At 43.9% G+C, this 144,179-nt stretch overlaps 4 protein-coding genes and 1 long non-coding RNA gene across 13 annotated transcripts; 3 read left to right on the top strand and 2 right to left on the bottom strand.

Annotated features, from left to right (window-relative positions):
- Positions 1 to 47,847: 47,847 nt before the first annotated feature.
- LOC112059552 (uncharacterized) lies at positions 47,848 to 72,325 on the bottom strand. 2 transcript variants are annotated; one of them, XR_002888862.3, is made up of 3 exons: positions 72,188 to 72,325; positions 52,600 to 52,722; positions 47,848 to 48,848 (listed from the first exon to the last, which is right to left on the bottom strand). It is a non-coding gene; the product is annotated as an uncharacterized LOC112059552 (long non-coding RNA). The 2 variants fall into 2 exon arrangements; XR_010592613.1 differs by lacking the exon at positions 72,188 to 72,325 and adding an exon at positions 55,737 to 56,913.
- Positions 72,326 to 73,334: 1,009 nt separating this feature from the next.
- On the top strand, positions 73,335 to 79,820 carry FOXF1 (forkhead box F1). The gene is given in 10 exon segments (XM_065567287.1): positions 73,335 to 73,883; positions 73,885 to 73,929; positions 73,931 to 74,011; positions 74,013 to 74,111; positions 74,114 to 74,251; positions 74,253 to 74,294; positions 74,296 to 74,532; positions 74,534 to 74,887; position 75,753; positions 78,028 to 79,820. Coding segments are annotated over 10 exon segments (1,194 nt in total). The 5' UTR covers positions 73,335 to 73,847; the 3' UTR covers positions 78,189 to 79,820.
- A 14,745-nt stretch (positions 79,821 to 94,565) lies between these two features.
- Positions 94,566 to 115,892, bottom strand: MTHFSD (methenyltetrahydrofolate synthetase domain containing). Of its 7 annotated transcripts, none has more exons than XM_042852110.2 (8): positions 115,795 to 115,892; positions 114,983 to 115,086; positions 113,335 to 113,448; positions 112,265 to 112,378; positions 108,426 to 108,516; positions 107,610 to 107,722; positions 106,796 to 106,921; positions 94,566 to 96,416 (listed from the first exon to the last, which is right to left on the bottom strand). In XM_042852110.2, exons 1-8 carry the CDS (start codon positions 115,796 to 115,798, stop codon positions 95,889 to 95,891), a joined length of 1,194 nt encoding a protein of 397 aa, XP_042708044.2. In that variant the 5' UTR covers positions 115,799 to 115,892; the 3' UTR covers positions 94,566 to 95,888. The 7 variants fall into 7 exon arrangements, with proteins under 7 accessions (XP_042708044.2, XP_023961294.2, XP_005292338.4 ...); XM_024105526.3 differs by lacking the exon at positions 113,335 to 113,448 and adding an exon at positions 113,171 to 113,284 and having other exon boundaries at positions 115,795 to 115,890; XM_005292281.4 differs by having other exon boundaries at positions 115,708 to 115,827.
- Positions 115,893 to 124,267: 8,375 nt separating this feature from the next.
- FOXC2 (forkhead box C2) lies at positions 124,268 to 141,215 on the top strand. 2 transcript variants are annotated; one of them, XM_005292284.4, is made up of 2 exons: positions 124,268 to 126,149; positions 140,386 to 141,215. In XM_005292284.4, the coding sequence occupies exons 1-2, from the start codon at positions 124,839 to 124,841 to the stop codon at positions 140,416 to 140,418; spliced, it is 1,344 nt and encodes a 447-aa protein (XP_005292341.1). In that variant the 5' UTR covers positions 124,268 to 124,838; the 3' UTR covers positions 140,419 to 141,215. The 2 variants fall into 2 exon arrangements, with proteins under 2 accessions (XP_005292341.1, XP_005292340.2); XM_005292283.5 differs by lacking the exon at positions 140,386 to 141,215 and adding an exon at positions 128,746 to 128,938.
- On the top strand, positions 130,148 to 138,138 carry FOXL1 (forkhead box L1). The gene has a single exon (XM_008168627.4). It carries the CDS (start codon positions 135,865 to 135,867, stop codon positions 137,116 to 137,118), a length of 1,254 nt encoding a protein of 417 aa, XP_008166849.2. The 5' UTR covers positions 130,148 to 135,864; the 3' UTR covers positions 137,119 to 138,138.
- Positions 141,216 to 144,179: the final 2,964 nt, after the last annotated feature.

Genomic DNA, 144,179 nt, shown 5'->3' with positions numbered 1-144,179 from the left:
CCTGCAAGTATCGCTGTAGAACCTGGCCTTTATAAACAATAGACTCCTTCTATTAGCCCTCAGTGGCATGACCTTTATAGTTTCTGCTTTAAATTGCTGTGTATACCCACAAGACCTACTGTACTTTCTCAGCCCAATTGTGGAAAACTTCCTATTAAGCAAATGGGTTAAAATGACAAAATTGCTTTTCTCCCCCGTCCCCCGTTCAGTAGCTGCAAAACAACTTGTGCTGATTTAATTGTTACAACTAGTGAAAATGGCTACAATGGTAGCACATGTTATTTACCACCTTATCAGGAAATAACACCGTACCAAAAATGAGCAATACCACATAGTTACTGTTGTTTCCTGTGGTGTTACTATGAGTCCGTCACCATATAGCTATGACAAAATGTCTTGCTGTGTACAGAGGTAACTCAGTGAAAGGTTGTTATGCAGTGTTTTGACTTCCAGTAGGGTTGATCAGACTAAAACATGTTCTCTTCTATTCAGGTTTTTATACCACCCACAGTACTATTATATCTGAGCAGCAACCAAAGCTGCATTAAGTAACATGGCTAGTGTTTGTCATGTGCTTAAGAGATTTATTGCTCTCTAGTGAGAACTACTGAATATGGGGTTCCTCTCTTACAGTAAATACAGCAGGCAGTGCTTAATTAGTGCCCGGGCTGAGCCCTGGCACATCTAGGCTTGGCAGTTCATAACCCCAGCACCTCTGGCTTGCTGCATTCGTTATATTTTGCTCGAGTCCCAGCGCCTAATTGCTTGCACCCTGGCCCATCTTTCATTACAAATTAAGCACTGACAGCACATATGTTATAACAGACAATACCCTCGTGTTTAGCTGGGTCTTTGAGATTTACCATCCTGAAATTCTTATATGGTAAGGTCTGACCTTAGCAGTGGTGCTGGAACTAGGGGTGCTGCCAGACCCCATGGCTTGAAGTGGTAATAACAACCCCCAAATACAGGTTTCCATCATCCGCACCCCCCACTATAAAAATTGTCCCAGCACCCCGGCCCTTAGTGTCAGGGATTCTATCTTCGGATGTTAGAAGTCTAACCTGTTCTGGACCCTGCCCTTATACCCATAATAGATAATAATTAAATGGCCATGGATGATTTTAGTTTTGAATTCAAGCTTCTCCAGTCCTTGGCAAGCTTTCTTTGATTCCCTGGAAGCAGCCTGTGTCACAAGTAACACTGAATTTTTGGAGGAATAAAAATAATAAGGAATCCCCATCTCCTGTGGCTGATAAGCAGCTTTTCTGAAAAGTTTCTTGACTTGTGTATTTAAAAAAGAAAAGTGATATTTTCATAGCGTGTTAGCTGGGCTGACGTGAGAAAAGGCTGGAGGCAGGGGGAGCAGAGAGCCTGTGGATAGCAATGTAGGATTGAACCAATCAACCTTACGGGACTATGGAGGGAAGGGGAAAACAATTGGAATAAAACTAAGATTTGGTGGTAACCAAGTGTTCATAAGACACGTTAAACATAGAATAAAAATATTGGTGTTTGATAAAATGTAGCTAAGAATGATAGACCTTTGATGTGTAGTTTGTTGCTATTTTTCTGTCTTGTCTAGTTTAGATTGTAAACTCTCTGGGGCAGGGACTATGACTGTATGTTGTTTTCAGTAGAATGGGACTCCGCTCCCCATTGGGATTGTAAGGTGCAAATAGAATCATTATAAGTGTTTGATGGGTCAAGAGTTTATCCCATAAAAGGGATGCTGAGTAAGACATGGCTTGGAAAGGCAATGCCACTGGGGGAAAAAGATTAACATCTAGAATATACGCATTGACCAAAATTCATAAGTGACTAAAGATGGACTTCTAAATCCATATAATACCTTCTTACATAGCACTCTTCATCTTTAGATCTCAAAGCACTTCACAAAGCGGGTCAGTATCATTGTCCCCATTGTATGGATGGGGAAACTGAGGTGCAGGGTGTGACTTTGCTACTGCTCTACTGGATGACCGTGGTAGAGCTGGGAATAGAAACCAGGTTTCCTGAATCCCAGTCTAGTGCTCTATCCACTATGCCATACTGCCTGTCATGGAATTAAATAAGAATGATCTGGGTTTTGTTTTTTAAAAATGTGCTGAACATCCGTAGCTCCATTGATTTTAAGTGATTACTGATATTTCTCCCCAAGAGGACTTGCAAGGCCGTGGCAGCCTACAAAACATAGGAGCAATTCCTTCCATTGTGATCCCCTTGTCTGTACAAACCTTCCTGGTACAGGGTTGCCTCTTTAAGGGGAGCTGCCCCAGCATGCCTTTCTGGGGGCTGGCCCTTCAAATTTGGCAAGCAGCAGCAGTCCTAAAATGGTCACTATATAACTGATTGCGTCTTGTTACATCTCTCTCCCTTCTAGCTCATAAGTATTCTTCATTTTTGTGATGTTTTCTCTCCCTTATGACTGAGGAGGTGATGTAGACTCATCCCAGCTTCTTGTTGTGTTCATGCAGTTTGCTACACACGGACACCTGCCTGTGCTTTTTCATGGTCTTACGTCTGGGTGCACTTGATAGCTGTTTTATGTGCAAATACCACTTGGAGACTGGGTGTATGTTTCATTAGCTGTAACTACTTGTACAGGTGTTTGCATGTGCAAATTTTCACACACACAGACAATCCTTTAAGTGTGTTATTGGGGTTCAGTCCTTTTTACCCTCACAACCAAAGAAATCCCCTAACCAATGTGAAATAAATGAATGGGAAACCGCAGACTGTTTATGAAGAATACAGAGGGAGGGCTCGCCCTTCTCTCTTCCCTAGAAATCACGGCTGGTATCCTGCATGAAATGATACTATTTACAGGGACTAACCAGTTAGTTCTATAACTTACTGAATTACCATTTTGCTGTTCTTCATTTTTAATGCAAGATCCACTGTTTTTTTATATCCCTTTGTGAAGAATTATTTGTTCTGAATCTTTGGAAAATAGAACTCCTGATTCTGTTATGTTCTGATCCATGTTGTTGGGGGGAGAGGGGGGTTGTTTGGTTTTTTTAAAGGATACTGGGATTATCAAGATTTGGATTAGCAAGCAATTTCCTGAGTTTCCCAACATCATAAATGAGGTCAAAAAGGTCCATTCTGAATGGAACCCATTAATCTCCTTGTTAGCAAGGAAACGTTGAAAAGTGCAGGTGTTAACAGTCTCTGTGTTATTTTTGGGAGAATGTGAATTGAAACACTCACAGGAAGTGCACTATTCCCCTGCCAGCATCCTGAAGTATTATTTTAGGCAGCAGAACTAAGGGTTATGTGCAGGATTATTCTTCCATCACACCTTTAGGGCTAGAATACTTCATATGCAAGAATGTTGCCTTGAGCTTTTTTTTTTTTTAAATTAAAATAATCAGTGTGGTCTACATCCACCAGTAAAGCTGTGGTGTACTTGCTGTGTAAAAGCAGAACAGACATTGATCGCAAGCAGCATTGTACAGAGCTCCAAGCAATCTATGGAATAGCTTAAGCCCGCCCTGAAATACAGGGAGTAAATGACATCTCGCCCGCGAGGCCTTCTTTTAAATCTATCCACAGTAAAATCTTTATCCAAGCCTGCTCAGATCAACAGACTAAATCTAGTAGTAGCTGGAGTGGCAAAATTTGGATTTGGATCCAACACCCAGGCAGTTCACAGTTTTTAAGGGCAGAAGAAACCACTATAATTATCCAGTCTGACCTCGTGTAGGACTGTGGTAGTGCAGAATACAACCCAACTCCCTGATGCTCTATCCATTGGACCACAATTGCCTGTCTGTATAAGCACTTGTCCAGACCAGCACCTGCAACCTCCCACACCCAGAGCTAGAATCACACCCCTATGATAACAGGGTTGGGGTTCTGTTTCAGGCCCATCTCTAGCATATTTACCACTTGAAAGGGTTCCATCAAAGTAGGCCTTATTTTATTTTTGGGTAGGGTGGAAAGGGGTGTACAATGTATTCTAGTGGGAACTCCAATGTAGCAAAGAAAACCAGTGAAAAATAGTTCTGCAAATTAAAGCAATATTCATGGTTTCCAAATAAAGCAACTGCATCACTGCTTAGCTACAGGAAACGATTTCAAAGTATTGACGCTTTGTGATAATATGGCTTGAATTTGTTGGCCCCGCTCTGGAAGTGCTTGTTGTTGCAAAGAATGAACTTACGCGGTTGTCTTTACATAGCCAGACAAAGTTAACAAAGCCACATCACAGGACCAATGTCAAACAGCATTGGTGGAAAAGTGAATGTTCTGGATACAAAAACTTTCCCCAGTGACATATATTATATGGTTAGAAAAAGAATCATTACCGTAGAGATTTATGGGGAAACCACCCAAGATCACTAATTATAAACTAATTACCCTCCAAGACATTCAGGGCTCTGTGTTCCTCTCTGTTCCACAAACATACGGGATAGGGAAAACCTTACACTTTTTTCACAATTAGTGGGAGAAAGATAGCACAGAATCCTAATAGGGTTGATTATTATTTGGGGGTAAAGGCACAAATATTACAGGGAAAAGATAAGCATTATACATACCCTTTCCCTCAAGTGTCCCAATTTCAGAACTGAAGACTAAGAGGCATCCTTCTGAATACATGTCATTTTAGACAGCGTTAATTATACAGTCACTCACCAAAAGAACTCTTTTATGGCTAACCGTTATTTCTGTGACTAGCGTAGCTTTTGGCTAACAAAGGGAAGCCAACTTTTCAACCTCTATCAGCAGTTACAAATGCAAAATGTACACCCTAAGAGGCTGATTCAATGAAGCCCATTGAAGTTCCATTGAAATTAATGGAAAGGTTCCCATTGACTTCAGTGGACTTTGGATCAGGCCCCTAATTTACATGCAGTTATGATAACTGCAAACATACTTCAGGTAAATGTGCATGCCAATGTCTAATTGTGATCATTCATGTCATTACCCAATTTGCGTCCAGTTGCTGCTATTGTATGCACAGATTAGACACGTAAGTATGCTCCGAAAGTGTCAGTCTGGCCCAGGAAATGTTAGAACATCTAGAGAAGAAAGCATGCATAGTACGTAATTATTTGCCTGATAATCCACAATGGCACCAGGCTGCCCATGGGAATAACAATAAAGGCACTTTTATCATGTAATCCACATACCTCATTAGGTTTTCCCATAATGGCAGGCCAATAGGTGAGCCAGAGTCTTTAACCTGCTATACTAATTTAATTACCTTATTAAACATTAAGTAGCATACTCATGTTTCTTTAGATGTAAGAGATTCAGACAGAGTGGAAAGATGGGCAAGGATTATAAGCACAGTAGAAATTTCAGCATTCCTGTTATGGGAGCTGGTGATTGCTGTCCACTAAAAGGCAAATGGAAGATAAGATTCCCAGCAACTGAAGTCATAAATACTTAACTTTCACCTTCAATGTTTTTAACAAAGATACTCCCTTCTCTTAAATGCAATAATTTAAACTAATGTGTTAACCCCCATCACATTTTTTTTTTACCTGACATCTGTTTAAACATCTGTGCAACAGGACAAGAGTGAATCATATTACCCTGATTATATTTGTTTAATTCTACCATATAGTCTTTGATCCACATCAGTTTCACATGCCTAGCCAGATGCCACTAAAACAAAACTCTACTCTGTGTGTGTTATTGTGCTGAACAATCACAATAAAGGCACAAAATCTTGATTTTTGGCTATCTTGACAAAGGAGAAAGAAAAGCCATTTAGTTTGCATGCTGCTGTTTACAAACGGATTATGTCTGTGGGGAGAAAGTTGCTTTCCTCCAGTTAATTACTCCGAATAATGAATGCAAGATTATCCCCACAGCTTCACTTAATAGTGTCTCCATTTCTGGGAGCTCCTTTAATCAAGACATTATCTAATGGTACATAACAATGGACTTTAGTGATCTTCTCTGCTCTCGGGGTGAAGTTCATTCCTGTTCACAAGATCCACACAAGGACTTCTGCAGGCTCTATTCACATGGGTAAGTTTCACCTGGCATGAATACCCATGTGCCATAGGACACTCATTACACTCCCAAAGTTCTGCCCATGTATATTCACTGCAAAATCAAAACTGGACTCTTTCAGGGCAGTTTCTTTACCGGTTGTTCCAAAATCCTAGTTAGGAACTTGGACCGGAAATCCCCAGGGCATGATATGTTTGCTCTTTCCTCCAGAGACGTTAAACTAGCAAAGAGGCTCACAAAGAATTCGGCTTTCTTGTGTTTAGCGAGCTCAAAATTTATGAACTCTGTAAGCATGCATGACAACTATATGCCATCACAATCAATTTTTTAGTTCTGGTGTATGCTCTTTGCTCAAAATAGTTCTTTGGAATCTCCAAGATGTGTGATTTTAAAAAGATTTTCTTTTGATTTAAACAAAAATCCACCTAAATTGAATGATTCCAGTCCATGTTTTTAATTAGATGATTGGGAATTTACCAAAATCAAGTTACCACACATTTGGCAGCATCTCAGGCAGCCTTACAAATTACTTAGTTAAAACTAAAAGCTTCAGAAATCCCTTGGATTATGTGGAGGCCCAGCTAAACCTTGTTAGGACGAGTCTGGAGAGAAAAGCTGTTTTTATTTACATTTGTTTAAGTGCTCATCATGGTAAAATATGACAGTGCTACAGGATTGCAGGCTTTTCCAAGATAGCATCGAGTACTTTCAAGGTCAGATACAGTGCAAGACAAAAAAAAAAAAAATCACGTCAGTATCATTAGAGCTGGACAAGATTGGTGGGGGGGTCAAAATCATCCCTATGTATTCGTAACACTGTACATTTTTTCCACGTTTCCAGTGATACTGTGTTTTATAACAGTGATGTGATCTTTTCTGACTGGTACTTTTTTTTTATAGGAATGTTTCCCACTCCTAAACTAAAGGTCATCTTGACCGATGTGTTGAGCAAGATGGGTCTAAGACAGGGACTTTAACAGGAGGTACACAGCTAAAACCTCACAAGAGACTTTCCCATTGGGTCAGAGGGTGTAGAAAGGGACTAATTCTGAGCCTAGATCTGCATGGTTTCTATAGCAGTCAATGGGAGCCATGCAAGGGTAGAGTATGGCTCAAAGATAGGAAGGTGAGTGAAGATATGGGATAAACACTCAAAAGCTGCTTTGTTGCCTTTTGCCACACAGGTTAGCTTTGGCCGTGGCATAACTTTGACCGACTATTTCTTATTACTGATCTGTTTTACATTACTGATGGGCTGTATTGAATTGTACTTCTGTACTTTAGTTATATTGGGGCTAGAACCGGTTGCATTTTTTTTCCTCTGTAGAAAATTTTACACTTTAATGGTCGTAATAAAATGGCAGCTGAAAACTGCCAAATATTTGGGGAAGAGGGGAGAAATCAGCTGAAATCTGAAACAAAAATTGGGTTGGGGCTGAATTTTTTCTTTCTTTCTGGCTTTCCAATAAAAGAATGGTTAACATTTTTGAGGGAAGCAGTTACTTTCCACAAAAATTGTCATTTCATCAAAAATCCAATTTTCCACAAGGGAAAGAAAAGTTTTGATGGAAAATTTACCACCAGTAATTTTGGGGTACTACTTATTGATGTAGTTTTCAGAGCAGATAAATGGGTGGCCCTTGTTAGCGCTTGTATGAATCCAAATGAATAAATACTGCTCCTTTTGCTTGTATTTACAATAGACTAGCAGATTCAAAGGGATTTTTTTTTTTTTTGGCAGCGTGTGGGAATGGGGCTGGGAGTGAGTAATATTCAAGTCATTGTAAAGTCTCTTCATCCAGTCTTGATGTGTTTGGGTATTTTCTCAAGTGATATTTCCTTCCTTTTGTTTCCTACTCTCCTGCCACTGCTTACAGAGAAGCTGTTTAGTCTCTATTTTGTCTAAAATGCTTAGTAAACAAGAAGGTGGTCTGTAAGATTTTTCTGGGTTTCACTAGCGCAGTTGTGATAAATGAAACACCCATGCAGCCAGTAGCTATAAAATCCCTCTTAGTAGCTGTTGTCTAATTGCTCTACCTGTAAAGGGTTAAAAAGGCTCATTGCTATGCATAACCTTGGGAGTTTAATACAAGCCTGGAGTGGCCAGTATTCGTTTTTAAAATCCTTGCGAGCCCCCACCTTCTGCATTCGAAGTGCCAGAGTGGGGAATTAGACTTAACAGCAATGTTGATAGCCTGCCGGTCTCAGTTTTCAGCATGAGGGTTTCCTTTGCAATGCCATTTAAGTGCCTTTAAAAATGTGAAGTTTGCCTGAGAGACTGCACACAAACAACAAAGAAAACGTTGGTGAGGTTTTTGTTACAAAACCAACAATAATTCTGGGAACTCCAGGCCCACTTCCAAAACATGCTTGGTCCCCTTGTTGCTGTCCTCGGGCACTCTGTGCCGGCAACACCCTGCTTTATTTCAGTCATCGTCTGGGCGCGAGGCTCAGTTGCCTTCTAACTCCCCCTACCTGGTTTCTCAGAGGAAGCCAGTCAGTCATCCTCTCTCATCCGCGTTCTCTGCTTGGGGGCTAGTTCATAAGTCATTTTGTGCACATACAAGTTGCCCTTGGGTTGAAAAAATGTGCTGCAGATTTCTAATTACCTGATGTGAAGGTGCAAATAGGTCACTGGATACCTCGCTGCTAGTATTTGCCTCCCAAATTCACTGTCATCACAAAAATGTGGGTGTAATTATGGTGGGCCCAAAACTGCACTGTTAAAACCAGTTTGAAAATTAGGCCTAATGGCTGTGTCATCTTAGTGATGTTCAGTGTCTTACGTGAAATGCTTTGGTGATATCAGTCCAGATTCTAACGGACAGAAATCCACATCAGAAAAACTATTGCTAAAATTGGCACTAATTAGTGTCTTTCTGGCACTCTGAACAGCAAGGCAAAGTATTGAATAGCCAATAAAAGCCAAACTCTTCTCTCATTCCTAGAAGTGGTCCCTGCATGGTTAGGGCTGAGGGATGTCGATGGTGGACAGAAGCTTCCCCAGTGCCGTACCTGTTGTGTAGATGAATGGAGTTCAACAGTCTCCAGCACTGTCTCTCCGAAGGCCTTCCTCCGGTGCTCAGTGAGGTAGTTAATGAGCTAGTGAAAACCATATTAAAAACAAAGTAGGTTTGCAGCCAAAATTATCTTAGTTCTTTCTACCTGTGAAAATCCCCGGCTCCCATTTTTGTTTGTTTACTTTCTCCTCGAGATTTCAATTACGTACCTCAGTCCCTGTGGGCGATGGGAAATGTTCATATCGCTCCACACAGAAATACAGCTTGTGGGGAAGAAAATGTATTTATTTTTCATAGCTGGGATAGGGTCATGGTGCTTGCTCCGTGCTATGTTCCTTGCCATCAATACACTATGGGGGGAAGCTCAGGGTCTGGTTGGGCTTCCAAAGAATTTTCTTTGAAATCATTTGCAACGCCTCTGAAAGCAAGAAAAATGTTCCCATTCATTGATGCTGCAGGGTAAAAGTGAATGAGGGGAGAAGGGAAGCACATGGTTGAAGAAGATTTGCAGCATTTCCAGGTTTAAATGGAAAGAGAACGGAAAAACAATCATATTTAATGAGAAAAAGACATAAAATCAATTAAACAGCACTGGCTTGATTCTCTATTGAGCTAGAACTCTGTTTTGGATTCTGTAAGAGTCTCTGATGCAAGGAGGAGGTGATTCCAGGCAACTTTAACTTGTGACACTAATGCAGGATCCTTAAGGGATCCTATGCCAATAGATGTTGTCATGGAGGCGTTCTTCTCTGCCTCTCCCCAGCCTGTCCTCTATGCTGGGATGAAGGGTGCAGGTCCTGGCTGTCGTGAAGCTACACTAGACAGTAGTCCCCCTTGGCTGGGGGAGTTCTCTGGTGGGATTCGCAGATGGATTACAAACCTTTTGCTTTACTCAGGTGGCATAAAGGAGCCATAACCCAGTTTCAGAATCTGGCCCAGTATGTTTGGTGCACACCACTAAGATCTTCAGGGCATGGACCATGTCTACTTCTGTACTTGTCCAGTACCTAGCACAACAGAGGCCTGATCCTCATGAGTGCTCCTATAACATAAATAGTAAATAATAATAATATAGTTAACTTTAGTAGATGCTCTATTGAAAAATGTTTCTATTGGAGGTATTTATGTAACACTGACAGACCCTTGAGGTCTTTAAACCACAATTTGAGGACTTCAATAACTCAGGCATAGGTTAGGGGTTTGTTACAGGAGTGGGTGGGTGAGATTCTGTGGCCTGCGTTGTGCAGGAGGTCAGACTAGATGATAATAATGGTCCCTTCTGACCTTTAAAGTCTATGAGAACCCAGTCATTAGCGGGCAGGATTGAACCTGGGACCTTTGGAGCTAAATACATGAGCCTCTACAGCATGAGCTAAAAGCCACATAGCCCTTAGCTAAGGCTGTAGCAAACTCATTAATCTCTAAGTGGTCTCAGTGCCACTAGAGGGGACAGAGCACCACACCCAGGAGGTATGTGGGTTACATTTACATCTAGTGAAAACAAAACTTTGGTGCCAGCTCATGCACTTTGCAAGTCGTAAGCACTGGAGTTTGGATTTTTGTTGCTAGAAAACTACTTTTCTTCAGGAATAGAAAGGCCCAGGGATACTGGGTCGAGACAGCACAGATCTGGAGAAAAAGGAGCAATGTCATGTGGAATTGTGGTAACACCCTGTTATTGGGGGAAGTGACCCATTTTGGAACTGGGCCCATCCTCCAAAATGAGAGGGGGAAGCAACCAAAATTGGGTTGTGTAGAAAAGCAAGACCGGTGGAAGGAGGGGTGCTTCTTTAGACAAGAGAGAGAGAGGAGAGTATTGCTAAGACAAGTGCTGCCATCCCAGAAATCAGAGAATAAAAGGCTGCAGAAGCCAATGGTGGCTTCAGTAATATTAATTTGTTTCCTTCCATACCGACAGCATGCATTGCCTCCGCTGCTTGCTAGAAAATGAGTCAAGGAGGAGGTGGAGTGAGGGCTCTCACTTCAGCCAGACCTCTGGGGATGGAAGGAAGAGATGCTGAAGATACCCATTACTTTGGCAAGCTGGTATCCATGATTTGAACTATCAACACACAGGAAGTCACCACTGGTACTGACTGAATCTTCTGTGCAATGCATTGCCTGGTTTTACTGTACTACTTATCTGTGCATGCAGTACGTTGCTGCACGGTCAGCACTAGATCAGATATATTTTAGGTCCGTTGGTTTTGCATGGAATGACACTATGCAACGTCCATTGTTATCAATGGGATTTCCACCGACTTACTGCAGGGAGAGAAGAAACAAAGGACCTGACTCATCCCAGAGCTGTAAACTCTGGTGGAAGCTCCTTACAGCAGAAAATCCATCAGTGAGGGAGGGTGGAGGATGGTGAAAGGAAGCCATCACCTTCTCTGGGTTAGAGAGGGGAAAAGAGGGGTCAGTGTTACCCAAAAAAGTGTGTGGCACTAACATGGGAGGGATCTTGGCTAGGGAAGTCAGGGATATACTGATACACTACATCCCCTCAGTAGCCTCCTCTGGCAGGGTTGCGCCCCTTGGTGGAAAACTGAGATGGGTGGCAGTGGCCTGCTTACCTCTCCCTCAGGACCAGTACCTACAGGGATGCAAGAGACTCATAGACTTTAAGGCCAGAAGGGACCATTGTGATCATCTACTCTGACCTCCTGCACATCACGGGCCTCTAAACTCTAGCTGAGTTACTGAAGTCCTCAAGCCATGATTTAAAGACTTCAAGTTACAGAGAATCCACCATTTTCACTAGTTTAAACCAGCAAGTGACCCGTGCCCCATGTTTCCACATCTGCAAGCGCTTAAACTCCGATACGGATCCCTCTCCTTACTCCTTTGCACTTTCTTGTGCTATGAAATGTCAGACCATGTACTTTAATACCATCAGGAAGAAACTGCAAGTTCGAAGGGGTAGAATGATGGGAGCTGGCAATAACTCACCCACCGAGCAACTTCTTGGCCTGCTTCTGTTTTTTAAAAAGGCTCACTAAGCTTGCGGTCCTTGAAGGGATTAGAGTAGAAATTTCCAAGAAAAATAATTAGGCTCTTACAGTAAAAGCTGAGCTCTAGGTGAAGAGTCAAAGAGGGATTTTAAATTCAACACTGAAAGAAGATAGAGTTATAGAGTTTAGGGCCACATGGGTCCGGCAGATCATCTAGTCTGAAATCCTGAATGTCACAGGCCACCCAGCACCACCCACTAAGCCCAACGACAGAAGTATGACAGCCCAGTGGGGACGTAACGGTTGCATGCCACATGCAGAGAAAGGTAGGGACTGAGGTGCACCAGTGCTCACAAAGGCAGTGATCAAAATCTGATCTTGCAGCTCTCTCTGCTATGGGCTTGATCCAACTGTCGTTCAAATCAGTGGGAATTTTTCCACTGAGTTGGATGAGGCCCTACATTGATAGCTGTCTTGAAATGAATGGGAATCCTTCTTCAAATAAGAATTACCCTTTTATTGAAGGTTTGGAGGACTGGGCCTGAGCACAACAAGTTTAAAAACCAACCTATTTTCCCCCAAGCATCTCCCCATCCAGCTGTCTCCAGGCCAATTAATGGAACACAAGAGCAAGCTAGAACGCCAGCTGCAGGTCCCTGAAGTTCATGCGTGTTTTGGTGTATGTTGAACAATGCTCCCATTTGGTGCTTTTGTATTGGGTTCAAATTGTGTTTTTCTTTTTGTAGCAAAAGGGCATCAGCAGGTTCTCAGCACTGTGCCAGCCTGGGCCCTTGCTGAGCCCAGCTAAACTGCAGAATCCCTCCAAGGGTTAAGACAAAAGGAGATGGGACACCACGAATGATGGAAAATCAGTGAGCGCTGATGGGTTTTTTTAAAAAAGAAGAGTCACAACAGGACTTGCCTAGCAACCAGTATCAGGAGCACAGCGTCTGAAGCTGAACGGAATAGAGTAGGCTTGCTCATTTTGCTGGGAAAGCTGTCAAATTATTCTTGGTGAGAGGGAGCTGCACTGAACGCCCCCATGTGTTTAACTACCTAATATGTTAGGGTCAGATTCTGCTCTCAAACACACGGACATAATCTCATTGTCTTCAATGGAAATGTAGATCTTAATTCTTTAGGGTGGGATTTTCAAAAGCACACAGCATTGACCTAATTTGACTCCCATCAAGCCAGTTTGTACCACTGGCTTCAATGGGAGTTGAGCGAGACCAATTCTGAGTGCTTCTGAACATCCAACACCAGGGCCCTGATCCTGCAAACCTGCACTCGCATGTTTAACTTTACTACCATGAATAGTTCCACTGAGTAAGTATTTGCAGGATTGGGGTTTCAGACTACTTTTTTTTTTGGTCAAAAATGTGTGCACTTATTTTTGTAAGTTCAAATTGGGACACCATGAAAACATAAAAGCTCAGAATTCAAAGGTTTCCTGTTATAAATTATCTTTTATCCCTCAGGCACAGGAGGGAAAAATATAGCCAAGATTAGATTTAAAAGTTGTTGTTTTTTATGTACAGAAACCTAAAAATAATCTGTCTGTGGAACATACAGTTATAAGGTATTAATTGCAGATCATGTTGTTTCAGAATGCATTTATTATCATAGAATATTTTTTTCTTTTAAAATATATATTCTTCAACCTGTGGAGATCCTGAGTTTACTAGGGATGCTATGTCTGAAATCGAGGGTGATCAAGACTCACTGAAAAATTGAGATATATACATTACTTTTTAAAAAATCACCTACCAAACAATTCTTAGTAGTTTAAAGAACTACATGCATGGTATGGATCAATAAGGGATACAAGGTCTTTCCGTGTGTGTGTGTGTGTGTGTGTGTGTGAATTTAATTGAACATTACATTTTTATATCCTGAATGGTATTTTACCTGAGAAGTTTTATTTTATTACAGTGCATTCCTCTTTGGGAGATGTGTGGAGAGAACACTAATATTGTCACATTGGCTTGTGCGCATGTGAATTTCATAGTAGGTTACTAGTTTGTCCCAGGAAGTTGTCTTCAAGTCTTTCACCTTCTCGGTCCGTTCAGTATTTATGGGGCGGTTCTTCCTTTTCATCCCTTCCCTCCTAATTGTTTTGCTCTGTGGTGGGTTTGTGGCATGGATAACTGGGTGAAAGGAACTCTGTGCTAGTAGCTTAAGCTCAGAATTCAGAGTTGAGATACCTTGGTTTTAGCCCCGGCTCTGCCAAAGACGTGCTGGCTTTGGGCAAGTGGCTTCACCTCCATTTCCCCATCTGTAAAATGAAGGTAATAATACCTGCAACATCCTAGTGAAAGAAGGAAGTAAAAATGAATCAGTAATATTTGTAAAGCACTTTGAACATGTGAAGTACTCAACAATGTTATAGTCTAAAAAAAATACTTGTGGCGAGTGGGAGGTGTATTGATAGATGCCAATAACATTGGAAGATTAAGTGAGAGAATGGAGAGAGGCTTTTTCCAACCAATGTTCTTCAGTAGCTCTCTTCAGAAATATTCCATACAAAAATTACCTTAGAAGACCTTAATACCTAAGGGATTGACCTAACTACTTCTCCAGCATCAAGGGGCATGAGAGAACCACAGAAAACATCTCTGTGACATTGGTCCGATTGAATGTCATGTGCTATTCGCCCAGGAGGACTGGAATTGCAGGTAATTATGATCGCTCCCTGGGTCTTAGGAAAAAATGCAAACAAGAAAGTTGGCAGTTAGCTAGAGTGGACACTCTTCCCTTCTTGGGCCTTGGAATTCAGTGACTGGATCGTCCCTCATCACCTATACAGAATATTGAAAGAGAAGTTAGAGGCTCATATAGCTCCATCCAGAAGGGTAGTTGGAGATATCACATGTTCTGAACATATGGGAGTGTCTTGAACTCTTAGATAACGCCTGGGACCTCTGCACAGGTATTCCACTCATGGGAGAAAATAATAGTATTTTCTCTGAGGCTGGAAGTGCAGTCCAGTAATTTTAGATGATGGCCAAAACTTACTGGTTGAACCTTAATTTAGCCTTTCCACAATGAACCTTGTAGTAGATATTTATTAAGGGAAGAAAACAAAGGCACTATCTTGACAATGAGCAATACCAAATATCTTCAAAACGCATTAGACCTGCATCAGCCATTACTGGACCTTTTGGGTGAGCTTCCAGTTAATACCAAGAGGGAATGTAAAATACCCGTTATCTATCTGAGAATACACCTTGGTGTGAAAATGTTTAATCAATGCATGAAGAAAGGAGAAGTGTTTCTATTTATTAAAGCCATTTCAGAGAGCAACAGTAAAATCCACACAATATCAGAGCCCCAATGCTTTATTATTTAGGAAGGGAGGTGTATCACTCCATGGCAAAGAGGATACGGTGCTCGATGGCATTCTACAGGTGGTTCATGTCAAAAACATTCTTGAACTTGTAAGGTTAGTGATTTCCTGCCATTTTGGGATGAACCTTCTTCCAGGCAGCTTGACTATACTGCCATACCTTATAATACATGTTGAGATAGCAAGAGGAAAAAAGAGATTAGCTGTGCAAACTACCAGAAGGAGGATATAATTGGAGGAGATATTTGTGCACTATAAAGTTTGTATAACCTAAAAGGTCTAAAACAGTTGAGCTCCCACAAAGAGTAGATGTTGAGAACAACTGCTGAACCTTTTGAACTACATGAGAGGCGCTGCGGCTCATAGCTAGGGGCCCAGATTAGGCCACAAGAGGACTCCAGGTTCTATATCTGTCTTGGTCATTTATCTGCTGTGTGACCATGGGCAAGTTGCTTTGCCTTTGTTTCCACTCTTACCCCTAGTCTAGAGTGTAAGTACTTTGAGGAAGAGACTGTCTCTCACAATGTGTCTTTAGCCTAAAGGCCCTCTAGGGGCTACTATAAAAGTAGTACTACTGATAACTTTTAAAGAGTCAACCTGGCTCACAGGATGGTGGCTAGATCTGGTCACTCATTGCAGTAGAGATTGAAATCCTACTCCAGCATTGACTGTAATAAGGAATTGTCTCACAAGGTGTTGCAAAAGTAGTATCTGAGAGCCTTCCATTTCCCATATTTATCATTTAGCATAGGTTGCCGATTAACAACCTCCTACTCCTTAATCATCATGACAGACCTCAGGTCTGATATTCTTCTCCACCTAGCATGCAAGGGTTCTGTGCATCTAAGAGAGCAGAAGATGAGTGTAGAGATGCACGATATGGAAGTAAGATGATCTGGATGCCTTTGGCTGACATTTTCAAAGCCATCTAAGGTATTAGAAGACAATTCTCATTAAAATCCCTTAGGGGTTTTTGAATATACTTAGCCTTAGTGTCTATATAGACTTGAGAAGTGATACTATATAGAGATGACATTGGAGGCATTGCTTAGGGACATTATCATAGTCCGAGTTTTATCTGCAGTATGATTGTTGCCAAGTGATTTTTTTTTTAATGGAGTTGAGCCCCATTATGTTGGGTCTCCATGGAGAATTGCACCCTTAGACTTTTTTGGACAACCCCCAAAACATTTTCTGTACAATTATGTTTCTGTTTTGCTTCCAAATTTTATATAACTGTAGTTCATATAAACTAATCTTTCTCTTCAGTCTGGAGCCGTTCATGCCTAGCAATTACATAAAGATCAAGAAAAACACACACATGGGATCAAATCCTGCTCTTCTTTACACCAAAGCAAACCTGAAGCTAAGTGAATTTCAGTGGAACACCTGGCAGCAGAATGGGCCCACCTAAAAGTAACATGGGTGCAGAGAGTTTTCTGTAAATTTATTCGGTCAAATTCTCTGCAAGTGTAAATGGATGCCGTTACCCCAGAAGAATGTTTGTCACCTCAGTTTTTTTCTCAAGTTCATATATGTTTAAGGAATAATAGCTTGAAATAATTTTATGAAGTTCTTTCACAATGAACATATAGGAAATATTAAGTTCTATACCAGTTTTGGTTGGAATTAATTATATTTTAGATACTGTAAAAAAACCTTTACTTGGCAGAATTCATTACTGTAACTTTATTTTACTGTAATGCATGCAGTGGTAATGCTGTTAAAAGGTACTCCCACTGAGTTGTTATGTGATCACATATGTTACTGACAGTGGCCAGAGCAAACCATTCAGTATAACTATTAACAATCATGAATAATGACAATATCAGACTAACACTCTGATACGTGAATATCAGAATATGCAACATGTAAACTCAGTCTTATCACCGTAAAAAATTCAGGCTTCACACACACTCATATGGTTTCATAATGTACGCTGGATTGCAAAGAACAAATGGAATTTAGGAATGATTTGGTTTACAGTTCCCTTAAGTAACATTATCTTGTTAAAGACATTAACCTCAGGCCTTTACTGTTATATATTTGCTTTTATTGTTTTCATCCTGGGGAGCAACCTGTAGGAGAGACACTCAACAGGAAAAGAGGGTTCAAAGGTCATCAAAACATTGATTTTCAAGATGGCTGAACCGCTGTCTTGGGAGCACTGTGCAATTATGAAAAACAGACATCTCTGTTTAACCTTCCTTTTTTATTCAAAATCTGTGTGTGCCCTTTAAGAGCTAATAACTGGTTTTGGATTTAGCTCAGAATGGTAGATTGTGATAAATATGTTCCAATACTTTCTGCTACGTAAAATTTAACTAGTTGAAATATGTTCTTCTGTGCGCCCTATAAAACTGCTAGCTAGCAGATGGAATGAAAAGGATTCAAAGATATCCTTCTGAAAAGTTGCTTCCTCTACCCCTAGATTAAAATGTGCCGCTTGTGATTTTAAAATGAATTTGTGCTTTGCTAAAAAAGAATTCTGTTTACCCTTGGGGCTTTTACACAAGGTTCATTTGCTGTGGGTTCATGGGTGAGAGATGTCCAAATTTACAAATCGTGAAATAAATATTAGGAATAATATTTCTATTTAAATTACTTGACAAGTCTTTTTTTAAACCACATGGAAAGTTTCTGCACATGCTCACCAGAATCCATTTTCTTTCTTTCTTTCTTAAAATTACTATCGGTAGAAGTCTTCCTTTTATATGATAAGGTCTTTGGGGCTCTTTGATATGTGTTGGTATAGGGCAGGGGTCGGCAACGTTCGGCGGGAAACTGCGGCCAGCACATCCCTCGGCCGTACTGCTTCCTGATGCCCCCATTGGCCCAGAACGGCGAACTGACGGCCTAGATCCCTGATTGGTGCCCTTACCTGCTACTGCAATACATGTAAATAATAATAAAAATAATAATTGACTTAGGTCCTTGGGCTGGCTTCCTCTCAGTGGGGCTCAAATGATCTTCTGGACTCTGCTAGGTTCCTTGCATTTAGCACCTCCTTGACCTGAGTAAGAAATAAGTAGTGGTACTCTCTCCCAAGTGCTAACTACCCATGGTACCAAAGGTTACATCTATACTGCAATAAAAGACCCATGGCTGGCCTGGGTCAGCTAGGTCGAGCTGCAGGGGCTAAAAATTGCTGTGTGGACATTCAGGTTTGGGCTGAATCTGAGACCCTCCCCCTTACAGGGTTTCCAGGCTCCAGCCCGAACCCGAGCATCTACACTACAATTTATAGCTCTGGGGGCTCAAGTCAATAGACCCAGATTATGAGACTCGGTGCTGTGGGGTTTTTTTTTTAGTGCTGTGTAGCTGTATCTAAAGTGAGCTGTCGCTTATAACAGGTTGTGCTGATCTTCAGAATACAATTGTCCCTTGCCTATCTTACTTGGATGCTTGGACCATCAATGAAATAGTTAACAATGTGGAATTTAAATTATAGTTTGAATTAACACTTTAAACTTCCCCACTCAGTAGAGCAGGGGTCGGCAACCTTTCAGAAGCGGTGTGCCGAGTCTTCATTTATTCACTCTGATTTAAGGTTTCGCGTGCAGTAATACACGTTAACGTTTTTAGAAGGTCTCTTTCTATAAGTCTATAATATATAACTAAACTATTGTTGTATGTAAAGTAAATAAGGTTTTTAAAATGTTTAAGAAGCTTCATTTAAAATTAAATTAAAATGCAGATCTTATCAGTTTAGTGTGATCCTTGCCCTTGCTGAGTTTTCCATTGTCTGGCACATATTTGGATACTTTAAGCTGAATGCAGGCTTCTGAGTGATTAGTTGTTAACCGGCTCTGAGAGGGACAGAGGACAGATTTCATGTGTGAAAATACCTGTTCACACAGGTATGTGGCTCCAAATGCTGAAAGCATTGCCAACGCAATTTTCTTCAGACAGTTAAATTTCACTGGCAGGGACGTCCAGCAGGTCAGAATAGAGGCCCCATGATCTCTCTCGGTAGCTTCAAGTGCGCTCCGTGGATCTCCACACTTTGATGCCCACAATTCTGAGCTTTTTAACTGAATGAGCTGCATTTCGAAATCTTCAACACCCACCTACTGAAATACTGACAAATCCAAGTCGCTTTTGTTAAACTTTTCAGGTTTAATTAGAAAAGCAAGCATTGGGCCAAATCGCTGGAAATCTTGAAATCTGTCAGAAAATTCTGATTCCTGTTCTTGCGTGTACATTCTAATCTCAACGTCAAACGCAGTGCGCTGTTCCACGTGGCGTGATAGTGATGTAAGCAGCAAATCAGGACTTAAAAATATCCCAGCACAGTGGTGCTGGAACAAACAGGTGCTGAGGCCTGGGGTCAGCTGCAGAGCCCCGGGCCGGCAGCTGGGACCCCAGGCAAGCAGCAGAGCTCCCCGGACCGGTGGCCGGGACCTGGGGCCGGCAGTGGGCTGTGCAGGGCCGGCAGATGGAACCCTGGCTGGCAAGGGGCCGGTGGCAGGTACCCCAGGCCAGCAGTGGAGCCCCCGGGACCGGTGGCCAGGACCAGGGCAGTGTGAGTGCCACTGAAAATCAGCTCGTGTGCCACCTTTGGCACACATGCCATAGGTTGCCTACCCCTGCAGTAGAGCAAACTTCTTTGAGTCATTGCTTCAGTCTCTCTGCAGACTTCACTGCACTACTTACAGTTGGTTCATATTTTGAAGGCCCCCCCCCCACACCTCCTACAACCATAAGGGCTAGACACTTAAATCCTATTTTATTTTTTAAAGTAAGTTTGGATTCTGGAGCAAATGATAGCATCTCAGAAGACGTGGTGTTATATCATACCACTCTGTGTTGCCCCAATTTGAGCCCAAGACGATAAGTAGGAGGAAACTCAGTAAGGTTCTCCTCTAAGTTTCCTGGTCACTCTATCACCCTCCAAAGCATTTTGATGTGGCCCAAGACCTATTTATTATTTTGCGTTTGCATGGATGGCGTGGGATGAGAATTTAAATCTTCTTTACCAATGGAGTCTGGACACTGGAGTTCTTCATTCCCTAAAATATTATAGCCACTTTTTATAAATTGCAATATGTTTATAACACATCTTGTAGTAATTGATTAGGAAAGGATTCATTTGTGTCAATTACATATTAATTATGAATGGAGGGGGTGGTTCCCAAAGGTACAAAGGGGACTTAGGCATTATGGCAGTGTAGCCTACTGGATGGAGCCCAGGATGGGGACTCAGGAGATCTGCGTTCTATACTTGGCCTAGCCACTGGACTGCTGGTTGACCTTGGGCCAGTCACTTCCCTCCCGTGCCTCAGTTTCTCCATCTGTAAAATGGAGATGATGACATTGACTTCCTTTGTAGGGCGCTGTGAGACTATTGATGAAAAAGCACTATATAAGAGCTAGGCGCTATTATATAACTGCTATTTATGCCTCACTCAAAGTACTTAAAAAAAGCTACCTTCAAAAATGTTGAGTTGAAATTAGTCAGTGAATGGTAGAGGGTAATAATTCATATTAAAAGACAGGAAACGTACTGTGTTAACTATGCATATGAATGCCTAGGAAACCTCGCATTTGAGTGCTGGAGAGCAAAGTTCTCAGCAAACCTTTCTTCTCATCGTTGTCCAGCTCATTTATGTAACTTTCTCCAGTGTATTTTATGAAGCTGTGGGACTAGGTTCTTGATTCTGATTGGTAGAAAACCGATCATTTAAATTCCAGGAAATGCCTGATTTTTTTTTTTCCATTACAGCTGGTTTCTCATTAGAGAAGGATCCAGCTGCTCAGACAAGCTGTGGAATTATGAAATGTTAAAAATTACTGGAAAAAAACAATTAACCGTTATAATAACATTATCGGCAGACACTCAAAACTTCTAGGACCCGAGCCTGCAAACACTTACTGCTCGGATTAGTCCTCACTGCCACGAACACTCTCGTTGAAGCTACAGATGACAAGAAAACAGCTTGTTCCTTAACTGTTTTGAGGTCAGCCTAAAGTCATTATTCCCATTGACTTCAATGACCAAGAACTGTCTGGCTGGATCTTCAGCTGGTATACATCAATGGAGCTCTATTAACTTCAATGGAGCTACGACAGCGTACAGAGCCTGAGGAGCTGACTAGTTGACTTCAATGGAACCAGGAAGATTTACATGATATGATTCTGTAAACCGTTCAACAGGACCGCGTGTGTAATGATTTACAGAACTGAGCCATCAGCCCTTAATGCTTGAGCTGACCATTTTGGGGACACAATTGTGGAAACACTCCAGGGGCGTAGCGTTTACTACAATGAGTAGCCCCACGGAAGTCGATGAAACGCAGCTAACCGTATCAAGCCCAACCCAAGAGCAGTGAACACACTGCCCGCTGCTCACGTGCAGTAGGCAGCATGGAAGCATGTTACCTTATTCATTTGACAAAAAATTAATGATCCTGTCTGGTTCGAAACAATTAAAAGTTAGTACTTCCCTCTGGGGTTCATACAAATCTGGGACTGATTTGCATCAAACTGAAAAAGTTGATTTAAACACTTACAGTAGGCTCTAATTAGTAGCAAATTAGTATGTTTAGCCAACTTTGCATTCTTTTCAAAGCTCTGGAATATGGCACATACATGCTTACATACTCAAGGGCCAGGCCTTTGAGGTCCTGGGCATGCTTAGTTCCTACTGTCTTGATAAAGGGGTATTTAAGGATATTTGCAATAATACAATGCAAGTATTAAAACATAAGACTCCAACGTAGTGAAAAAGTTCCCATGTTATCTGGAGAGTTTAGAAATCTGAGGATGTGTTAGAACTGGAAACAGCTGGTGGAGATTAGACTTCTGTGCCAGCATGTAGACAAGAAGCAGCCAAAGAACTCAGGAGACAACCTTTATTGTGTGCGTGCAGAACTGAGAGGTGTCAGGTGTGGAATGCTTCTGAGCCAAACCAGGGATGCTTGGGTGGGTCATGAAAGGGAAGGAGACGCATGGATATGACAGCCAAATGTTAATACTAAGGCCTGGTCTACACTGGAGGGAGGGGGGGTCGATGTAAGATACGCAACTTCAGCTACGGAAATAGCGTAGCTGAAGTTGACGTATCTTATTTGACTTACCTCCTGTCCTCACAACGCAGGATCGACGGCAGCGGCTCCCCCGTCGACTCCACTTCCGCCGCTCTCCCGGGTAGAGTTCCGGAATCGACGGGAGTGCGTTCGGGGATTGATATATCGCGTCTAGATCCCTGATAGATAGATCACTACCCGCCGATCCGGCAGGTAGTCTGGACGTACCCTAACAGTGTTAGATCTTAGTTACAGGGAGGGCCAATCCAACAACTTGGATCTGACCTCCCTTATCCAGATCCAAATTCATGGGCTTGATTCTGTTCTCACTTGTACCAGTGTCAATCAGGAATAACTCCCTTAACGTCCATGGAATTTACACTTTTGTAAAACCAGAGTGAGTGATCATGTATCTCCATAATGGATTGATCCAAACATCACTGAACTTGGTGTTTTGACATCCAGATCCAAACTATATTACTGTCCATGACCCCAAGGAACTATTCCAGCAGGCAGGGATTCCTGGGGTGCAGTGAGACCCTGTCATGCCACGTTTCTCTTGAGAACTTCCTGTAGCATGGGGCCAAGCGGTGGGTAGCAAAGAACTGCTCTGCTGACACCCTGCCACTGAAATAGGAGAATCCTTGAGGGAGGTGGGAAAACTGACTTTCCAGCTGCTTTTGCTGTGCAAGAATAGCACAAAGCTGGCTGAGTAGTGCCAAGAATCAGGCACCTGGTATTTAGATTTGGCCCATTCTAGAGAGGTTTGAGCTGAGAACTGGCATCCAAACCTGGATGTGAATCTGGGCTCAGATCTGGTGATTTTGGTTCAGGCCTCTCTATACTTCTGGTATGAGACAAATGATTGAGTACTACGCTGTGGGGGTGTATTTGTAGTGGATATGTATGGCTCTGGATAGGAAGATGAGTCACTATGGAGAGGTGGCACCTAACAATTACTGGAACTTTATGAAGTAGTTGAAAATGTTTCCAAATGATGAGTGGCCAAAGGCTTGTTCAAGGATTTAAAGGCGAAAAGTTAGATTTCAAGAAAACAAGACGAGTTTAGCAGCTCTACCCGTTCAGAAAGACAGGCACAAGGACCTGGCACAGATAAAGGTACAGAAATGGAGCAGCTATGGACTTATCCTTATCCTAAGGATATTGGACACCAACCGGGAGAACAACATGCAAATAACTGTTGTTGATTGGAGAGCAAACAAATTCAGATACATGCTGTACCTCCAACCTCAGGGATTTTAAAGGCCTATGAATTCATAGTTGAAATTGACAGTTTCCTACCCACAATGTTCCAAACTGCAGCTGGGAATGCCCCCGTGTGTTCGTCGCTTTTGAGGATTTCAGGCTGGTAGCGCCATGAAAAGACAAACATGTTCTGGATGAGGCTTGGCAAGAGTACACAGTGCTTTGCAAATCCTATATCCCCAGGAGTTTGCACATCATATTCCCTTGCAAGAGGGAAAGTCAGCAGCCAATCAGAATCCCCATCAGAGTCTGTCTCTGTTTGCAGAGGGGGGCATTCTTCCATTGGCAGGAGTTGGATCTAATAGCTCTTTTCCATCTCTGATTTCTATGATTTACATAGGTTGAGCATATTACCAATGTTACCCTTGTAAATGATTATATTTACAGAGCGAAACCCCAGGTATCTCATGTGACTGTTTCTACAACGTATTGTAGGTTGATAATGTGTACAGCCGCCATTGTGGCATAATGTGGAATTTATTATAGGCAATTGGTAGCCTGAGGTACAATATCTGACCACAGTACTTAATGTTGACACTGATTTTATGTATGTGTTTCTATATGTTGAGATCCTGCTGCGTGAGGGCTTTAGAGGACTGATTTTCAGAGTTTTTTCAGCAACACCTGCGCCCACTAAGGCCAAAGGGTTATGAAAATCCACCCATAAATCTACTCTAGGGCCAAGTCGCAAAGATGGGATTGCAATGAAGTTACAACTAAAAAAGAAAATCTTTCTCCAGAGCAGATTTCTCGCCCCCTTTCCCCCCCCCCCCCCCGCCCACACACACTTTGGATTTCCAAACTTGGAACATGGGTTAAAATATGGAACATGACATTACGCACAGCCTGTCAAAGCAGCCGTACAGAACCCAGGACCGTTAGCCAAAGCAAACTGGCCTCTCTAATTACAGGTGAAAAAATATTTGTAACAAGCCTTTAAAAAGAATTAAAATTACACATGCATCAGAAGACAAGGTTTTCCTTTGTGCGCTATCAGCAGTGCTTCCAGTTTGCACAGGCCCTGTGATGTCAATGTGTCAGCTGGGATAATGTATTTTTCTTCTCGGGCATCATATCAATAAGTATCTTGTACCTTACCAGAGTCTGTCTCGTTCTCAGTAAAGGAGGCGCACAATAAACAGAAACATGAGCTATAAAAATATAGGGCCAGATCCTCGGCTGGGGTGAATGGCGTATGTTATTGATTTCAGTGGAGTTTTCTGATTGACCTGAGCTGTGAATCTGGTCCAGACTTTGCTGGAACAGATATTCTTTTTTTCAAGGATAGTGAAGTTGAAAGAATCATAATATTCAAAAATATTTCTTTAAAGTCGGTGCAGGCTGTGAAAATCACATCAGAGCTCCTGGAAAAACAAGCTTCTGGAGAACTAGGAGGAAATGCAGGCTCCTGGCCTGTTTCATTCTGAAAAATCTGCACTTGCTTTTTATACCATCTGTGACGAAGTGGGGGATCTTCTTGTTTTTTCCCTGTTTTTCCAATGGTTTGCATGCAGAGGGAGTGGGACTCAGTTTCCCTGGGTGTTACTGGTTTAATGAGGTGAGGGGAGAGGGAGTTAGTTGTTACAGAGGACCGGAGAGGGAACGTGGGACCCCAGCCAATGGCCTGGAGAATGGACACCCCAGCGACTGGTGACCCGGCGACCTGGTGACCCGGAGGCCCAGCCAGTTCTGGCCAGTGGGAGGACAATGGGCCGCGAAGAGAGGACCCTGGTGACCTAACGAGCTGGTTCCAGCCAGAGGAGGACAGAAGAGAGGAGAGGAGGCCCAGGCGACCCTGTTTACCTGGAGAGAAGATAAGGGACGGAGGCGGGGTTTGGGGCCAGTGATACCAGATGCCCAGCTGGGAAGCAGGGGGTCTCGGGACTGGAGAGGGGGAGCAGGCAGAGCCCACCTGGATGCAGGGGAGACTTCAATGTGCTGTGCTGAGGGAGGCCAGGCCTGAGGCCCTGAGAGTTTCCTGTGCTGTATTCAACGCTCAATAAACCCTCCTGTTTTACTCTGGCTGAGAGTCACTCCGGTCTAAAGAACAGGGTTGCATCATCCCCTTTGGGGGTTGGAGGCCCCAGGGTGCCAGAGCGAGTGGACTCCCTGAGGTGGCCCACGGTGAGAAACAGGTGTGCTAAGGCTCAGAGAGGTGTGGCTCCAGGAGGTGGAGGGGTTTAACCCCGAGAAAGAATGGACTCCCGGGAGAAGGGCTCTTGCACTGAAAGGGGCACCCCCCCATGGACCACACGGGGGCAAGAGTGTCAGCGGGCTTGGGCTATGGGGCTGTTTAATTGTGGTGCAGATGTTCAGGCTTGGGCTGGAGCCCGAGCTCTGGGAGCCTGCAAGGGACAGATACTGGACCCTAAATGTCCCTACTGAGGATTTCCCTTGTATAGGTGAATCTCTAGTAGGATAATACTAGCATAGCCTTCCACCACTCTGTTTCACAGCTTAGGCCAGGGGTCGGCAACGTTCAGCATGCGGCTCACCAGGATAAGCACCCTGGCAGGCCGGGCCAGTTGATTTATCTGCTGAAGCAGCAGGTTCGGCTGATGGTGGCCCCCATTGGCCGCGGTTCGCCATCCTGGGCCAATGGGGGCGGCGGGAAGCTGCAGCCAGCACATCCCTCGCCCACACTGCTTCCCGCCGCCCCCATTGGCCCGGAACGGCGAACCGCGGCCAGTGGTGGCTGCGATCGGCCGAACCTGCCACGTCAGCAGGTAAATAAACTGGCCCGGCCCGCCAGGGTGCTTACCCTGGCGAGCCGCGTGCCAAATGTTGCCGACCCCTGGCTTAGACATTCATCAGCTGCCAGAACTGCCTCTTGTCACCTGTTGTAGCCAGGCATAACTTAGAGTAGCCCTTAGGCTGCACCAACCTCCTGTTGGCCCCAGGATCAAGAGAGTAGTGAAGGTGGCTCATGTATCTAGTGAAGCTCAGCTGAATCAAGGGACTGGGTCCCAAGATTTGTCAGTCTCCGAACGTGGGTCTAGGATCAAAACCCTGGGACCTTCCACACAAGGACCTGTAAGAACGGTATCCAGGGACCATTTATTGTTACTGGGGGAATGAATTGTTTTGTTAAATGCTTTTTGACCAGAACCTGCAATTTGTGATGTCAGTGGAAAGGCAGCATCTTTGACAGTTAATGATTATTCCTGGAAAACCCCAACACAGCAATCTTTCATCCCCTGGAGAATGCAGTGCCCACCCAGCTAGCCCTATTGTTGAGTGATGTTGGCACTACCAAATTAAAAACGAATAGCACTGGCAAGAATCAAGCTTCTGCAGACAGTGTGTTTTAATACAGAACTATATGTAATGCACTTCAGTTCAGTTCTGCTGTTATATGGGTGGGCTACACCCAGTAGATTCCCAAGATCCAAGAAGATGTGGAGGACCTTCCAAAAGCCCCCTGTGTGGAAACCTTCTGTCTCTGCACTGACTCTGGGAACTCCCTAAAAACTCCTTCTGGCTCCCTGGTGGTCTGTGAATGTCCCTGGACTTCCCACTCTCATGAATGGGGCTCTGCAGGAAAGGTAGTAGAATTGCAAGCTTTCCTGCAAGCAAGAGGGATAATACTCATTTCACTGCCAACACATGGATCTTGTATCCCACGGGTTCTCAAAAAAAGGGGATGGTGATGAAGAGATGACTGCATGGAAGGGGGAATTCAGCCAACAGGCAGATTGTTTGTCCCAAAGGTCCCTGTGGACATGGATTGATAAGAATGATTGGGTCCAGCTTGTAAGTGATTTGGGGCAATCTTTTCGTTTTGTGTTTGTACAGCATCTAGCACAATGGAGTCCTGGTACGTAACCGGGGCTCCTGGGCACTATGGCAATACAAATAAATAATGAAGATACACATTAGAGCTGGGTGGGAAATTATTTGACAGCATTTTTCTGATGGAAAACGTCAGTAAAATTTTTCCATTTTCCAGCCAGACCTAGTACCCATGCTGTAAACGAGAGCTGGTCAGAAAATGGGGGAAGGGAGGTAGGGCTGTTTTCCTGTGGACGTTTTTGACAATTTTAAAAAAATAACTTTCATCAAAATATTTTGCAGAAAGCTTTAATTTTTGTATTTCAAAAAAGTTAAACTCTTTGGCCTCAAACGTTTGGGTTTTCAGATTTGGGGGTTTTCCATGACGAGTTGCAGTTTTTGCAGGAAGCAAACAAGAAGATTAATTTCAACAAAGAATTTTCGACCAGAACTACTGCAAACCTTAAAACTTAAACCTCCTCTGATCCTTTGTATCCTGCACTTGGCTTTGCATATTGGATCCTCTTTCTGTTGCTGTTTACAGCAGAAAGCATCTTTAATTTTTTTTGGAAAGCTCTGATTCTCAACAATGCTAAGTGTGCAAAAGGCTCCTAGGGAAATGTAAAGAGATCTGTGGGTTCCCTGCACTTCTAAAAGCCAAGACATTAATAATTAATCAAAGGTTTAATCAAATTTTATTAAGCAAGTGCATAATTAGTCTGTGGAACAAGATATCACGGAGACCAAACAGCTTATGGGATTCAAAAATGGATCGTACATTTCTATGAATAATGAGAACATGAGATTATTTTACAAAAACAAATCCAAGCCACTAAAGTTTGGAAGGAATATAAACCCTCATGTTTCAGGGCATAATCCAAACTCCAGCTGAGGAGTCAGGAAGAAATACCTCTATGATAGGTTATTACATAATTGCCCACTCCAGGATGTCTGGTACCTTCCTCTGAGGCATCTGGCATTGGCCACTCTTGGAGCCAGAATACTGGAGTAGTAGGACAACTGGTCAGAGTCAGGAGGGCAAATTGGTATAAAATAGAATTCCTGAGCTATTAGTTGAAGATAAAAACAACAAGGAGTTCGGTGGCACCTTAAAGACTAAGGGATTTATTTGGGCATAAGCTTTCGTGGGTAAAAAACCTCACTTCTTCAGATGCATGGAGTGAAAATTACAGATGCAGGCATTATATAATGACTGTATAGTTGAGGATAGGCAGCTCATTGGCCTGATCATCAGTCCATCAGGCAAAAATAGGTGTTTTGCTAATGCTTTACCTATCAGCATCTCCCTGATCAAGCTGTGCCATCTACTTCAACTTGAACTTGACCATGAGTCAACAAAAGGTCTTGATTTTTTTTTCTTTAAAAGCCAGTTTCCTTCAACAGGTGTTTGCTGTGTCTGAGGTTACTTTGTTTATATAACCCTTGTTCCATTTGGAAGGATGAAAAATATCACTCCATTTTATTGTAAACAGACTTAGGTTCTATTAAACACTAAAAGGAAAGGTTACAGGATTAGTCATACTCTCTCCCATTCCCTCATTTTAAAAAAAAAATGCATAGGGGCCAACAACTATTCTTTCCTCGGATGTAATTTGGGGGGCGGCGGGGAGAGAAAGATGATCTTAAGGCTGCTAAAAGAGGGGGTAAAACCTCCATTTTAACTATAGTGGTGAGCCGGGTGATGTCTACAAAGAGCTGTTTGCAATGTGTGGGGTCCTTGCGTGCTGGCTATCAGTTTTCAAATATGAGCTTGGAATCCTGTCCAGGTTTTATCTACTGTTCATTGCCAACAATTTCCATTTTGATTTTTTTTTTAAACTTTCTTGACAAACAGCCATGAGTGGAAGCTTGATCATGGAAAGACAATCTTTTATAATGACAGAAGCAGAGCCAGGAATCCATGTCAAAGGGCCAAGATGCTTTAAAAAAAGGACAGGGCTGAGAGGCATGTGGGGGATGGAGAGGGAGGGATTGTAGCAGGGCCTGGCCTAGGTACAACAAGGGTGGGCAACAGGTGAGCTGTTATTAATGGGCGAGCAAGACATATAGTAAGTGATGCAAGATACTAACCTTCTTTTCCATTAGTCTCCCTCTCACAGAGCTTGCATGTGTCCTGCCTTCCCCCGCCTGCCCACCCCTTAATTCAACCTTGCCTAAGCCCCACTCCTAGCATTGCAAGCTGGCATGTTGTAAACTAAGTGAAGTGTATAAATGGGCTCCCTTCAAAGTGTGTTCCTCAGTCCTAGCAATGGGGCATAGCAACTGACAAGGCCCCTAACATAACGCATCTGTGCAAAAGCCGAGTTATGAATCATTTGCTGGTTTAAACTGAGCTATTAAGAATCCAGAGTCAGAGCAAATTCCATCATTGCTCTGGGAGTAGGGAAAGCAGGTGTTTTTTTCCATAAACTGTCCTTAGCACTAAAGTTAACTGCAATAAATTGAACAGAGGAGGAGAACAGCAGATGTTAGTACAGGAATCCATGTGCGGTGTCTGAAAAATTAAGCTACATATAGATTTTTTTTGATTAAAAACAAAATAAAAAACAATGACCTCTTTCCTTTCTGGGGTAACAATTTTATCCCTTGTTTTTAGTTCCAAGATATGCACTTTTCATCCTTCATTAAAGAATTATTAATGGCTCTCCTCTGCCCAAGCAAATTAAAGCTGACAGCTCATGGTTCACTCATGCATCTTGTCAGCTTAGGTCTTATCTGCTATGTACGCTCCACTCACAGCCAGGCCTGTGTGTAGGTTTTTGCTGCTTAGCCTTATTTGCCAAGGACGGTGTGAAGGGAGTATTCTGAGTGTATGTTACTGGAGATTATTCACAGGCTTCTCTAATAAATAATTCCTCCCAACATAACCCACAATCAGGACACACAGGAAACTGATTTTCTCTAATTGTGTGCTTCCCTAAAAACCCGTTAGATCTTTAAGGATTTTTTAACTACCAGCTCCTAAATGCAGGATGGGTAAATGTCAAACCTGGACTTTGCCAAATGCAGCTTAATAATAATTCTTGAGTGTAAATTGTTTAAAATTAGAGGAGAATGGAGTCTAATGCTTCAATTTCTTGAACAGTATCAACAGTTCCCTTATAGTTGCAAATTAATCTCCCTCTGCAGCCTTAATAAGCAAGAGTTTGAGGCTCAAGGTAGCTGAAACAATACCTACGGGGTATCAGGAGTGTTTCAGAAAATTGTTTGTGGGAGGTACACAACTGCCTGAGTGTACTAAGGGACAGACAACCTGCATCCATTGAAGACAAATGAAGGATCAGCCCATGATCTCTTGTCGTTGATGTTAGATATTTGCATCCCAGCAAAGAGCCCATCTGATTGCGTGCTTGTACGCCTACCAGCTCCTTGAAAGGTCACCTTTCCCAATGCACAACATCATCCTCATTTCCCACAACCGCCATGGACCGCCCCCTGATTTCTCCTAACCTCAGACCTGGAAAGCCTTTCCAACTGATTATTCTGCCAGTAATAGATACCACCCAGGAGATAGTGTGCTCACACACACACACGCTCACACACACTTCTGTTGCAGCTGTTACCAGGCTCGTGCAAGGAGAGCTGGGGGGAGGGTCATGACAGGCTATTTGTGGATTTGTGGGAGAATGGGGGGGGCTTCCTTACCCCACCCCCCAAATCAATACAAGGAAAAAATGAATGAGAAATTGACTAGACTGCATTGATAGCTGATTTTTAAGGAGGAAAAAAACCAAATGTACCTACATGTCTTTATCTCTAATTCCCTCAGCCTCTAGTATTTTCATTTTTTCCCCTACACATGTAAAAAGCCACAATAGAAAAGTTCACCCCTGGATGCTGTTGCTTTACAGTGTTAGCGTCAGCAAAATATGAACTAAAATTGCCCATACGTGTGGAGAAGAAGGGGGCAAAGTGGGAGGAGATATTTCTAAGACAGACACGAACACACACACTACAGTAGTCTAATACACCTCAATCTAGAGGGAGAGGTAATGAACATTTTTTCTGTCTTCCCTCTCTCCTTTTCCTGACCTGGAGAAAACTTGTAGACTTGAAAAGCTGAATCTGCCAGACCTAGTCATCCATTTCCATCCCTTCTCCCTCCCCCAGTTTACCTAACAGACTGTATAAACACAGGAAACGTGGTTATTTTCCAGATATTGATGTACAACTGTTTTGTAAGCTATGTTCCCTCAAAAAAGACAAGGTTTAAGGGAGAAGGAACCAAATTCCATGACTTAACAGGCTCCGGATCAGGTCTTGTACGAGTGGTGGTGTCATTCTAAAAGTCTAGAAATGGGATATTGAAAAAATTGTTTATTATTTTGCTTCTGATTAAAAAAAACAATCTCTGTGCGGGTGGGAGGAGGTTGTCACCGATCGTCTCATATTCTATCTTTCAATATCTTATCAGATGCTGAAAATGACAAGAGAAGAAAATAGGTTGGGAGATAAGAATAGTTTCATGTTCAGAGCCAGCACTGCCTGACTGGTTGTATGTTTGCTAACCTAGGAGGAGAAATATTGCATTGGCCTTCCTAGCTGAGTCAACTCCATTTTAAAAAGATGGTAGAGTTAAGGTTTTGTTTGGAGATCAGAGCTGGGCCAGTCTTTATGTTGCAAAGCTGAATTGTTCTTAACTGTAAATAGGGCTTCTAGGAGTTTTTTGGTGGGGGGTGGATGGGATTTACTTAATTTTGGAAGGTTTATTTTTAGCAATTTTTAAGCTTTATGTAGATGTCCAAAAACTGGTGGGGTTGGAAGATCTCTCTTTTTATATACTATAATGAGTATACTCTTTGTGAAAGTGCACAAGGGGAGGTTACGTAGTACTGTTTCAAACACCACTGTGGTAAAGCATACTAGGGAAGCTTTACTGCACACCAGAAGGGTTTATAGGGACCAGATAAGGCACAACCCCTTAATGCGCTTTAGAAATCACATCCTGGAGTCTGCATGAGTGCTCCATGTAGACAAGCCCTTGGGTACAAGTAACCACTCCCGGTGTTTATTGGATAAACACGAATTTCATTTTTATGGGGGTTAAAACCAAATATCAGAAGCCCTACCTATCAATCAGAGGGTCTCAACATTATCCATGCCCAGCCCCCATGATATATCAGGAAAAAAGTTCTGGGAACTCCTCCTTCTATAATTTCAGAATCCCTCTCCTGTCTAGCTATAAAGAAAACCAAGATGGTCACCACCCCAGGCTGGAAAACCATGTCCTCAGAGTCCAGAGAGATACTACATAAATTCGGTAATTGGCCAGATCCCTACTCAGGCAAAACTCCCATTGAAGTCTAATGAGGACTGTAATTTAGGGCCCCATAAACCTGTTTCCTTGTTACTATATAAAAATAAAATAAGAACTTTGGGTCCTGAGCATCTCCCAGTCTATTTAAATCAGCCTGCTTCTGAGAGCTTCTACCTGGTCCTCAGTCCACAAAGCTGGCATTGCTGCCTTCATTAGAGGGTTTGGGTTTTTCTTTGCAAGCATATAGGTTTGCTAGTGTGTCCACTGTTGCAAGTAATGCGAATAGGCCTTTGCAATTGTAGAGCCTCAGAGGATCTCAAACGGGCTTAACCAACGTGAATGAATTTAGCTCAAAATAGCTCTCTTAACTCTCCATTTTATAGGTGGGGAAACTGAGGCACGGAAAGGTTAGTTCACAAAGCAAGTCTAATTCCGATTTCCCTAATCCCAGTCCTGTGCTTTAACCACAAGATCATGCTTCCCGGCATTTAACGGTTTGCGACGCAAAATCCTTCACGAGTAACTTTCTTCACTGAGCATTATTTGCAATTGACTGAAAAGGTGGATAGGCAGAGATGCATTTTAATGGCTCTATCGTTATGCAGATGGCACGTTGTCAAGCAACCAAACCAAATCCTGCCAAGAGCCACATCTAGGCACGGTATTATTTATGTTGCGTGTTAACTTGCTTTCTGTCCTGCTCCTAGATCCGTTTCTGCGAGCAAGCTGCGGATGAAATCCAGGCTTTTCCCCGATCTGATTATTTGCAACTCAGATGAGAGCCAGTCACATTATTATTAAACACAAATAACACTCATGCAATGCTGCATGACAGTTTCTAGAAGACTGAAGTCACTGGAGATTGTGACCGTCGGTTATTTCGGGTTATCAGAGGTACATTTCTGATGCGCCTCTGATCTGAACTGCTTCGACGTTAAGTCGCGAAGCTTCAAAATTAAAAGTCACTCCTCCTCCTGCATTGCAGCAACTATTCTGATTTAAATCCTGCACCAAACTTTGCTCCACAGATTCACTCTCCTTCCTGCTAGTCCAGCTGCTCGCTTCAGTTCCAGTTTGTAGGATGCTCCAAAACACTCTCGATGGAGAATGTTTCCGGTTCCGAACTGGGAAGGCGGATAGGCAGCCTGGGAAGATACATTTGAAATGTGTTCACACTGCAACTGAGTTTGATTCTTGGTCAGATTCTGCTGGAATTAGCAAGGGGCGTATTAATGTGGGCTCCCTAAGACACGTGTGTTCTTATTGCTTTCAGGAGACATTCAATCATAGGAAACCGACTTCTCCACTCAATCGTCCAACTCACTGGGCTCAGGAAAAAAACTGGGGGTAAATTGAAGCCATTAGTAGCCTCAACGTGATGACAGGGCAATAAATTACTAATTAACCTTTCAGAACAGGTCAACACCTTGGGGATGAGTGTGAAAACATGAAGTAGTCGCCTGACAAAGCCCTTAGAAAACCAGCCCCTTCGCTCGAGTAAGGAGTCGCCTATAACCCTTGGAGAGGTCCCAGAAACAATGCGCTCCCCACTAGGGTGACCAGATAGCAACTGTGAAAAAAACGGGACAGGGGGTGGGAGGTAATAGGCGCCTATATAAGAAAAAGTCCTAAAAAACGGGACTGTCGCTTTAAAAGCGGGACATCTGGGCACCCTACCCCTAAGTCACCCTGTAGCTTTATTAAAAGGTGGTGGGTTACCACTCCGGGAAGTTTTAAAAACCCAATCCCTGTGCAACTGTTCAGGAGTGATGCGCCCTAGTGTTCGGCTTCTACCATATCTAAACTGTATTGTTAGATTTCTCTCTTCACCTACATGTGGGTTGTTGCCGATTACATACTCTATGTATCCTAGGACTTTTAAACACTAACTTTATATTTGTGGCTAATCTAAGCACTGTACTCCGCTGCACACACTTTCCCCAACCTCTGTATTATATCCTTTTTTTAAAAAAACATTAGCTTTGATCACTTTTTTAATTCTCTCCCGGCTTCCCAATACGACAGGCTAAAGCGCATGGCCAAAACCACGCTTTGTTTGCCTTGCGCGTTGTTGGTACTTCGGTAAGTTTATAAAGCGATTTAATTTGTATTGGCAGGATGGCAATAAAGGCCAATATTGTTAGGGTTGGACGTCTCCCAGCCCTCGGTGGTGGCCAGCTAAAAACACTGCTGGGTCTCGGTCTTGCTGCGTCTTTCTCTGTGTCTGATCGGAGAGAGACCGCGGCGAGCTCTGGGACTGGATTCCCCTGGCAGTCCCCAAGGAGCCGGGAGCGCTGCTGGGTTTTCCCAGCCCGCTACGCACCCGCGGAGCAGCCTTATCGAAGCACCACCTCTCCAAAAACGCCTCAGAAATGTGTCCTGCTAGTTAGGAGGCGGGTCGGGTCTCTCTTCTTCCTGGGCAGCCGAGCGAGATGCCCAGGTTTCCAGGCTGGTTGCATCTAGCTCATTGTGCTTCCCACTTTGGGACTAATGTCAATCCCAGGTGGCAGGGTGTGGTGATGCTGTAGCCTCCCCCCATCCAGGGTTGCTTTTGAACTCTGGCTTTTGAGGCGGCTTCCAAAGCTTTTTCGGTGACCCATGGCAAGGCTGGGCTGAGCTGTGCCGTGATCTGCAGTGGGCTCCAGTCACTCAGAAGCAAAATCTTGGTGGCATGCACTAAATGCGGGGGTTTTCTCTCTCTCTCTCTCTCTCTCTCTCATTGGGGCGCGTGTAGCGCAGCTTTCTCATCCTGCAGTGACTTCCAAACTTACTGCAAAGAGCACAAGGGCACCCAGTTTAGTTTGCGGCGTCCTCCAGACAACAGCTAATAATTAACGCACCGAGGGCCCTGACTCGCTGGAGGCTGATGGAGTCATTTGCCCGCGCAGGGGTTTCATCACAACGTTTGCCGTAATTAACGCTCTGCCATTCCGAGCTGATTAGGGCAATCCGCCTCATTAGGAGAGACAAGCCGATATTTAAAAAGGATCGCAGCTTTAAAAAAAAATAATCTCTGTCACCTAACGTGAGCCCAATCCCCAGACTTTGCAGCGTGTGGAAGAAAGGGGGAAAATGCAACCGCGACCACCCATGAAGTTCACAGCGAGTTTAGAAACGTGACACGTCTCATTTTCAGGGAACAGCTTCCCGTGGGCTCGATTTTATTGATCATTTCCCCAGCATGCGCCTTGCATTTGCTGCAGATCTCTCTGGCGAATGTTGTATATTTCTTGAATTGATTCCACAGGGCCAGAGGGATGGTCAAAAGCAATCCATGTGAGAAGGAAAACTCCACGGGATTACAACTCGAGGGGTAGGCTTTTCTCAGACAGATTTGTTCGGAATTACATTGATCAGACGCATGAAAAAAAAACTAGAAACTTAAAAACAAGCACTTTGCTCTCGTGTATATATTTGCTGCCTCTGTTAGGGCAAAAGCTGCTATATTCTCAGTACCGAGAAGGCGACTGAAACCAGTATTACAAGAAGCGGTGCTTCCTGTTAAATGTGTACATCCCAGAACAGGACAACAACATAAAATCGTACCATCAAGAGCTGGAGGGGGGGGATAGGTTCCTGGTGTTGGGGGATGTATTTGCAATTGGCATTCCTCGATATATTGCTGCTGATCGAGCAGGAGGCTTTGCCAATAGTATCGGCATCAAAGGCTTTTCAATTTTAATGGTGTATGACATTTCTGAGACCAGATATGGCTCAGCAAATCATATTTTAATAGCCCTACCTTTAAAAATGGGCTGGCTTGGCGTGTACCCCGTCATATTTTAATTTCTCAGCTCTGATGAGCATAATTCCAAGCAGGTATTCAGTTTCTACATTTATAAATCTTGCTCCCAGATGTTAAATGCCATAGGACTAGAGAGAACAACTACACAAATATAATATTTAATACCAAATGTCAGCTACGGTGTTCCACTCAATTTCCTGGAAAGATTTTTAAACTCTTCTTATTTAGGTTGAATGCCCAATCAGTTCCATACACAAGTCCTAGCCCAGTTGCTATATAATTCCACATAACTAAGTTCTCTAATTTCTGAAATGCAAATGTAGAGCAGATGTAGGTGGTAGCGAGGGAGGGAAGGTTTCTTCATTTTTTAGCAGCACTAGTTATTAGTGTGCTCCCAATGGCGGGGGGGGGGGGGAAGGCTAGAGAGCAAACTCATTGACTACTAGAGGGAGCTTGTACATTTGGGACTTGATCCAAAGTCCATTGAAGTTAGTGGGAGTCTGTCCACTGATTTCAATGGACTTTGGCCCTGGCCCTTATCGGATGGATGCACAGGCTGGCTTTTCAATAGCAAATCATATATATATGTAACCTTATATGTGCCTTTATCAGGCATAAACAACCCAGAAGCTGGTTAACTTCCAGAAACTCTTACAGTAACTCAAGAGGATGATGAATTGGATGAATCAGAGGAAACAGTTTTTCACCTGTAGCCCATCAGTTGGAATAACTCAGCCCAGGTTAGTACTGACCAAACCTGGTGGCCAGTTAATAGCTGTTTGGTGGCTGTATGAGATGAGTAGGTGGCCTCACTCCAGTTTGCAGTGAACCAGAGTTTATAGCGTTAATCAAAACACACCATCATGCAAATTAGACCACTGCCTATCATGTCTCATTGTTTGTTGGTATTCCCCATACACCTGTCTGTATCCGTCTCTTGTCTTATACTTGGGTTGTACACTCTTTGGGGTAGGGACCATCTAATTCAAACCAATGGGCAAATGTATAGTTGACTTTGTATAGAAACACTGTAGCAAAGTGCCAAAGAATTCAAGAACTTGACAGTGTGAAAATCCACCTAGTCCTAGATCTACAAGTGTTATAATTATTATTCTTATCCTATATTACATCTATTTCTGTTCCAGCTTCATTGAGCCTTGCACAATCACAATATATTCCCATATTTCACTAGGGAAGGAACAGATTTACCCCTTATTATTCCATAAAGACACTACTCAATCATTCAGGGTATGCCTTACTCCTGGGGCAATTCTGTGCCAAAAAAATAAAAATGCTGCGCACAATATTTTAAAATTCTGCATATTTTATTTGTCAAAATAACATTATATAATCACGCCAGTTTCAATTATTTTGGTAATTTATTCAAAGTACTGTCAGCAAGTATGTCTGTAATAATACAGACACACACAAAAATTCCCCCAGGAGTAGAGTTAAAGAAACCCCTATGACAGCCTAGTTCCTGTTTCTCTGCTCCCGCCAGAGCCCAGCTGGGGAGCCAGAAACACACATCGCCTCCCCTCCAGAGCCCAGCCATGCCCCCCACCCTGCAGCCCAGACACTCACATCCCTTCTCCCCAGCTTCCCCCTGGCCCAGACACTTACAACCCCTGCCCTCCTAGAACCCAGGGATCCAGAGGGAGAAACAGTCTGATGCTGGGTCCTGGGCTTGCATGGAGTTTCCTGCACATCACCTCCTTCCTTCACGGGGTGATGGGAACTGCAACTGTGGGAACCCTCCAGTTCCTTCCCCCTCCCCCTGGCCTGTCTTCTGATTGTGAGCTGGGCTCTGCTGGGTCCAACGGCCCCTAGTGGTGGCCAGCAGCACTGCAGCCCATTTCTGTGCGGTGGAGGAAGGAAACTGTTCATTTCTGCAAAATTCTGCATTGTGCAGTGGCGCAAAATTCCCCCCAGGAGTAATGCCTACAATGCAAGGGAAAGTATGTAGTGTGGGTAGCTACATCTAGCTAACATGGAAGTGTAGATGTGTCAGCACAGACTTCAGCATGCACTATCAGCCTGAGTACACACCGAGGCTCCTCAGCAGGCTTGTACTCAAGATGCTAGCCCATAATTAAAGCGAGCATGGGTATACCTATCTGCGCTACAATCACACCTTCCTTTGCAGCATAGACATACCCTAAGTGTGCCATAAGACCTCATTTGGTTTTCAAATGTTAATTGTGGAGGGGAAAAAACTACCCTGAAATGTCTTTCTTTCTACAAAACTTGTTCAAATTTCAGATCAAAGAAAATATTTTAAACGTTTCAAAAGTAAGAATTAGCATTTGCAAAAATAAGTTGTGTTTTGTGGAACATGTACTTGCTTTGGTTGATTTCTTTATGGCTTTGGGGATCTGATCCCTTTGCTCTGATCATTTTTCTCATAGGGCTGGAATAAGGCAATCTGGAGCTCTAGGTATGCTGTAAACTAACACACAGCACAACACCCCAGGACTCTGCCCCTGTCCCTTGGCCCCTTCTCCCATTCAGAATGGTATCAAGCAGCTCCTCTCCCTTCCCAGAGATGCATGGGGCTAGCCCCCTTCTCTCAGCCCCCATCCCCCACCCAGAGGTGACAGCATGGCCTATCTCCTGTAGGGAGTTTAAGGGGCAGTATCGAGGGTCAGTGTTCTTTTTCCCCATGGAGAGGCAGAGGAGGCAGTGTGATGTCACCCCCAGTATTTTCCCCAGCAGCTGGGGCACATCAACTCAGATGGGTTCACCAGCATTCTCCTCTTGCCATACCCAGAGCCCTCTTATGAGTGTGATCCTGACAGGGGCCCTCAGAGCTGTGGGTCTGAGAGATAATACCCCTATGGATAGGCATAGTAGAATTCCATTTTTATTTGTTATGATTTTGATGGGTAATAGCAATGTTTATTTTTAAGCATTATTTTATATGTTTATCCATTTCAGTGTTCACAGTTGCAGGAAATTATGGGAGAAGGGGTCAGACAATTATTTAATGACAGTACACATGGCGATTCAAAAAAGTTAAAGCTTCATAAACCATTCAGACACACACTCTCAACATCACATGTCCAGATATACAAAGTCAATGTCTTTAAATCAACCAACCATAGCTGTTTTTACTGTTAATTCCTAGTCCATTTGTAACAAGCCTAATTTAAAAGTATAAATCCAGTGATTTAGACTATAATGAATAAGTCCTGAAGCAGCGTTTTTCTTCCTTTGCCTAGCTGTAAATTTTTATTATCATCAATGGAAATATTTGTTGTCAGTTGTGGGAGTTCGGTGACATCGACCTTTACCAATTAAAAATCTAATTCTTCCAAGCCTACCTATGGAGATTCCCGGTACAGTTTATAGCTCTCAAACTATTGTTCTAGCAGACTCAGGAAGAAAGTCTTGCATAAATTGCTCCTGATGCATATTTTCAAGCTTTTCTTTGCAACCGAGAGCGCTAGAAAATTACTTACAAGCTGAGTTTCTGAGGTACTCTCCAGGAACTGGGACCTTAGACACTGTCCCATTGTGCATATACCTTAATCCAGCTTCATATGTTGTGTATATTGTGTTCTTCTCTTCCACACTTTCTGTGTTGTCTATTTAAATTGTGAGCTGTTCAGGGCAGCGATTGTCTCTTACTAAGTGTTTGTACAGCGCCTAGCACAATGAGGCTCTGATTCCAATGGAAGCCTGTCAATGCTATCGTTATGCAAACAATATTCAATAATAGTTGGCCAGGAGGTGGACTGGATAATCGAATAGACTTTTTTCACTCCTAATGTCCGTTATTTTATAGTTGCTTTTTTTGCTTGTTTGCAGTCAGATATTGCACTGGTACTTCTTGAAGGTGCATTCAGTCCTAAAGGGATATGTATATTATCTTCTAATGCAAGTATTCATAAACCTACCACCCCATATTCATGCATTTTAAAGGACCTAAATTTAACTTACTTATTATCTGAGACGGGGGGAATATATGCCTTTATATTGAGACTCAGTATTGTTACTCACAAACTTTTTTTCAAAAAACCTTTTTTTTCCCAATGGAAAACCTACTTTTGTATTCTGCCACATAAAAGTAGTTTTACCTTCATTAGTGGCTGCGCTGATTACAAAGACTAGAAGATCTTTAAATTGGTTGGGTTTTGTGTATTTCTTTCAAAGAAAACCATCAAAATAGCATTTGTGACTCATTATGATTATAACAGTGATGTTATCATACTTGTCTTATTACTTTTCTCATTTTGATCAAAACTCTGTATGCCAGGCATACCTTTAACTTCTAGGGTCTCTGTGCAATCCTCTTTTGAGACATACAGAGAATACTATATGGTATAAAGATTGCAGATGCTGAGAAGTAACTGAGCTTAGACTCACTTAAAGACTACAGGACACATTCCCAGCTAGTGTAAATCAATTATCGCTCCAATAAAGTCAAAGGAAGTGTGCCAGTTTAAACCAGCCATAGATCTGCCCCAATAGGCCAAACTCCAGTGGAGTTACACCAAGGATGGATGTGGCCCAAAGGGCATTATCAATAACTTAGAGCTGGATTGTACTCTCAATGAAGTTAATAGCAAAACTGCCAAAGGCGTCACTGGGAGAAGTGTCAGACCCTTAGCAACTCTGGAATCCTTGTCCAGCACATAGTGTGACATCCATGACACAAGATATTTAGGAATTCTTTTCAGAAGGGTTCAGTTTGAGGGTTTTTTCTCCTACTACGGAAACTTAGCAACTGTTTTTCTCCTTATTTTTGCTTTAAAGGAAGTTTATGGTAACTTTCTTCACTATTTTCCTATAAATAGTCTAGATAGTGTCCAGAACTTCCAGCTCCCACAGAGTTAAGAATCATTTATATCGGCGTTCTTGTAACTGAAAAACATCACAACTCACATTTGTTTCATATTCACAATAAAAAGAAAATGGGTGAGTGTGTGACTTCACTGGGACCAAGTTTTTACCCTAGAAGTTTAGAGTTTTGTAAGTGCCTACAAAGTGGATATGTTTCCTGGAGGGCCATTGCATGGAATTAATACACTTGTAACTTACAGTCATCTCTTGCTAAAAATTGTCCTCCACAAGATACTAAAGGGGGGGGGGGGAGAGGATAGCTCAGTGGTTTGAGCATTGGCCTGCTAAACCCAGGGTTGTGAGTTCAATCCTTGAGGGGGCTGCTTAGGGATGTGGGGTCAAATCAGTACTTGGTCCTGCTAGTGAAGGCAGGGGGCTGGACTCAATGACCTTTCAAGGTCCCATCCAGTTCTAGGAGATGGGATATCTCCATTAATTTATTTATAAGCCCTGATATTCTTCAGAGGTGCTGACTTTAACTGCAGCTTCAAGTGGTCAGGATTTCTGCAAATCCAGCCCAAACTGTAGTTTCAGGTAGAGCAATTGGATGAAATGATCATTATACCCTGGTTGCGTGCATTACCATGCCTAACTATTCCAGATTTGTGTTCTTCCACAACGTTCCATTATGTCATCATGCTCAGGCTCTTTAAAAAAGGAACGGGAATCTCTCTGCAGCAGGACATAAAGTAACTAGTAATAAATAATGCCACAATAGCCCTGGGCAAAGGATGACCTAAGCATTAAAAAGCTTTTTTGGACAGATGAATTCCATTGAAAATTGTCGGTTTAGAGATTTGGTTTGGTGCCACTGCAGGGAGCAATCCATCCCACACAGCTGTGGTGGAGACCTAGTCCCAAAGGAATGAGACCAACCCTTCATTTCAGATAAGTGTCATTTGTTCTTCACAGAAGGCTTGATCCTGAGCGGTGCTGAATCTCTCCAGCAGTCATTGAAATCAGATGGAGTTGCAGATTGCCACTGCCTCTTAGGATCAGGAACAGAGGCTCAGATCTCAGAGGTATTTAAGCACCTAATTCCCATTGACATCAATGAAAATTAGGCACCGACATACCTTTGAGGATCTGGGCCAGACTTTATCACAGGCTCTGTGCTGGTCTATGTGATTGACTCAACACATTAGTGTCTTTACAAGTTCTTTAAACTTTTCATACGTTTTAAGAACCATCCAGCCCTTTCTGAAAGAATGGGAAGGAAGGACAGTTCTGTGATTACATCCCCAGGGGCCTGAGGAGCAGAAGATCTTGTTTTTAGTCTCAGCTGTAACACTTCTCTATGTGCCTCAGCTTCTCTCTCTGTAAAATAGGGATGATATTTACATACAAATACAATTGTTGTATTCACCTACAGGTCCCAGCTGAGAACACGGTACTATTGAGTTAAGCATTGTACAAACACATAGTGAAAAATAGTCCCTTCCCTCAAAAGCTTATAAACTAGACAAGAGAGCGATGAGAAGTGACCTCCCTAAGGTCACCGACAGGGACTAGAGGCAGATCTCCTAAGTCCCAGTCCAGATTCTCTCCCTACTACAAATCAATGCGAACTGGATGGAGGGTGTTATACAAGTATAAAGTCTTCATAGTCTTTTGTAAACGATTGAGGATATACTAAGCGATTTTGTACTTGTCCTTATTCAGATTCCCCATTGTGATTCCTATTCAACTCCTGCCTTGAAACTTACTCTCTTTCTGACTTCTTTGTGTGGGTGGGGTGGAGGAATGTCTACCAACCAACCAACCGACACTTCCCTTCTCTACCACTGTTTTCACTTATTAAAACTTTTTTTTTAAAAAGTCTTGTTGCTGATTCTGTCCTTTTGATGATTATATTGATTTTAATTGTCATGTGTTTCCTTGTATTAAGTTTCTGATATTCAAGGAAATCCAGGCTGGATAACAAGTGACATGTGGGCACAATCAGTCTCAGACAATTTAGTTTTACCACCGTGTGTAAACACTGTGCTGAAATTGTCACTCTGATTTAGGAGGTGTCAAATTTTTCTGCAGGTCTTTCCCTCTCCCCACTTTTTTTTTTTTTTCATTTTTCCTTCCTTTCTTTCAGCCCTCAGCCCTCTCAGTTGTGAGCTGCTTTCACAAAGGATTTCACCAGCTAAGCAACACGCACATTCGGTTTGCCCAAAGCCTTTGCGCTAACCTCCAGATGCATTCTTGGATGCTGTTAGAAGTATAGGCAGTTGCAAAACTCAGATCTTTTTTTCTTCTCCCTCTTGCCTGGAATTGGGAACCATTTTGTGCACCAAAAATAGAAGTATCAGTAAGCAGCTCAAAGGGACTTAATCCCCTAGATGCAGATGAAATCAATTAAAAAATTTGAAACTGGCAGCCTCTTATATTTTAATTGCACAGTGCGGTGATATTCTGCCGAAAGCAATTACATTGTAGATCTTCCCACACACAGACAGCCCCAGTTGTGCTCTATGAAGACTAGTGGTTAAGTGTATCAGGAATCACGTCTGCGTTTCAAAAATCCGTTTTCATTCCGGCTTTGAAATAAAGTTTCAGCATTTTTGGACAGAAGGGGGGTTGTGGGATTTATTTAATTTTTTGGACTAGCACAATAAAAATGCCCATGTGCCCGGAGGATAATATTGGTTTCATTCCTATTAATTAATCCATTGCTTTTCCTGCAAGGACACTCTTCTGCCTCTTTGACTATTTTTGAACAGGCAACTGTCGGAAAAGATACCCCTGCTCAGCATCAAATGAACGATTCCACTCAAAAGAAAAATATTTCCACAGGTTGAACAGGCCTTGAAGCCCAGTCTTCCAAATTGTGGTTGAAGTGCTCAGATCCAGTTCATGCTAGTGATATCCCTTGCCCTCCCTTCAAAATTAGCCCATATGAATGGACCCTTTTGTAGCAGAGAAAGAAACAGACAGGGATCACAATGATCTCTTTCTAGCCAGGCCTTCTGTAGCTACTAGTGAGTCAACAAGCCTGCCTGCTCCTGTAGGAGAAGGAAAACAGCAATTTCTTAGTGGTTTCCTTGGCATGTTGGAAATTGCAGCAACTCTCCTGTTATTCTCCTGTTGGACCTCTGGCCTGCTTCTTACCATTAGCCGCCTTCCATCCAATACTGGAGTTAAAGTTCATGAATAATAGCATTTCATAGCAAAGAGCTAGGACCCATCTATGTGAGCACAGTTAATACCAATTATTATTATACACATAATTAGGGGAGAGTACACTTGCCCTCCCCTTCCAAAACCTTCCAAGGCAGCAAACTGAGAGAAGAGGGGGTGATTACTTAGTACCACCATTAGCATGACCCCAGTCATTCATGTTTCTCATGCGTGCTTCACGAGCAATATCGTAACACTCAGTGTAAAGTTATTCTTCTTTCCTGTTATTCTAAAACTAAGTACTTTGCACATTTGGGAAGTATTATTAAATAATAGTCTGACTGATGGTCTGCGGTTGGAGTTAATTTCTTCCCGTTTTCAGAGCTTCTAGTTACACTTTCCTCAATCGTAACTGTCATAATTGCTTAGCATGTGTCAATGTCACTTGTAACAAAACATTCAGCTCATCCCTCAAGAGTGAAGATCTGGCACAAGAGGCTGCACCCAACACGTCTTTGAAATAAATGCAGTTTACAAGTCTGTATTTCTCTTTGGGTAGTTCCCAAGGGATAACAAAGGGCTGGTGATGTGAAGCTGCATACCCCCATTTAAGCTGCCCCAGTTCACATCAGCTGAAGAGCTGGCTACACATTCTAAGGGCTGGTCAACATGAGAGCCTTGGAGCCTTGTCAATATAATGAAAACGGTGCAAACTCCTGTGTGGACACTCTTATTTCAGTTTAGGAGCACTTAGGACAGTGGTCTGCCGGTCTTCCACTTGTTCAGGGAAAGCCCCTGGCGGGCTGGGCCGATTTGTTTACCTGCTGCGTCTGCAGGTTCGGCTGATCGCGGCTCCGATCGGCTGCAGTTCACCGCACCAGGCCAATGGGGGCTGCGGGAAGTGGCGGCCAGCACATCCCTTGGCCTGCGCCGCTTCCTGCAGCCCCCCATTGGCCTGGAGCGGTGAACCGCGGCCAGTGAGAGCCACGATCGGCCAAACCTGCGGACGCGGCAGGTAAACAAACTGGCCCGGCCTGCCAAGGGCTTTCCCTGAACAAGCGGTGGACCGGCTTTGAGAACCACTGACTTAGGAGACCTGGGTACTATTTCTGGCTCTGCCACTGGCTTGCTGGGTGACCTTGGGCAAGTCACTTTGCTGTTCTCTCCCTCAGTTTTCCCATCTGTAAAATGGGGGTGATGATACTGATCTCCTCTGTAAAGCACTTTGAGAGCTACAGATGAAAAGTGCTATGTCAGAGTTAGGTGTTAGTTTGATTTAACTTAAACCTGTTCCTAGTCAACTTAAACTAAACCAAAAAATGGCACTCTTCTACCAGCATAAGAGTGGCCATATGAGGGTTTCACCATATTACATTTGCACTGTAAATTATACCACTGCAACTATTTCATACAGATATGCCTTTTGTCAAATAGAATGCATCCTATTGGAAGAATATTTCTACGTATTTCCTCCAAGCATTTTTATTAAAATAACACACTATGCCGTTGATTTTTTTTAAAGTAGATTTAATTTTTAAGGGACTTTTACTGTTGGTGAAGAGTGTCAGGTGGGAAGACTGAAGGCCTGGAGTAATTGGTAGAGCTACTAGTGGCAATGCTCCAGGGAAAAATATGGACAAATTGAAGACAGTCCCGCGGAAAGCAACAAACATGAAAAAAAGATTTAGAAATCCTGACCTATGAGGAAAGATGGAAAAATCTGGGCATGTTTTAGTCTTGAGAGAGTCTGGGGAGGGACCTGATAAGTCTTCAAATATGTTAAGGACTAAATATGTTATAAAGAGGACTGTGATCAATTTTTCTCCATGTCCACTGAAGGTAGAACAAGAAGTTATGGGCTTAATCTACAGCAAGGAAGATTTAGGTTAGATATTAGGGGAAATGTCCTAATTATAATGGTAGTTAAGCTCTGGAATAGGCTTCCAAGAGAGGTTGTGGAATCCCCATTATTGGAGGTATTTTAGAACAGGCTGGACAAACACCTGTTGGGATGGTCTAGGTCACCTTGGTCTTGCCTCAGGATGGGGGGCTGGACTTGATAACTGCTCCAGGTCCCTTCCAGCCCTACACTTCTATAATTCTATGCAAACTTCCTTGCCTGTGTGTCCACCACTCTATGCTAGAAGAGCCCATAGGAATGCCAGGATAACTCCAGCTTCATACCCCTTCAGTCATTGGTCTCTCTATTGGGACTTACAACTAGGCTGACAATTGCCATAGTCATTCTTGTGGTGTCGATTTCTTTCCACTGGGAACTGGAATGAGACACACCCATTCAACTCATTTCACACAGGCCACCAACAATATTCATATATTCAGTGACTTTTGGTCACTGCTGACTTGGGCCAGTCAGAACAGGGAGCTAGTGCTTATAAGGTCTGTGTCCCACTATCAGACCACATAGGGCCCCCATTTTTTATTGGGAAAGATCCAAAAGAATTGACTAGCTGGCCTTCTAGAAATCCCTTCTGGCTCAAGGGAATGTTTTTTTGCTTTATTTTGGCTTGGTGTGTTTGTGTGCTAGAATTTGATATTTTAGGCTGATGCTCTAGTTTGTGAGGTGATGGGCACATTTTCATTTGAATGGTGGACTGCAGAAGTAGACATGGTATCATCCAAGACTTCGTGAGCTAAGATTGTGATTTATTTTTCTTTCCTGGAATTTGTGACTGCATCAGGTGGAGAGAGGAAACGAAGGTTTGTTCTTTCTAAAGATTTATTTCAATACATCTGCAACAAGTCAAGGAGAGAACAGAGTAGAAAGACTTTTTGGTTTGGGCCTGAAACAAAGCACAGTTCCTTGAGATAAACAAATGGGAAAAAAGGAATTATCAAAGAAAGAGCTAGCCATAGACCATATTATGAACTGTACTTTAATCGGGTGGGTAACTTTGGTAACTTAAACCAAACTGAAGTCAGATCAACCTCTGCTGAGTAAAAGTCCTAAAGACCTGCAGAATATCAGTGCACCTAGGGCCAAAAATCTTCCAAAAGTCATCATCCATCTTCCAGATCTCTAATATGTGGCACTACTTTTCAGCCTTGACATGGAAGATATACCCAAGGTGTATATCTTCAAAGGTGATGATCTTCAAATTAGAACCCCAGTCTTATTCCTTGGTTCTACGCCTAACTCTGCCACTGACTTTTTTTTTGGCCATGGGAAAGTTATTTAATACATCTGCCCCTTAGTTTATCCATCTATATAAAGAGCTAATGACATTTACATACCTGTAATTGATGTTCATAAAAGGCCTTGAGATGCGTGAATGAAAAAAAAACTATGTAAATGTAAAGCATAATTATATACATGCATGAGACCATCTCTCAGTCCCTTTCTCCCCATTCACCATGAGTACAACATTTCAGGTATATAACTCGAGGCCATTTTTTGTTTTAAATGTGGCCTTTAATGTCTGCACCTCAGTTTTCTCATTTATAAACTGATTATGCTCATTCTCACCTAACCCGTTAATGGTCATGGCAACAAATTTGAAAAAATCTCGGAGACATGGAATTTGATTAAATCATGGAGTTTATTTCCACAGGCACTGAAAGGAAAAAGTAGTTAAGCATTCAGTACAACAAGATTAAACTAACAAAGAAAGTGTAATAGAGAGCAAATGCCAGAGTACATACAAGAGGTCTATTAGGAGCCTAGCAGAAATAAATATGGAATTGTTTCTTTATCACTCCTGCATATTGTTTTGCAAAAACTCAATCTAGCAGTTTCTCCAGACAACTGAGAACAGGGAGGATGTCAGTGCATATATGTGACCCCAGGCCCTCCATACTCACAGATCTCTGAGAAGAAAAATGGTTGCAACTTAGCATTACAATTAGTGAGGCTCATCTCATTATCAGCCTGATACAATCAATATACACTAGGAGTTAGGAAGAGAAACATACAACATTTTGTTATACCGATATTCCAACAGAAGTGTAGTGGATTAAGGGGCAACCATCCCACTCCCACTAGTGAGGGGATGACCCATTATTTGTGATCTGTCCTAGTTGATGAGAATGCATTAAAAAGGCTGGGTTGGTCTGCCCAGCAATCAAAGGAGGCCAAGTTAGTACTCCAGAATCCCCACAGGTCCACCCTAAATGTGCACCACTGAGGTGATGAGATTGCTATCCCAGCAGTAGCTCAAGCCCAGTATGAACTACTGAAACCAGGAGACCCACACTGAGGTAAAACTGGAGTCATGCAATGGTAAATAAAACTGACACTTGTGCCCCACAGTTACACAGAGAAAATAGGGAAACCTATATATGGAGTTCAACTACCGTTTGATAACCACCATTGGCTGAAGCTAAAAGTTGTGCATTTTGAATATTCTTTGGGCAGCGTATCATACGATCATTCTTTCTCTATTACTATACTGTAGAAGATCTTCAGAGAAAGATTATATACACAGCACGCTTGCAAATTCAAAGCCCCATGCACGAAAATTCCTCAGAGTAGGTCAAGATGGCTGGCCAAAAACCTGTAAAGAAGAGGGGGGGAAAAACCTGTTTGTGGCAGAATTACAAAAGTACAAGAAGAGAAAAGGGCAGCTTGTTTCAATGTCTTTCTGTCTGGGATTGTGTTAACTTTTCCTTCCCTAATGCACAGCAGAGCTGAAACTGAGTTTAGTGGAGGATGACCATTAATGCTTCACATTCAGTGAGTGGGGACAATTACAGATGTTTTTGCTAAAATGTGACATGAAACCATTGCTGGCTTTCTGTTTTTATGGAGACAATTTGTTTTATCCTTTTTTTATATTATGCATCACTGAAATGAATAACTAAATCACGGCAAACCCTGTGTAACTATATTACCTCATGCAATAATCAAGTAGCTAACAAGAACCATAGCTAAATGAACTTAAAGTAATGACATAAGCATGGCTCCATGCAACCGATATTAGCGCGCTGAATATTTCTTGAGCTATGTAAGGCAAGAAATTGTCTTAAGCTAAAGTTTTCAAACTTGGGTGCCTAACTTAAGGCACCAAAAGTAACATTTTCAAATGACTTAGAAGCCTGCCCCATTTTCAAAAGTGACGGAGGGCCAGAATTTTAAAGGTATTTAGACACCTAAAGACATACATAGGCAACTGGTGGGATTTTCAGAAGTGCAATGGGAATGCCCTTAAAAGTCTGGCCCATAGGCACTTTTGAACCTAAGTCCCATTGACTTTCACTTCTAAAAATGGAGCAGGTTCCTAAGTCACTTAAAGTGCTTTTGAAAATGTTACACCTAAATCCATATTTAGGTATTGTCTCCCATTCATTTCTTTAGCCGTAGTGGGTGCCCAGCACCTCTAAATGATGGCCTGATGTTCAGATGCCTAAATCTGGATGTAGGTGCCTTATTTTAGAACTCACAAACTAGTGGGTAAGGAGGAGGGAATTGACAATAGGGCCTAATCTAATGTTCATTGAAATCAAAGGAAAGATTCCTAGTGACTTCAGGTGGGCATTCGATCAGGGTCTTGATGCATTTAGCGGAGAAGAACATCTGTAGAAGGGCAACACGTCATCTTCAGCAGGAAGGTGCATTCTTGCAAATAGAATTCCACTGGTACAATTGTTCATGGGAAGTGAATAAATAATAATGCCTAGCTTTTATATAGTGCTTTCCCTCAATAGACCTCAAAGGAGAGTCTGCAGCATTTATCCCCATTTTAGGGATGGGAAACTGAGGCACAGAGCAGTGAAGTGTCTTGCCCCAGGTCATCCAGCAGACCAGTGGCAGAGACATGAATAGAATTCAAGTCTGAGTCCCAGTCTAGTGGTCTGTCTAGCAGGCAACACTGCCGATCACAAAGGCCGCTAGAATTAACTTGTGGGTTTCATTCAAAATTTTGTAAATGTTTTTTGCAGTATTCCCCCTTATCCACAATATGACCTAAACCTGCACTCACTGAAGACAAGAGACGTTTTGCATTGTCTTTTGCAAGTGCAAGATCTGGTCTTTAAGCCCTGTGAAAATAAAGGAAAACTAGGTGTGGGGGAAAAAAAGACTTGATAAATATCAAGGTAGTAATAATAATTCAGGATGCCTATAGAAGGTGCTTCAGAAGGTCTTCATCTCTGCTCTTTTTTTCTTAAATTTTATACTAACTTTAACAACATCTTAAGAACTAAGATTTGAATCAGTATATTTAACATGAGCCTAAGTTTAGACCTCATCATCCTTATTAGTACGTATTGTTTATATTGTGGCTGTGGTTTGGAGACCTAATGGTGCAGGGAACATAAAAACCTAGTAAATGACAGCCCCTGCTCCAACCAGTTTTCAATACTCTACAGTGAGGTACCAAAAATTTCAACATGCTTTTCAAACATTCATTCCTTAAGCCTTTCAACACACTTGCAAGGTAGATATTAATACTTCACTTTACAGAAGAGGAAATTTCATGGACTCGCAGGGACTGTGAAGTGTTTTGTCCCAGAGCCAGACCGAAGAATGGAAATGAGAATGCCTGACTCCCAGTTCTACAGTCTTGCTATTGAAGTACACTTGTAAAATGCACATTGACAATGCACTGCAGATAATTAGTGCCATGGGGTAATCAAAAATGGTCCCTAGTGAGGAACTCTTTGTAGCCTGACCATATGGAATATATTCATAATACAGTGAAGAAATTGTTCGAGAGCAATTAATTGTTGCCCCAGAAAATATTGCCCCAGTGCCAGGGGTGCTGGAACAGCTTTTATAATGGGGGGCGGGGACTGAGAGCCATTGAACCAAACTGGAAACGCTGCAGATAATGGAAACCTCTTCAAGCCAGGGGGTGCAGTAGCACCCCTAGTTCCAGTACCTATGCCCAGTGCTGCTGCCGAGGTCAATGAGAACATAATTTATCAGCCACATAAGTGCTGGGAGACTGCCCCGGAGGCTTGTGGAATAATAATAATAATAATAAAAACATTTTCCAAACAGCTGTAATGTAGGTGTAGATACAGGGTCTGTCACTGCAACATGTTCATTGATCTCTGATGCCGATATTTCTTGAACAAGGCATGTTATTTGGCCCTTCCATGCCAGTTAAAACAAACATTTCTCAGAGAAACTTCACATCAAATTATTTCTGACTGACTCTCAGTGCGCCCAGTTTCCATGCTATAATGAAAATGGTTTGTATGGGTTCATGCATTGGACTGTAACTGTTCATTGCTTGGGGAATAGTTTTCAGCAATCCACATTCTAACAGAACTCGAGCCAGCTCAGTAAGACAAGTGACACCAAGAAATACACCATGATCTTACATTCGGAGAGAGTGCATTGTACAGCTTTATACCTATGCCCAGTCTGTACTCAACTTCCTTTCCTTCCGAGAAAGATATTTTTCCTCCCATATTAAAAGACTTCAATATTATTAGTATACAGAGCTCCTCTGGCAATTGTAATACCCAGATTGCTTCCCTGAAATCCCTGTGTGGAAGCAGCCACAGCTGTCTCCATGGGACTTCTGCTCCCCCCCCCCCAACCTCCCCCCGTCACCCTCAGGCCTTATGCAGGTTTCTCTGCAGGTTCAGGGTTCAGTCCTGGGGCAACGAAAGGGGGTGGGTGGGCTGGGAACAGGACAGGGACACAGATCTTCTCCTTCACAGCATCACCGGATAAGATAATACAGCCCCAGGCCTGGATTTACGCCAGGGAAACCGAGTGCAGAATTTGGCCATAAAATTCTGCATGTTCCCTGGAAGAGCAGTCAGTAAAATTCTGTGGAATAAAAACCTTTCCATCTGTCAATGGTTCCCTTTAAAAAATAAATATATATAACCACCACTCTGCTCTGGACCACAAACTATCACTTGCAGTCTCCAACCCAAACTCAGTGAATTTAAAAGCTCTAGCTAGTTTGTTTCTACTTTAGTTAACCTTGGGCCAAATCCTACTGGTTTTGCAATAGTCTCATTGACCTCAGTAGGATTACTTGGCTAAGTAAGACAGAGATTTGGTTCCCCTGTAGGCATCGATACAGTACTTCTAACTTTGTATCCCATTAATGTCATGGCTTGCAGTAAGCATGGCTTGTGTTCCCACCCCAGATGCCTGTGGTGCAGAAAAGGTAATATGGCTGGGGGGCTGTACTATCTCTCCACAGAGAATTCAGCTGGGCCATTGGGTGAGGGGATGATGTGTCTTCCCACTACCCTGTCCTGCTCACTCCTCACCCAGCCTAGTCCTTCCACATGACCCACAGAGGCATACTGTGAAGGACAGCCCTAGGGTGCACTTACTGTGCTGGCCACATCCTGGTACCACAGTTTACACGTCTGATCGCGTGAAGGAAGAGGTGATCCATGCAGGGAGGCTTTCCGGCCCTCTCCCCGGCTGCCACGTCCCCTCTGATGTACAGATCTCTGGAACATAATAGAGGCCTAAAGTTAAGAAATGTTGTAGATATGTGGCCACATCTGCACTACAAAGTTATGTCGACCTAACTGATGCCGGCATACAGCCACCATTATCAAACCACTTGTGTGTGTGCAGGTGGCTCCTTGTGCCGGCGGTGCGCGTCCTCACCGGAAGCATTAGTATCGATTGGATTGTCAGCGTGGGGGCATTGTGCAATGGCTCCTGAAAGTCAGTAACAGTCGACGCAGCGTCTGGACTGGCCCTGCGGTGACCTCATTACATTGACCGTGACTCCACGCTGCTCAGGGAGGGGACGTTACTAATTCCGCCGAGAGAGGCACTTATGTCGGTGGGAGCCAAATTTAAGTGATGACGTTTCCACAACTAGGTCGATGCAAAGCCGCTTACCTCGACTTAGCCATGTCATAGAGGCCAATATTCGCTGCATGAATGTGGTGGATACATGGTTGTGTTGTGAAGAAAGCTGTGGAGCAGGCACAACTCAACCACATTTGTCATAATGAAGACAGATGTTTACAGAAACACAGCCGCACTTGCCATAAAGACAGAGCCACAGTTAACCTTTGTGATTCGCCATAGAAGACCCTGCACTTGCTCCCACTGAAATCCAGAGTAAAGTTCCCACTGACTTCAATCTTCTTAGAAAGATGTGCAACATGCCTCAGGTGGCACGTAACCAGGATTCACCACTGAATTTGGTCTGTTGGTGGATCATTAGCTTCCTTGGCCCCGGGCCGGGTACTAACAGGGAGTGCCACAATGCAGCTCCATACCTCCCACTGACTTCAATGAGGGCTAGGATCTAGGGGTCGTCTTATGTGTCCATTTACACAAGCAGGTCAGACTGTTACTCTGTGGCACTATCACAGCTATCTATCTTGGAGTTGGTCTATGGCCTAACAGCATAATCTGGGAAGCTCTTTAAGAACATTGTTTAGGTGAGTGCTAATTCATAGTTTAGAGAGAAAGAAAAATCCAGATTAGTTTGGGTTATTATAGAGGCATGATTCCATATTTGAGGTTGCATTGAGACTTGCCTTTAAACCAGGATTTAATTTCTTGAGTATACATTAAAACTTCACTGAGCACAAAAACTGAATTGACAGAGTTCTGAATACCTTCTCCTATATTTTACTCTTCAAGCCCTGCTCTGGAGAAAAACTGCACAGTTCCCATAATAAATAAATAATTCAGCCATTTTCCTTCATTTTGTCAACACAATGAGGGCAAGCTCCCCTCCCCCCCCCCTTAAAACCTATCTTAGAAAAATCGTTTAAATAAATCAGATAACAAAATAGAAAACATACCGTTTAATCAACAGTGTGCAATTATGGGATCTCCCTCAGACACAACAATGGAGCCATTGTATCCACCCATCTGAGCAGTCAGCAAATTGTGGTAGGACAAGGCTGTAATGAATTAAAGGCTTTTCTGCAGCAGATAGGATTGCTGTTTGTTACTAAAAAAAGCACGTCCTCTGAAATCCTCTCTAGTCTGCTGCATGCTAAATTCATGTTAGTGTTTCTAGCACAGAGTAAAACCATCAAAACCAGAACCAGGGGGATGAGGCCAGGGAAATTGCCAGACTGGAGTGACTTAATGTTATGCTGATTTTTCTCATTTTGCATGCTAGTGATTTTCTGCCAGTGATTGATAGGAGTGCTTATGGGTAGATTTCTTGCACCTCCCTCTGAAGCACTGGGACTGGCTGCTGTTGGAGAGGATACTGGAGTAGATGGGCTGGTCTGATCCAGTATGACAATTCCTATGTGGCTATGATAATGACTGTAGTAATCATAATGATTCTCTCAGTAAACACACATACATTTATGCTGACAAAATAATTGCTCTCCAGGCAGCATGGCTTAGAGGAGCGGGCACTGAACTGGGAGTCAGGAGAGCTCATTTCTATTCCCATCTCCGCCAATGACCTGCTGCATGATTGGTCAAATCACCCAGGCCTGGATCCTCAAAGGTATTTAGGCAACTAGCATCCATTGATTTCAATGGCAAGTTATGAGTCTACAGACCTTTGCGGATCTGGGCCTTAGTCTCTCTTTGCCTTGATTTTTCCCTACAATCTATTGTCCGACTGGTCTATTTCAAATCCTAACATAACATTTGGAAAGTAAACATATATTGTTTAGAGAGAATTATATTACAATATTGCAGTTAGTGTTGTGATAAATATTTTGATAGGCCTAAGTAATCCAGAGCAATTATTTTGTTACAATTTGTAGAAATGCTGGGCTGGAAAGGTCCTCAAAGTCATCTAGTCCAGCCCCCTGCACTGAGGCAGGACCAAGTAAACCTAGACCATCCCTGATGGGTGTCTGTCCAACCTTCAAAACCTCTAATGATGGGGATCCCACAACCTCCCTTGGAAGCCTATTCCAGAGTTGACCTATCCTGATATCTAACCAGAGTTTTTTTCCTGATATCTAACCTAAATCTTCCTTGCTGCAGATTAATCCAGTTACTTCTTGTCCTACCTTCAGGGAACATGGAGAACAACTGATCGCTGTCCTCTTTATTACAACCCTTAATATATTTGAAGACTGTTACCAGGTCCCCTCGCTCCCAGTCTTCTTTTCTCAAGACTAAAAGCACGCTCAGTTTTGTAATCTTTTCTCAGCGGTTATGACCAAACAGATGCATTGCTTGGGTTTAAAAATGCCAGTAATTGTTTTAATTGCGAACAGGGACCTTGAATCATTGAAATTGACTTTGGCCCTCATCCAGTAGCCATTGGAGTAAACAGGAGATTGTCCATTGACTTCACTGGGAGCAAGCTCGGGACGACAGTGCATCAGGATGCCTAGAACTGCGTCGTAACTTTTCTCCTCTCTCCCCCGTTCCCACCACACACCCACAGCATGTGTCACATTGAAACTAGACGCACCTGCTAGTGAAGTTGTGTGGGGGCAGAGATTATACATGGTTATAAATCCCCAGCCTATCCACAGCCTTTGGTAAACATTTGGACAATCCTTCCTACCTGTCTTTCGTCCAAATATTTGCACCGTGCAGGGCTGCGAGTCGTTTCCTGACATGTCCTCAGACTGCAGGTCGAATCCAGAACAGGTGGATTAATCGTCTTATTTTATAAAATAATTGCTTGGAAAATAGTCGCTCCGTCTACCCACAGGAAATTCAGGTGAAGACGTGAACTTGCAGCCAGGGGTTGTATTTTATTGTATGCGCGGATTTGGGCTTTTCGGATCTGACCCAAAGCTCTAAGAGTGGATGATCCAAAACCTTAGGAAACGTGCCTGGAAACATCCCCCCGTGACTCCCCTGTCTCTTAGCGATCCCGTAGAGAGACCACTTTAAAAGATGCTGTTCCCTTGTCGCTGAGCAAAGGATCCGAGAAATGCAGCGCCAACCTCGCCTTTTAAAAACGAGCAGCAGTCCTGGATGCTAAAGCCAAGCGTGTCAAACTAATCCTCACAAACTGAGGCATTTTCCAGATAAGGTGCAACAGGAGGTTGCTACGAGTGTTTAAAAAGTACGTGTGAACCGTTTAACGTAAGCAACGGTTGCCAAGGCGAAATAAAACAATCGGTTTGTAGCAAGAGTAAAGCGCTCTGGATTCAGCTTTCGTAGTTGACAGGGCTGCCTACATGTAAAAACCAGTGTTTAAGATTACTGTGCTAAATCCCAGAGCTGGCAAGATTGCATCCTACAAACACAATAATTTTAATCCTCGAGTCCATACAACCCGTATTTTATGGCTAAATATACACTATAATAAGACGGTGGAATTTCTGATAGCGTAGCGAAGAAAATATTTGACCGTAAGTTTAATTGTGGGATAAAATTGCTTCGGGTACAATGTGTTCTCCCTAGCTCAGGCTTTGGTCGGGATCTTTTACTTGATCTTGGCTATAAAATCCACGCAGGGCAAAGGGAACATAACTTTAGGCTGTATGATCTTCGGGGCAGAAACGGCTTCAGTGGGGAGTATTGTCCAAACACTGTCCGCACCAAGTGAGCACAAAAGGTCAGAACAAATAACAGCCCGTGGAATCCGCCAGTGGTGTTTAGAATTTGAGCATCAGCAAACTGGCTATCCATTTAAAATGGAAGCCAGACCCTTCTTGGGAAATTGACCAGGTAGGAGTCACCAGTTAGGGCGCCTAAGCATTGCGCGTTTTATTTAAAGCCTTGTTTACTATGGGTTTACTAGGCAATATATAGGCAGCGATCCCTTGTACAAAAAGAGAGAGATCCGTGCAAAAAGAGAAGGCTGTGATGAAGCTGTGTTTTTGCCAAATTTGTGAAAGCAGCCTGTAAATTGCAGGCAGGTAATCCCCCATTGTTTCTCAAACATTTCCTCCCTGAGCCATGACTTCCTTTCAGGAGAACCAAAGCATCCCCTGCACAGACTAAACAATAGCTTGAACGTTTTCTTTAAAAAAAAACCCCACACCGTTCAAGAGGAGAAAGTCACTGTCCCCCTCTACGCGAGCTGATTGGGGAGGGGAGAAGCAAGGATGTGGCAGAAGCATAAAGCACCTGTTGAAGGCTATTTACGGATTAGCCAAGTGCTGACAGACAAATTGGCAAGATTAATAAGAGCAATCAAGGCTGTGTGGGCTAGAGTTGTTGGCTGACATTAATGTGACATCACTTTCATCTGCTTTTGCCTCACGTTGCACAGCGGGTATACAGCATCACTAATGCTGCTGGAAGCTGGAACTAGAAGGCAGTATGGTCCGATACTGGTGCTAGGAAGGGGGGGGAGGTTCACTTATTAGATCTCAATATATCTGCTTAGCGCTTTTATTCTTAACAGGAAACCTCCCAGCCCAATTGTACTGCGCACACGGTTAAACGCACTTTGAAATAAACCCGTTCAGGAAAACCAGAAGAGGATTGAAACGCTACAAGTTTAAAGGAGAATTCGTTCTCCGATCCTTTAACTCTTTCTAGATGCCGGCGGAATGGTGGTTGGGGGTTTAACTGATACATTCTTGATTTACGGGGAGGAATTATTACTCCGACGTAACTGGAGAAATTGCAGGTTTCACGAGAAAATACTTCTCCGTTTTTTTTTTAAATAGCAAAACTAAAAGGAAGTCAGATAAAGTCACTTGAAAACGTGGGCTAAGTCAGCCGAGGTGATTCAGGTTTGGGGGAAATTAGGCCCATGTGTCTATAATGTATTTTTGGCTCATTTCTGCATCTTTCAAAACAGGCGATCTTGTATTGGCTTCTCTACCCTTAAAAAGAAAAATCTTAACACATTAGGCATAGTCTATATTTATAACGTATTGCTCAGGCACTAAACTTTAGCGCGATATGCCTGAAAGAACGGGCTGGACCAGGTATAGATCACATAAATGAAGCATCCAGCGAGGAGCGCCGTTGGCACCAAGTGAAGTTAGAAACCCCCTTTAGGGTAAAATCCTAAGGAATACAAGATAACAGCTAAAAACGCCGTTGTCATGATTGGGTCTAACTCCTTGGGCTTTTAACAAGTTCACTACCTCAAGCAGGCATCGCGTTCATCTCTGCCACCAAACCCAATGCAGAAGTTCTACCAGCAACTTTAATTCGGCCAAGCAATCGTGTTTCTTGCATGCGGAGGTTATTGTTTAGATGTTTTTGTTGTTCCTTGTTCTGTTACATTCTGGCCTGCGAACGTTCCTCGCTCATTCCTGAACTTTTGGTAATATCCTCTTCAAACGGGGTTTGTTTACACTTCGTTTTTCCTTTGTAGTTTAGTCCATGAGGAAACACCACCGTAATAAAACATATGAATCTAAAACTGCTCTGACCCAGCCCTGCTTTCCTTTAACAGTGTCCTCTTGTCGAGAACTTTTTTCCGCACAAAAGGAAAGTAGGAAACCAGCGAAGGAGACACATACCTATCTGGAAAAGGCTGACGTAATTTGTGGGCATGGAATTAATTTTGTACCTAAAGATGAGGACAGGGGAAGTTTGTAAAAATCCTATTTATTAAAAGTAATCTGCACGCAAGAGATTCCATCAAATGCATTGGTTCGACCGCACGTACCAATATCTCGAAGAAACATTCGAATTCGGTGCAGTCCCTGTGGTCCTAAACGTTTAGGGATGGTGATTGATTGAAAAGTCCGCTAGACTCGACAGCCTGATCCTGCAGTTAGGGTAAAAACCCCTTCTGAGGTCAGTGGGAGCTGTGTCTGGCTAAGGACCTCAGAATCGGGCCCTTTGCCTGCCATTGTGATTTAAAGGGGGTGGGCAAACGATTTGGCCATCGAAGTTGGGGAAATCTTGGGGTATGCGAGGCCACTGATTTTTGAGCAGATTATAGTTGATAAATACAAGATCTTTCCAGGACTATTTCAAGCAGACCCTCCCCGAGATCTCGGGGAGGGTCTGCTTGAAATAGTCCTGGAAAGATCTTGTATTTATCAACCCCATGGCTTCTACAGTTATTACAATTTCAGGTGTGATCATCAAAGACCACGTGCCAATATGTGTTAGCCGTGATCATGGAAAACTGGGAACTCTGTAGGGGGAGCCTCTTGGGGAGTGTTTAAATGCCCGATCCTGCCCTGCCTACTCCACGGGACGAAGCAGAATCGGGCCCTTTGATACTGTACCAAACACGCTGCAAACCTGAGTGCTTTTCATACATCTTTCGTGTGCACTTTCAGTTATTTTCCAAATCCAATCCCAGCACCAAAGCTAGTCTGTCCTTGTCTCGACTGTGTCTTTCTTAGGAGCTGATGGAAAACATATTATACAGCTTGGAGCAAGACAAAAGCAGCAATAACCACACACAGAAAATCTCCCCAAATAATGCAAATGTGTTTCTGCGAAAACTACAACAATCATATTTGCTCACAGAAACTGATTACTTATACAATTTACCAATCCAGCAGCAAAATTCAGGGCATTCAGTGGTCTGTTTGTAATCTCATCCTTTTTTATTAACATAAACACTACTCAACAAAAATATACATGGCCACCTACTAAGCCAGTAAAGTGAATGTAGAGACCATCTCATTGCTTTCAGCGAGCATATTAGCTTGCCTTTAGTGTGTGAATGAATATGTGTGTACATGTCTCTCTCTTTCTCAATACTTCTGACTTACATAGATTTACAAGTATTTTAAAATATATAGAGACATTCAATCAATGTCTATATATACACTAAATTCGTACATTATATAGATATAGAAAGTTAGATATATAGATTGATCCCCCACCTCCAAAAATCTATTTTGGTGTTTTTTACTTTTCTCAAGGAAAAAAAAAATCCATTGACATTCACACACAGCCAAACTATCCCTATACAACAAAACTTTGGTAGGTTAATTAAAAAAAAATCTTTGTTCTCAGTCTCTTTCCCTTCTTGTCCCTCAACTTCAGACAATATCTAAGGCTCTGGGTTCAACACTGTATGCAGAATTCAAGCTCTTGGTGACAGTTCCTTTGGGTTAGGTAGGTTGCTCTGCTTTTACTACTGGCTCTGGGGAGAGAAACAGAGAAGGAACAACTGAAACTGCTCCTTCTGAAGTGAGGTGATCGGTATTTATTTGGTTGTTTTACATGCGGAGGCTTTTTTTTTTACTCGCTCTCGGTCTCTTTTCTCCTTCCCCCTTTACAGTTTCGAAGGGAAATTTACCTGTGCCCCTACGTGTTTAATCTATCTACCTGCACACGCTATTATTCATCGGAACTTGGAAATACTGTTGTTTTCTTCAAACAGATGAATCAAACACTTCACAGTTGCAAGGTGACCTTGGAGAACATTCCAGAGAAATGGCTTCTTTCAATTAAGTGAAATCTGTGCAAATCAAACACATGGCTTCTCTTACAGCTTTGCAGTCTGGAACGCTTTCCCTATGTTATAACCCTCCTTTCTGACACTAATTTCACAACACACGTATATTTGCTTTAATCAAAGCACTTGATACTGCTTTAACATCCATCAGGGGAGTTGAATGCCTCTGTGAATGGGACACAATCTCTCCCCAGATGCCATCGCTATATAGACAACGGCTTGGATGCGGTTTAAGTGCTTAGCATTTTACCCTCCTGTTGGTTTTGCAATAAATACATACAGAAGTGTCTGCTGCAATTTGCCTTCTTGTGATTTCTGCTCTCGCTATGGGGCAGTTCTGAGCAACTGTTTCTCGCTCAGGGCTGTTCAAACTCAGTCCTTTTCGTGGCACGGAACAGGGCTCGGTTCTGCTCTGACTCGCGCGCTTCAATCGAGTGCGCTGGTTCCTCCACCGCGTAATATAACGTCGTAGCCTTAAATAAGATTCCAAAGCGAAGAGGCAAATAGCAGCGACCGGGAGCCGGGTGGCTGATTCTGATTTACATCCATGATCTGTCCATCTCTGATGGTTGCGGGGAGCTCTGTTCTGTAGAGACCAGGAACCCAGGCCGCCTTGCAATCACTTTCTGCCTTATCTCTCAGCCTGGCGTTGGAAGTTTCAGAATGATTGGGGCGGTTGGGAGTAGATAGGTAAAGAGGAGGGATCTCGCCCTCCATGGTCGCTCAAAATACAAGCTGCAGACTGTGGGATAGAAAAGAAGGCGGCACTCGTTTGAGCCTCGGCGGAGAAAAAGCTCTCTCAATGCTCGGGGTGATTTTAAACCCGGTGAATCGAGGTGGTATAACCTCCCTGCACACAGATAATATAGTCGCTTTAACAACTATGTCTAGAAACGAATGCGACAATTGAGAGCTACATTCATAAACCTTCCGCTCGGAGATTCCTAAAATCATTTTAAAACAACTCCCAGCAGATGTTTTAGGACAACAATTTCATCCAGGACCTCCCTGCTCAAAGGATACATTTCCTGATCGTCGCCGATGCTTTACATTAATGATTTGTAACATTCAAATAATATCACTGGCGGGGGGGAGGAATGTTCAGGATTTTTGTTTTTAACCGTAGTATACCCAGAATGTCAGAAAAATAAACAGTGTAAAACACGGTTAATGTATCATTCATTCACTGTTCTTATTCCTTTAAGATATAAATCCCGTTGTTTAAGGCAGTGCTTTCTGAGACAGACAAAACAATACAACTAAACTTCTGCCGCGATCTCTCTTTGATTTACCGATTTTAATTGGATTAGCTGCAAACTGATATTTCTGAGGCATATTTTAAGAACTGGAGATGCAGTTGATGTGGAGATTAGCTGTCAGGACCTGAGTGTTTTGCCCTCCAACCACTGAGATATTTTAAAAATTAACGTGTGACTAAGGAGAAAGCAATAGAATTTAAGGGTTGGTATTTTGCGTTTTCAATAAATTTCTACAAAGTTTGCCTGGCGCGGACGGAGGAACACACGAAATATAAACGTAGAATGGGAAAACTTAATCTATCAGGCCCTATAATTAGAGGGACTCATGGAGAAAACAACTGCTTTATTGCAGAGCACAAGTCACTCCAGAAACAAATACCAGTCTTTTGCAGAGACTCGTGTATCTGCTTTTCTAAATTTCATGTTTCCATTTGAATTAACCCCAATCAAATCCTTTGAGGATTTTTTTTTCCTGGAGTGTAATTTCTTAGAGTGTTCTTTTGTGTTAATCAAAAACAATGCATATATACTTAGCCTGAAACCGATTCTTAAAAGGAGATTAACCGTTTCAATGATTATTTTTATAGGAAATGAGCGATATGATTGTCCAAACTGTTGTATTTCTAACAAGCACCGCCGCTCTAGTTCGATACAGATTGAGGTTATGTGCTTCTAATATACTTGTGTTTGTTAGCATAGAGGGGACTCCATAATATTAATTATAATTATAATTAAACGCTAAAACTGTGGTGAAAAACGCCATCAGACCAATCGTTTAAAGCAGGAAGCTTTCGCCCATTCAGATTAAATGAAGAACGACAAATGGGAATCAATTCTTGACCTAAAAGAGAAAGTTAAAGGTTTAAAAAAAGGCCAGTTTGAAGATAATTTCTGCGTTAAGGCGCTGGGATAGATTCCACCAAAAACAATTGCTTAGCCTTAAAGGAGGGGGAGAAGAGAACATTGCATTTTCCTGCCTAAAGAGGAGATGTCAAAATTCGTTTTGCATCGTTTACACAGCAGATAGGCGTCCAGCGCTTTCTTCCTTTGTCTTAATTTCTGTATATAGTTTAAATTTGAGATTTATTATGGAAACAAGAAGGTAAAAATCACGTCCCCTCAGACGTTAATTGGCGGTATAATCTATAATCGGTGAACCTAACTATCGGTGGGGGCGGAGTAATATTATCCGACTCTGTGTATGGACCTACGCCCACTATACATACACTGGTGACATCCTGGCTCAACTGAAATCAATGGGAGTTTTGCCATGGATTTGAATGGGGCCCTGGTTTCACTCACTGTCAGAGAGAGACTAGGTTGAGGGAGGGGGCCCAATCCTGCATCCCAGGGGGAAGCAGACCTCTCACTAAACTCAACACAAATTCTGCCTAGCTGAGCTGTGTCTGTATCAGGTGGAAGCTAATTCTAATATTGAAAAGTATTTCTACCTGCATTTCTGATGACCGTTATTAAAGGGGGCGGGGTTAAATGGAGTCTTGACAAAGTGACATTTACTGATCCGTCCAAACATATTACTGTATGGAAAATAATAGTGACTAATCCCTAGTGCTTTAAATTCCCCCAGCTCTGCACAGCTAGCTAACTAGTTTATCCTTGCCATTCCCATTTTGCAGACGGAGAAAGTGTGGGCATCATCGTGGCGTTCAGGATGGGATCCAGGGAGAGGTTTATTATGTGCTTGCCCCTAACCCTCTGGCCTATTTAAAGGAATCTTTAAAAACCAGGTGTTATTCTGGTGTCCTTTCGCCAATGGACACAGTAAGGCAGGGGGGAAAGAACATGCTTTGAAGGAGAAACGAAGTGTGAGGGGATCCAGCCCACACCACGGATGTCAATGAGTCTCTTACTCTGAGGGCTAAACTTTACCCCGCCTCCTAATCCGCTTGGCACCAAAGGGAGCAGAATCTGGCCTCTGGATTGCCACTGATACGTATGTGGATACACGGTCTGAGCACCCAGCCCTGCAACTCCTCACTGACAGGAATAGCAGAGGGAGTACAGGCTATTCCCCCCTGTGCGGGGATTTGCAACACAGGACCCTGCCATCCTTGTCTAGGATCTTCATTTTCTATTGTTCTATTCATTTCTTCATATTCTAATCACTGGCAATGCCACCACGTCAAAGAGGCATTGTTTTAGCACGGCACTTGATGATAAATGTTCCTTATATGATGAATATTTACATACGCTTTCCCCGCAATTAGTGTGACGTTACCAGGGCTGGATCAGTTGGAAAACTGAGGCTTAAGCCTTCACGAATCAGACTGCAAAAGAATTGCAGAACCTCCTTATTGCCACCAGACAATAAAGATGCATGCATGTCGCTATCTAAGCGGTTATCATTCTGCCTAGAGAGCTGGAGAACTATGGACAGTTTGCCAGAGAGCTGCCTGGAGCTGTATTTAGCACCTACAAGGCGGGAGGGGGGGGGGGAGAATCCGTTAGTTCTCTGGAAGTTAAATCATCGATTAATTTATAGGAGCCTTCTCTTAGCAGGTGGCTAACTCACCCGGATGCCTTGCTTGCTGATAATTGTGTATAGTGGGAATTTCAGATGGAGATCTTTCCTTAAGGCAGTTATAAACAATGTGCATCTGTATTAGCCTGGCTTATAGGAAAGGACATTGAGGGTAGAGTTTGCACTGAAATGTATTTTGATTGATCATTTTGTCGAAAATCTCCTCCTGCTTTTACTCCATAGATAGGTGAGCACAAAAGCTCACTATACATAACAGATCTATAGCATGCATTTATTTACATGTGCGTTTTGGGAGTGGCTTTTTTTGGAAAGGCCATAATCATCTATTGATGACTGCTACCTATAGTTCATACCAAGGCTTCCTATCTGAAGATATTCTTTGGTTTCGTAGTGGATGAAGTATGTCCGAACTCTTCGGTTATCTCTTGGGATTTGTCTTAAAATGTTGGTATTTGTGCGAGATTAATTTATTACAGTTCAATACACGTTACTATCCTTAGCTAGTCAAGAGAGGTGATTGTAACCGCTTATTGGAGAGGTATAATTCTGTATCAACCCACGCACATCTTTGGGTGAAGGATACTAAACTCTTTCTACATTACACTCTAGTTGGTAACCGCCGGAAGGGGAAGTGGAGGATGGAATATTGGTTTGTAGGCTTTGAATTCTAGTATGGAAAGGGGTTTAAATAAGATTTCAGGGGAGTTTGTCTCATTCCATTCCGCACGGAAATGTTGTCAGCCCAGGGACACAACTGACACTTTTTTGGGTATTAACAAACCTCTTGGCTAGAAGTAGTTTCTGCCAGCCTGTGAGTGTGGAGTGAAAGGGGCTTTCTGCTGTGTTCCAGGTAACTGGAGAGCTTTGATTGGACACAATGCGTGGAAAGGTTCTTTGGCTGTTGTTGGAGGGACCAGACTGGACTTCCCCATCCATATTAGCAGCTGAGAGAGTTGAACGTTTGCTGTAATGTGTTCCCCAAAAGAGTCCCCACAGCTTCCTTCTAAAAGTCCAGGGACCCCAAGTCGTTCGCCAGGAACATCTCTTCCCTAGGATGCCAGGCTTCGGAGGAGATTGTCATGGGACATATGGACCCAACATCCTGCTTCTAACGTAGCTCTAGTCTCTTCCACTGACCTCTCTGACTCTCCACAAGAGGAGGGCGCTTGGCTCAAAAGCCTGTTAGAAGGCTCTAACAAAAGGATTGCAGGCGGGATAAGGTTTGTGCCTGCCAAATAGTCGATACGCACCCCACCTCTGCCGGAGAAACAGTGAATGAAGTCCCTATTGTCTTGCATGTAATGGTGCCGCCTTGTTCTAAACATGTACATTCGGGTATGTTCTCTAGGTATGGACAATCAGCACACAGTTGATCTCCTAAGCTGATTTGGTGATTTATATTTCTACTTTGAACCAACGCCTCAACTATCAGAAACTCGGATCTATTTTTCGGCTCATATAACTCCTTATCTTCTTTAACTTTTCAAAGTCATATTGATATTTCCGTATGATTGTACCAACGCATTGTGCTTCTGGACAACACTACGTAACTTATTGAGAGAACTAATTTGGATCTTAATCAGTTCGGTATTAAAAAATTAGGAAGACTCTTTAATGTCAAAGAGAGCAATTAGAGTACATGTAAATTAACTTCTGTAACCTATTTGGTTATTTTATATTTTTTTGCATCCCATTGTGCTAATTATTTAGTAGAAAAATCAATACGCTCACTTGTCCCTTATATAGAATGGAAATATACTGTATTAATTCTTTTCACTCTGCATATTAGAAAAGCTTTTTCTCCCTTCGCTTAACTGTGAATAAATATAAAACAGTATTTTCTTTTCGGTCCCAAACTCTAACTATAGAGCAGGACTTTTTAAACCACAAAATGGTGTAAGCTTTGCAAAGGGGGAAACAAACGTTTCTTGCACCATCACAACAATTAAAACTATTTCCCTTGTCCACAAACAACAAATACAGCTATTTTCCCAAGTCACATAAAATCAAAATCTTCTATCTTTGATGCATGTTGTCGTTTACTTTTGCGCCATTCCAACCACCTGAAATTTGGATTAGGGCATTTCAAATGCATTTTGATTATAAAGGCAAAAATTGAAAATAAATTCAAGCATAATTCGGGGGCGGGAAGATACAGTTTATAAATCCTTGTTCTCAAAGGATTAAAGTTGTTCATGCTACAAGAATAATTGTCCTTCTAATGACTCTGTTGCTGTTTTATCTTCATTCAGCAAACCAGTTTAGTTCCTTCAGAATTATTTTCTTTCGGCGCACATAGGAAAGTAAAAGAGATTACTTATCTGAAACATTCGTGGTACCTAAACATTTCTCCTGGACAACAAGTTACTCAGAGCAAGACGAGTGTATGGTTAATAACACTCGTTGGGGTTAGAAACGCGTCTTGCCTTAGAAATAAGCTTATTGATGTGCTACGTTGATCAATATACATATTTATTTTTTCCCCAAAGGATACTTTAACCCTATTTTTTGTCAACGTATTCCTCTCTCTTTAAATAATACTGCACTTTTCATGCAGCGGCTTATTCTGAAAATAGCGTCAAAAATCCTAGGAAATAATGAATGTATTGAAGGGATTCTTGGGTTGGTTCAATAGCGGATTTGCTGACATGGCCCAGAGCGGCGTCACCTTGCAAGAGGTGAAACAGGCAAGATCCTGCTCTCTGGTTTAACTACAGGCTGAGCAGAAAATGATCGCGGGAAGGGAGGGTTATCAAACAAAATAAGCTGGGGACTGGTGAGATAACAGACAAGACAGACCCGATGCTGCAGGCTCACTGGGAACTTTGCCTGAGAAAGGATTGCAAGATCCGACCTAAAAGAGCTTTCCTCCAAATACCTGACCATAAGAATACCCTGTCCACGACTGTCGCAGGAATCAGACGTTTGGGTTCAGTCTAATCTCCTTTTCTATATGAGTATTTACAGCTCTTCTTTGTTTTCTCTTGCATCCAACTACCTGATACACCCGCAAAGGCATCGAAGCGATAAAGCCCCTTTCACTCCAGAATCAGAGGCTACTGCCCCAGTCTGGGAGTGCTGGACAAAGCTTCTTTTGAATCTAACGATGGTTAGGCCAGATCTACCGAAAGTACAGTATATGGAGACTAGGGGGAGACTAACACGTTTTATCAGAAAGTAACAGCTTCTGTCTCAAGGCAGGGCCCGATCCCGACCGCACTGAATTTCAGTGAGGGCAGAATTGCCTGGGAGAATGTCACCTAAAGGTGAAATCCTGCTGCTCTCCTTTACTTCAGTGGGGCTAAGATTTCCCGTTGGGTGCGGAGATTGGCTCTGGGCTTTGCAACAAGTTGAGGCTTTTTTTTTTTTTTTTTTTTTTTTTTTTGGCCCATATATAGCGAAGCAACCTTAGCCACTTCGCAGCTTAGCAATTCAGTAACATCTTGGCAGGCTGCGGAGTTCGCCTTCTGAATCTCTCCCTCTCCCTCCCCTCTCTATTTATGCCGTGGTAGGCTACGCAAATCTGAGTTCCAGCCAGCGAGAAAATGCTCAAAGGAAAGCATTCTAGTTACCCACCCGTAAGCGAAGATATAAATACACGGAGACATTTTAAAGATCTCCTCTGTGGGAAGCGATTGTGTCTTGGAGCTAAATAGTAACGTTTGGAGGTTAATATCTCTGGAACTGGTTTCTGTTTGAGGGACTGTTCCTGCCAGCAAACTCCCCAAAAATCTTGCGCTGAAGAGGGCTGTAAATTCCTGCGCTGTGATGTTGTCAAATATTTCATTGAAGAACGTCATGGAAACTGTGTGCTTTGGGGCAACCTCGGGACCAGGCAGCTAAAAAGCACAATCCTTTTTTCTGACCAAGGCTTGAACTTCTTCCTAGCATACAGCTGCCAGGAGTTCTTAAGTGCCGCATATATGCTCCAACAGAACCAACAGCAGCTGGATTCGACAATTGAGCAGCGGTAATTTGTGCAAAGTCGCCCCAAAACTCGGGGTCCAGCTTCACGCTCCCCTAAACCCCTAAATTTCACTCAGTCCCAACTCGGAACCTACGCTTGTGAGATCCCACTGATGTGTGTGTAGATCTAGGATAATATCCTACGGAGGCCGTCTACTTCTGTTCATGAAAACCATATTTATACATTCATAACATATGTCAGGGCGCAGATGTACACACCCGTGTGTGTAGACCTATATATGCATAGGTATATGTTGTGTGATAGGAAACACACATTCTAGATGAATGAATACAAAGATCAATGATGGAGTCAGAGATTCCGATCAGGGCTGATTTGAAACCAATAAGAGTTATGGGAGGGATGAAAGTAGGCCCTGATTTTGGGGTTACTTTCCAGAAGCAGAAATGGACCAGGGAATGGCTTATGTATGCCTGGGTGTAGGGATGCTGCACTGTGTGGCTAGTTATATCCTGGCTGCACTCTCATGGCATGGACCGGCATCTGAATCCTGGCCCGCCCAATAGCCTGCTACCCTCTGCCTTTAACCTCTTGTGGCCAAGGCTGGGTTGCTAACGCTGGCTCGCTTGCCTTGCTGGTCTCCAGGGAAATCAGCGGCGCTCCGGGAAAGCTTGTCTTTTCCGCCACATATTTCCTGCATGAACTCACTTACGGTGCTTTTAGCGATGGTGGTTTTTTGTTATTTTTTTTTTCCTACCCGGAGAAGCTACAACGCGGATGGTGCGTGAGACCCAAAACTGCGCCGGGTCCGAACGTTAATAATAGCAACAGCGGATGCTAGAACTGCCCCGAGGCTCTGCATTCCCCCCAGCCTGGCCCAGATCTTCGCTGGTTAATCTGCTTTGCACACGTGCAGTTGGGCTCTTAAAGGTGGGATGGGAAGCAAGCGTCTCTCGGGCTTTTCCCCCTGGAGGAGCCTCTTCTGGACAGTTTATTACAGAGAGGAGATGCCAATGAGCTGCCCGAAGCGCCCCCCCCCAATAGTGCCCCCTCCTGTCAACACCTTTTAGGCTGGAATATTTACAAGTTAACAAAATGCCCTCCTCCCTCCGTCTGTAACCCGCTGGTTGAATCAGCCCCCATCGCTCCCTCCCCTCCTACCTTATGTAAACGTTTAGGCATCAGTTTGCACGGGGCTAAAGCAAGGAGTTTGGGCGATCGCCTCCAGAAAGCGAAGTAGGGGGGCGGGCTTCTCCAACTGAAGTCCCTGGTGTTAATGAAAAGCAGGGGCAGTGGAGAGGGGGGCGCACGCGTGCCTCTGCCCTCTCCATGGGTGGTCTGCGCTCGGATAAACACATGGGCCTCTTAGCAAAGCAGCACCCAACTGCACAGTCTTCTTACAACAATAGTACCTATATACATTTCCATACTCGGATTACAGGCTGGCTTGTTGCAGAGTCTAGTTCACTTAAGCAATTAGCTAGTAAAAATACCTTCAGTGCAGGAAAAGGAAGAAAGCTCAGATTTGTCTATTTTTACACAAAGCACTGCAGATTTAAAAAAAAAAAGGAGAAAAAAATGTCTTTTGGAAATTAAATGTCTTTTGGAAATTTGAAAACAGAGGGTTATTTAAAAAAAAAGAAACATTACAGGCCCACTGGGCTGATTTTTAGCCCAACCGTCTGATGTGAAATCTGCATCAAAGTAAGCAACATATTTTAAAAGACAATAATTGCTCCAAATTATATTTTCCCCATCTCGTTTATTTTGCTGACGGGGCCACAGATGAGGAGGGGGGATCTTATATTTTATTTTGTTTGTTTTATGCAGGGAAATATCTATCTACATGAATCACCAGCCTGACGTTTTTCTAGAGCAGGAATTTAAGACATATCCTATTTGCCCTTTAAGAATCCGGTCTTGACCATATTTTGAATAATTTTGACGTTTTATAACCAACAAACCACTGAAGATAACAAGTTATCTAACAACATGGTCCTCTCAGTCCATAATAAGAGTGACACTGAGGGTTAATATATTGTAAAATAAAATCCCTGTGCTAGATACAATAAATCATGTCTTGGCCTTTATTCCCAAAATCTGTTATTTACTAAATACACGGGTTAGTTTACTACATAAAACGATGTAATATTTCTTCCTTTCCCACAGCTAGGCCTATGAAATACGGAGTAGATTATATGGGTTTTTTTTTTAAGTTTACCAGATAAATACGTCGGGAAAAAATCTTCACACTCCCAAAAGTCACTGGGGGAAACAAAGAAAACAATTAAGCAAAAGATTGTTTTATTTTTTAGAAAATTGTTTCGTTAAGATCACTGAAACAAGCGTCATGTTTGCTCCAGGTGATTGTTGTTGTTTTTTCCTGATACAATAGTGGACATACTTCCTCATGTAAATTACCACCAACATTTTAACTTGAACTGCAATGCAAGCTGTAAAGGCAGAATTTTATTTTTAATGTGTCCTTATCAGCACCCCAGAAACAATTGCAAAAGATCTTAATACATTGCATCCCTTGTTTAGAATTCTGGAATTGACATATATAATCTGGGTTCTGAATTGTTTAATTTCCAAATTCATTCTTTATATTTCTTTCAAGCAAAGTGGGGGGAGGGAGGGAGGGAGGGAGAGGGAGGAAAGTATCTACAATGCGATTTCATATTTTAAAGAAATCAAGACAAATAATAATTTGAGCTATAACATAATAGCTGCAATGGAGAAAAATAGGTTAGACAGGCTCAGAAGAAAATTAAAGGCTGATTTAAGAAGGTTATTTTGCATTATACATTTGGGATCTGTAAACAGAGAAAGCATATGCTCACTAAGGAAGAGCTGGGGAAATGTCTGATTTTTTTTTAGCTAAGCAACAACACACGATTTGTTATCCCCGTTTGCTCTATGCTTTTTCTGGCATAGAATGGTATTTTAAACCATGTGTCTTCCTGCTTTGAGATGGAGATGTGGGACGGGATTTTCTGCGCTGGGGGATGGTCCCTCCTCCGTATAATATCAATTTATGGGAACATTTCACCGTATTTCTATAGCCGGGGGAGTGGGGAGAAGGCCACATAGAAACAGAGAGCCCCCTGACACATTGCAGTTATATGTGGATTATCCTGCAACCCAGGCCCTGAATCCAGGCTATTTACTAGAGAGCTTTCTTTCTCGCTCGCAGCTTAGGGCATTTGACCGGCTGTGAAATACCAATCAGAAAATCATTCTCTGCAGTACATACGTGTCCTCAATGCTTCACTTTTCTGTATTGTTAGCATGTTTAAGGGCCAGTTGCACACAACTATATACCGAGGCACATTGACAGATCTGAACTGAGCTGCAAAAGTCCCGAAATGCGCTTGTTTCCCGGGGAAACACACGTTCTGCTCCCCCCTTGCAAACGCTGGAGATTGCTTCGGAGTGTTGCAAGGGGAAAAGAAGAAGAAGAAGAAAAAAAATCCTGATGTGAAATCCCTGTTGGTGGTATCACAGATGTGTCAGGCGCCCTAGAGGCTAGTAACGACTGGCTGCAAATAACGTTAACAGGGATTTTGGAAACCCGATCAGTATCTATCTTTCTTTTAAAAGGAATTAAATTAACATAAAACCCTTAAAAGCGAATCTGGGCAGAAGGGGGAATTAAAGGAGGAAGGAGAGACGGCGGAGGGGGTTTCAGCCTTTCACCCGGTTAAGATACTTTGCAGAGCCGAGAACAGGCAGCAGCAGCACAAATTCAGTTGGGTTTTTTTCGTACTATCTGGCCTTTGCTCCCCCCCCCCCCCCCGCATCTTGACAAGAAAGAAAACGGCAACAGCCAGCACATCTGCTCAGTTTCTAGCGATGAACTGTGAAAGCCAACCCCCCCTCCCCCGCCCGGCCCTCCGCACAAGCCCCTCTCACAGCTTAATTGTGCAAAAGTTACCACGCGCGCCTGGTAAGAAGGTGACAAAAGTTTAAAGTGACTTACCTTGATTAGTGAGTGACAGCTTTACTGAGGAAAAGATGGTCAGACTTTTTGGGGGTGGGGGTCTGAGGAAGGCTTTGCCCTCCTTTTCCTCCCCGCCCCCCCATGTGGTGTGTGTGTGTGTGTGTGTGTGTGTGTGTGGTGTGTGTGTGTGTGTGTGTGTGTGAGAGAGAGAGAGAGAGAGAGAGAGAGAGAGAGAGAGATCCATTACTTCTGAGGATCAAAGTCTGGGCATAGCTGAAAAAATCACACATATTTATATCACAACAACAACAACAAACAACAACAAAAGTCTAACCCGGCAGCAAATCAGGCGACGGGCGCTATTTTATATGGCGCAGTGAGGGGCTCTATGCGAACTACCAGGGACTTTTCTTTCTGATTTCTTTTTATTAAAGAACCCCTGAGAAGATGTTTACATTTCGCTGTATAAACATCCTGCCCATGTTCCTGTCTATCTTCAAAAGAAATCAGAAACTGGGTTTTAAGTGGGCGAGCTTCACTCCTGCTACATTTCAATTAGATTCGCACTCCAGGGCGAGCCGCCTGTCCCCTTTTTCATAGTTGTGTACAAACAGCCCCGGCGGCGTTCAGAGCCAGCAAACAGCTGTTTTTCTCTCGGGCGAGACGCGAGTCGCCCGGGAACTTAAACCTGCTGCTACTGATTTTTGTCTCTTTTAAATCCTGCAGGCGCGTTGACTCTCCCCCCCCCCCCAACGCCCCCAGCCCCGCTCCGTTGCGATCTCTATTATGATTTCAGAATAGAGACGGTAAGAGCAAAGATCTCAGAAAACTGCCTCGTTCAGAGCAACTTTGTCTTCACCGTCCTCCACTGGGCTTTGGAAAGATGGGGCTGACAATCAGAGAAGTCCAGAGGAAATGTTAGTGACTTAAAAATGTTGCTACTGCGAGGCAAAATAAAGACAATAAAACGCCCTCTCTCCCGCCCCCCCCCCTCCCAAATCACCCCCACAGACCGCCTCGGGGGGGGGGCGTATTGAACAAGGGATTGACGCCCCAATACGAGAAGGAGCCGCCTGGGAATCAGTTGCAAAGCAGTTGGCCGGAGTGTAAAGGTCCCTTTAAGTGCCCACCAGAGCTGAGCCTGAGCGAGGGGGTGGGGGGAGAAAAGGGGAGGTGGGGGAGTTGGTTGGGGCGGGGAACTCCCGTTGCTTCTTACGTCTGACTGTCAAGATCGACAGACGCCGCTGACACGAGATAAAGTTAAAGGCGATCGGCTCGGCTGGGGCAGAACCAGCCCGAGTGAGATGAAAAGCAACTCCCAGCAGCAGCCGAGCTGAGAGCCAGGAGGCGGCGTTGGGGGAGACCGGCCTCTTGCAAAACAACGTAGGGGAAAAGAAAAAAAGAAAAGAAAAAGAAAAACCAAATTCCAGGGGCTTCTCTGCTCCGCACCCCGAGCCCTGGACAGCGGCCCGGTCCCTTCGCCTCTGGGCTCAGCCTTGCCGCGGGGCTCGGATTTAGGGGCAGGGTGGAGGGGTCACTTGCGTTTGTTTATTCCAAGGGGCTGCAGGCTCCTGGTGGAAAAACCCCCTGCACCTAGAGGGGGGGGGGGACAACTCACAACCCCCAGCAGCGCGGCCGGGGCAGGGGGGAGGAGGGCCGAGCAGAGGGGGGCGGAGCTGGTTTGGGGACGCCGCTGTCGATGACTGCAGAGGTGCAGCAGGCTCCTTCCTCTCAGGCCCCCTCCTCCCGCGGCGCACGGCGGCTGCAGCCTCATGTCCTCCAGCGCTGGAGAAGCAGCAGCAGCCGGGCTCGGCCATGGAGTCCGCCTCCTCCGCCGCCAGCAGCACCCCGGCGGGCGGCGGCAAAAGCCAAGAAGAGCAACGCCGGGATCCGGCGGCCGGAGAAGCCCCCTTACTCCTACATCGCCCTGATCGTCATGGCCATCCAGAGCTCGCCGTCCCAAGCGCGCTGACGCTGAGCGAGATCTACCAGTTCCTGCAGAGCCGCTTCCCCTTCTTCCGCGGCTCCTACCAGGGCTGGAAGAACTCCGTGCGCCACAACCTCTCGCTCAACGAGTGCTTCATCAAGCTGCCCAAGGGGCTGGGGCCGCCCGGGCAAGGGCCACTACTGGACCATCGACCCGGCCAAGCGAGTTCATGTTCGAGGAAGGCTCCTTCCGCAGGAGGCCCCGCGGCTTCAGGAGGAAATGCCAAGCCCTCAAGCCCATGTACAGCATGATGAACAGCCTGGGCTTCAACCACCTCTCCCCGGAGAGCTACAGCTTCCAGGGCACGGCCGGGGGCCTCTCCTGCGGCCCCAACAGCCTCGGCCTGGATGGGGGCCTGGGCATGATGAACGGGCACTTGCCCAGCAACGTGGACAGCAATGGGCCTGGGGGGACACTCCGTGCCCCACCTGCCTGCCAACGGCGGGCACTCCTACATGAGCAGCTGCACCGGCTCCTCCGGGGGCGACTACCCGCACCACGAGAGCTCCGTGCCGGCCTCCCCGCTGCTGGCCAGCGGTGGGGTGATGGAGCCCCACTCGGTCTACTCCAGCTCGGCCTCGCCGTGGGCCCCTTCGGCCTCGGCCGCCTTGAACAGCGGGGCGCCCTACATCAAGCAGCAGTCCTTGTCCCCCTGCAACCCCGCGGCCAACCCGCTCTCCTCCGGCCTCTCCACGCACTCCCTGGACCAGTCCTACCTGCACCAGAACAGCCACAACGCCGCAGAGCTGCAGGTAACAGGGGAGGTGGGGGGCCGGTGCCCGGGGCCTTCCAGGTTGCACTGCCGAGGAGCAGGCCAGAGAGCATGCATGCAACGTAGGCGCAACAATCCATGCAAGTGATCTCACGCGAGCCATGCAATAGATCCATGCAAGTGACCGTACGAACACTTCTCTGCGAGTGTTTTGTATGCTCAGGCATCACACACACACACACACACACACACTTACATGTATGGACATGCACGCGCACACTTAAACATATACACACGCATATAGAGGCGTGGGGCCCCGGCCTCTACCTCTTTTCTCCCACCGGCGGTTGTGTAAATTTTGTGACACCAATTTTGGCGTCCTTTAGGAAAAGATTTTAAATCTGTCATGGCTAAATGTGAAAATAGGCAGATAAATACAAGTGTGTGTGTGTGTGTGATATTTTAGTTATCTATCTTTCTGATTTCAAATTCCATTTAGGAATTCAGGCCCCAAATCTGATATCACTCCTCCCACCTTTTTCGGTGCACTTTGGTTTACATTGGATTCCTCCAATTTGGGGTTATTTCTCTGCAGTCTCTTCGCAGCCTGTATAACAAACAAGAGTAATTGCTGGCTTGGTACATTAACGATCGCTTCCTACCTCTGCAAAGCAGATCGGTAGAGCTGAATAGCGATATCCACACCTAAGCACTCACAGTAGAGCCGTGAAATGCCGTCGCTTTTGCAAACAGAGCTAACGCTGCAGTAGTTTAGGGGGGATTTGGCTAGGGACAGGAGGATGTCCCGATAGATGACCCCAAAGTAAAGTAATCTAGAGTTCAGTATCCCCGCGCCTTAGGTTAGACTCTTCCCAGCCGGGGATCATGGGTTTTTTCCTTGCCAGGGTGAATTAAACCAACGCACCTACTCCCCTTGTGCTGGGGAGACCAGCTATTCTTTGCAGGGAGGGAAATATCCCGCGAGGTGCGATTTCACCTAGGGAGGGGGATGCGGTTTCTAGGAGCCAGGAGCTGTTGTGGCCAGGGGCTGAGCCACTCCCGGACAGGGCTTGCTTCAAGGAAACACGCCAGTGGCGAGGCGAGGGTTTAGGAGGGCAGCGGCCGGCAGGAGCGGCGAGCTCTGGGAAGAGGTTATCTCGGGCCCAGCGGCCTGCGGCTTTGCTGGGGATTCCCATTGCCTGCGGTGGGGACCGTCCCACGCTGCGCTGTTTGCACCATCCCATTGCAGGGCACCTAGGGTGAAATACCGGCTCCATTGCAGGCCGGGGGCCGGGGGGTTGTCAAGAGGCCAGGATTTCGGGATTTCACCCCTGTCATGCATGGCGTTGAAACCAGTTCCGCCGGGCTGTTTTTCCGGGCATGTTTTTCTGCGCGGAGGTTGGTGCTTTCATGTCCCGTGTGCACTTTCGTCCTAGGCCCTGTGCTATTGAGAAAGGCGCGGGGGTGACTGTGGACCCGAAAAGGGGGAAATGTTCCGATATATTTTCACCCGATCTGAATTAATCGATTAGATCGGGCACTAAAAGCGTCGAAGCAAAAATGAATCCAGATCTCTGGATCAACTCTGACCTCAGTGGCAATTCTGTTCGATCGGGTCCTTGTATCGAGACGCTGTAGACACGATGAACTGGATTAATGGCCCGCTCGATCATATTTTCTGTTAGGGCTCGCAGTAAGAATACAAACGAAGTGATCGCAAAGCAGGAAAGTTTTAGAACTGCCACACAGAGTTGCTGTTTTTCAATAGGGCTAAACCAGGGTTTCTCCTTGACCTGACTTTTGTGTTGAAACCTGACAATTAACTTCAGCAGCCCTTTAAAAAAATCGCTGGCTCTTTCCCTCTATTTCTCTCGCCATTTTAATCGAGTGCTATTTGGGGGAACTGTATTTTTAATACATCTCCTGGGGGGCCCATCTGGGCTTTGAAATGCGGGCCTGCTGGAGAAACGTACAGTCCGGCGTGTAAACGGAGTCCCATAAAATAAGGGTGAACCGGAATAGCGGCCATGGAATAGCAAGAGTGAACACTGCGGTGTCACCCTTGGCAGATCTCTTTTCCCACCTATCCGATGGCAGGTGGAACGCTCAGCCCCTCATGTAAACATACTGTTAAGGGAACTAAACTGCAGAGCCTGGAGTAATCCAGATTAATTATTTCAGATCAACTGCGAAAATATAATTGGAATAGACTGGATGAATCATTTCAGATTAGCTGCAAAATTCTATGGGACTAGTCCGGATTAATTATTCGAAATTAACTGCAAAGTATCATTTATTCCGAATCGGAGAGACACACTACGGGGTTTTTAATACAAGATTTTAAACACCAAGCGTGTAACAATGGCACCAACATGGGAGCACTTGGGTTTGATCGATTAGATAGAAGGAAACGTTTCAGAGTTGATTGATTTTGTGCTGGAAAACATGAATAATTCGGAAGGCTCTCGGCACCCTTGCGCTTACTAGTCATTATTATCCTTGTTCCCACTGCCGTGGCTTGTTTTAATATAGCATTGCTTTGCTTTGGGTGTCACTGGGGGAAATCTCTTTGGAGGTTTCACTTTGATTTCGATGGGAGTTCTGCTTTAAAACCCCAGGCTCGCTGGGCTCCTTCCATTTGACCCCCACGTTTGCTAACTCTTCTTCTTTTCGTTGTCAGCGCTCAGGAGTAGTGGGAGCAGGGAGGGGTAAGCAGTCAAAGCCCGGTAGGTCCCATTGGAAATCAAGGGGCCTTTCCCTCCCCCGTTGACTCCCACGGAAGGAGCATCAGGCCCTCAATCTGTACATCAAGGACGCAGAATGTAAACACACATCTTCGAAATGCTTCTGCTTCCTTAGCCCGCCAGGAAATATACCGCCCCATCCTGCAATTCGCATTCGGGCAAAACTCCCATTAAAGTCAATGGGAATTTCCTCTGAGTAAGGACTGCCATGACAGCACCTGTTTGTGCGCAACAAAACCCCCTGGGATGATAAAGCAGCACTGGCGTGTTCCCTTCCGTGCAGTGAAAACCCTCCTCCCAAATGCCCCCCCAGCCAGCACGGGGTGATGGTAGAGAACCCCCAAGCGTCTTCATTTGATTTAGGCCTCTCTATAGGATTACTGTTCTAGCCACTTGCTAAAGCGTCATTTTAATTCTGATCCCCGATTTCTTCCAGGAATCCCTCGGTATCATTCCCAGTCTCCAAGCATGTGTGACAGGAAAGAATTCGTCTTCTCTTTCAACGCGATGGCCTCTTCCTCGATGCATTCAGCAGGGAGTGGATCTTACTATCATCAGCAAGTGACATACCAAGACATCAAGCCGTGTGTTATGTGATAACAGGCAACTAAGCCAACTTTTGGGGACTCCCCCCCCCAATCACGACACAAAGGAAACTTTCTATGTGGAAGGGACCTCCCAAAAGACCCTCTGTGCTAAAGGGACATCCAAATAACTAGACTGATTTTACTCTGGAGGTATATAAACCATCCGCAGAAGCCTGGCGTTTGGGAACATTTTGAAACGAATTAACACTAAGCTAAAGAAGCAGGGATGCACGTGCCTTTTTGGAAAGGGTAAAGTGAACACGGGGTGCTGTCTCTTTCCTTCGTGTGTAGCATCGCTCGGGGGCTGTGAGCTGACTAAGTTTCCAAGAATCACGTGTCTGTTTCATTGCTAATACGAGCTCTTATTTTTTATTGATGGGGTGGGAAAAAAATCCAAAATTGTATTTTTTTTTTAAAAAACCATGAGTGTTAAAAAAAAAAGAAAAGAAAGAAAAAAAAAACCATCCGGAAAATATGGGATGAAAGCGATCGGGAAGGGTTTGCTTGGACCAGAACTCTAGGCGCGATGAGCTTTAAAAGGAGAATGGAAATCTTTTGGAAATGGTCTGGTTGAGATGTGTAACTGAAGGGTTAAAGGAATTGCTTGGAATCTTCTTCAGAACACAGATGGGATTTCTGGCCAAGGGCTCTTCCAATCCCTCACTGTCCTAAAAAAAGAAAAGAAAAGGGAAAATAATTCCTCGATGTGCCTGTGTTATTCCCTTTCAGCTCTTTACTGGTGTGTGGGGGGCTTTCCTGCACCATCCAAGTCTATGGGTGTGGGGCTGTTGACTTCCCTGAGAGCAGAAAAGAACTCCCCATACCCTCTTTTCATGTGATTGTGCATTTGTAGCCTATTCTCCAAATTCTGCAGTATATTTTGTGGTCTCCCTCTCCCTGTTGGGTTAGGGAATGTGTGAATCAGCGCTATACACTAAGGACTAAACATTGGCTCACGAGGAAATGCAGGGGTTTGGCGTCTCAATAAGGGCAACAAAACGACAAACCCCCTCCCATTGGCTTTATCCTAGTCTCCATTCTAGCCCCTGCGTTAGAGACGTACTTTTTTTTTTTTTTTTTTTGCCTGCAACCCCGCATTAGGTAAAATCTCCCAAAGGGAGTTATTTGCCTGCCTCCGACTGCAGGATCAGACCCTATGCAGAGAGAATAAGGCACTTTGAGAAAAAAAAATAGCCAGGCTCATCCTGTTATTTATTCTACATGTTTTTTGTTGCTAATACTCGAGACACCAGTAGCCTCAGTTGATCAGTATTAAAGTGGTGTCACTTTGTTGGCAATATTTGCCATATAGATTTTTTTTTTTAGCTAGCCATTGTACATTTTTTAAAATGTCTGATCTGCGTGTAAAGACAATCCGCCCCGTGGTTTATATAAATATATATATAATGAAGGATTATTTCCTCTTCCCGTCCCCCCCTTTTTTTGTCCCGCCTTTGTACAGTTCGGTGACACCTATTTTAATTTTCTTCTGCACTGTATTAAATGGTAATGATGATTTTGTGGCCCTCTTTGTGTGTTTGTCCTTTTAAAAAAAAAACCGAACCAAAAATAAAACCTGTATGTTATTTGTACATGGTCTTCACAATTGTATGAACAGCAAATAAAATAGCATGCGGTGTAATACATGGTGAGAGTGTGCGACACCTCTATGGGGGACATAGGGCCCCCCCCCATCCAAAGTCTGTGGGAATCTTTCCATTGACAGCATTAGTCTTTGGATCAGGCCAGAGAGCGCCCAACTGTGCATTATTTGGTTCCCCAACTCCCTTTGCGGTGCCAATGGGATGGTAGGGTGGGCAAGGAAGGCATAATAGGACCCTATATTTACAACGAGATCTTCCCCCTCTCCAAACGGCCATAGCTCGTATCCCTGCAGTCCAGGATAATTTACTTGAATATCTTCACTTTCTTTTTTTTTTTTTTTTAACAATGTCATATTTCAGTGCAAACTTGAAAGGAGCTGCTATTGTTCTTGGCTTCTGCTCCCAAGAAATCCTTTATCCCAGTCTAAATTCAATCCCCTTGTTTTAAAGAAATCTTTAAAATAATAATAGTAATAATTTAAAAAATACCCGGAGGCGATTTTTGCAAGGAGAATAGGATTTTTGACAGGTTTTTTTTGTCGAAGGAATTTCGTGCTGATGAAGATAAATATAGTTCAAGTCTTCCTTTCTCTTTTCTTCCTACCCATCATACAGTGGGATTTTTATCTGCCAACACCGCAGTCCGCTTTTCCTATTCTAAGGAACTAATATGGTGTGTTTTTAAAACGTATGTTGGGATTAGCTGAAGCTAATGGAGGAGCGAAATAGCCAGATATATTTCATGGACAGCGGTGTCCTAAATCAAATGTTCTGTTTTTCTTGCTTAGGACCAGATTCACAGCCAACTGACTTAATGGGGTTGGGATCAAGCCCTTAATGAATGACTTGAAATTAACTAGCTTTACTTTGATGACACTTCTTTTCCTCTTCGGGCTGATCTCTGGACTGGACCCACCGCAGCTCCAGTCGTTCTTGCGATCCTCAGCTCCTGAAACTGGTTCTTTTCAAACTTGACATTTTGGACGTGGGGGGTAATTTATTTGGGGCTCGGTTACATAGAAATTATCGATAAACCCGACGAACGCAATTGATGGCACAAGCCGCTGTCTCTAAAGAGAAGGCAGACTGGTAAAGCCAGGGACTCTTTTTGGTAATTCGGAGTGAATTCAATAAAGCGACATTCACTTGACCTGAAGGGGCTTTTATTTCGGAGTAAAGACCAAATAAACCCCCTTTCTCTCCCCTCCCCCGCATTAGAAATAATAGAATGAAATGCGAAAAGAAATAGTGGAGAAATAAAGCGAAAAATCAGATCAATGGGCAGAGAAAACGCCTTGAAAACAAAATAGTCAGCCCTCCTCTCCGCCATAACCGCCCTCCCAAATCAAAACTTACCCTCAAACCCAGCAATGGCAAAACAAACAGCAAAAACAGCCACTACTCAGGAAAATTGCAGGTTTATTGCCCGAAGGAATAAACACTAAACAGCAGTAAAAGGGCAGATCGTCTGCATTGCAACGCCGCTATCAAAAGTCTGTTTGCTTTGCATCCCCACCTCCCTGTTTCTTTTCCTCTCTGCTTTGGGGTGCATGGCTCGTTGTGACGTCTCATTAACGTTTGCATTGTTCTTTCCTCCTGCTGCTAGTGAGACTTTCAGGCATTTTTATAAACTGTAAATTACCAGGTATTTTATGGATTGTTTTTTTAAGACACTAACAGAATTAAAAGACCCCCTCCCTCTCTTGAATCAGCTTTGCTAAAAGCCCCAAGCGCCCCACATGCCTTGGCTACGTGATTTCGAAAACAACCTAAAGAATTGTCTGCAAGAGGCCAGATTTTTCAGTTTCAGGAAAGCTCTGGGTGGGACCGGACGGGCATCTGAGGGCTGAAGCAGAAGGCGGCTAGCAGTTAGAAAGGAACGGTGCTGCCGCTTTTCTCCTCTCCTTAGCCAGGGAATGTAGGTGTTTGCAGGACAATTCGGAGCTAAATAAAAGTGGTTTACGTTTTGCGTCTCAATTCCCCAAGAAACCGGTCTTATCTACCGATGTATAGCGCACATAGGTCGCTAGATCTGATCTATCTAGCGGATTGTGATGTTATCAATCCAATTATACAGAGAATCGGGCCAATCATCTTACGCTCTCGAAAGATTTTGCTACAATAACTTGCTACCCACTCTCCAAAGCCCCCCCCCCGAAGGAAGGCTTTGCTGTGAGGCCCCCGATGCTGGGCAGGGTCAGTGGGAAGGAATTTGACCCACACCAGCCTTCACGTTCCCAGCGTATCCGCTTGGCCTTGCGGTTGGGGACCTTTCTGACTGCACCATCCCTCCCATAGGCAGGGACACTGCGGCAGGCTGAGCCTGTTACCTTCGGAGCTGAAACTGTTGTCTTTAAAGCCAACTCTCCCCCCGGGGGACCAGGGCCGGAGCCTGCCACCTGAAGGATCTGGTTGAAGGCACAAAGCAGCCCAGTGTCTGAGATCCACCCTCACTGGGCTGCATGTGCGGCTGCGCTGGGGGGAGGAGGAATCTAGCTGAATCTAACACGAATTTCCCAATCTTAATCGCGACTAATGGCTCGTATTAAACACCAGGGCTCAGTGGAGGATGACACCAAGGGCTGTGATCTCTTCCTCGTCTACTTACAACCCCACACAGCGAGACGGAAGCCAGGAATGGTATCGCTAGCTAGAGATAGGCATGCACCTATGTATAGGACGCGGGTAGTTCTCGCTAAATAGCGAGAGAGCACGGGAAAGGTATTGCGGCAATAGATATAGACAGGCATTATCCATAGGTAAATAGCCATATAGGTAGATTAGCAGTATAGAGACACCTACATTTCTACTTCTGTATACATATACATACCTATATGGCGCTGTAATTCATTTCTCTCTGTCTCTCGCTCTTTGTAGGTATAAATATAGTATATAAATTAGATATAATTCATATACTGCTTATGCAGAAACTAGAAGTATATACATGTATTTTGATATAGACCTGTCAGTTAATCTGTGGATAGATAGATAGATAGATAGATAGATAGATAGATAGATAGATAGATAGATAGATGAGAGAGAGAGAGAGAGAAAGTGTGTGTGTGTGAGAGAGTGTTTCTGCATTAGAGGTATATGTATTATTATCTTCAACTTTCTGCATTAAAGAGAGAGAGAATGCAGAAAGTAGAAGCTATAATACATCTACCTCAAATGCAGAAAGTAGAGGTGTACAGCACTGGCCAAACAGGCAGGCAGCACTCTGTCTCATACACCTAGAGCCAGGCAGGGAAAAACAACAACCCCCTGGAGGCTGCTATATCTCTGGGCCAGGCCTTTCTCTTGTGTGAGTTCCTCCCGTCATAGTAAAAGCTTGTCTTGATAATAACTCTGCCCTTTATGGGACTTATTTGAACACAGATGATCATGTGTGCACACACACACATATATATACACACACGATTGTGATGTTATCAATCCAATTATACAGAGAATAAGTGGAATAAGCGTACACACACACACACACACACACACACACACACACACACACACACACACACACACACACACACACACTTAATCCACAGGTCCACACGCAGACATAGCTCTAATATCTGCTTACCTTAAATCTCTCTAGTCTGTTTTTTTATTGCTGCTAAAATCCACAAAGATTCATAAGAAATCTCTGCCCTAAATAGATACAGCTATTTATCCATGGCATTTCACTGAGTAGCCCTGCTAGCACTGGGCCATGTAACATAGAATCCAGGGTCAGGGATTTTGCTTCCGAAGCAAATATCTTTACTAGGTGCGTCCGAGATAAAGGTCCCGAGGTTAGAAGTTCAAACGCCACCAAGTGGTTCTTTTCCTTGAAGTCTCCTTATCTTTCCCAAGATTCATTTTCAGCCTTCAGCTTCATTTCAGGCTTGCCTTTTGTGTATACAATAAATCCCTGGAAAGTCTGGTCTCAGGGTGGGGTGGAGGGAGAGAGAACGCACCTTGCAGGCTGCAGGCCGAGTCTCCCAGAGGCCTGAACTCCATTCCACAGGAAAGTTTTGCACGGTTAATTTTTTTTTAAACCTGGAAAAACAGAACCACCACATACCATGGACGCCACATATTCCTCAAGTCAGTGAGCGCAGTCTAAACAGACAGGCAGCACTCCATCTCATACACCTACAGCCAGGGAGAAAAAGATAAACCCCTGGAGGCTGTTACATCTCTGGGCCCTTCTCCTGCATCAGGACAGCCATTTCCCCTGTATGAGTTGCTTCAGAAGATAGAAGACGACTTGATAATAACTATGCCCTTTATGGGACCTATAGGTGTGCACGCCTGATGAACTGTGTCCAAATATGAGCAGACACCAAATACACAAAGGCCCAGATGCTCAAATCTATTTAGACTCAACTCCCACTGATTTCACTAGGAGCCTATACCAATACTTTTGAGGATCCGGGCCTAACTGCTTGGCCATAGTCTCTGGCTCAAGTGTCTCCCAGGTAGTGGGAGTCAGATGCCCAGCTAAGGGGCAAGGATTTCCCCTAGCTATGGTTTTCACCCAGCAAAAGTCCTGCCTAATGAGTCGGTTTATAGCTTTTTGAAGGTGCGCCCATGACTTGGATGCCAAGAATATTCTCTAGCAGGTCAGGCCCAGCTTTTCACAGGTTGGGGATACACTTCTCCAGCTAAGTCCCCAGCTGTGCAGCAGAGAAACGACTACCGGGGCATCACTGCCCCTTAGGAAAAAGTAAGATCAGCCACTCCCTGGTTTCATAGCGGGGTTGAGTTTGAACAGGGGCATGTTCCCTGGGAGGATGGAGCCAGAGTTAAAGCTTTAGTGAAGCCAAGCTCCTATTAAACAGGGTAGGAAAGAGGAGCAAAATGCCACCTTGACCTCAGGTCTTGGGCTGTTTCCCTGTATTTTAGCCCCCCCCCCCCTTGTTGCATGGCCTCTTGCCTCAAAGAGCAAGTCTGATCACTGTATTTCAAGCCAGTCCTCGGCTTTGTAGGCGGGGGCTGCGGTCTTTTGTAAATTAGGAAAATAAAGCAGCGCATGATTTCAAAGGACTTGGTGGGGCTTAGAGGGGTAAGGCTTCCGGGATCCCCCCCCCGCCCCTTCCCCCAAGAGAAAAGAGGCGCAGCAGAGCTAAAAGCGACTAGAGACGGTAACCTTTCTAGGAGCAGAAATACTCGGCGGCAACGCAAGGGTTAAGAGGCCTTCCAGCAGAGCCCTTTAACACGGCGCTAGCGCCATCTGCCGTCCGCTCGGGGTGCGGTTCTTCAGGGCCAGGGCCGTGCGGGGCAGGACCTGTGGCTGGGACTGCCTGCGTGTGGTAGCACCTTAAAGACTAACAGATTTATTTGGGCATAAGCTTTCGTGAGTAAAAACCTCACTTCTTCGGATGCATCCGAAGAAGTGAGGTTTTTACTCACGAAAGCTTATGCCCAAATAAATCTGTTAGTCTTTAAGGTGCCACCGGACTCCTTGTTGTTTTTGTAGATACAGACTAACACGGCTACCCCCTGATGCGTGTGGTAGCATGTTTCCCCCGCCGTCACACTGCCTCGCGGGCACGGCTCCCCTGGCCCGAAAGCCCAACACACAACCCAGCAAAGGGCCAGAAGAACAAGAGCGGAGAGTAGGCGGAATAGTGCAAAATAAAGCCTCCGGGAAGGTCCATGCAGATACAACGGTGGCTTTGTGTCAGTGGCGGCTGTTAGTCTTTCAGGCTGTGTCTACAGCCAGCTTCAGCAGACGTGGCAATATCACAGGGCAGTTCCTGGGGGTGTTAAACGCGTGTTCAGACGCCTATGCAGCGTTGCTGTAGCCCTGCTGCTGGTCCCAGGATATTAGCGACACAAGGTGGGCAAAGGGACTATCTTTTATTGGACCAACTTCTGTTGGTGAGAGAGAAAGTTGGCTGGGATGATTTAGTTGGCGTTGGTCCTGCTTTGAGCAGGGGGTTGGACTAGATGACCTCCCGAGGTCCCTTCCAACCCTGATATTCTAAGAAAGTTGGTCCAGTAAAAGGTTTTCCCTCACCCACCTTGTCTCGTCTCAGACTCGGCAGGTAAGTCATCTCCTTGTCAGGAATTTTTATTTTTTTCCGCTATTTTCTCCATCAAAAATGCATTTGCATCAAAAGCAAATTGTTCTGCAAAAATCAGTTAAATTTTGATGACACTTTCAATTTTTCCATCCCACCCCCCACAAAAATCCCAAACAAACCCGAAATGCAATTCATGTTGCTCAGTTTAGTTTTGGGCTTGAAACATTTGTCTCAGTTTGGTGTCCAATAATCAAAATATGTCTGTGTGTGTGTGTGTGTGTGTGTGTGTGTGGGTGTGTGTGTGTGCATTTCAGTTTTGTCATTAAAAAAAAGCCCTTAAAATTTGTGTGGAAAAAAAAATCTCAAATGAAACCGGTTCATTTGAAATGTTTTACAGAAATACAATTGGTTCTTTTTCACTGGCCCTAGTATGTTGTCTAGAACCTGCCATTGTCACTACTAGTGGAGCTACAATGGGGTTATCCATAGTGGGAAATTTTAGACACGAGATTAAATTTTAAAAAGCCTCTAAGAGACAAGCCTAAGTTCCATTTTCAGAAGTGATTTAGGTGCTTAGAAGCCTACATTTCATTGACCATCAATGAGAGTTAGGCTCTTGTTACTTTTGAAAATGGCATGTAGGCTCCTAAGTCACATAGGCCCAGTTGCACAGGGGTACCAATGAAATCAATGAGAGTTAGGCACTTGAATACCTTTGAGGTGTTGGATGATAGGTGCTTTTGAAAAATGTTGCCTGACGTGTCTTTCTTCCATGCATATTTTTGTTGGCAAAAATGTTTGCAGAAAGAGAATGTGCTACAATGCTCAGGCAAATATGTATTTGAACAGCAGAAATGTTTGCACAGTTGTGGTAAAAACTCTGTGAATTAGGGAGTCATCATCAGGGACCAGAAACAATAATATGGGCATTAGGTGACCATTCATAGAGCATGGATAATGATTTACAAGTAGCAAATGCTCAGAGTATTAGTGATGGTTAATAATTCATGAAATTTATATATAATAATATTAGTTATGGTTAATAATTTGTTCACATAAACCATTCACTGGATAGACTTGAGGAATGAATAAATGAATGAAATTCAAATGCTCTTCACTATTTGTGATCAGAAGAGGAGGCCTTTATTTATTGGTTGATTATTTTAAAATTTACTGGCCACTCCAAATAGTTCACCCAGGTCTATAAGAAAGTATAAGGGTCAGAATATTCCCCATTAGGGAGGCAGCTAATAATAAAGACTATTATCATTATTTGTATTGTTGTCTCATGTAGTGATCCCAATCAGGTTCAAGACCCCATTGGGCTAGACATTGTACCAACACACAGCAAGTGACAGTCCCAGCCCCAAGTTAGTTCTAACTTGATCTTGGAACAATAAAGCATGGGCCTGAAAGAACTAGACACTAAAGGCCTGATTCTGATCTCATAGTTTCATAGGGTATGTGTACACTGCAATGTAAGCCCAGGGTTAGTAGAATTCAAGTTAGCAGATCCTGAGTTTGTTAAACTAGGGTTTGAGCATCCGCTATACTCATTTGTAATCCCAGGTTAGGAATTCACTGGCCCTGGGGCTCCAGTGTCTACACTACATTCTGAGGGCCTGAGTCCAACCACCCATATGCCATACTTCCTAGCGCCATCCCAAAATATGGCTGCCCTAAATCCTTTGTTTGAAGTGCGGTGTGGGAAACCTTGATTGTTCACCGAACTTGACTATACGGGGGACAAAGAAAATTGGCCCATGGGATTGTGGGATACTTTTGGCAGACTCCCAGAGCACGAGTCCAGTGGGGCTGCATCTACACTGCAGAGCAAAAGGGCTGGAACCCTGGGACCTGGCTTGTCTAAGGCTCAGCCCCTCCACCTAGGAGGTCCCAGGACCCTTGGTCCAAGTCCTGGGTTAGCAAGATTTGTGTGTAGACACAAGGGGGTTTAGGCTTGAGCCTGAGTTGGGCTACATTGCAATGTAGACACACCCATAGATTTTAATCCAGAAGGGACCATTAGAATAGCTACTCTGACCACCTGTATATCACAGGCCATTACATTTCACCAAAATACCACTGCGCTGAGCCCAATCTTTCGTAAACCACTTTTGCATTGGTGTGATGTCATGGACATCTATGGTGTTATTTCCTTATTTATACCTTTGTTAATGAGATCCGAATTAGGCCCAGAGAATGTAGAAATAGATACAGCCATACTTTAGCAGAAGCTGAAATTTCACTGCACCGCATGGCTTCATGCTAATTACTGAAAAAATAAGCAAACATACCTGGGAAAGCAAGATGTCAAGGAGCCTGGGAAGTTTGGAAGGAACCTGTAGTGCCAGGAGTTCATGCATAATAAGAATTGCGCCTACAATTGTATTTGTGTATGCTTGTAAAGAAATGACCCCATATATCAACTGCCTGAGTAATCACTTCCTGCAGCAGATGAAAACATTACTTTCTGGAGCCTAAACAGCACAAATTACTGGAAGCCCTCTGAAAATGTGATCCTCAATTTAAAATGTGAGAGTTAATCTCCTTTAAAAGATTAAGCTAATCATCCTAGCAGACTGTTCAAAATCACTGTGAAGTGACAGCAAAGGATTTTTGAACATTAATGAACAGCAATACAGATGTTTTTGCAAGTTTGTTTAGTGACTGCATCTTTCCTCTTGGGCTTTCTCATGCCACATTCTTAGAGAAGGCTAGTCTTTGCTGTACAGGTAAGGGAGGGCATAGTATCAATAACTGCGGCTCTCCAGCCATGGAGGATGACGGTCTTCCATGTGGTCAAACAACTGGTAAATAGGGATCCTTGCAGCTAAAAGTAGCCCAGTTCAGGACTATTTAGGGTTTCTAGAAGCCATTTGGACCATCTGAACTCTGTATCCTCTGCAGCTACTCTTAGTCTGGCTTTGTTGCATGTTTCTTTGGGGAAAATTCAACTGCACTCAAATTTGCTGATGACACAAGAATTGGAAGGGGGCACAAACACAGAGAAGGGTAGAGCCAAGCTACCAAATGACCTGGCAACATCAGAGCTATGGGGTTGCAGACAGTGAGGTTAGGTTTGAATCTGTTCAGTGAAAAACCCTGCACTTAGGAACCGGAAATAAAACAGCTCAATATACAAAATGGAGTGAAGAAACCATCTGCCGCCATCATATTGAAGTGAACTTATTACCCCTGTGTCCTTAAAGCTCTCCTAATATTCCTCAGTCATATAACCAAGACTAAAGTTTGAGCAGGAAAGCCATTAGCTCAGGACTGAGCAGTTAGGATCAAAGCGCAAAAGCGCAAAGACCATGGCACTACATTTTTTTTAGTGAGAGCTTCACTGAAATGATGACGCTCTTACTTTGATAAAGCCACTTTCATACCTGCTAGATTACAAAGTACATTGTGTAGGTTACCAATTGCACCAGCAAATTTCTTTGCCCAGCCTTGAGGCACTGCCATCTGCAAGGCAGAAGGGGATGACTGGTTAATAGCATTACATAATCAGATAGGCCAGGATGAGAAGAATACTGTATGCAAAGCATATGTAATATCACCCAAGTGGAAATCTGGTTAGAAGCCTGGAGATAAGCTCTTACCCTTATAAAGTGAGCCAGGAGTTTGATTTTTTTGACCGAAGATACCTGGAACATCAAACAAAATAATAACTAACTCTTATATAGCATTTGTCATCAGTAGATCTCAAAGCGCTTCACAAAGAGAAGCAACATAACATTTTTCTTCATTGTGGCAGGCATCAACCAAATCAGATCAGATAGCTTTTTAAAGGAAGGATTGTAGGGCATTTTATGATTTTAAGTGCTAAAAATATTCCAAATACAGTTTGACAAATAACTGAAACAGCCTCCTGAACAGGTACTGATGAGAACCGATAAATAATTGAGAGAAAAAGACGTGACCTATGGTGTTAACACCGGGCTGAGAACGAAGAACTTGCGGATTCACTGCTCTTCCAAAGCATTGGCTAAGTCACTTAAGCGCTCAGGCTCCTAAATAAACTTGAGGGTCTAGGCCTTAGTGCTTCAATTCCCGCGTCTGTAAAATGCAGATAATATGCATAGGCTTTAAGGCCAGAAGCGACCATTATGCTCATCTAGTTAGACCTCTTGCACATTTGAAGCCACAGAAACTCACTCACTCACTTGTGTAATAGGCCCATAACTTCTGGCTGAGTTACTGAAGTCCTCTACACTTGGATTCTCTGTAAACTGAAGTCTTTAAATAATTTATTCTAGTTCAAACCACAAAGTGACCTATGGCTCATGTGGCAAGAGGAAGGTGAAAATCCCCTCGCACCTTTGCCAATCTGACCTGGAGGAAGATTCATTCCTGATCCCAAATACGACAATCAGTTAGACCCTGAGCACGTGGGCAAGAATTCTCTGTACTAACTCAGAGCTCTCCCCATCTACTGTCCCATCTCCCATCTTCATGGAGCTCTGTGAAGATTAATTAGGTAGGACCATATCCTGCAATCATTTCTCCTATTTACTTCAGTGGGATGTCCATGCATAGAACAATGACAGGATACATCACTCTAAACATTTTTGAAGTGCTTTGAAGATTGAAAAATTAGAAGGACTGATTTTTTTACCTATGTAAGGATGGGAAAGAAATAGGGACTTGTGTTATTTATAATAGACAGCAAGAACAATATAGATGAAAAGATGGGAAGCGGCTCATTTTTCTGTTGAGACAATTATCTTCTGCAGGTGGCAATGAGGAAATAAAATCTTTCAGAGCATAAGTGTTGCAGAGGGCTGTATATGCTTTACTAACTAGCAGAGGTTTCAGATGGCCAGAGACACAGATGTTTCCTCCACTGAAACTGATCTGAGACTGGTCTTGGTCAAGAACTTGAATTAGAGAAATCACAGAGAAAAACAAAACCCTCACAAAAGAGCTCTCTCCCTGCTGTGGTTTTCAGTTCAAAACTCTGGAGATTTTGATTACAAAAATTAACAGGCAAACAACATTTGCTGTTTTTCCCTACCAGCAATATAAACCTGTTCAATGGTTTTCAAGAATTTAATTTTTGCTGACAAATTTTTCGCCAAACATTTCTTATGATAAATTGTTGCCCCTTTTTTGACAAGCTGTGGTAACCAGAGCCTGCAAGCTGCTTTTCAGGGCCAGATCCAGGAGTAACCTCAATGAAGTCAGAGGGGGTGCTGCCTGGAGGTCCGCCTGTATGGAAAAGGATCAGGGCTTACATGGCTTCCCAATTTATGAGGAGGCTGTTTTGTTTCTGACTGTTTTTTTTTTTTTTTTGGGTGTGTGGTCTCTGGAAACAATCTCTAATCCTTGCATCTGTCATTCAGTTACTGAAGTCTTCACAGCAATAGATCATGTTGACTCACTGTTGCTTTTTGATTGAAACTGTGTGGCCAGAGACGGTTCTAGGAAAACTTTCATGATCATATCGTTTCGGCACTGAATGGCAGCTAGCCACCTCACTTTGACTGTTAGCAGATTACAACACTGCCTCATATTATAGTGCCACACATTGTGCTCTGACTAATATCATTTAACAAAAGAAAACCAATTCCAGAGTGCCAGCGTTCTAATGCCTCATGTCCCTGGTAGCATCTCAGTTCTTTTGCTACTATGCTTCCATCATGGCTTGTGTACACTGAGAAGTTAATTCAGATTAAGGGAGGGTGTGAATTTAAAGCTAAATAGCTATTTCCTATTAACTCCTTGTGTGGACACCCGGATTCTGGTATAAGAGTGCCTTATTCTGTATTAAATTCACTTCTAAAGTTGATTAACTCCCTGTGTGGATGTTCTTATTGTTGAATAAGAGTGCCTTATTCTGAATTAATCTATCAGGAATAGCTATTCTGGAATAATTCCCCATGGAGACAACCCTCAGCATCTCTCCCACTAATATGGATAAATCTGAGGGGGGTGGGGTTCATTCTTGAAAACGATTAATTTATTATAACACCTAGGGTGGTTGCTTGCATATTCAGAGCCTGACCCTGCTTTGCTCTATGCACCTTCAGCTGTCATTAAGGTCAAGGTGATTTGATGGCACTCAGCAGCTTCAGGAGTTGCTCAGCATCTTGCAGGATTGAGCCCTCAATGACAGCATGCAATAGTAAGGCTCTGATTTATTTGTGCCACGAAAGTAGCTGGAAAAAATGCACCAACTACATGACAATCAAGGACACAATGGAGACATCAGGCTGCAGAAAGACCTCATTTTAAATTGCTGCTAAACGATGCTGGCTTCAGCTCTGGTCCGTCTCAGTCTGTTACGCAATGAGGGGAAAAGTTCAACAACAAAGTGAGTTGCATTCTGTTGTTCGGTTGTGAGTGAAACAGACATGAAAATTGCTTGTTAATGACATGCACTGATCATGTATGGAGATCATCCATATTATATCTATCTCAGGTACATAAGTGGTCCTCCATTATTGTAGTAGTTGAACGCCTCACCATCTTTGATGCCTTTATCCTCACAACACCTATGTGAGGTAGGGAAATACTGTCTGAAACCTGCTGTCTCCCCAAGTAGGGGGTGGCTGTTATGAAGGGGAGGACTACACCAGGAGGGATGAGAAATGGGGGACGACTTACAGATGTGCATATGGACCTAGGTTGCCTTAATTCAGCCCTGTTCTTTGGGTTATTTAAATAAACACTAGTTACTACGTCTTGCATTTGGATTTCTGCTTTATCTGAAAGATGTGCAAAACCACAGACTGCATCCTAGACCCTGACCCCCTGGATCTCAATGGCAAAACTCCCACTGACTTCAAGAATGCAGAATCAAGCTCCTGTTGAATATTTAATTGAAGAGGCTTCTGTGTGACTTGTATTTCAGCAAGAGTGTGAGATACTCTGCACTTGTAAAATGTGGTCCTGAGTGGATAGAGTGGTGGTATTTTGAGGAAATCTCTTATTTCTGGCCAAACCACTCCTTATTTGTGTGATCTTACAGCAACAATCCATGAGAGATGCCTGACCTCATACACTGTGGGGGCTTGTCTTCAGTATGAAACAAAGGTGTGTATTTAACTCAAGTTAGCTGACAAGTGGTGAAGACAAGGCGGTTTGTAATTTTCACATGAGTTAGCAGGTCAAGTTAAAGAGTAGGGACCTGCTAACTCATGTGAAAACTACACATGAGGGCAGAGCTGGGCCCTCAGTCAGCAGCCACCACTTTCCAGACACCCAGCTCTGAAGGCACCAGCACAAAGTAAGCGGGGCATGGTATGGTATCGCCACCCTTACTTCTGCTTCTGGTGGGGTGCTACTTTCAGAGCTAGGTGCCCAGCCAACAGTCGCTGCTCTCTGGCTGCCTAGCTCTGAAGGCAGTGAAGTAAGAGTTGCAGTAGTTCGACCCCCTAAAATAACCTTGCAACCCCCCTGCAACTCTCTTTTTGATCAGGACGCCGAATTTGAGAAACTCCAGTCTCCCCTGTGAAATCTGTATAGAATAGGGTAAAAGCAGACAAAAGCCTAAAGACCAGATTTCACGGCATTTTTCATGACCACGAATTTAGTAGGGCATTTTTTCTAATCCTTTAATCGTTCTTGTGGATTTTCTCTGAAACCTCTCCAATGTATCAACATCCTTCTTGAACTGTGGGCACCAGAACTGGACATCAGCGGTTGCACCAGTGCCAAATATAAAGGTGAAATAATCTCTTCCTACTTGAGATTGCCCGTTTCTGCATCTCAGGATGGAATTAGAACTCAAATTCATATGATTATCCACCACAACCCCCTAATTTTTTTCAGAATCACTGCTTCCCAAGATACAGTCCCTCTACATTCTTTGTTCCTAGTTGTATATATTTATAGTTAGCCATATCAAAATATATTATTTGCTTACACCCAGTTTAACAAACAATCCAACTCGTTTTAAAAAAAGCCATCAAGTTACTTTGACTGGGTCTATTTTCCATAAACCCTCCTTGATTTGCTTTAATTACATTATCCTCCTTTAATTCTTTATTAATTGAGTCTCGTATCAGCCACTCCATTATTTTGCATGGGAATAATATCAGACCGATGGGCCTGTAATTACCCAGGTCATCTCATTACCTTTGTTTCCACCTGTACATCTTCACTGATGCCAATGGGGTTATACGAGTCTAAAAAGAGCATAATTAGATAGACCATCACATAACTGCCAGTGATTTTGGAAAAAAGTGATACTGGATTATTTTTAGTTTGCTTTTCAGATCTTCTTTTAACTGATTGTGCAATGAACATGTTTGCAATTTGTTACACAGCCCCCCTACCCATATATTTTAAATGTTTTGCTTGCATGGCCAGTTGGGCAAAGATAAGTGCTTTGCAGCGTTTTAGCTTTAATTCACCCTGAGGAGCATTGACAATAATTCTGAGTTTGAGGAACAGTCATCACTCGAGAGCATAATTTTATTTCTTCAGAAGCCTCTCCTTTGTTTGCCCTGCAAAAAGTTAAAGCAATGCTTTCTTTGAGCTCTTATGCAGACAGCTTTGAGAACGTTTTCTTTAATACTGCATGAAAGGTCTTCCCCACTTGAAGCATAATAATGTGCTTAAAATATACTTAGTAATACCCTCTGGCTAAGAAAAATGTTTCCAACTCCTATACTTAAAAAAAGAAAATATCCATTTAGAAGCTTATTTTGACTTTTTGCCCAGGATCAATTGCAAAGTGCTTCTGTTTAGAAAGGATAGTTCAGCCAAAATTCAACTTGTTTTTCAGGACTAAGGAACTTACAAAAAATAAAAGCCATATTAAATAAATCATAATTCTGCTTTATTCCGTAAAAGTATGTGTGTGTATGCGTGTACAAGCTAGCACCTCCCCGTCAGGAAAATTTTCCTGTAGCACTCCGTACTCAAACCCATATCTGGCATCATGGTTACAAAGGAAGATTGCACTGCTGTAATAAGAAGGCACAGAATGAATACGCTGTGCTGATACCTTGGTAACTTTTCAAATAACTTTATGCCTAATCAATTTCCACCAGTATTTGCAGTAGAGGCCCTGAATCTTCTCTCCCTTACATCAGTTTTACACTAATATAACTCCATTCACGTCAGAGTTGTGCTTAATTTACATCAGCAGCAGTGAGAGAAGAATCAGGCCCACTGGTCTTGAAAATAATCACATACTACATACCAATCTACCCATGAAAAAGGCACCTAAAATAGCCGGAAAGAAAAGCGATATTCATCTGATTTCCCAGACCAGAATAAAATGTACAAAATTGAGAGAGAGTTACGAGAGTGACCCCTGTGGGGTGCTCAGTGCTGTTATTTTCAGATGAAGTCGACAGGTGCTGACGATGCTCAGTACCAGAGATGGTAAAAAAAACAAAAAACAACCACCACACAAACAAACCAAAACAAACACCTCCCCCTCCCCCACGAATCACAATCCATCCAATGGCATTGAAAAATTGCTTTTCAACAAAACATTTCTGTGAATTTTTTTCCATCTCTCACAAAATTTTGTTGCAAACCTCAAAAAGCCTTTTTTGGGAGAGTGTGTGTGGGGGGAGTAGAGGGGTGTGGGGGCAGTTTTCCTAGCCAGCTGTCCTTTGTACCTCACAGGATCGGGTCCTGTCTGGCAAGTGTTGCATCCCACAGACTAGATTTTCAAAAGCTCACCTCTAAATGTGTGTGCACAGCTGTGCAGGTACATTTCCCTGGCCAGCACCGATGACAGAATATAGGCATCTGGCTAGAATTGTGGGTACACAGATTCCTTGGAGCAGTTTTCCAAACAGGGCTTGTGTGCAAACGAATGTGGATGTGTGTACAATGACACACCTATCTAGTGCACAACTACTGGCACCTGAAGACATAAACTGAGTAACTGTATGCCGAAAGGGCCAATTTGTCATCTGCATAGGCAAATACTTGATTTGCATGAACATTTGTAGAAACAGTCAGCAAATCAGCCGTGCAACTGCATGCCCAATCTGCTAGAAAAGCTGGCTTTTAAATTCTATTGTTGGATCCTGTTTAGTCCACAAAGTTAGAGACTGTGCTGAGATCCTTGAAAAACTAGGTTGGATTCTTGATGAGCAATGAAGATATACCTAATTTTTTCTATTCAGACTTGTTTCTCTGTCCATTGATTTCTACTTGCCCTTTGTTTCTCTGGTTCTTGGCCATCTCAACTCGCAAAGTCTGACCCCTGAGGCTTAAGCCTTTCAAAGAGGCTACAACACTCTCAGCAGTCATTTTATCCGTGTAATCAAGAAAAGCCCGGCCCTGTGCTCCTTGCCAACTGAGCCGCAACGGGGATGCATGGAATTCTCGTAAAGCACTTTTTAACTCACTCACTCTTGTGCCTGGAGGTATATTACCTACATAGACAGTGGTGAGTGCACCATGTGTCTCTGATTTGGTACTTAAAGAATCATTTCCAACATGATGCTGTCCAATTTGGGCCGAGGTGGACTCAGTTTGCAGTTTTGTATTTCCAGTCTTGGCATTTTCATCGGAGTCTGCTGGTTTCCTGGCGTTTGGAAAGTCTGGATGTTCGTCTTTCAGGATAACATCTTTGCCTGCCTGCTTCTCTCTATAGCGAAGATTCTTTAGGATTGGGATTCTTTCCAGCATCTCGTAGCTGATCTAAAAAATTAATAGAAACAAGTTTGAGGGTGTTTTTTTTAAATTAACCCAACATATAAGGTCAGATCAGACTGTGATCTCGTTTTGTCATCATCCTTCAAAGTGCCCAGAGCATTCAACAAACTTTACTAACTGTGTGGCTGACTTCTGAAGTTACTCCATAAACATACGTGGCAGGGCAACAAAAAACACTAGTCACTATGCAGGCTGCACAATGCAGATCCAGCAGAAAATAACCAACCAACCCAGAGCTACTGGACTTTGGAATTTGCTGACTCGTGCATGTTCGGATTTGCAACCTTAATGTTGCATCAATACAAGATTCTGCATATGACATATATTATGTGTGTTAAAAATCTAACACGGACTGCATCCCCCATGCTTCCCTCATGGAAATTGGCCAAAACTGTGTTAACGTTTTTCTCTGACAAGTCGCCTGGCCCTGCCCCCAAAATTTCCCTTCCATCATTTCTCCCCATCACAGGCACAGCCCCCTTTCTGTTGCACTCTGAGTGGCCTCACGTGTTTTCCTCTCCCCATCCCTCTCAAAGTCAGTGGGGTGGGGATGGTCTTCTCCTTCCCTGCCAGGATCTTTAGGGGCAGCTGGGCTTTAGAAAGAGCCCTGCTCTCTCTCCATCATGCCCCAGTTATCATAATCCTCATCAGCAGAGATCCAGGAAAGACTCTTATTCTCACTGCTGAATGCTACTAGTCTGGGCCATGAAAGGGCCTAGGCTGCAGCCCACGACTTATAGGAAACTCAAGAACTCCCTAGTTACTGTATAACCTGGCTGGGCTCTCAGCCTCTGAACTGTAGCAAAGCCATTGCAGTAGCTGGAAGGAAAAGGGGCATTGCTTGCACGGCTGTTGATGAGGTTGTGGACAAGCAAGAAGTTTACCTTCCAGGAGATCTGCCCCCCAAAATTAATGGGGTGCCAGGACACCTTGTTGACTCCACCTCAGTGAACTTCAAGGGAAAAAGGGCCAGCCAGCTGCCAAGAAGTTGCTGGTGGTAGATGAGAGCAGGTGGGGCACCAAGGCCCATCTAGGGTATAGCAGAGGCAATTCAGCAGAGGTCTCTCCAGTGTTTGCACATGCCTCTGCAGGGTTTCAGGTTTGTGAACCTCAAAGAGTTTTACTTTCAGGCTCAGACCAAAAGTCAGGCCTGGTTTCCTCTTGTTTCGGCCTAATAGTTCATATATGACCCAGTGACAGAATGAGAACAATTAGTTTAAAACAGAGGCTGCCTCCATTCTGGCCCCACATGGGTCGGGAGTAAAAGGTGCTGGAATTGGGCCCTGTAGTGGGGCAGTTACCCTGCTCTGGTGGACAAGGCTAGGCTGATTGGGGAAGCAGCCACAGCTGGGGCCACGCCCAATCAGTCCACAGCTGGCCCTATAAAGGGGCTGTGAGCCAGGAGCTGATAGTCTCTCTCCAGCCTTGGAGGGAGAAGGATCTAACTGCCTGGGAGGAAAGGGTACCTGAAGCGGAGCAGGGCTGGGGAAAGGCAAGAGGAGCTCCAGCCTGGCAACTCCCCAGGCTGCAGGTCTTGTTAAAGGCCCAAGGCAGGTACTGGGGCTAAAGAGGTGTAACGTGGGGATGGGCAGAGGAAGCTGGTCCAACCCCCTTGCTGATGATGAGTGGCCATTATGGATTGCAGTTAGCCCCAGTGAGAGGGGGCTAGATGACAATTGGCAGTAGACACTGAGGCAAGGTGGGCTTAGGGGATGGGGGTTCCCCTGGGAGGGGAGACCCAGAGTGAGGGGGTACTGCTGGGGCAGAACCCCAAGGTAAAGGGCAGTGGGGTCTGAGGGGGATATGAGGGCTTGAGGCAGGTGAGACACCGGCCAGTAGAGGGTGCTCTGAGGCTGGAAAAGAGCTAATTCCCAGATGACCAGCAGGAGGCGCCGCGCCAGTGAGTCTCGACCTTGCTACAGGCCCTTAACAAGTAAACTTTTTTTTTTTAACTCTACCGTAATTCTTCTAGAATCTAACACAAGCTGGCAGTTCAGAGATGTACATGTTTACATGGGAGCCTTAGCACTCTGAAAGGTACATGCCATTTTCCTATTTTGATGAGTTATGACAGCTGATCCTGGGAGAGATGCATTTTTCTCCACCAAATACTTTCAGATTGCTGAAACGGACAGCAGCTTCCCCTGAGCCGGGCAATATGACATTAGACAAATGGCTGAAGCCATCTTACTATGTTTTTCCTGGCCAACAATTAGGAACATTTGTTGTCCTCTGTCAAGTTTCCATGTGAAATGCAAGCTCTATGCTAGTTAAACCAAACAGGAAAAACATTTTTCTACACTCATGTAACTAATTGCTCCTGTACTCAGAAACAAGCCCAGCCAATTACGAACCAACTGTACAGTTTCTTTCACCCTAAAGTCAAACTTTGCTCAAAACATACATCCAGAAGCTTTATTTAGAAAGATCAACACTACCAAGGGCAAACCTTCACCTCTTCACACAACCTGCGTACATGGGATGGGCACTGGGATGGGCAAAGAGTTCCCAGGCCCTTCAGGACACTCTGTGAACAAGACCAAATTAAAGCAACCCAGAGCCATGGGGATACCCCCCCCCCCCAAAGGGGACATCCCCGCCGGTTGCCAGGACCAACCCCCAGCTCTGACGTGGCCCTAGCTCTCCTTGGGGGGGGGGGGGGGGGGGCAACAGGTTTCAGAGTTAAAATTAAATGGGGCAGTTCATATCTTTTGGCTGACTGCAAACTCCGGGAGGCACCAGTTATACTCGGGTGAGGTTTTCAAGCTTCTCTTTGTTTCCATGAGAGAAACTTTCTTTTTCAAATGAACCCTGGGATTCTGAATTCATCAAGTGACTGGGCTGTAGTACCCATGCCTTAGTACAATGGACACTACAGAGTATTCCCTACAGCTTCCCCCTTGCACCAGTAGATCTCACACTGGTGATAAGCTCATCTAGGAGATCTCAGTGTAAGTGAGACAAGTGCTCATAGCTGAAAATCCACCCTGTCCTGCCCCCCCAACCACCCTTCCTACTTGTGATGCATACCTAACAACGGCTCCCCATATCCTACTACCCCTCCACCCCTGCCCCTGCCAAAGAACCACCCTCGTTCCGCTGCCCATTTCATGCCCATGACGGGAGCAGGGCAACACAATCTGCCCAACGGATGTAGTCCTAATCCTATGGGAGTCTTGCTGGTCACTTCAGGGAGAGTGCAACCAAAATTTCTAACTCCTCCACCAAAAAAAAAGAAAAGAAAAAGAGGCAGTTTGGGGTTTCAGTGTATGCATCCAACAAACCCATTTGTGGAGCGGCTGGGTGGCTAGGGAGGAGAAGGGAAATAAGCTGTTTGCTCGGTTGTAAAATACCAAAGAACTCTTCTGCAGTAGGACAATGTGTTGCTAATTATAATCATGCAAAAGCTACTTTTGTCTCGAGGGCTGCAGTGATTTGTCTGGAAGTGGAGGGAATCCACGTACAGTCTCCTCCTCCATGCTGTCCATTTCCTGGTTTGACACGTGCAGGAACTTCCCAGCCTCATCTAGTGGTTAAAGCACAGAACTGAGACTTGGGTTCTACTTGGATGGCCACTGGCTCGGTAGGTGGTCTGGGTAAGTCATTGAATCTCCCTCTGTAAAATGGTGATAATTTATTCACCTGAGATCTCTCTGCGTCATGGGCATGCAAAAAAGGGGGCAAGCAGGGTCCCAGTCACCCCCTCCAGTCAGGGGGGGCACAGAACTGCTCCGGGGCAAGGAGAGCGAACTCCTCGGGCCAGGGCAGGGGATGCCAGCTCCTCTGGCCCTGGGCCCGCGGGGGCGGATTCAGCTCTTCCAGCTGCTGGGGGAAAGTGAGCGCCACCAGCTGCAGGGGGATGGGGAAGAAGGGGAACCAGCTCCTCCGGCCCTGGGGCTGTGGTGTTCAGAAGGACTAGCGAGGGGACAGACTGGAACGGGGGCTGAATGGGTGTGAGGGTGCAGAGACATGGGGATGGGGGTAATGAGTGCAGGGCCATATGGGAACAGGGGGCAGGGGAAGCAGGACCACATGGGAATGGGGACGGCTGAGTGGGGGTGCAGGGCCACATGGGGACAGGAGCAGATGTGCCTGACTAACCCCTAGCCTCTCCCAGGGTCTGCATGAGGGAGGCTCCCCATCCCCTAACAATCCCTCCCCACTCTCCATCCCCAAAAACCTGTTCCATACTTCTTCCACTGTCACCCAACAACCCTCCACTTTCACTTTCCAGCAATTACTTCCCTCTCCCTCAGCTCTTCCATTACCCTTGACTCCCCCAAGCCTTTGCACTGCTTCCAAGGGGTGCAGGAAATACATTTTTATATTGTAGCTTAAATGATTTCTTACTCAAAGTTCTGTATAAATATGCCTAGTAAGGAATCTATTTGTCAAAAAACATTTCCTCAATCTTTTTTGTTGTCTGTATTGTTACAAACATTCTTGTGGATGGATATTTTGAAATTAATTATGAAAATAATTGAAACTGGCATAATTACATTGTTATTTTGACAAATAAAATATGCAGAATTTTAAAATATTGTGCGCAGAATTTTTATTTTTTTGGCACAGAATTCCCCCACCAGTAAATTTTGCTAAGGGACAGATTTACAAAGTAATTAGGTGCCTAAGGATGCAGCTAAGTGCCTATTAAATGTGTTAGTGCCAAACTCCCAGTGAACTCCAGTGGGAGTTAAGTGTTTAATGGAATTTTCAGAAGCACCTAATATGATTAGATTCCTATCTGGAATTTTAGGTACCTAAATACCTTTGTAGATCTGGCCCTAACTGCCCAAACAGATTCCTCTGAAGGTACTAGAAAATGGAAAGAACAACATTGCACCAAGCACTGCCCCGCCCCTTCCCCTTTTGGAGGTCGCAAAACCTGCTAACATCTAGCAGTGGAGAAAAGGAAGCAAAGGTGGCTGATGCATAGAAACCCATACAACTGATAGCTGTGGATGCTATTCCAAAATACACTCAGCAAAGGAGATCAGTGAACCACACAGCAATGGTAGCAGGGCAAGTAGCAATTTCTAGCCATTTCATTGGCTCAACAAGGTACTTAAGTGTTGTCCAAAGCCTTACGCATTAAGTACTTCAACTAGAGTCTGATCTCATTTAGGTTCCATCCTACACCACTGTAGCAAATGGCAAAACGCTCATTGACTTTAATGGTGCAGGATCGGACCTTTACATTGGCGCTGAGGGAGTTACACCAGTGCACACTGGGATCAGAATCTGGCCCACATCCTTTATAGCAGAGCTTCCCAGTGATAGCAAGGTGGTGGGGAGACGACTTTGTACAATGTGCCCATTTGACATTACTGTTCATTTCTGATTCAGAAGCAGGCTGTCCCATATTGTAGGGCTATTTCTGTCCTCAGTTACATTCTCTCTTGCCCCCAACCTTATACCAAGTTCCCCCTCCCCAATCCCACAATTTGTTTATTTAGCAGGAACCCTTTTGCTGTTTCTGTCAGGCTTTGTCTACACTGGAACTTCGTCGGCAAAACTTTTGTCTTCAGGAGTGTTAAAAAAAAACCACCCCCCCCGAAGGACAAAAGTTTACTGACGAAAAGCACTTTGTCGGCAGGAGCGCTCTCCTGCTGGCAAAGCTGCCACCGCTTGTTGAGGGTGGAAGGTTTTTGTCGGCGGGAGAGCTCTCTCCCGCCGACAAACAGCGGCTACACTGTGTGCCTTTTAGCAGCACGGCTGTGTTGCTAAAAAGTGTGTAGCGTAGACACAGATTCTCTCTCAAACTCTCAACAACAGAAGCATAAATACGTTCTAAATCTTTTGTTTTTAAAAAAGCCAAATGAAATTGCTGTTTTGCACTAACTATTCTCATCTCCCCCTCCACTTCCCCAAATATATATAATTATATTAATTACTCTGGTTATTTTGTGCTTTTAAAAAAAAAAAAATGCAAAGAACTGTGACAGACTGACAAATACCTAGTCACAGATCCCAGCTGCCACCAGGAAAAGTGTTACCTCATGCATTTAGGGTTCTCCTCAGAGACACGGGGCTAGATTTTCAAAAGAGCTAACAGCTCCCATTGTGGCATTTAAATAAGTTGCCAGGTTTTCAAGAGGGATCAGCTCCCATGTCAGCACCTGAATCAGATGGCTAAACTTCTCAGCTCCTAGCAGCTTCCCTTGTTTTCCAAAGGGGCTGTGTATAAAGAGAGAGCTAGACAAGAAGTTACTGCTGACTAAGCATTCCTAGAGCACCTAGCACTATAGACAGGACAGTGTAGGGCTGATTCTGTTCATACTTACACTGGTGTAAGTCAGAAGTGGCTTCTTTGAAGTGAATAATGCTACATTCGTGTTAAACTGGTGTAAGTGGAGGAGAATTGAGCCATATTGTACCTACTGTATACCGTCAGGCACTACTAAAGGAGCCAAAAGTCTTTCAAAGACATTGAATGATCATTTCTGTGATACCAATCCCAGCATTTCGTTATGTTTTCCTTGCATGCAACACATTTGTTTTCATTACAACAAATATCTTGGCCACAACCACAAACCGTGTTGCAGAACGCAGGCTGTGGTGAAAATCTGTTGGGCCAGGTATTCAGCTGGTATAAATTGGTATCATTCATGGAGCAATGCCAATTTACACCAGGTGAGACTCTGAATCATTACTTTTTCCTCCACTTTTCCAATAATCAAAGTGGTAAGAAACCCTGAAACCTGTTTGAGCATTGCATTTAACTTTAATTTTTGTGGTGTGCATTGTTTGACACACACGTTTCACATCCTGTCTCTCAATTTTAAGAGCATGCACAGTGTATGAATGCTGAAAACAGAGGTGTTTGCTAACAGCTACTCGCTTAACAGCTTCTCACCAAATTAAGGACATCTCCCAGGGCAATGCTTAGCCATAACCTAGTGTTTGCAAGCAGGAATACCCTACTTTATATAAACCCTTAAGCCATTGTTGTCTTTGCTTGAGCAAGCCACGTTTCTGAAGGGTGAACTTTTGTTACAAGGCAATTTACACATCTCACAGACATCCCTTACTAAATACACTTAAACTACATTCCATTGACAAAACATCCTGTTTAGAAGATGAGTCTTTTATCCACTACCTCTTGGCTAATTTATTTTTGCTCAGAGATACAGGAATGCAATGGCAAAGCCAGGATTTGAAGGAGGAGAAAAGGATGTAGGATTGGGAGTCATGAGCTTATGGACAAACTCTTAAATAACCACAACAAAATCCTGTAGTTTTAAGATCTGCAGATTAACTAGACCTCCCAGCTCTGAGACACTGTGTGTAGCAGTTATTCACAGGGAAACGCCCATAATGACAAGATAACAAAAACACGTACGCATGTTACTTTGTTCCCAGTGAATTAAAACCTGGAAATCTGTTGTCCTTTTAGTTCTTTAGCTGTACCAGAAACATGGATGATTGGTACCACGCTGAGGAACAGAAATCTAAATATTCCTCTCCCCTCCCTGGATCTCATTCATGTCTTAACAGCACAAGTACTGATGATGTGTTAGGGAAGGGTAATATTACCACCACTGAATCGTAGGTGGTACAACTATACAAGCAGTAGCATTTCAGTACAGTGTGTCTTCAATATCTTCACAAGTCCCTTCTTGTCCCACCATCCCCATGTCCAATGCAATCTTTTCCTGTGTCATTTCAAGTCCATCTGACCTCAGTTGTTAGCGCTTCAGGACAGGGACTCTGGTCAAAGCTATCAAGGTTGGGTCCTTATTAAAATTTAGGTTCCTAAACAAGGGCTGGCTCCTGCAAGATGCTGAGCGCTCCTGGGAGGTGGGGAGTCAATGGGAGAAGGATATTCAGTATCCTGGGAAAGTGAGCCTTAAAACTGGCCTGATTTTCAGAGAAAATGAGCACTTCAAAATCTCTCTGAAATCCATGTGAGCTGTGGGAGCTCAACACCTTTGAAAATCAGGTCACCTTTATTTAGGTGCCCAAATATGGGCAAGAAGCCTACATTCAAGAACCAGCTTAGAAAATTGCGGCCGTCATTTCTGTTTTGCCTCAAAAACAACAAACCTCTATGACACAGCATACATAACAGGTAGGGTGTGTGTGTGTGTGTGACACTAAAACTCCCCCCCGCCCCTTCTTCTAGCTCTTCGGTTATGAATAAACAGGAAAAAAAATTGGTAGAATTAGGGCCTAATCCAAAGCCAACTGACGTCAATGAGAGTCCTTCCACTGACTTCCTTGGGCTTTGCATCAGGCACTAATTGCCGTTCTACTGAAAACATTCCTAATAGATGTATGTTAATATGTGGTGAAAACGATACAGTCCATGCTTAACACATGAGAGAAGAGACACAAACAGTAATAATACAGTCAAATCAAGCAATGATCATAGAATATCAGGTTTGGAAGGACCTCAGGAGGTCATCTAGTCCAACCCCCTGCTCAAAGCAGGACCAATCCCCAGCTAAATCAATGATGGGAAAACAGGTAAGCACACCCAAGTGTGAACACCACCATTGAAAATAAAATGGTTTCTGACACAGCATAGGAATAGTATGGGTTGGGAAAATATGTCTGAGCAAGTTACAAATGTGAACAGATGGAAGTGCCTTAAGTGCTGGTAAGCCTTTGTCCCAAGCGCTGTTATATGGCTGGTCTTTAATCTCTCTCTGATAAGTGAAGAAAAGAGAAGAAATGAAAAGACCACATCCATTTTGATACACTGGTTAGTTAGAGACTAACCTCGTCTGTGAGAGTGTCAAAAGCAGCACAAAGATTAAAGGACTTTTCAAGAGATTTTGTCTTCTCCAGACCTTTGCAGATTTAGCTGGCGAAGGGAAGTGGAGAGAAATGTTAGCAAGGTAATTTATTGAGGCTGAATTCCGACATGAAGGGAGAACGTGATCAAAGCCATGCTGGCAAGATGGATGGGGCACAAGAGCTGGGACTTCAAACAATTCCGTTAAATGAGCTTGAGTATAAGAAAATCTCCATGTGAAATATTTCAATTATGAAATGCACTAACACAAAAGGAGCTCTCATTAACTCACCCACAACCAGGTTAGAATACTCCTCCGTGATAGAAAAATAAATAGAGAGGGTGGAGTTATTTACTGCAGATAAGTTACTTTACAAATTTAGCCCTTTTTTCGGTTTGCAAAGTGTTTGCCAACTGATCCTGGCTTCTACAAAAGTACTAATTTCTTACAAGTATTTCCTGGATAGTTTATGCAAACAACAATTTGCTATTCATTATCTGTAGTGTGCAAATCGCCACTTAAGGCATATGGTGTTGTTTCTGCTGACTTGAGAAAGACAAGATGGGTGAGGTAATCGCTTTTATTGGACCAACTTCTGGTGGTGAGAGAAGCAAGCTTTCAAGGTGACACAGACCTCTTCTCCAGGTCAGATGACTTAAGACTTTTAAAGAGGAAAACAATAAAAATCAGATTATAAATAAAGCCCTTTCCAATATGAACTTTCAGACAAAATCATTCGTGTGAACATTTGTGAAACTGTTTGGATTTGTGAACGTCTCTGTGAAAAAAGTGGTGATCATCCAAATTAACAATCAACCAAAATAACTCCAGCAGCGCGGATGCATCATGTTGATGCATGAAAGTATTTAGAAATCCCTTCCTGCACTATTCAACAAGCTCGATCTATATATTTTAAAATAAATCCCACACTTAACCACTAGCAGCAATGCAAAAACCAACGTCCCTACCACTAATTCATAAAACATACACTTACTTTTCCTGCGAAGATGGCCTGGCAGACACTCCTCTCTGGATTTATGGCATGAAGCTCTCCCTGCTGCATTGTCTCATGAAAAGGAACAGAATCCACTTCAACAAGTATTCATGAGGCAAGACGTACTCTGTGGGGCAGATCCTCGGATGCTGTCAGTTGTCATAGCTTTACTGCATTCTGCAGCTCTATGACAATTTAAGCCATCTGAGAATCTGTCCCCATATGATGCAACCTGAAATCTACACGATAGGACACCTCACCTGCAAATACATGTCTCGTTTTTGCCACTATCATTTACAACAACCACACAGACACCTGAAAACAATGTGTCTTTGCTTATTTCCATTTTCCAAACATGTCCCTCACCTTCCTAGTGTTTCTAATACAACAGACGGCAACCTGATTCCACTTTCTTTACTTGTTTTTATTTCATCACCACTATCGGGAGGCCACGGGAATGTTCACACTGGCTATATACAGAGTTTGTTAGTTGGAGATGCAGTTTTCATAGATATTCAGAGGATACATATTCCAGAAGGATTAATGATGTACAGACGGAGAAGGTACATCATTAGTTTCAGAAGCAAGCATTTGGTACCAATAAATCATCGTTAGCAGAAGTAGCCTACCTTATGCCATATTATTCCTTGTGGTTTTGGTCGTTTGCAGCCTGTTTTAATGGTTCTTGTTGGAGTGAGGATGTAATCCACAGTTAAATCATGGTCATCAAGCAGCTCTTCTGCAATGTCAACCACCTACAACCGGAGGGAAGAGAAATTTGGTAAGTAATTAAAACAACCCCACCAGAACTGTGACTTCGCATGGAAAGTTTCATTCCAGACAGCTTCCCAGATACCCAAAATCTCTCACTTAAGATGACAAGATAAGCAGATTACACTGAAACAACCCCAGATCTAGACACAAGTCAGTCCTGCTCTGCAACTACTTAACAACTGTTACAACTGGGTTGAACTGAAAAATTTGTTTGGGGTTGTTCCAAAGCTTACATTTTGGGGGATTTCCTCGCCGAAATAAGAAACTGAAAAAATATTGTTTCATTCGAACTGAAATAGTATTTTTGTTTTGGTTTATTGCTTTGTTTTGGGGTGCCTTTTACCTTATTTTAATTTTCTAAAGGCATTAAGCTAGATTTCGGAAACAAAATGTTGGTTTGAAATGAAAAGTTGAAATGTCTCCTTCTGAAAAGGTCGAAACGAAGCGTTTTGACTTTGACTCCTCCCTCCCCCACCCACTGCTTCATTTTTTATTCAGACGAATTTGACCTCAATTTCCAAATAGTTTCACTCATCCTGAAACGGCATTTTGGGGCAAATAATTTGTCCCCAAAATTCCATCCAGTTCTAATCTCAGCTGCTTAATACACGCCTATAATGCAAGGTACTGAATGGTTGCAGATGCGGCTTCAGAGGTTCTTCAGCTCACCTGGCAGTCATGCACGATAGTAACTACCGGGGTGTCCTCTCTGATGGCTCCCATTGACATCATCATTGCATATTCCATATCTGCAAAACCTTCCCCTTTCCCAATTCTCCAACCTAAAATGTACCAATAAAAAGCGAGCTAGTTAATTAACACTGGAGGGCAACAGAGTGCAAGAGATGGCAATAATTAAGTAGAATGCTTGTAAAAAAGGCAACAGATGTCTGGCACTTGAACCGATTCTGAGAGCCCATCTGCACCAGGCTGGATTCAGGAGTCAGTACCGGTTAACCCAAGTCTGAAGAAGACAGCTTAAAGGCTTCAGAAAGAGAGGACTGTTTTTTTTTTTTTTGCAAGTGAATGTAATGCTAATGAAAGGTCTTGCACGGACAGCTGCCATACCGAGGTCACCCCACAAATAGGTGGAGAATGGGCAGCTGCAGTGCAAGACCTTTGTGCTGCCCCCCTCACCCAACAAGCCTCTGCTTTGTCCTGGAGGAACCATCTCTACAGGGAGAGAAGATCTGCCCTCGTGACTGTTCAACTGAAAACACAATGCACCCAGAAGAACCCTGTTGAAGATGCACTGTGCACATACAACACATTGGCTGGTGTAACTCCACTATTAAACTCCCAGCAGAGGGAACAAATAGTGATGGCATCTTTGTAATGTAGACACCAGCCTTCAGAAACTGGAGTGAGACCACTAACGCTTCACATGGAAAGGGATTACCCTTAAATATAAGACAGAGAAATTGATATCCTGCTATCCCCCAAAACCTCCCCAACTCTAACATGTCTAACAACCTTTACCCCTACCTTTTTCAGAAACAGCCACCGATCCTACAACAACCAGATCCACTTGGACTTTTGCGTCCAGACCTATAGGCACACTGTAATCCTTTATCCCCTAAGAAGAAAAACATGATTTTAAGGATGTTTCACTTCCAATTCAGTAAAACATCATCATCATTAAAAATCATCAAGCCTCTTTTGCTCAAACCAAATAAATAACCAAGCTCTGAAATGTCCCTTCCCGTACACAGCCAATTATCAGAAGTCTGGGAAGTTATTCTCGAAGCATCCAGCGAGTTAGAATTCTGCACTATATTTTCGGCTAAAACGTTGACACTTTTGGCATATTTCAATAGACGCTGTGGCTTCTCAGCCCTTCTGAAAACCAAGCTAGTTACTGAGCAGCTGAAATTTGTATTTGAAACCCAACATCAGGCTCCTATTTTTGAAAATCTTGGCGGATGGCACGGAAGAGTAATGCATCGCGCCAGTCACAGAAGGATCACAAAGTGCGTTAAAAATTGTTAAATGAATCCTCACAATACATCTGTGAAATAGGGAAGTGTTAACTTCGGCTTACAAATGGGACAGCTGAAGTTTAGAGACATTACAGGCTTGTCTACATGGGGATTTATTCCTGATTAACTGTGTGTGCAGATGTAGAAGTGGCTTTAACTAAGGTGGAATAATGCAGTCTTATTTGGAATAAGGATGTCCACACACATAGGGCATCTCTACACTACAGCGGCACAATTATGGTGCTGCAGCTATGCTCTGGCACCATAGCATGGACACTTCCTCTGTGGACAGAAGGAAGTTTTCAGTCAACGTAGTTAATCCATCAGTAGCTAGGTCAACAGAACAATTCTTCCGCCGTTGGGGATTAGGTCCACATAACTACAGCTCTCAGGATTGAAACTGTTCACAGCCCTGAATGACAAAGCCAGGTCAATCTAATTTTTAAGTGTAGAGTAGGCCAGAGTTAATCAGGAATAGATAATTCGCTATCAATTCACACATTACCTTATTCTGGATTAACTTTTATGTGTAGACAAACTCTAAACTATTTTCCCCAGGTCATACAAGAAGCCTGTCTGTAACAGAGCCAAGGATAGAATCTGGATCACTTGGCTACCTGTCTTATGCATTAGCCACTAGACAGACTGTCTCTACACACTAGTTATCCCTCAATGCATGCTCCAGTATGACCCACATATTCTCCTGAACTTTCCTTCCTTGTCACATTTTGATGTCTATGAGTCAACAGTGTGCCCTTGTTGCCAAGAAGGCTAATGGCATTTTGGGCTGTATAAGTAGGGGCATTGCCAGCAGATCAAGGGACGTGATCATTCCCTTCTATTCGACATTGGTGAGGCCTCATCTGGAGTATTGTGTCCAGTTTTGGGCCCCACACTACAAGAATAATGTGGAAAATTTGGAAAGAATCCAGCGGAGGGCAACAAAAATGATTAATGGTCTGGAGCACATGACTTATGAGGAGAGGCTGAGGGAACTGGGATTGTTTAGTCTGCAGGAGAAAAGAATGAGGGGGGATTCGATATCTGCTTTCAACTACCTGAAAGGGGGTTCCAAAGACGATGGATCTAGACTGTTCTCACTGTTACCAGATGACAGAACAAGGAGTAATGGTCTCAAGTTGCAGTGGCAGAGATTTAGGGTGGATATTAGGAAAAACTTTTTCACTAGGAGGGTGGTGAAGCACTGGAATGGGTTACCTAGGGAGGTGGTGGAATCTCATTCCTTAGGAGGTTTTTAAGGTCAGGCTTGACAAAGCTCTGGCTGGGATGATTTAGTTGGGGATTGGTCCTGCTTTGAGCAGGGGGTTGGACTAGATGACCTCCTGGGGTCCCTTCCAACCCTGATATTCTATGATCTCTGATGTAATGATGTCAAGCTGAGATACCTGAAGCAAGCCCTTCTACTTCAGAGCCTAGGGTATGGAGGTACATGTCACTGCCAAATGTAATGAACAGTTTTCCCCCCCCTCTCCTCTCCACAGCATTTGTTCAAGACAGATTTCTGGAGCTATAGATACTCAGCACCTCTGAAAATCAGATCCAATGTGTCTCAACCTGGACACCCAAAAATGGGAGGCACTCAAAATGGGAGCGTTTCACTTCTTTAGTTTTGTCTTTGTTAGATATTTTTACTTCGAGATTAACTCAAGGTAATTCACATGTTTGTAAAGGATAAGGCAGACACTTGTCACACATCTGATCCAGGTGAGAAACCTTTGTTCTTTATGTTAGGTTGACACCCACAATGAAAAACAAATGTTTAAAGCCTAGCATAAAATAAGGCCAGTGAAGAATAACTCTTGGGTGAGTTTCTCCATCTGTAAAATGGAGAGAATAATATTTACTTGCCTATCTCCCAGAGATTTGCTGAGGATTGTTTGTATTGTATTCTGTGAATGCAAGGTGCATGAGACACATTACGACTTTATTCACTAGCACCTGTCTGCCTGAAAAATAGCACTGACGTGATAGAAAGGTCATAGGTCAGATATGAGACTGGGCAGCAGGTCAAGAGAAAGTTATCTTTTGAATGACATAGTACAACTTCCAACTCTTATCAGTTTTAATAAAATAACAGTCTTAAGAGAACTGTTAACAGAGACGCTCACTTTAGAGTGTCACACATTTTCAGTCCCCCAATTATATGTAGGAGTCTGTGTTTGGATTGATGGCCAATAATTTTAAATTTTTTACATTTTAAGACAATTAATTGAAAAATGCTATATTTGTTTTAAATTCTAGAAATAGGTAAAATAATACAGGATTCTGTGGCATATTCACTCAGCTATGGAATATGACATTTGTACACGAGGGGGCAGCAAAGCACCACTTTACAACAAAAAAAGATCCACTCAGAATTGTTTTTTTTCCCCCACACATCAACCGAGTGACAGAAATTAGTTAATTTGGATGCTTTTTGTTCATTTCTTTAAGAGTCAAAAGGGTAAAAGATCTGCCCTTAACCTCCCCCCCCAAAAAGTATGAACCACCATAAACATTTTATTACCCAGATTAAGCAACCAGTTTTAAACATTAAATACTCTCCCCTCTAGGTTTTCTAAGCACAAAAGTTCAACTGTGCAAGAGATGGCAGAAACAATGTATGTCAGACTGAGGTTTTTAAGTGTGTAAATACAGCCTCTGAAACTTTCTTGCGGTGATCCAGGTAAATAAAGCCATTGAGAATGAATATTTCTGCACTGAAAATCCAAAACAAAGAGCAAAGCGATGGTGCATCTCTAAATAGTTGTATGGTTCAGATGAATATGCAAAAAGTTGATGCTTATTTCAAGCTTATCCACACTTTTTGGGGAGGCAAAGCAAGGGCCGAAATCCTGTGAGCACCAGCTATCTGGTAACAGGCCTGAAACGTCCGGCTTCCGGCTAGGCTGGCATTAGCGTGAGTATAGTCTTCTGTGTGTTAGTCCCAGGCCCCAACAGGGAGTGGAGGAGTGCATGAAAGTGAAAAATAACAAGGATAAAAACATTCACTATACTTTTCTGAATCTCAACAATACATTTTGGTTCGCCTTTTCTCTTATTTGTGCTATGGTTGTGTCTAGAGGTTGGGGCCCCAACTGCGCTCATTACACATTCATCTAGCAAGAGCTAGCCCATCGCTGAGCAATTTACAATCTAAAGACACAAGACAGAAATGAAATACTATCATCTCTGTTCTTACAGAGCGGGAGCAGAGGCACGCAAAGATGAAATGGTTTGTCCAAAGCCACACAGTGAAGATCTCCCTAGCCTCAGTCCAGAATCATAACTATAAGGCCACTGCTGTGCTCTTTTGACATAGTTTCCCCCACTTCTGATACCTACTTGAGAGGTTGCACATATTCTCAGGATCTCTTTAGTTGCTCCTGGTGGTGGGACAATCTTATTAAACAGCCCAGTTCTCAGTCGCGGTGTTGGAACCAACAAAGTTTTCCTTGCCTGTGATAACAGAAACCATCAACAGTTACACGCCAGAATTAGGGGACAGGCTTATTTTTCTTTAAATATATATAAAAAAAAAATCCTTTACTGCCATGTGTTTGAGCACAAAGACCAATGCTCCTCTGGGCAAAAAATACAGAATTACTATTTGTACAAATAAATAATTCTTAATGCTTGCAAATGAAACCTTTCTAATAAGCAAGTCAATGAAATCAGAGATTATTTATTTCAAAGATGAACAAGACATTGGATGAACTAATTTAAATGTAAGATCATTCTCAACAATGACAGTGGAAGAATCTAGTTTCCGTCACGTGCTGATCCAGACAGTCAATGTGAAATGGGGCATATTGAGAGATGTTACATTAATGTTATGGATGCAATTCAACCTGGATTTATTTAAGCGTTTGCAAGTTTGTATCACGACATGACCCAAAGCCATGGGGGCTTTATGAGAGGCATTTTTATCCCACAGCTATTGTAGTAGCTGTACCCTGAAGACTTACAGCTATGCAGAGAATACTTTCATTCTGCTGTGAAAAGTGTCATGTACCAGCTAATGTATACAGGAGGGAAAGTATCTAATGGTGAGAGCAGAGGGCTGGTTTTCCTGAGTTCTATTCCAAACTCTCCCACCGACTTGCCGAGTGCCTCAGTTTCTCCATTTGTAACACTTATTTGTAAAGCTTTCATGTGGCTGGTGCCATATAAATGTCAAGAACCTTGGACAACGTGGTCTGCTCAAGCACTTGGGGTTGCATCACCCTCACTCAGGGGAGGTTCAATTACCTGTAAGGTCACTAGCCGAACTCCTTCTAGTGGTTTGTCAGGGTCCACTTTAATCTCACTTGTTCTTTTGAACACGTCAAGCTCTCGGACAGCATGGCAAGCCTGGTGAGACCCCTGCATCAATGGAACAGCCATTAAACAGGAAAAGGAATACTGGCACTTACTTCCAGGGTTAGAAAGCGAGCAGTCTTCTGGGGAGCATCAGGGTTTATTTTAATGGTCTTGGCAGTTTTGAATTCCTGTAAACCTGGGAGCCTACTTGCAGCATGCGAAGCACCCTGTTTTCATAGACAGCAGCATGTCATCAAACTGTTCACAACCTTCCAAATCCAAGAGAGGCAACTCCCACCTTCAATCAAGCAATGCAATTTAATTCCCTACTTCTAACGCTGACCCGCTGGACCAAGAATTTCTTGCTAAATTGGTGATGTCTCAAATACTCATAACCACCCAGACTAAAATCCAAGTGCCTCATGGGACTCGTTGGGTACCTGCAACTCTTGCTCCCATTGATAATCACTAGCGGGTACTCAACTGGCACCTTGTAGTCCACCCCAAGTAAGGGCTAGCGCCAGCGATGCTACCCCAGAAGCAGAGCAGGGACTGAATTGTGCCTCAGTCCCCTTGTTTCAGGAGGAAGTAAAGCCACACCAGCCCTCTTCTTGGGGGAGTTGCTTCCCCCCTGCACCAACTCAACAGGACAGGCTGGTGCCTTGGGTTCATTCCCTGCCCACTCATTCTCCATCCACCTCTATGGGAGGGGAAGCAGTGGCTTGGTGGCAGCCATTCTCCCCCTTGTACTGTTACCCATGATACTGATAGCCCATGCGAGGAAGCCTGGGAGCTCATTACACCTACTTATTATTCCCCTGAGCAAAACTGTAGCCAGAGTTGTAACACAGCTCTTAATGTTTAGTGGCCAAATCCACTGTGCAGGTGCACTAGAGAATGGAAAGACCTTCCTCTCACTCAGTATACCAACACTGGAAGCAGACGCAATGCTACAGCCACCGCTCCCTGAGAATGACTGCACATCAAAACAACAAGTCACTGGGCAGGCTGATAGAACGGCCATGGCCCCACGCCCTTGTGCATTTTGACGCTAGTGCTGGACATGCTAGATTTTATAGGTACATTAAGTGCCACTTCTGACCACACTCCCGTTTCTCCCTGCCCAGTGACCTGGCGGCATTACGGCTGCAGCTTTCCTATGCAGAAAATATGGCTCAGCCACCACTGCCCAGTTACCTCTACACACCTGCCATCATTTACACAACCCTATTTCAGCACCACATTATAGACCGTGTGGCCTAGGGGAGAGAGCACAGGACTAGGATTCGGGGGACCTGGATTCTATTCTTGTCCCCACCGCTGGCTTGCTGGAGGACCTGGGGCAGGGCATCTCGGTGCCTCAGTTTCCCCAGCTGTAAAATGGGGTCATGATACTGACCTCCTTTGTAAAGTGTTTTGAAATCTACTGATAAAAAGCATTATATAAGAGCAAGATATTATTATCCCATTCAGCATTTAGGAATAAGAACTGTACAAAACCCCTCAAGTTTTTCAGTTATATTTGCCAATCTGATGGGTTTTCCCCCCCAATCCATCCCAGGTGCTATGGTTATTCACTAATTGTGCAGACTGTTGGGATGCATGATGGACAAACAATTTCTGATATACACCAGAATAACCCATTTGTATTTCATAAATGCAACATATTCACTTCATTTTTAAGGGTTTCCAGCCAAGAGAATGTTTTGTTTTGCATATGACAGGAATATATATTGTTCATTTCTGAAAAAACCACAATACCTTGAAATTGGGGATCCGGTGATGCACTGGTCTTGGGAAATCAGCCAGGTTATTTGCTTCCATGTAGTCCCAGATCTTCGTCCGGATATCCCATTTGGAGACACCTTACAAAAGGCAATAAGGAGCAGGAGCAGAATCAAGGCAAGGATGAATGAATATAATATACAGCAGAGTGCCAGGCCAGTGAGATAAAGGTGAGTGTTTCACCGTAACAGAGTGTGGGGGACACACTGGACAGCCACCGTGAAAGTTGCCCTTGCGTATCTCAGCTACTTCAGTTATTTCCACAGGGAAGGAAGACCGCTGAATTGCACAAAGGGCTCTATGCATTAGACAGGTTTCAGAGGGGTAGCCGTGTTAGCCTGTCTCAGCAAAAACAACGAGGAGTCCTGGTGGCACCTAAGACTACCAAATTTATTTGGACATAAGCTTTCGTGGGTTAGAACCCGGTGCATCTGATGAAGTGGGCTGTAGCCCACAAAAGCTTATGCCCAAATAAATGTGTCTCTAAGGTGCCACAAGGACTCCTCGTTGTCTATGCATTAGGGTACTGAGAAGCTTTGCACCCCCTGATCTGACCTCCGCGATCAATGTGGGGACGGAGCCCCTGCACAATTCCCTCCCCTTCAATACGGGGGCCCCCATTTCCCCTTTGTCTAGTCTCCCCCTCCCTGGGGCTATCGCCCCCCCAAAGCCCCTTCCCGGGGACTCCCGGCAGTTCCCACCAGCGCTCAGCCGCACCCCCGCCTCCATGTCCCCTGAGCAGCGGGAGACGCCGTGTGTGTCTGCCCGGTACCGCCCCCCTCCTGTACCCATCAGCTGGCGGCGCCACGTGTCTGCAGGGACTACGGCGGCCGGGAGCGGACAAGAACCCTCAGCCCGACGGATCCACACGCAGGGGGTGGGGCTGGCTTGGATCTCCAGCGAAGCGCCCCGCCCACAACCAACCCGACTGCTGGTTGCCGTGGCGCCCGGAAGCCCCCCAGCGCGCGGCGCTGCACAACCCCCCCGGGAGAGCCAGCCCCCGCCCCGCAGAGCTCACAGGCTGGGTGGGAGGCGAACCCCCGCTGAAGGGACTTGCACAAGGGCAGGGAATAGACGCTTCGTCTTCTCACTCCCACTTCTGCTCAAGCCACTGGCCCAAGGGTGTCTCCAGGGGAGCTGGGACAATGTGTATAGTGGGGGGCTGAAAGCCATTGAACCAACCTGTAAACCCTGTATATGATGGAAACCACTTCAAGCCAGGGGGTGTGTCACTGCAGCACCCTAGTTCTGGGCCGGCGCCTATGGGTGTCTCCAAGAGGGCCAAAATGTCCTTGCCAAAAACTGGGCATTTGCGAGATGCCCAGTGGCAAGAGCGTCACACGGAGCTCTTAGCAACACTAAACCCGGGCAAGGAATCCACTCCCAAGCAGTTGTGGTAAAGACAAATAGAGACACTCTCTATACAGCCCCTGCAGCGGATGAAACCTGGGCGTCAGCAATACCCGGGGTGGGGATAGTGAAACAAAAAGAGAAGCTGGCATCACCCATTGCCATTGACCAAGATGAGAGCAAATAATTGGATTTTAAAAGTTCTTTCACTCTTGATTCGCCTAGGACTCTAACCCGGCTTCCGGCAATGAGCTGTCTGAGGCAGGAAGCGTTATTATCCCCATTTCACAGATGGGGAAGTGAACAATGGGGAGATTAAAACCCTGACACTGCAGTTGTCCTCTGAATATTAAGTACATGCTTGTAAGAGTGGGAAATGGTTTACCCAACGTCACCCAGGAAATCTGTGGCAAAGCCAGGAATCAAATCCAGCTCTCCTGCTTCCGAGCCCAGCACCTCAACCACAAGGTTTTCCTTCCTCTCTTATTTCTGGCCTCTGTGAAGTAACAGCAATTTCACATTCAGCACTCAGCTGCAAAACTACCTTCACAGCAGCAAATGATAGCAGGTGGGGAAAGGGTCTGGGCTCGACTCCTTGGTGGGAGAAGAATAGGCATGCTCTTACACTCCATAAAATTAAATTGCAATTACCCCAGTGCAACTAAAATGCACAGAGGATAAAATGTATCTAGCTGCATGATTTCTTTACACAGCATTGTACTTACTTATGCATCTGATAAAAATACTAATTTCTGAGCCTGATCTTGACGTTTTTACTCAAGTTTACTTCTTCACACAACGCACAGTCAACCTGTGGAACTCGTTATCAGGGAATGTTGTGAAGGTCAAAATAGAACTAGATACATTAATGGAGAATGGCTATTAGCCAAGATGGTAAGTAATGTCATCCCATGCTCTGTGTGTCCCTAGCCTCTGATTGCCAGATGCTGGGATTGGACAACAGGGGATGGATCACTTGATGGTTGCCTATTCTGTTCCTTCCTTCGGAAGCACCTGGCATTGGTGGAAGACAGGGTACAGGGCTAGATGGATCATTGGTCTGAGTCAGTATGTTTGTTCTTCCAGTCAATGGGATTTTGTTCTAATTAAGGATTGCAGGATGGGATCCTATGCTATAAAGGACATTTTGTTAATTGGGGTTCTTCCCTGTCATGCATATATCCATCAGCCAAATTCTACTGTATATGCAGTTCTCAAAACCAGCAGGATTACTGAGCCTTCAAGTTTTGGGGCGGTGGAGTGTTGTTATAGAATTCTGCCCTATTCCAAATAAGGAGCCTTCGTGGAAGGTTTGATTTAAATTAAGTATCCTCTTGTGAGTTTCTGGGTATGATATTCTTGGCTCTACTTTCTTTTTTTTGAAATGTCCTCATTGGTGGGCAACTGTTATGTTATAATCCAGCAGTCTGCAGCTGGGGATTACAAGGTGTCTTTTAGCTCAGTTTTAATAAGAACAATATAAATGATTGCATGGCCCAAATTCATGAACAATGGCGATATTCTTCCTGAAATTAAATATACAAAGGGACATGCTGTGCCATAAATTTTAAAGTGGAAATCAGTGGGGAATTGTGCTTAAAAACTGAGAACACAGTGTAGTCCAAAAAGTTTATAGAAATATCTTGGTCTTTCTTTTGATTGCGTGCTATATTTGGAAAAAACACATTAATAAAAAAAGCCCCACAACCAATTACAGTTTCATTTAAATCCAGTAGTTTATGAACAGAACAATGTAAAATCTTTACACTGAATTTCACTTCCCTATGCTATTCAAAACAGCATTTTTCTCTCTTAACTTTAATGGGACATTAAATTACAGTATTTATTATTATTTATAGAATTCAAATATTCAAAAAATGACTCAGGGAAGACAGAGTTTCAAGAATCTGAACATTCCTGTATCAAGTGGACTACAGGGTCATGGGAACAATGAAACCTAGGTTTATTTTAAAGGGTGGTGGTGGGAGAAGGCTTATGAATTTAGGTTCTAATCTGCTTGGGTTGGATGCTACTGCTATACATCCACAGTCAGAATTGACTGTTACTGTGCCAGCCAGAAAGCAGAACAAATTAGGATGCTCCCTTCTGAATAGTTACAGATGTATTGCTGGGCAGATACAAATGCGTTCTCTCTTCGCTACGGCAGTTGATTGCATAAGTGTTTTCTCTGACAAATCTGTATAAATAAACGTAAAAGAATTCAGGGCTTTAGGAAACCTTTTCTGCTCAGTGATAGGTTTCAGAGTGGTAGCTGTGTTAGTCTGTATCAGCAAAAACAACGAGGAGTCCTTGTGGCACCTTAGAGACTAACAAATTTATTTGGGCATAAGCTTTCGTGGGCTAAAACTCACTTCATCAGATGCATGAAGTGGAAAATACAGGAGCAGGTATAAATACATGAAAGGATGGGGGTTGCTTGACCAAGTGCGAGGTCAGTGTAACGAGATAAATCAATTAAACTTCAAAAACAGACTCCAACATGAAGCTGCAGAACTGGAATTAATTTGCAAACTGGATATCATCAGATTAGGCCTGAATAAAGACTGGGAGTGGTTGGGTCATTACAAAACCTAAACTTAAATTTCTCCAATATTAATTTCTCCCTACTGTTACTCACACCTTCTTGTCAACTGTCTGTAATGGGCCACTCTCTTACCACTTCAATAGTTATTTTGCCTCCCTTGGTATCCTGCTGTTAATTGATTTATCTCGTTACACTGACCTCACACTTGGTAAAGCAACCCCCATCCTTTCATGTATTTATACCTGCTTCTGTATTTTTCACTTCATGCATCCAGTGCCTTGGGTTCTAGCCCACAAAAGCTTATGTCGAAATAAATGTGTTGGTCTCTAAGGTACCACAAGGACTCCTCGTTGTCTTTTCCGCTCAAAGTTCACCGTGCATTTTTGGACATTGATTAATATGAACATGTTTGGTTAAATGCAGAACAGTCCCAATAACCCTGGAGCCTGATGCTGTTTCTCTTGAAGTCCATGGTGAGATTCACCCTGATTTCAATACAAGCAATTAGGTCCATGGGCAATGGGATCCATCCAGGAAGACTGGTACACCAAAACCGAGTGCCGTTGAAGTTAATGGTTCCCCATCCAGACATAACAGACCATCCATGTGAATCAAATGTTTGAGGATTTGGAGGCCAATTCTTCACTTTCGATTCATGCAAAATTCCCAACAACATTGATGGATCATTTATTTGTCTTTGTAGGGAGTTCAGGATTGGGCCCTGGATGAGCTATTTACAACCTCTCTTTAATTCAGGGTAATTATGATACCCTCAATCTGATGAAGCAGAATCTTTGGAAGGATAATTACTCTGTGTGGACTGAAGTGCCTATAATTATCCCCTTCCCCTTTAGAAATCATCTACTGTATATCAGAGAAGAAGGATGGTCCCATGGGCCAGCCTAGGATTTGGGAGGTCTGTGTCTCAGGTCCACCACAGACTTCCTGTGTGACCTTAGGCAAGTTAGTTAGCAGCTTAATGCCTCAGTTTACCACCTATAAAATGGGGGCTGATAGTACTTTCCTATCTCACAGTGGTGGTGTGAAGATAAATACATTAAAGATTATGGGACACTCAGATTGGAGGCCATATAATTATCTAAGATAGATAGATTTCATTATCTATCTATCTTAAGAAACCAGCAAATAAATAAATAAATAAATAAATAAATAAATAAATAGTTGCTTAAAAGAGTTGGTCTTCCAGGGGAAGGAGAACTGGACTTGATACATTTAGGAATATTTGGGGATGGGTTCTTAAATTAGCAACTTGCCTAACAATTGAGGCCTCTTTTACAGGTTTCGTGCATCAGCTATTGTTTGATCCCATAAAACTGAAATCCCATTTGCTCAAAATCACTTTTCTAAGATCTCTTTTCTTACTGTCATACATATATTGCCCGCTCGAGCTTTAGCACTAATGGCTCAACCCAGCTCCCACTAAAGTCGATGGAAAGTCTCTCCTTGGTGTCAATAGAAGTTGGATCAGTCCCTAAATATCCCTAATAGAAGTGAGTATTCTAGTCTATTCTACTATAATTCCTGCATTGCACATTTCACTGTGGTATCTGAGTACCTACTAATTTTGCTTTAAAAATTGAAAATATTATAGAGAAAGATAGACAAGGTGGGTGAGGTAATATCTTTTCCTGGGCTAACTTCTGTTACAAGCTTTCAAGTTTACACTGAGCTCTTCAAACTCAAAAACTTGTCTCTCTCATCAACAGAAGTTGGTCCAGTAAAAGATATCCTCACTCACCTTGTCTCTCTAATCTCCTGGTATCCAGGAGGCTACAACACTGCTTACAAAAATAGTGAAAGATAAACCATTGTCTTATAAGAACTATTAATATTCAGATTTAGAAGGGAAAATGTGAAAATCTTTCGTGAAGTGTTTTATGGTTTTAGAAGAAGAAGAAAACCAAGGAATGCTTCTAAAAGCCTGGATTCCAAATCCCCTTTGTATTTTTCTGGTGCTCTCCACAATCCTTGCAAGCACCTTTTATTGCAAATCCTTTCCAACCTCAGAAATTGACACATTAAGGACAGCAATAAAAGAAAGCTTGCAAATTTCCTGAAAATGAAAGCTGAAAAGTAGGCACAGATGCATTTCTGTGCTTTATTTTCTGTCCTGGAGATGAAACGAATACAGTCAGGTAATTGCTTGTAATGTTTTGGTTGGAAGAATTATTAATCAAATAATTATTATCATAGGCAGTACTATACAAAATACAAGTAACGACAACTCTAGAATCTCAATAGCATTTGGTTAAGAGAAAAACTAAATTGCAAAAAGCAAACAAACAAAAAATCAATACAGAACTATGTTGCTTCATTTTGCCGAAATTGTGTTAGATCTGGCTTGTTATGAAACAAGTTTCTATTTGCTAGTAAACTCTGTACGGTTGGATAACCTTTTGCACAGGAAACAATAAAACAACGGAGGCTCCTCAAGGTAGTCAGGGTTGAAACTAACCAACCTGCTTTGAGTCAGACACATTCGGATTTTCATTTGCTGCTATGAACTGATTCTCTCTGTGTGTATTTGGGTCATTTTCCCATACCCATTTTCAGATGTCGCTACCTCTGTTGGGTTAATCCCTGATCCTGCAAAAACTTATGCGTATGCTTAGAGTTAAGGCAATTATGTGCATATAGTTTTGCAGGAAAAATGTGGTCACAGGAACAGCCGAGCTTAGTTTTTCATTGCCTGTGCAAAGCTTGTTTCTTCTTTGGAATAAACTCTTGCCTCCCATTTCTGGCACTTACTGACACACATTCGTAGGACAATACCCCCAAAAATGAATATACAAAGCTCGTGTCTGACATCTGATCAATTTTTGATACTACGACTGTTCTGCCAGGATAAGTCCATAAGGTGTCAGCACCAACATTTTTACCATTAAATGCACTGAACATTTGCACAGAAAAATATTTAAATTCTCCTATGTATCCCCTAGAGGGCACCAAAACCCACAAAGTGAGCAAACTAGACTCAGTGGGAGAGTTCAGGTGATGTTTGAGGAGAGCTTCACTTGGCTTCCAGAGCAACTGATTCTGTTGTTGCCTTTGTAGAAAAACAATGGGACAAATCTCCTGTCTTGATTATTTCAGTCTTTGCAACCGGGTCTTTGCAATTTTCTTGTTTCTCCTAAATTCTCCAAGATTGCAAGGACATTTCAAAGGGGGGGGGGGGGGGATCTGGTAGTGGAAAGGTTCAGGGGACTGTTTTATAGTGTCCACCAAGGGTAAATAAAAAAAGTCAAGACAAAACCTCTAGGCACGTAGAAGCTGTTGTTCAAATAACTCAAACAAACATTGCTCCCGGGAGTCCTAAAGGGGAAAACAAAAAAAGCCGGAGCATTCCAAGGAAAAGAGAATATTTCTTGTCCACCTTTGCGCTCTTGGTTGAAAGGATCTCTCGAGTTCGCTCTCATTTGGGGCTGAAACTATTTTTTCTTGTAGCTGAACTTTATGCTATTAAGAGTCTTTGGATTTAGACGCCACCGATTTTCCAAATGCGTGATGCCGGGACACAGGGCGTCTTTTCGATTTCTTTAGAAACTTACGCTCGGTAAAGTTTTGAGAGTGGTGAACTGATGGGAGGTAAGGGTTTAATAACAAGGCTATTTGTTGAGACAAAACGTAAACCTTTAGGAAATAGCAGGTCAAAGAGCTATAACCCGCCAGTGTTTCAGTTTGGCGTTTACAACTTTTTGAACTTGTATATGATTTTTTTTAAAGTCCCCATGTGCTTATTGTGTGCTTTAAAACAATTAGGGCTGATCAGAAGTGTTGTTGTACTGAAGGCTGAAGTTTAAAAATGTGAAGTCGTTCTAAAACCTGCTAAATAAACCGCGTTTCTCCGTTAATACATTTAAATGAAACAGCAGCAAATCTAAAATAATTTGCTTTTTTATTCTCGTGTGAAAATCACCCGGGCATTTATTGCACATAAAGAAATCGATGCGCATCATTTGAATGTATTGCCATCAAAACGAAGGTGAAAGTTTTCAAGAAATCGACCATCAATTTGCATTACAGGTTTTTGGTGGATTTTAAAGTATTGGGTAAAAAACCTTTCCCTTTTGTATTAAGACATTCACAGATAGCTTTCGTGATTCTCAGTAGTTCTCAGGCGGGAGCATTCACTTTTTGTTAAATGTGTCCCTGTCTGAAGCTTTACCGATTCCCGAAGACTGAATTTTGCTCTGCACACATTGTTAGATGATCTTTGAAAAAGTCACACGAAGTAAATTACAGACGGAGGGCCTTCTTTCAAAAGGCAGCGGACACAGACTGGCTCTGTAGCTATTTTATTCCGTTTTAATTTAAATTCGCCTTTCAGAAATTTGGATCCAAAAGGGAGGTGGTTTGGGTTTTTTTTTTTTTTTGCTTTTTATTTTACTTGGGGGCGGGAGGAGAGGTTGTTTCTTTCTTCATCTGTCTGCTTTTGAGATAAACGTTATCCACAATCAATGCAGTGCAGTTCACAGCAGCTTTGCAAATACGGGAATCTACACTCCGCTAGCATGCGTCCCTAATTAACCGAATCTGATTGCCTGTAATGAAATCATTAGGGAAAGCAGGAGGGGCGGGTTTCACAAACCCAAGAAAACTCATCTCGCTCTGGGTCTTTTTCTCCTGGGTCTTTTATGATTTTATTTTATTTTTATTTGCTCAATTCTTTTGAAAGTGTTGGAGGAATCTGCAAATGTGCTACCGCCCAAAGATCCCAGTGTCGGCTATTTGAACTGCTATCAGCCTATGCTATGAAACGGGATGTGTGCCATCCCATAGCTTTCAGCGCTAATGCTTTTATAGGTAGCGAGGTTACAAGTACTGTGTGAGAAAGAACCCAAGAAAATGCGCAGCCCCTTCTGAATATCCACCCGAGGACTGGAGGGTGATTTGATTTAAAAATAAAATGTATTTTAAATGGGAAGCTCTGTGTTTGTACAGCATTCCAGGTTTCCTCCGTTAAAAACCCGGAGGAATAATACAGCACTCAAGAACACGGGTTCAGTTGATCGCTGATCATTGCGATCAGCTCGTCATAAAACTGGCAGGGTTTACTGCTTAAAATCCGTGCCGTTCATTTATTACATTTCATGTCATTGAAAGTTCTACTGCGAGCAAACACAAGTCACTAATGAGCCGCGTTGGATGCTCGTTACCTTCCAACGCCTTCAAAAAAAAAAAAATACAACCCCTCTGCGTTTACCTTGGTCCTAGCACCGCTGTTCCGCCGCGGCCTCTCTCTCTCTGCCCATTGATTGGACAAAGCCATCCCCAAGTGCACTGTGATTGGCTCAAAGTCGAGGGCAGAGGCGTGGCCAGCGAGGAGTAAAAACTCGCCTTCGGCAAGAAAAGTTTTGAAACTTTCCCAAACCCTATAAGGGGAGTTTGCATTTGCGGGGCTCGCCGGTGGCTCTGCGCACACACACTCACACACACACACACTGGACTCACACGCTCCTCCACAGCCCTAGCGTTTATTTTGATTCTGAGTTCACAAGACGTTTTGGTGGTTTCCCTCCCAGAAGAATTTTTTGTTGTTGTTGTTGCAAGAATTATATTTTTCCCCTCAAGACTGTTCTTTGCCTGCGAGAATTATTCCCTGCTTCTGCCTCCCTTTTAGCAGCAGCGTTTGCCACCTCTGAAAAAAAAAAAAACACCCCGAGAGATCACTAGATATCCGCACGGCACGCTCCTCCTGGCGACTCTGAAGGATGCTGCTGATTTACTGCTGCTAACGACCCTTTTGGATTTGGGCAGCTTGTGTTTGAGACTCTCTCTCTCTCCCCTTCCTCCCTCACCCTCCTCCTCTGCAGAGGAATCCCGTTGGGGTGAGCCCTTCTCCCCCAAAACCCCTACCCTCTTCGTGTCCCCTCCCCCGGTGATTCCGTCGCCTTGCGATTTGGGGGAGCCCCATCCATGATGCAGGCTCGCTACTCCGTCTCCGACCCCAACGCCTTGGGAGTGGTGCCCTACTTGAGCGAGCAGAACTACTACCGGACCGCGGGGACTTACAGCAACATGGCCAGCCCCATGAGCGTCTATTCGGGCCACCCTGACCAGTACGCCGCCGGCATGGGCCGCTCCTATGGGCCTTACCATCACCACCAGCCGGCGGCCCCCAAGGACCTGGTGAAGCCTCCCTACAGCTACATCGCTCTCATCACCATGGCCATCCAGAACGCCCCGGACAAGAAGATCACCCTGAATGGGATTTACCAGTTCATCATGGACCGGTTCCCCTTCTACAGGGAGAACAAGCAGGGCTGGCAGAACAGCATCCGCCACAACCTCTCCCTCAACGAGTGCTTCGTCAAGGTGCCGCGGGACGACAAGAAGCCCGGCAAGGGCAGCTACTGGACCCTGGACCCGGACTCCTACAACATGTTCGAGAACGGCAGTTTTCTGCGCCGCCGCCGGCGCTTCAAGAAGAAAGACGTGCCCAAGGAGAAGGAGGAGAGGCAGCCCAAGGAGCAGCCCAAGGCGCCGGGCGTCTCCAGCCCGGACATCGCCAAGGAGGCCTCCGAGAAGAAGGTGGTCATCAAGAGCGAGGCCTCCTCGCCAGACCTGCCGGTCATCACCAAGGTGGAGACGCTGAGCCCGGGCAGCGGCAGCCCCAGGAGCGTGGCCTCCACCCCGTCGGTGTCCACCGAGAGCTCCCTCCCGGAGCACCACCCGGCCGGCAACGGGCTGTCGGGCTTCAGCGTGGAGAACATCATGACCCTGCGGACTTCTCCCCCGGGGGAGCTGAGCCCCGGGAGCGCCGCCTCCGGCCGGACAGGGGCAGGGCTGGTGGCTTCGCTGCCGCTGGGCTACCCCCAGGCGCAGCCCTCCATCTACAGCCAGGCGTGCGGCCAGAGCATGGACACGAGCGGAAGCTACCAATGCAGCATGCGAGCCATGAGCCTGTACACCGGGGACAGGGCGGGCCACATGTGCGTCCCCACCACGCTGGAAGAAGCCATCTCGGAGCATCCCAACGGCACCTCTTCGCCTCTGGCCACCATGAACCTGGCCTCCAGCCAGGAGAGCGCGCTGACCCCCAGCCACCCGCATCCCAGCGGCGGGCCCGGGCAGCCGGCAGCCTCCTGGTACCTCAACCACAGCAGCGAGCTCAACCACCTCTCCGGGCACACGTTCGGCTCCCAGCAGCAGACTTTTCCGACCGTCCGGGACATGTTCAACTCTCACCGGCTGGGGATTGAGAGCTCGACCCTCAACGAGCATCAGGTGAGCGGCAACACAAGCTGTCAGATCCCCTATAGATCCACGCCCTCCATATACCGCCACGCCACCCCCTATTCCTATGACTGCACTAAGTATTGATTAGCATTGACTCTCCTGGGTAGGCCAATTAAACAAACACTTAAGACTGCATAAGGAAATCCTTTTACAACCTCTAAGCGGACCTGGGAACCAAAGAGTTTATAGACCCTTAATCCTCTTCCATCATCTTTAAATTCCAGACAAGTAAATTCTACTTGAAAAGGGATGTCTTTAAAATATATAGAGAGCTATCTAAACAAAGTGGCAAATTTATATGCTAAAGTATAGGAGGTCTCCGAAAATAAGTTATGGACCAATATCACAGCGATCATTATGCGATTAAAAAGAAAATTATATATTATATATATAAAAATATATGTCCGGGGTATTTTAAGTTCTCTTATTGTGCTATCAAATGTGTGGATTTCTAATCAGGCTAATTTTCAGAGCCGTTAATATAATATTTAAAGTTGAGTTCACTGGAATATTTTTTTTATGTTGCCCAACAATTCCTAACAGCCCAATTAATTACAAGTTGAGTTCTTCTTCCTTTTTTTGTGTGTGTGTACAATTATGCAAGAGAATTTCTTCCTCTTTAGAGCTGTTCTTTTTACAAGACGAGGAAATAATTTATTTTTGTTGGTGGATTTTGGGGAAAAAGAGACAAAGTATCTGATGCGGTTTTTTTAATTTACGACAGTGTGATGTTTTGTATAATAGTCTCCACCCTGACCATTCCTGAGAACTATTTGGTTTTATTCTACTTCACGCTTGTTTGTCTTATGTGGTCTTAATCGTTGTACTTACCTTAAAATAAATCCATGTTGTTTTCTTCTGCTCAAAGTCTGGCGCATGTATGTGTGTGTGTGTGTTTTTGCCATTTTTCCGATCCCATTTTTCAGGCAGAAAACGTGGAACACGTTAATGTTAAAACCAAGTAGATTTCCTGGAGACTAAAGGTTTATTACTCTTTTTTTTATTATTATTATTTATTTAACAAAGGCTCAGTTCACATGACGAAATCGCATAGCTGAAATGAAAACGTAGGCGTTCCTGGGTTAGTTTAAAGGGGCTTCCCAGGATTGTTCCCAGAACACTTTGCAAATCCAGGACAATTGGCCAGTTTGAAACTGGAGTGAGATTCTGCAATCCGCAAATGATGTGAGTGAAAGACTCCTCACCGGGATAGGTTCTGATTAATCGCTCTTATTTTAATCTTTTTCTTGACAGTTTTATTTACCTACTGAGATGTAGGCCTTATGAGGCGCTTTGAATGTAGTCAGTTACCTCTCAGTTCAGCAGCAATCTACTACAGGCAGTTGCCCCGATAGAACAACAGTGTATAGGAAGAATAAACTAATAACATCCTGTGAGGATAATAAGAAATATCATTTGATCTGGATCTCATTACGAAGTCCTAAGAACCATCCCAGCAAGTTCATATTAGGATGATTTTACAGCCCTGTCTGAACGCATTCTGTTTTTATTCGTTTCTTGTACAAAAGATCTATCTTCATCTGACTTCGTTTTCTGCTTCCTATACCCAATTTGAGCTCTCATTATAAATGCCTGGGGCTGACAGCGGATATGTTAAAGCTGCCAACCATCTCTTCCTTCTGATCTCTTCTGAGCAACTTTAACATGCTTCAGAAATGCAGTGGCTCGTTGTCGCTTAGTCAGAATAAAAAAAACCCCATCACAGGATTGTCTAGCACATTGGTAAAGAATAAAGCAGCCTTTAGATAAACGTGGCCTTAGGAGCCGTTTTCAAATGCAGCCTGTTTCTGTCAAGTTAACTTTAATTGGAATAATATAATTCCCCAACGAAAGTAGGGGCTAGCTGCAAAGATTGTCAATAAATATGGATGTTAACATATGGACTCGCAGAATATAATTGCAGCACAATAAACATTGCTGAGGAGGCAAATCTGCAGATCGCCTCCCATAAAAAAAAAACAAATCAAAACCACGAAACACCTAATTAAGACGAAAAGGTGAATAGATGGACGGAGGAGATATACTGTAGGTCATGGTAGACATATTACCTGAATTGATTTTGATCTGGCACATACCCTATCCTGCCGAATTCTGGCAGCGTGCGTTGAAACCTTGGTTTAAATGAAACATGGCCCATAAGAATAATTTGTGCTGTATTTCAGCAGCCTTCCTATAAAACCCGAGCTACTTCTGCCAAGTTCTCGAGGGGTTTTGTCTATTCATAAAAGAGCAAGGCGGGGAGAAAGGAGGAAAAATAGAGGAGCAACTACACTCTCCTTCCCCGCCTACCTCCCCAAATCCTCCCTCCTTCTTAAAATTAAGTCGGGGAGATTTTTCGCTTAATAGATTTTTCCCCCAGCCCACAGTGAAGCAGCCCCCTTATAGCGTTGTTCTGTACCTTTATCAGCAGGGAGCTGAAAATCAGGTGCTTGGGTTGGATTTTCAAACAGCTGCTGCTTCTTTTTTTGATGGGGAGAGGGTGGGCTGTGTGTGTGGGAGATAGGGAGACAGAGGAATATTCGTGGCCACTAACATTAAACTTGCCACTTCTCCTCCTTAACAGGTTCCTTGCTTGAGCCAGAGTTACCAGTGGCAGACTCTCTCTACAACATAGGGCCTCCGGGGCGGAGAAGGGGGATGCAGGCACAGGTGATCTGCTATTGTCCTTAAATTGTCCAGATAATTCGGCCTTGAGCCTTTTCCTTCCGTGTCTAACGGGCACTAGGCCCTGGATGGGGGTTCAGCCGAGAGTGGGGTTTGAATAACCCGGTACCACTCCGGGGATTCTCAGGCTGGCGTAGTGTAGACGCATGATGTGCCAACATGCGGTCCAAGCTCGCCGCACCAGATTATCTTATTGCGATCGCATTTGTGTCATAGCTGCTGGGAAAAAGCAGTTCCCCGTGGCAGATACCGACCTCCTGAAGCTGCTGCCAGAGCCAGGTGCGTGTGCTTTTCCCCGAAAGGGCAGCCACTTGCCTCCGCCGTCAGTCCTTTCCCTGAGCTGGCATTTCACACGCCTGCCGCGGCTCTCCGGAGAGTTGCCCTTTTGCTGGACAGTTCCAGAGGGACACTGGACACTGGACCGTGCAGAGGCGGCGTTCAGCCGTGTCTGCGGGCAGCAGCCTCTTGTTCGCGTTTCCAAGTTTTCATTTTCGCTGAGGCTCGAGCTGTTTTCCTGACCCAGTATCGAGTCCTACCCGGCGATACTATAAAACCAAACAAAGCCCCCAAAGGAGAATTAGTCATAATCATCAAAAAGGCATGTTAGTGATTTTGATTCGATTTCCACTCAAAGTGAATGATCTCAGGTAGGTCAAATGCATCCTTGCCTCTGTCTCTTGAAGTTCCCCCTTCTCCGGGTGGCTGACTTCCTGCAAGACCCTGTCACATTAAACAATAAAATAAAAATCCCCAGGAAAAAGAAAGCACTTAAATGTCTCTCTCACAGGGCTCCCTGCTCCTTGTCCCCAAGCTGCAATGACCTGGCCCTAAAAAATGGCAGGTTTCAGCAGCTAGCTAGTTTCCTATTAGTTGGTGGCAGCATTTGGGGCCCAGAAATGTGTTTCCCGTATCAAGTTTGTGAGATTGGACCGTCGATCTCACACCCGATTGCATGCCTTGGGGCAGGGGTAGCACTCCGAGCTGTGCTCTCTTTTTAAACCTTGTTTTATCGTGCATAATACGGGCACGCTCAATTTTGATTCCTTATTTGTTTTTTTTTATTAAAAAGGGAAAACCCATCAGAATACTAACACCTAGCAAACACTTACAATCAAAGCATTCTTTCCATTTGCCAGATTAAGACATTCCAAGTCGGTGTATTATTTTCCATAGGAGCGGACAAGAGTAACTCTGAGCTATGCCGAAAAACACCAAGAGTTAAATCTATCCCTGGGCACCTTTTGGTGCTAAGCATGTAACATTTTAGGTTTAAATACTTATATTTCCCCTTATAACGATCAGCTTTCATCCTTATCTCCCTTTGGAAACAGCTGTCGCGTTTTTACCTCTGCCTTTCCCTCTGCATTGTAGTCGAAAATCTTCAAAGAGCAAACAGACTCCAACATCTCCTCGTAGATTTTTTCCCGGCAAGGAGAGTTCTCCATCACAGTCACGTTAGGGGAACCATTCGTGAACTATTATTTAAATCTGTAGACAGAGACTTTTTTGAAAGAGAACCAGAACGTCCCGGGAAGTCGTTTTTCTCGGTTTCTTTCCATGTGAAATCGTTCCCTGATCGTTTCTAAAAGCAATGGGCGTGTTCTCCCGAATCTTGTCTGAAAGGCTTGCTGTAAAAGCGAATTTAATCACTAGTTTGTTCAGATTTGGTGAGATGGTTGTTTTATTTTTTTTGAAAGGTCGCTTCTTGCAAAAAAAAAAAAGGGGGGGGGGGTTTAACCCGATTTGGATTATTGTCCCCCAGGTGGTTTAAACCAGCCAGGGGAATTAGAGCCGTGCTAAAAATAACACAGTTAAAATCTTTAAACTGTGCAGTCACATTGTCTGGACTCTTGTTTTGCAAGAGTAATCAAGGAACAGCAAATACCCCAGGTATCCCAACCTAGAGTCCTCACAGCAATAGTGTGGGACACAGTCATTCTTTCCAACACGATTGACTCCCTGGCTTTATGGGAGGGGAGGGGGCTGGATCCAGCCCTACTGAAGTCAATGAGAGTTTTGTCCTTGGTTTCGATGGAAGCGGAATCGGTGTGTGTTTGTTTGTGTGTTTGTGTTTAGAGCATTTAAAGTAGTCACGTCCATTGCAAAGGTTGCTGCTGATCTCAGAATTCTGCCAGCCAAAATACATCCCCATCCCTACTCATGTTATGGTGTGACGCCACCTTCACCTGTAAGCCTCATTAAGGGACAGCTGCAGCACCTGGCAGGATCGGGCCCTACAGTGTACTTGCTTACAGGTGAGGGACCAACATAAATCCCAGAGCACCATTAAGGAGCCGATCCTATGATAGCCTCTACTCAGGCACAACACTCCAAATACTTCAATGGGGAGTTGTGCTCAAGTACAAACTAACCGGGCCAAGATCAGCTTCTCTCAGGGAAGTCGCTGTACTGTCGAGTTCACCTCGGCTGGACCCAGCCTTGTTTGGGGTTTATTTTGGCTCATGAGGATGGGGGGTGGACACTTAGCACTATCAATACATTGTAATGCCAAAATTGCTTGGGACTTCAAATCCGCTGCCTAGTTAATGGATCCCTCCCCCACTTCCCAGGACCTTTAATTCATCAGAACGGCCACACTGGGTCAGCCCAATGGTCTAGCTAGCCCAGCATCCTGTCTTCCCAGAGTGGCCATTGCCTGATACTTCAAAGGGAAGGAACAGAACAAGGCAATTTATCGAGTGATCCATCCCCAGACTCTGTCAGTCAGCGGTTTAGGGACACCCAGAGTATGGGGTTGACTCTCTGACCACCTTGGCTAATAGCCATTGATGGACCTGTCCTCCATGAATTTATCTAGGTTTTTTTTTAAACCCAGTTATGGTTTTGGCCTCACATCACCCCCTGGCAAAGAGTTCCACAGGTTGGCTATGAGTTGTGATCAGCAAAGTATGTGTTCAAAAACCAACAGCTCTTTATACCACCGTGTATTTCTGTTCCAGCTCTGCCAATCCAAAGCAACCAACGAGAATTCCCTTTGTGCTACAGGGCTCAAATGCAGTCCAGTTAGGAACTCCCCAAAATATAACCTACCCAGACCTATTAAGATCACATTCTAGTTACCTGCCAGGTTTGCACAAATATATCAACACCCCATTTAGTATCGCCTCCCTTGTAGCATCTTGTTGCAAGCCTCATGAGGCTTTTATTTTTGTAGCTTTTTCCTTCTTGGGATAGATTCTAGAGAACTTGAAAGCCAGGAACAGGGCGTGGAAAAAGAGACGAAAAGGCGTTAGGTAGAAAGTGCCTCTGTGAGAGAGATTCGCAGCGGTAAAGCTGCCGCTAACATCCGTTTTGCATCATGCAAAGGGCAAACTGTTTTTAGTTCTAATTTGACACCGAGCACAAACTTGACTGCTGCTCCAGTCCGCTATGGACTCCGATGCAAAGCATTAGTTATAACGATGTCAAGGCCTAGAGAGCTGGGGAAGAATAACGTGGGGCGATATAGGTTAAAGTGGGCAAACTGGGGTGCCTAAAGCTAAACACCTTTAAACATCAGATCGCTTTGATTGGGGTGCCCTAACTTTAGGCCCCCAAGTCTGAATATTTTGGCTATGGACCATTTTTAATAACTTGCAGGGGGTACTGTCTGGGGGGAGACGCTCCAGATATCACACCCCGGTCTCTGCTCCCTTCTCCTGACCAGGAAAGCTGCTAATCTGCGTCTCCTCTATGCTGCCAAGTGTGTCTCTCTGCTATGACAGTCTCCCTCTGTCCTGCTGCCTTTAAGGGACACGAGTCCCGGCTTTAGGGAAGCGAAAGTACATCCAGGAGTCTCTAAAGAGCCCGGGACATGTATAGATTCCTGTGCCCAGCCTGCAGAAAGAAAGTTCCCCACGTAGCTTCTCGACCACTCGCTCCCAGCCCCGGACTGTGGCAATCAGAGTCGTTAGAGCGGCTCGGATTACAGACACACCGATGGCTGCTCATGTCAGGGGGTCAGGGCATCAGAAGAGGGTAACGCACCCAGGCAGCGAATGAGCTGTTAGGACCCTCTGATTGGTGGGTTTCAAACCGAGACGAACTTCTCTGCTTTGCCTCCCGGGGGAATTTCTAGCAGCGATGTACAAAAAAAGGAGGCAACAAACCTCTTTGCCATGTGAGCCTGTGTCTGTATCCCGGGCCCACCGCCATCTACGGGGACTATTTATTATTTTAATATTTCTTGCTTGGATTTCTCAAGGAGACGCACTAGAGCCTGTGAGAATTTAAATAAAGCCTCCGGGGGGAAGGCGACGTTAAACGTTGATCTCCCGTTTAAAATCTCCACTGCGGATGTCGATAAGGTGTCAGATGAGTGAACGCAGCTGGGCTCCAACACTGATCCACAGAGCCCCCTTTACAAGGAGGTTTTATGTGAAATAATGTTTAACGAAGAGATGCTTAGGAGAATTGATTTCTAAACTGAGCCAAGGGCCAGGGTTTTTCCGCACACGCTGGAGGTGGACAATCAAACAGCCCCTGGGAGTGCAAGGCACTTGCTAATATGGGTCGCCCCATGGAATGTGATAATTGATATCAAATAAAAGTGTTTGCAGTTTATTGACTCTCTGAAATGTGCCGTGTTAATAGGTTCGATTTATTTCCCTCTGGTTTAATGCTACGAAGTAATGCCTGAAATCAAGGAGTCACAATCCTATTAATAAGCAGACTCCGTGGAAGCGAGGTCCCAATCTAGAACAACAAATGAGAACATCAGAATTGAAATCCACTTTAAAAAAAAATAATTTGCAAATCCAAAGCAAGACGATTTCTTACTCCAGCTGTTAATCTGACCCCCTGCTGGATTCATCTGAAAATGCAGAAATCAAATCAGGTTTCTTCACCGCTTCTGATCTCCTGCCGGGCACCTGGGGGATAACCCCAAGGGAATTCCCAGCTAGCCTTTTGAAAAGTTGTGTGATGTTTATGATGCAATAAGGGCCCGATCCTGCACCCAGACAAAAGTCCCATTCGAGTCAATAGTTTTACCTGGGCAAGGTGTACAGAATCGGGACCCTGTTTTCTAACGGCACCCTTAATTTTCCCGATTACTTTTAGAAGTTACCAGTGGAGGCCAAATCCTGCTGGCTCCCCTCAAACGAGGGCTCGCATTAAAAGTTGATTGGCCCTCGGTATGGGCTCGATGCAAAGCCCAGGGAAGTCACTCGAGGTTGGATCAGACCCTACAGGAGACGTGGCCCGCGTTTCCTTCTGAGCACATTTTGCTCCCAGAAGAGAAGCCAGGCAAAGAGCCTCTAATCAGAACAGAAACTCGTGACTCAGATCTGCCTTTACACAGCTTCCTAAAAATGCCCCGGCTCGTATGTTAGTCAGTTTCCAGGGGTCATCTCTTGCCATCGGTTTGTAGCAGATCCCCCCCGCCCCACCACTGACTGCTTTAAAAACCGGGAACACACCAGGGCCCTCAGCATCTGTCCTTTTCACCCACAAAGAGAAAGCTGATTGTTAATATTTCACAACATTAGATGCCACGCTCAGAGGTGGTCTGTTCATCGGCCTCATTAAAAAGCTGACACCTCTTTCTGAATCCGACTCGGCCAGTACCTTTGATTCAAATCGTTACATCAGTCAATAAAAAAATAAAAAATAAAAAACAACAAAAAAACCCCAACCTGAACGTTTATACAAAAAAGAGCATCACAAATGCCTAATGTAATCACCGGCCAGCTGTGTGCACTTGTAAAGTTGTTATAATCCCCCTCCTTGGTATAAACAGGAAAGTACATAATATAAAGCAACAGGCCTGCATTCACAAATACTAAACCTCCCCCTCCTGCCTGCCAAGTTCGCCTTTTATGGAGCGCGGTTGCTCCTTGCAATCCCACTGTGACCCCCAAAATAATAATCAAACTCCCCTTCGATTTTGGTTCCTCGAAAAAGAAGGATTGTTTAAGTCGCGTCCCCCTGCATGCACACTGCACTAGCCTCAGGCCTGAGGTCCGAAGACAGAATTCCCTCCTGCTGGATTTCACTAGCAATGGGGGGACTCTCCTCACCCTTGAGGCTAGAGAGAGTATATTAGCATCACTCGGTACAAGCAGCCTGTTCAAATGGCACCAGACACTACCAGCGCATACACCTGGTTGGATCGCTTCCCTAGTCTTTTGCTTCAACTGTCTTCAGACGTGCTTTACCATGTCCTTTCTACTGGACCGTTCATGCAAACCTGCTTGCTTGGATGTCTGTGCTGTGTCTCAGGGGCGATCACTGCAGGTTTGAAGGCAAAAAGCCAGATCCACAACGGGTGTAAATCAGTAGAGCTAAGTTGATTTGCACCCGTTGAGGATTCATCCCTGTTCTCCACTTGGAGAGAGAGAGACAGACCCCTAGGTTCTTCCTTGCAGCTCCATTTCATTGCCTGTTTTCCTCGGTATTGATACTTTCAAAAAAAAAAAACCCTACAAATTCTCCTTTACCCAGGAGTTTCTGCCCCTTCTCCCTCTGCGCTCCAGCCGTGTACATCCTGCTTTGCTGACTGTGTGCTTACAGCGTCAAAGGGTGGACGTGATATTTCAAACATCAGATCAGTGCGTTTATATATTGGGTGCCCGGAAATTTTTCCAAATAAACACAGCTTGATTCGACTTGGGTGGGCAGACTTATCAACAGACTAATGCTATAAACAAATGAAGGACAAACCCGGCGAACCATTGGCTGGTACCAGAGAGACACGTGGAGGGAGCTTGGAGTTGTGTAGCAATGATATTTTAATTAATGTGGGTGGGCTGAGCACACAAACGACTGTTTATCGGAGACAATTTATTTTCCAGTGCTAAGTCAACATATAAGAGCAAACTTACAACAATTATTTAACATTTTTTTTTTAAAAAAGAGCGATGAAGCCGGGACAGAGGGAGAACAAACTCGTCGAGGCAGGGTTGGGGTCTGAGCTCACACCAATAGTTCCCCGGTGGACTCTTGGAGGGTTTCTTCCTTGTCCTTTCCCGTCTCTGAACTGCCAGGGGAAAGATCCGGAGCTAAAACCACATCCGCGATGAGCCACATTTTCAGCAGCCATCTACCTCCAATGAGCAGCGCGCTCAATGGCTCCTCCATGGTCTATCTGTACGGGGCAGATAGGGCTGGGCTGCCTGCGGCTTTAAGCTTCGCCTCCACCAGCGTGATCTCCAGGCAGGAACCTCCCCAGAAGCCTCCTTACAGCTACATTGCCCTCATTGCCATGGCCATCAAGGAGGCTCCAGACCAGAAGGTGACACTCAACGGCATCTACCAGTTCATCATGGAGCGGTTCCCTTTCTACCACGACAACAGGCAGGGCTGGCAGAATTCCATCCGGCACAATCTCTCCCTCAACGACTGCTTCATCAAGGTGCCCCGGGAGAAAGGCAGACCTGGTAAAGGCAGCTACTGGACCTTAGACCCCAGGTGCCTGGATATGTTTGAAAACGGGAACTACCGGCGGAGGAAAAGGAAGCCCAAAGCCTCAGGGTCCCAGGAGACGAGGAGCAAGGCAGAGGCAGAGGAGGGGAAGGACCAGCCCGCTGGCAACCGAGCTGATGTGCAACCGAAGAGATTCCGGGGGAGCCAGGCTGCATCCGCGGGAGAGGAGAACCTGGAGCCAGCCTGCGCCTCTAGGGATGCACTAGCTCCAGCGGAGGAAGGCGAGAACAAAGCGAGCTCTGTGAGATGCAATCGGGCAGCAGCAGATCCTCCTCAGTCAGAGGTGCCCCCTGCCCCTTGGGACCATCCCCATCCATCCAGGGGCGCAGCTCCTCAGGTCCCTGCGCCTGCCTCCAAGGAGGGAAGCATGCCCGAGGGGGAAAGGGTGGGGAGCTCTTCGGAGGGAGAGGCGCAGGAGACGGTGCTGGCAGAGGCCAGGGCAGGTCAGCATATACCCATCTCCGGTGCACGCATGCTCTCCCCAAGTGCCAATCAGAGCCAGGTGGGCTCTGCAGCCGGGACAGATCAAATGCCTCCGAAAAGCTCAGAGAAGTCCAAAAGCTTCAGTATAGACAGCATCTTAGCTCATAAAACTCTCCAAAAGCCAGCCAAAGGGGACGCGCAGGCAGAGGGAGGCTGGGACCCGAGCGCCTCCAAGTTGGCTTTGGAGCGCCTGCCAGCTGGATACATCAGTGGGTCGCTGGCAGCGAATGCTAATGTCTGTCCAGCGTTCAGTGCTTCCCTGATGCTCGATTCCCAAGTTCAAGGTAGATTTTATCAGCTCGGGATTCCCTTTCTCTCTTATTTTCCTCTGCACTTGTCTGAGACGGTATTTAATTTTCAGTAACAAAAAACCCAATGCAATTTGATATCCAATTATACACACACGGAATTGGATCGTATATATATATATATAAAACCAAGAATTAATTACATGGGTTAAATTAATTACTTGGGTTAAACATATTAGGATTTTAGGGCATTTTCAACCGTTTCTTTCTCAGCAGATTTGTTGACTGATATTTTTTCTTCCAAATGTACTTTAAGGTCATTTTTTTTACGTTGGCTGTACACAAAAAATATTACAGAGGTTTTGCATTATGTTTGTCACAAACAGTACAGCAGCCTGATGGTTTATTCTTCCCATCCATCATGCATTTAAGACCTGTTTTTGTCCAACTGCTTTGCTTTCACGTTAAAAAACAACCCCCATGTACCCCAATTAATCATGTGTTTTTCTTGAGTGTGTGTGTGTGATTTTGCAGTTAATACATATATTTTCCCGCACACATATAAACAATTGCTGCGATGTTGCCTAATAAACCCCAACCTGGTCATTTCAATAATTCGAATAGATAGATACATGACATATAAGATGAGCTAAACATAATCACAAATGGAATTTCCTTCTGAACAATCCTGCTTGCTTGGCATCAGTACTGTATCCAATTCATGGCATGGTTTACTGCATAGGACTTGCGTTTTTATTGTATTTTGATAGTGTCTGTGTCACTGAAGCTGTTTACAGAGAACACCAGATTTTGAATGACGTGGAATGGAGAAACTGCAAATGTGTATAGATGGAATCCGATGCTCTAAACATAAAAGCACATTGATCGAATAATAACCGTTAATCTTGGAGTTACCTTGTTACAAACTGGACGTCTACCAAGAACAATCAACTAACCCCGTCCCCATAGGTTTTTATTTTCTCCTAGATGCATTATAACAGGAGCATTTTGTTATTCTTTCAATAAATATTGAGGCTCTCTTTGTATATTAGTGGGCAAATGCCCTTTGGAAATCTTTTATATTATCAGCTTTCATTATGAAGCCGAACCTATATTCAATAAAGTATTTTGTTCAATGATATGGCTGATTATTTAAAAATCACCCCCAGTTCACGCTGCTGAAATAAATTGTTTTTTTGGGGGGGAGGGCGGGGAGTGAAGAAAGGGAATAAGGCGCTGTAAAAACGCTAGAAGAGATGCATTTTTACAGTGATATTACTATTAGTATTTAATTCTCAGAGGCTGCTTGAGGAGTAGCAGCAGCTCAGAGAGAATGTAATACTGCCCAGTGCATTACAAGATGCTGAAGAAGGGGTCAGTAAAATTGTTTTCGGACGACAGAGAGAACATCTCTCTCACACACAACCGAGTCTGTCTTTAAATAACCCCCTTGACCAGGGACTGCCGAGGAAGAGCTGGGCTTGTTGGCAAAGCTCTGGTTCCGAATCATTTGCCCTTCCCCACAGGATGGTCTGGGGTTTTCTCTGAAATATCCTCGCAGCGCCTTAGGCCGGGGCTATTTGCATTTAGACGTGGAGTTCAGGAGCTGAACATCCAGAATCTGCAAATAACTCTCAGCTTATCTGATGTGGGAAAGTACAAAAAGTCACAGAGCCGTGGGAGGTAGTGCTGACCTAGAGAGAGGCTTAACTACATTTTAAAACTAACATATACAATTCACGTACAAACCTTTTCTCTAAAAATAGCAAAACCACCACTGAAAAGTTTCTTTTTATGCCTGTCATTGAATTGCAAAAGGGATTTCAGGTAAGCATGACAACTTGTTTATTTTATTTCTTTTTTAAAAAAACCCTACCGAGTATGATGCCAATTGTAGATAAGCTGTTCCAAAAATTTATGGCACTATCTAATCCTGTAGTTCATAGGGGAGCCATTACAACTGTGAAGGAGTTACAGCCGCCTAACAGCTCTGTAAAATTCAGACACAGTAGTGTAGCCAAGGATAAACTGTGTTTACTCTCTTCTCATTTGAGCAATATGGAGTTTAGTTTAGTTTACCCACTTCTTTTTAACCACTTCAGCCTGGATTTAGCTAAGGTTAGTTTGCCCACTTCTTTTTAACCAGGACAGCCCCGCAGTATTTTACTCTGATCCCTTGAGACTGAAAGGGTTAATATTTTTACTTTCCCACTTATTGGTCTGACTTGCTGTTGGCATGTGTAACTTGATACAGGTATTACAGCAAACTAAATACATGGCCGCCTTGTGAAGGAGGCTTCATTAGTGTCAGGGATGGTGGATGACATCATGGAAGTCTTTTAGGGGTCAGGGTGGTGATGTCATTCTTAAGCAGTGGCACAAAAGAGCCCGGACGATGCCTGTATCAGTTAGGCCTCTCGCAGTTCTGACTCAGCCATAGCTCCCACTGCAGTCAAAGGGAATTGTACATGTGTATGATCTGAAGAGGCATTCCGTTCCACCCATGGAAGTCAATGGGTGTTTTGCCTTTGGCTGAGATGGGGATAGGATCCATGGGAAAATAGGTATTGCCAGACCAGATCAGTGGCCCATCTAGTTCAATATCCTGTCTCCAGTGGTGCCCGGTACTAGATGCTTCAGAGGAAGGTGCAAGAAATTCTATGGTGGACAATTATGCAACAACCTTCCCATATGGTAATTCCCCCCCCCGCCCGCCCCCGCAGTCCCCTCACTTAGTGGTTGGTTTATTCCCTGAATCATGAGAGTTTATATCTCTAAAAAAATCCAAACAACCAAACCAAACCCAAAACCTCTAGCCCCTGTAACTAACTGTCAATGTTCTTATTAACCCCATCAATGCTTAACCTGAAAGGTTCCCGTCTTTTTTTGTAGTGTGGGCCCTCTGTCAATAGACAGATCCTCTAATGGACCCTCTCCTCCAAATCAGGCTGCACTTCAAGATTAGGCAACATCCCTCCTCTAGCAGCTACAGTAATTCTCAGGGGGAGTGATTGTTTTTGGTGTAGGACTGAGAATTGCCACACACAGAAATACCCCACCCCACCCATTCTCACACAAACTAAACATCCCCACCAAAAATCAATTCAATTTCACTCACTTCTTGGGTTTTCAGTCCTATCTCTGCCCCTGTCTCCCAGCTTACTCCCCTGGCCTGGTAGCTCTCTGGTTCTGAAGCTCCTCAACACCCAGCCTAGGCCCCACGGTACCCACTTTTATCCCAGTTCCTTTCCCTCCAGCATATGGTGTATCTGGGTGTGACGGGGCAAGTGGCTTCTCTTTGGCTTCGAGAGAGGGAAACAGCAGCCCCTTTTATAAAAGAGCAGCCTCTAGTGGCAGATCCACCACTTTCCTTCCTTCTACAGGTGTCCTGGCTGGAGGTGGATCAGGGCTGTTAAGCCAGCAACCCAGCTCTTTGCGGAGAACAGAGAAAGATTTTGTGGCCCACCGCTCGTCCATGGACCACAAATTGGAAACTGCTAGGCAAATCCTTTGTCAAATCCAGCCAAGCTCTGGGCCCCACTGATATTTTTTGGAAGGGAGTTCCACAAGTGAACTGTGAGTTCTGTAAAAGAGATTGCTTCCTTCCATTGTTTAAAATGATCTTTCGTCCCGTGCTGTTGGCCGTCCCTGGCCCTCGTATCACGAGAAAGAATTAAGACATGTGGCTGAGTGACTTTCTCTGTGCCAGTGAGTACTCCAGGGCTGAGCCACAGTCAGGCGGCCATCTTAAGGGCTGAAAATGAAACTAGAATTTAGCCCAGCATATACAGTAGGTGTCTTTTGTTCACAGGCAGATTTTTGGAGTATTGTTAATTTTTATATTTTGTGGAGGTATATTTTCTGGTGGGTGTGACCCCCACCCCCGTTTTTTTGGAAGGGTGGAATGTGGTCAATGCACTGCTGCTGTTTTTAAAAGCTACAATGAGCTTAATTTTGATCACACCTACTCTGGTGATGCCAATAGACATACTGGTATGACACTAATTGGAGTGAAATCAGAATGAGTCTAATTATTTTGAGCAGCGATTTGGAATTAGCGCTGACAGTTGACTAATGTATGTGACAGACAAAGAGTCTGTATAACAAAGCATGATGGGCTGATAGAATTATTTATTTGTACACTCCCTTTGTATGTCATCCATTTGTACACAAGATAAGAAAAACAATAATAAAATGAGAACTATGTAATATATGCAGACTCCAATGTGAGCCTATGTGCATATTCTCTCTCTCTCTCTCTCACACACACACACACAAACAACGTGTATATAGTTGAACATGCTGTTACTACTCCAATAAGAATTCATGTTTACAAATTTTACTGTTGTCCTAAAATGTCATACAAAGATGGGCACCTTGACGCACTCCCGGAATTTGTTGTCAAACATTTCACACCTGTTCTATAGGCAAAGGAGCAGCTGCCAATGCTGAAAACTACCACCCACTATTTGACACATCTGTGGAATCTTCAGCCCAGAGTTCTCAACCTCTCCGGCCTGGCAATAAATTTAAGTCTGAAATACTGGGAACAAAGTAGAAAATATTCGATGACACAGAAGAGAATACTCCTTATGTGGGCAGTATGTGCCTTTCCATTCCACTGGATAGGAATGACCTATATCCCAACTTATCAAGGTTTCATGTCTCTGGGATTATGCAGCCACTTCTAACTTGCAGGAATACACAGGTTTCCTATAGGGAACTACAATTTGCACATAGCAGTGCATTGCAACAATCCAGGAATTTCATTCCTTTTAAGTGGGGTTTCTCACACACACTGTGTGTGTTTTTGCTTAAAATTGGTCCCAGGGCATTTTATATATTTACATAAAAAGTAGAAGATGTTTTTGGGCACCTTCAATTAGCAAAGGGAATGGATGTCCAACCTTGGCTGCTTTCAAAGTGAGACCATAAAATAACAAATAATAGTAATAATAACAGCTATTGTCTCACACTTTCATTTGTTTACAATTTAAAATATTAGTTACTTCTTCTTTCCTTCCTATCCTAAGCAAGATCCTTGGTTTCATTACATAAGATGATGTCTCTTTTGAAACTGAAGGCCAGAAGTTTTCTGCTAATTGCGCCATAGCTGTTTATAAAGGGCACAGGAACACAGATGTTAGAGGTGGGAAGGAGCTAGCAGATTACCAAATCTATACCTCTGCAAATTTAGGACGTAGTCCCCTGAGAGACAACATATCAGATATTAAAAAGACAGCACATTTGATCTTAGCCTAAAGACTGAGAAAAAGAGATCACAGAACTAGAGAAGTTACAGATGGAAAAGGACTATTAGGTTATGTAATTCATCAGTCTGGTTATTGCATAATTGCTCCCTACACTTTTTTTTAGTGCTTTAGCCAGACAAGCCATGAAGTGCTTTCTTTATAATGGGCCAGACCCTTCAAGCTTTATCCATGCTGAATTCCAGTGGACTTCAATATGAGTTTATTGCTTAGAGGGCTTTCAGAATGGGGCCCATTATATAATCGACGGCACACAGGAAGTTTTGCTCGATTAAGGAGAGAACTGGCCCTATAGAAGATAAATGCAGGGTCTGATTCTGTATTCCTTAAAGGAATTCAGGATTGGGCCTTAAATCACATTTTCAGATTACACAAGATAAGACATTATTACTAATTTAGATATCAGCTTGCTCCAGAGTAAAACATTGTTAATGCTCATGAAAATGCTATTTGTTTTAAGCCAGCTTCAAAGCCAGTTCAGTAAGGCATAAAGAATGTTTATTTAAAATATAGTGGCTAAATTTAGCATGAGCTCAGTCAGCTTAAATCTTAGTGACATTTTTAGATAGCACATTGCAAATCAGGAATGCATGGAGAAATAAATAAACTTTCCCACATTTTTTGAAATCAGGTCAGGATTTGCAAGTTATTTCTTGCATGAGTGACTTCTACAGCTTGGACAACAGTATGAATAATGCATGTTTCCCACTAAAAATAAATACACATTTCAAGAACAAAAGGATAATTTTCATTCTAATTTCATCCCAACAATGTAATTTCAAGGACAAAATAACAACAACCACTAAAGCAGCAGCCAGCTATTGTTAACAAATTATGCAAAATAATAACATATCATCAATTTTCAGTATTATTATTTGTTAAGCACTGAAACGCCCTAAAAGTCTATGCCCTACAAAGCTTACAGTCTTATGGAAGCAGAAAATGCAGGGCAGACCAGAGGAAGGAATACTAGATCAGATATTTTGGTTACGTTGGGTTTGCTTCACTTGTTGTGGGCATTATAACAACACGTATTATACTTCAAACCCAATTAAGTAAATTCCTTTGCTTGGAAAGATGTAAATTATACAAGTCTCAGACTCCCACAGTGTATACTTATAGCAGGGCTAAGACAAGGGGTAAATTATATGGCTTTTGAAAGGATATGCATTACCCAAATAAACATGGTTATGGGCCTGATCCAAAGACAATTGTAGTCAATGGGAATTTTTCCATTGGCATCAATGGGTTTTGGATCAGGTCCTGTGTAATTCCCTTTAAGGGTAATAGTGATGCTTTCACGCATCCCTGGTATTTTGATGGACGAATAAAGTCCTTGGGCCAGATCCCCAGCTGCTGTGAATCAGCATAACTCCATTGAAGTCAACAGAGCAACAGTGATTTACATCAGAGAATCTGCCCCTTTGCAATTTTTCTCTGTAGCAGTCAAAGTTCACCTGAAGGGGACAGGATCAGAAACTCACGGTAGTTCACGCCAGCTCTTGTTCGCAATACTGGAAATGCAGGTCAATCAGCTGTACAAGGACTTAAATCACATTACAGTGATCTAACCCAGTTGTACAGTGATCAAAGTGCCAAACCAACGTAACTTAACTGGAAATTACAACAGTCAATCCACGTAGACTAAAGACACCAATTGTTTTTAATGAGCTGTCCCGCTTCTCCGCTCCCACCCCCCAGCATTGTTTTGCTGGGTATATTTTGAGATAAGTGGTGGGACTAAGCCATCCTTTTACTACATTGTATAATAGCTTGAAGAAACAAGCAAATGAGTTATAGAAAGAAAAACTAATTTGGGATTCTAGCATTTGAGTGCTCCTTCATTGGTGAAGATATCAGGACTAAGGGTACATCTACACTACAGGGGGGAGTCGATTTAAGATACG

The sequence above is a fragment of the Chrysemys picta genome, chromosome 14 (genome assembly GCF_011386835.1).
Source record: "Chrysemys picta bellii isolate R12L10 chromosome 14, ASM1138683v2, whole genome shotgun sequence".
NCBI lineage: Eukaryota > Metazoa > Chordata > Testudines > Emydidae > Chrysemys > Chrysemys picta.
Note: the sequence above shows the minus strand (reverse complement) of the source record. Positions and strands in the feature narration are given on the sequence as shown.

What these genes read in the sequence shown, in the direction of transcription:
- MTHFSD (XM_005292281.4), bottom strand. Translation starts at nt 115,798, where the DNA reads ATGGGTACAGGAGGGGGGCGGTACCGGGCAGACACACACGGCGTCTCC. An exon ending in GGGGGTGCGGCTGAGCGCTG is followed by an intron (nt 115,087 to 115,707) that starts GTGGGAACTGCC and finishes GCCTTTTGTAAG; the next exon opens with GTGTCTCCAAATGGGATATC. An exon ending in CTCGCTTTCTAACCCTGGAA is followed by an intron (nt 112,379 to 113,334) that starts GTAAGTGCCAGT and finishes CTGTTATCACAG; the next exon opens with GCAAGGAAAACTTTGTTGGT.
- FOXC2 (XM_005292283.5), top strand. Translation starts at nt 124,839, where the DNA reads ATGATGCAGGCTCGCTACTCCGTCTCCGACCCCAACGCCTTGGGAGTG. An exon ending in CGACCCTCAACGAGCATCAG is followed by an intron (nt 126,150 to 128,745) that starts GTGAGCGGCAAC and finishes CCTCCTTAACAG; the next exon opens with GTTCCTTGCTTGAGCCAGAG.
- FOXL1 (XM_008168627.4), top strand. Translation starts at nt 135,865, where the DNA reads ATGAGCCACATTTTCAGCAGCCATCTACCTCCAATGAGCAGCGCGCTC.